The sequence below is a fragment of the Microcebus murinus genome, chromosome 12, assembly GCF_040939455.1.
Source record: "Microcebus murinus isolate Inina chromosome 12, M.murinus_Inina_mat1.0, whole genome shotgun sequence".
Lineage (NCBI taxonomy): Eukaryota > Metazoa > Chordata > Mammalia > Primates > Cheirogaleidae > Microcebus > Microcebus murinus.
Window position 1 is genome coordinate 24,742,939 of NC_134115.1, and position 144,179 is coordinate 24,887,117.

General features: G+C 33.5%; 1 long non-coding RNA gene across 2 annotated transcripts; it reads left to right on the forward strand.

The window, feature by feature from the left end:
• Positions 1 to 20,738: 20,738 nt before the first annotated feature.
• Positions 20,739 to 113,732, forward strand: LOC105874764 (uncharacterized). Of its 2 annotated transcripts, none has more exons than XR_012922085.1 (3): positions 20,739 to 20,950; positions 27,898 to 28,060; positions 113,419 to 113,732. It is a non-coding gene; the product is annotated as an uncharacterized LOC105874764 (long non-coding RNA). The 2 variants fall into 2 exon arrangements; XR_012922084.1 differs by lacking the exon at positions 113,419 to 113,732 and adding an exon at positions 72,501 to 84,071.
• Positions 113,733 to 144,179: the final 30,447 nt, after the last annotated feature.

The following is a 144,179-nucleotide window of genomic DNA, read 5'->3' on the forward strand; positions in this document are numbered from 1 at the left end:
CAACTTGACCTAAAGGCAAAGCAGTGGTTGGTTTGAAATTTTATGTTAAGAATAACTGCTCATTGAAAATCAATCAAAAATGAACTCACAATGTTCTAAGATTCTGATAGAATGAAACAGAAGTTGTTCAAGTCATAAAATAACTTAATGTTTTAAGCACTTTTAATTAGAAAAGCAACATAACCATATTATAGAGGACATAGTTATCCATAATTTCATTCTCCTAAGAGAACTATTATCATTTCATAGCCTTTTAAATATCAACACAAATTTATAGAGTAGTCTCCTATAAATTTCTATAAGAAAGGTCCACAAACTATGACCTAGGGCCAAATTTGACTAGTGAGTAAGAATGTTTTTTGATGATTTTAAATAATTGAAAATTTAAAAATTTTCATGCCATGTGAAAATTATATAAAATTCAAACTTCAATGTCAGCAAATATGTTTTTGTTGGCATGTAGCTAATATAGCCAATCTATGTATGTATTGTCTATGGCTGCTTTTATGCTACACATGACTCAAACCAGGCGAAGATGATTGAAGCACTAGCCTTAGGCACATATTTTAATGGGTGCCCAAAATCTCAATAATAAAGATATAAATCATATTTAACGCAGTAGTTTAAGGAACAAAATCAATCCCCCCAAAAAGCTATGATAAACAAAATATCAAATTTTTATTAAAGATGGCATCTGTACTACAGCAGCAGAGCTGAGCAGTTTCAACCAAGACTACATGGCCTGCAAAACCTAAAATAGTAACTCATTGATCCTTTACCAGAGAAGTTTGCCAACTCTTGCTCTATGGCATTTAGGACCTGGGGTTATTTCTTATTTCCACCTAAGAATTTCTAATTTAGAATAAGACATAGGTCAGTAAAGTTTTGTGTGGTAAAGATCCCTTGCCAAAGGCTTTTGTTGATTGGAAGAGAAGGAATAAACCAAATGAAATATATTTGGTCAATAATATGGCAGGTATGAACTTTTTCTATTCTTACTGTGGTTTTCTTAAAAGGAGGAGGAAGAATAAAAGGAAGACGAGAAAGAGGAAGATGAGAAGAGGGAGAGGTAGGAGGTAGAGAAGAGGGTCTCGTGCCACATGACCCAGAAGAAATTCTGTGTGAAGAGTTGATTTCATCTAATATGATTCCAAAGAAGATATGACGGGGGGGGGGGGGGCTCGGATATAGGCTTACAAAGACCATAACTCATGCAAATAAAACAAACACTAGTTGTTCTAAAAAAGAAAAATTCCATTTCATGTTTAGTATTGAAAATTCTTTACCATAATCTCACACTGAGAAGTTTAAAATGTCAGGTACCAAGCCTTAGATATTATCTAAATTCTTCACAGAGGAATAGACTCTGCCAAACATCAGCCTATACTTCTCAATCATTTTCAATAGCTAGTTGCCCAATTACAATTGCTTAGACATTTAACCAAACGATAGGTATCGGAGGTACTTACTACCATGTAACAAAAGTAGATTTCAGAGGGAATTTTTAAAAACTTAATTTCTAAAGATTACTTTAGAAAGTCTTATTTGTCTTTCTGAACTCTAATTTTTTTCTCACATCAGTTTTTATAAATAATATACTTCTTACCATTATGTTTTCCCAAATAAATTTTTGACAGAAATTTATTTAGGTCTTTTATTATTGTTGAAAACATTAACAAAATGCTTCACACTCAAATGCATACTCAGCATTCCCTCTCCTTTAGGAGGCATTCTGTCACACAGTAAGGATGCATATGTTTATTACTAGTGCAAAGTTGCATTTCACCTGCTTTTCTAAATGGTGGCTAAAGTTGTACTAAAAACAACTGATGTATTTTATTGTTTTTAGTTAAATACATAAAGTTTAAAAATTAAACTCCCAAATATCCACTTATTAAATATTTGGACAGGCATCCAATTTATTATATTATGCAAAAATCACTTTAGAACCAGAAATGTAATATTTTAAATATACAGTAATGTTGTACAAATTCCAAAGCCATATTCCATTTTTGAACCAAAAATATTTACACAAATTTGCAAAATATTAAGGAAGGAACATTTTTGAAACCTATCATATTGTCATTATATTATCATATGAAAATAATACTTAGCAGGGCACATTGGCATGCACCTACGGTCCCAGCTACTCTGGAGGCAAGAGGATCACTGGAGCCCAGGATCTCAGCTGTAGTGTGCTGTGATAGTACCTGTTAATAGCCACTGCATTCCAGCCTGAGCAACATAGCAAGACTCTGTCTCTTTTTACAAAACTAATTAAATAAATAAATAAAACGTCTTATTTCTGCAGCTGTGATAAACATTGAGTGATTTTAATTTTATCTGTGCCTTTGCAATTGCTTATTTAACTATCAGATGCTCCAAGTGGCAAAATTTACAAACATTCTAAATTATATTCTGATCAATCAACTCAATTACTTACTACGGTTAAATTAGATGTAATATCTTACACAACTTTTACTTTTGATGTCTGTCAACAGCAATCCAGTCTTTACTAAAACAAAATAATTAAGGAATTGTAGAATTTCATCATTCCAATAATTTGATAATATGTCACATTTAACATTGTAAAGTTGCTCAACTATACAATATATGCCATAATAAAAGTATGGCATCTTTGTTACATAGACTGATTGCTAGGTACTCAGTGTGTTCATCATTTTGCTATGTGTATGAAATAAACTGCCGAGAGTACTCTTTTGATGAATATTTGCAGAATAATAAACTCAGTAGATTTAAACAAATTCTGATAAAGCCATGTTAACATAGTCTATCAATGTGAACATTTACAAAGTCTCATTAAGCATTTAAAAAGTCTTCATGGAAACTTGAGTCCATGTTACAAATGTGTATATTGGCAGATAGAGAATAAAATATATAAAGTATATTCTAACTCTGTAAGTAAACTTGGGCTCATGCCTGAAATAATTAGCAGTATTTTTTTGAAGCCATCATGTCTAAGGTGGAATATAATAATCCTCTGTCTTTTCCATTTCAATGACAATTTGGATGTAGAGTAAAAATTAAAGTGAAATTTTTTAAGGAATATTAAATTCCCATTGCACTGAGGGCCATTACTCTGATAGAAGGCTGGTAAAATGGTTTCATTCTGCAATGATATTAGAGACTTGAATGGCTTTCATGTGTAATGTCTTCTCCCTATCATAGTCTAAAAGTAGCATTTGGCATTGGTAATGCCCATACTGAACCAAACCAGAGAACTACCAGTTAACATTTTTTTAAATTATTACTAAAGGATGAGCAGCATATGAGACTCTTGAGAATTGTAAATGGATTTAATTCTACCTATACTATTAGGTATATTTTCTTTTAGGTCAGAAATGTAACAAACACCTGGAAATAAAAGAAGAGTTTGTTTTTAAAGAATACAAATTGTCTGTTGTACTGAAGTATTCGGACAAAGTTCTAAAAAACAACTAACTAAAGCAAAGCATTCCATGGGTAGGTCAAGAGATAGGAGGTTTTTCTCAGCAGTGCTAATAACTGGCTGTGTGAGCCTGGACAAATCACCTAATCTTTTTGGCCCTAAACTTTTTTATATTTTAAGTGAAAGAGGGTGCAAAGGGATTTGCTGTTTCTAAACCCTGAGAATTTAAACCCTAGTGGATTCTACTGAAAGTAATAAAGTCAAAGGACTATGAAGAAGGCACCTGAGTTCTGTTTGCAATGAAAGAAGTTGGCCATCAAAAGTCAGGATGCAAGAAAGATGGTGGGTCCATGCACCACTTCATGATCCAGGGAAATCTTCCTTCTCCTGCATAACTTGCCAGCTCAGTTCTTTTGGTTTTTCTGATTCTTATCCACGGGACACTGCAATCACTTGCTAGTTGGTGTGTATTTGCTCGGAGTAATCATTTTACATCCAGAGACTTAGAGTGTGGTCCTAGTGGCAGTGTTTCAGCTGCAGAAGGGAAAAGATCAGTCTGAGTATTCTTGAAGAAGATTGCAAAACTGCTTTTAGTTCATGTAGTGTATTTCCAGTCTGAGATTTCTTTTAATGGGCAAAAAGAGCTTTTTAAAAGAAGGAGAAACTTGGATGTTTCCTAAAGCAACATTCAAAGCAATTAAATGGAGCTTTTTAAGCAACATGATCTTTTTCACTTTCACAATCTCCTCTTTAGCCTTAAGTAAAAACCAAAAGAGACCTTTGAAAAACTGATGATTTTTTTATGTTTAATATATGATCTTTTCATGTTTCTGCTGTTGTATGCTTTTGAGCTGCCTGACAACTATAGCTATGTAGCCAGCACAAGGGCTGACTTGTCTTATATCCTGTGAAGAGGTGACTACCTGAAGTGTGAGAATGAAAGAAAATATAAGAATTCCATGAAAGGTTTTACTACAGAGAATATGGGGCCAAGACCTTCATCTAACCCTGGATACACATTATTCTTAATAATGCATACCGGTATCTTTTTTTTTTTGGCCAACTTTAAGTAGTAAGCTTATGAAAATTGACAATATTTTACAGAAACAGATTTTTTTTTTTAAAAAAAAGCATAATTCTATTTCCTGTATCTTTCACAGTTCTTTAATTTGAAACATATCACTTTTATCTCGTCTTGCTTTAACACCAGATTTGGTTTAATTAAATTTATGTCAAATGAACACATGAAACGAAAGGAAAATCGGAAAGCCTGCAGTTGCCCATTAGTGAGTCAGTGACTGCAGTGAAAGGCTTTTGAAGCCTGGCTGACTGCCAGGACAAGCTTGCAATGATGCTCGGAGACACCCATGATGCTTTGAAGGGAAGGACTTAGCTGACCTGAGCCTGCTCGATGGAATCAGTCAAAATCCTCATGGGCTCGATATAAAATCTATAATAAGTTTTCTGTCTTCAACCATTTACCTGTCAAAGGAAAAGAGTAGGGGTTGTGAAACCATAATCCATATAGAAAATTAATTGTACTTATTTATTTTTATTATTTACTATTATTACTACAGTAATAATAATTATTATTACTGAAGCGTGAGAATAAAAGAAAAAATAAGAATTCCATGAAAGGTTTTACTATAGAGAATATGGGGACAAGACCTTCATTTAACCCTGGATACACATTGTTACTACAGGATTATTTATTATTTATTATTATTACTAAAGTATTATTGCTTATGTGAGTGATTTTGTTTATTTTCAAAGCAAGACGCCAAGCCTTTTGCAAGGCAGTGCCAAACTGTCAGTCCGTGGAGCTACTTTATCAAAACAGAATTTAACTTAGGCTTTCCTAATTGAAATATCTGTCAATTAGTCAAATAATATATGCTGTTAGGGAATATAAAAAGCATAACCTTTAGAAGCTAATATTTAGAGCTTTGCAAATGTGTCACTATTAAAACACCTAAGTTTAAAAATAAATGAAGCCCCAAATGTTTTGACACTCCTGCTAAAATGCAAAGTAAAATACCCTGGCTCATATTGTTTCTGATACCACATGGTCTTTTAATTTTTATACTTGAACATGTTTATACGTCCAGCTTTGGCACTTTCATATAAAAATATATTTAATGACTCTACCAATCAAATGTAATGTTTTTCATTCTGTTTTTGCATTCAGACAGCATTTTCTTAAAAGATATATATTACTTTGTTTATTCCTTTTGCTTATTGGGAACTGATCCACAGGTTCAATTGCATTTTATATTTTCATACTTTAGATATTAATGCCTTTACACAAACTTTCAACAGTAAAATAAATAACTCTTATGTAGCAGCAGGGTGCACTGATGTTAGTAAAACAAGATATTTAACAGCAAGCTTGGTGAACATCTAGGAATATCGAAGGCACAGTATCTATTTTTTATTTGTCCGGTATGAAAATAATTCAAAGAAAGCTCTAAATGTTCTCCAAGAAAGATCAATGTTATCTGAGGAACTTCAATAATCCAGTAATATCAAGAATCATCAATGTATTGGTTCAATTTCTAATTTACTCAGCTTTGCTGATCTCCTGCAGGTCCAATGCCATATTTTCTACTTCTACATGCCTTGAATTTTGTGTGTGTGTGTGTGATTTCATTTATAACTGAAAATAAAAGTAAAACAAACAAGAAGTTAAAAATTTCCAGGGTTGCATTTTTCTGATTTGAAGAAGATTCCAATCACAGATTCAATATGTCTTTATATGTTCTAAAGTGTATGTCTGAACTGGAACACCACACTAAGAGTTGCCTTTGGCAGAATATAATTTTACTTTTTATTTTTCATTTGTTTAACCTCTATACCTTGAGGAAAATAGGGTAGAATACAATTTTGAGAAGAGAAAGGATCTCTGCCAAGAGTCGAATATGAGACATCATTTCTTGGGCCAATAGAAAAGTCCTTAATTTTGTTGAATCTGTGAAATATGTTCAGCTGGATTCTGCCACTTGCCTCTAGTCAGACATTAGTAGTCTTTTCATTTTCATGAGATCAAATAAGATATGAAAATATTCAGTATTTTCAAATTCCATAGGATATAGTACAATCCTAGTAATATAAGAAACAAGATGGGTTTAATTTGCATTCACATTACCTTTGATGAGGTTTAAAATGTAATTTTACATTTAAATAATTTACTTCTTAAAAATCGTTCCTTTTTGTTCTCGATATACATTTAACATTTAAACTATTTTATAACACCAGCATATGTTTCTTTAAATAATTTCAATTGTCATTAAAAAGGAAAAATTGCATGTTTATGAGACAGAATTCATTTATTCAATTTTAATTCAAAATTCTCAGTACCATATGTATTTTTATGCATAAAAATCATCAGTTTCTTCAAATGCTTTACTTAGTAAAATATAAATTAAACTATGTGCAATTAAATTAAATTGCACATGATCATGGTAACTGAGAAGAATTTTATAATGCTCTATCCAAAGGCTAAGTGTTTAATAATAAAAGTTTTTAAAAATTTATTATGTTTGTGACCATGGTAAGCAATAGTCTTACTTGCTTGGTTTTGACTGTGTTAAGGTATTATTAGATGTCTGCTTTGTTTTATTCATGGAGACCTTTTCAAGGGGTTAGAGGAAAAATAAGCATCCACTCAAAACTACCCTACAGACCGCTCAGAAATATTTATTTCCTCTTGCAACATATTTGCCCAGCAAGCTCTTTTCAAACCAGAATACATAATGACCACAGTATTCAGGCAAATTTCTCCTTTTCTTTTTTCTTTTTTGCATTATTTTAGTAATTGTGTAGTATAGCTTTTCCCCCGGCACCACGGACCTAGTCTCTTTATTTCACATTTTAAAACCAAATTGCCAGAAGTGTCTGAAAGGCTGTACTTCAGGGGGAAAAAAAAAAAGCACTTCAGGGCCAAGCCTTTGCTAACACACCAAGCATTAGGAGATGAATCAAGGGCGTAACAGAATGCTGAGAGCACCTTTGCACTGTGATCAAAGGCACGTCACGAGGAGTCAACATTTTGCCTGAAGTTGCTGGCTCTGACTCTCCCATTGCCTGTAATAAAGTAGCTAAAAGGACATTTGGGACAATCCTGGGCCAAGTAGAGCTGTCTTAGATCCACCTAAAGAATCACAGCCAGAAGAAAAAAATGATTCCGAGAAATATTTCAATCCAATTCTCTGTATTTGTGCACCGAGCAGAGAATGTATGGTGAGGAATGACCTCACTTACAGGGAGTAGAATTGGAGGTTCAGTCAGTTGTTCCTGAACTGACTCCAATAAATAGCCACCTGTTTAGGCTCTGCCATCATTTTGATGCTAATTTAGGAGTTTTTATTTCTTTAGGATACAAATTCTAGAGTTGTGTGTTTTCTGAAATCCTCAGCTACTCAAAGTGGAAGTTTTAGGATGAAATGATGAGAGAGAATGGAATAAACCTTTTAAAAATGATTCAAGAAGATTCAAGATTTTACCCATATGCTGTTGTCAACAATAAGAATATCCATCAGAAAAAGGTAGCTCAATGTAAAGATTAATACAGAAGCATTATGTTAATGCCAAACAAATGTCTTCATATCACTTCCAAAGGAAAAATAATGGCTCACAAGTGCCATTTATTCATTTATATTCATCCTATAAAGCAAACAGATCAACAAATAGACATGAAATAGTAGGAATGTTGGGAAACTAAATTTTGCTACACCAATTTTTTAACATAACCAATTGCATTTCTAGTTTTAGACAGAAGCCAAATTGCAAAGACAGCCCCATAATTCCAGACACCTTTTCAATAAAAGATTCTTTCTAAGAATTAAAAATATATAGCCCATTTTTATATTATCTCCCAAATAAATAAATGAATAGATAAACATATGTTTTCTTTCCTAGGTTAAAATGGTGCCATTGAGAACAGATAAAGGTAAAAAATAAATATAATTTTAGAAATATGATTATTCCTCATACAACCATATATGAAATGCAAAATATTTAAATGGAAGAAGATTTATTATTTATGCAATTCAAACTTAAAGCTCTAATGATAACATATTTTTACTCAACTTGAAGATGAGTACAAATATGTTTTCATATCTGTAACCATGCACAAGAGAGCCCATGTCACTTTCTTTTTTCAGAATAATAGCATGTTTTATCTGCTGTCAACATTGGTACATAAAATACTTGTAGTTATATTTTAGAAATTACACAGAGTTCTGTCTTCTGGTTCTGTACTTACAAATCCCTCAATTCTAACAATATCATTGAAGAATATTAAAATGTTCACAGCAAAAGGACACACAAGTTTGAAGGTTTCAAGTCAAACTGATTACACAAAATTATAACACTAGGGTTGTCCCAACATAAAAGCTGACAATTCGAAGGGGGATCATGTACATTTCACTAGCAAATGATAAAGATTCAGGACAACCATATTCCCCTGATCAGAGCCATTACGGGAAGAAAGGATTTTGATTAAGACCGCTAACTTTGCATGGAAACAAACTTGAAAAAAAAAAAAAACCCAAACAATAAAGGTGACTGTGACCAAGGCACCGCTAAAATATCAATTAATACACCTCTAGAAAGATGAGCACTTATGTTTCAATTACAAAGGCAGAGTGAATTCATGAACTTAGTGCAACATTCACCCTTGCATAGTGATGGGGTGCAAAAAAGGAAGGCAACGATGAAGTCACTTACATTTTGCAATTCAGCTGTCATGTGGAAGTCTGCAGTAGGTATGAGCAAAATATACTGTGAAGAATATGTGGCTCAATATTATACAGCAAAATAGAACTTTGCAACTGCTTATGCATAATTAACTACCTGGGACTAGCCTGCTCTGGTGCACCACTTTATAGAGTAATAAAAAATTAAACTAAAAATACAGACTCCTAGGTAACTGTGGTCACAGTACAACTCTATCTTCCTTTGCAGGCTTATTATTTTCTGAAGCTGTGGCTGACAGGTTCTATGAACACACATTTTTGCATATATTTTGTTTATGTGCAAGCCTTGGCATTTCAGCCATCTCCTGCTGAGGCCCCTTCCAACCATATGCTTCTGTTTTTCTTCATTAGGTGATGTGATCCCTTTTGACTGTTGCATGCACGTGAAAGGACAGTGGGCTTTGGGGGGAGAAGAAATCCTGCTTTAAGAGAGTACACGTCAGTTGGCCTTCAGCTATTTGGAGCTGATTGGATCTGACAAGTGTTGAAGCTACTCATCGTAATGGATGTCTCTGCTTTAGCAGAGAGGAGGTGAAAAGGATGTAATTCCCAGTGAAAGAAAGCAACATGAACTATTATTTAATTACTGCTTAATATGTAACTCCCTAGGAGTCCCTGTCGATTTACAATTCTAGCTTCTTCCTTTCTTTATTAATGAACAATCTACTCTTTTAATGTGATGTGGTTAAGCCACACCTGTTATTGATAGGGACTTTCCCAAACTAACAAGGCAGATAATCCATTTTAATACCCTAAGCATGTATGCTTCTGAAATGCTTTATTTTCTCAAATATGGAAATGACTGTCTTCACCGTGTAAAACCAAAGCAAAACAAAACCAACTTGTGCACTAGTGTTACCCAGGCTTATTTCTTTCACTGGTTTAGGATTTGGTGTGCACATTTTTCATTACTCTGCATGTTGACCTTTTCAACTCTCTGGATTCTAGGAATCAATTAAAAAATCCTCTACACTTTCCTCCCCACTTCAGTTTTTATACCAATAGCATGCTGAGTATGGATAGTTTTTCTTTTGGTTTTTAATCATGTTTAATTTCTGGAGGTGATGAAGCTGGTATCTTTCCCATAGAATTTTTTGTACTGCCAGGGAACCACAACTTTAAAATCCGAGGGAAAGTAGTAAAACAAATCTGTTATTCATTGTAAAATTATAGGATATTTTCCAATCAAGTTGTAAAGTATTATTTCCATTCATTTATTTTATTGGGAAAACAGTAGAGGCAAAAAAATATCACACAATGTTTGGGTTTAATGCTATTCACATGGTATATTAAAGTTGCACAATCATTGAAAAGATATTGAACTGATTTAAGTAGAACGAGGCTTCTGTCCACACATTAAATATATGAGAATAAGATTATATGATTTTTATTTCCTTCAATATATAATTTGTAAAAATTATATTGAAAAAGTTTCTTATTTATTTTGCTACTGCTTATATTTGCCTTATCCAATTTTGTTGAAGTATTATTCTTAACATATAATAACATACAGTAGCTTATATCCTCTATGAAAATTCTTCAACCAGCATTTCACAAAAGATCACATATTAATTTTGAGGATACACATTATGTTTGTGCCTAAATCTCATATAGAGAAGAAAACACTCTATATTATATAGTCGATACATTTAGTTCAATCATTTTTGGCGTGTATTATTTTTAAAGCGTTCTTCTTTTATTTTGCTAAATCCACATGCAGCCTGATAAAAAAACTTTGGAAATCGTGGTTTCCTTTTAAAAGTAGCCAATTTGCTAATTTGGCAATTATCAGGAAACAGTTAATATGATGATTCTAGACTGCCTGATTATTTCTTTTTATACTCTACATTTTTGCCTTCCTGAGAAATAATTGCATCTGCTTAATTTAAGTACATATAAAATAGAAACAAATACCCTACAAATGACAACAATAAAATTTTATTGTTTAAAAAGCTTTCATTGTTAAAAGCTTTCATTCAGAGTTTTTGCAAAGCTAAATATCTGATCTTTCGTACATATTTTAATATTGGTCTTTGTAGTCACGTAGAGAAATACATTTTTATCCAATGACTCTCATTAATGTAGAACTCTGATTTGTGTAGAGGGAAGGTTTATTTTCCATTCATGAGTGTACATGCTATTGTCTGTTTTGGAATATTTTATTACTTTGGAGCAGAATGTGCATGTATAATTTCGTGAATGATGCATTTCTTCAACTTGTGTAAATACAGATCAAATATTGATAATCTTGGAGAAAGAAAGGCTATGGGCCAGCTTCTGAAATGAAATAGTAGCAATGCCAAATTGAACAATTTGAGCTCTCATACCAATTAAATAGTTTAACTCCTGATATAAAATTTGATGGCTTGAAACTAAATGTTAAAAAACAGGAGTAGAATTCATCAAATATTGTGAAAAATAAAATTGTGTTTTCAATTGTGCAATACAGTAAAATAATGCTTTAGTTTTGTTGTAACTAACGTCCATGTCTATATTTACCCATATAAGAGCACATAAATGCTTTGTTTCTCGTGTGCTTTCTCAAAAATATTTTTAAAATTTAAAAATTCAATTCTAATGTTTTGAATGTATTCTCAATTAAGCTTCATATACAGTTCCCGATATTACATTAATACTTCTTTCTCTTTTCAAATTTGTTTCAGGGTGAAAGCAAAATAAATAACTAAATAAATAATAAATAAGAAAAGTGACTGTCTTTATAGATGATTTAACAAAAAAAATTACCATTTATAACAAGAAGCTGAGAGATTTTATGCTGCAGTGCAGCATATAGCAAAAGCTGCTGATTAAATTCAGGATGTAAACTCCCTCAATAATTGAGCTGTAACAAAACATTTTGAAAGGGTGGGTCTTTTTAGTCCAAGATAAGTATCTTAATGTTAATTAATCTGGCTAGGGGATCATGAGATAGAATAATGTACAACACTACATTTGCTATAAACTAATCATCTACTTTAAAGATATTTTTGTATAATTTATGGAACTTTATAGATTTAAAAGAGAGGTGAATAATAAAATTTTTCTGTGAGGATGAATGTAAAACTACCTGATGCACAAAAAGTTCAATGTTTAGGACTTGAGGTAGGAAATTTCCTGCAGATAATTGGTAACATTAATATTTCATTTGCCTCTACCATTTTTTATTTGTTTTTAAATGAAAGAAGCAAGACACACCCCAAAATAGGGTTACCACAATTCACTTATAACAGACTGCTATTAGCACTAAGGGCAAAACCCTGGGTAATTTTAATATTAATAACTAAGATGGTTCTAATAAGGAAATTATTTGAGAAGGGCATCAAAACCCCTTATAAAGTAAAATATTCCTTCTCTCTTTTTTCATTCTTCTATCCAACAATAAACTAACACATAAAATTTTAGGAAAACAGAAAACATTTAAACTAGATCTTGAGTCTATGGAGAAAATTACATCCACAAAGCTCAACAGATTTTTGAGTCATTTTTACTCAAGTCAGAAAAACACTTGACATTATCTCCACGTTTTAAAAACACATTCAAACTTCTCTCATGAGCACCGTTTAAACGATGCAAAATTTTACCTGAATCAAACAGATAACGCTTGTCTAATTGCCAAAGAAACATCATGGAACACATAAAAGTATCCCTCTGTCATTTCTGCAAAGAGATTTGTGGGCAAGGATAATTTTGTAATTCAGAAATATTAAATGAACATTTTTTAAAAGTATATTTTTTCACATATGTATAAAATGGATTTGGGTAGCAGCTAAAATAAAATCTGAGATCTTCAAATTTATATTCCTATTTGACAAGTGTTTTAATTTCTATTAAAATAAATCCATAGTTCTCCTAATTCCTATTTCAATTTGATCTCATACCTAAATTTCCTTCGGACATACACATGAATCGAATATCCACGGGTAAAGGTGTAGTGATCAGTTTAAGGGGACAGACACCCCACCTCAATGTATAGATACTTCGCAAATCAACAGTTGAAGTTCTTTCTCCTTGTTTTCAGAAAGCAACGCTCACTGTACATGGCTCTATAAGCTGTTTGCACTAAAGACTCAATCCCAAATCCAAAGGAAAACCATTGAGGTTTACAAACTACTTTTCTTAATCATCAAAAGTACAGGGGTGGTATTCTTGCTTCATTTGTGGGTCCACTCCAACTCCAAACAGATCTGAAACCATTACAACACATGGCAGTTGGTCGATAGTGTGGAAAAACCTCATTTACTGACTGGCCAGACAGTTTTAAAACCTTCAGATTTTTCTAAGTCTAGGTTATTAACTGTCTGACTGTAATCACATCTTCACCATAGGGAGCTTCAAAAGCTTTTCATTTGCATTGAATCAGTTGCCTTCCTCCCTGTCTTTTTTTCCCCCTGGAAATAAGCTTAAATAATTCAACAAACTACACACATGGCTAGTGATTATTGAACCATTCTGAAACACTCGAGGCAAATGGACCATTATGTGGTGGGAATTAAAACTTTCCTCCCAGTCACTGGGAGGGTATGTATTCATATATAGCAAGTATATTTGTCTCAAGCATTTCTACTGCACTCCCCATTCTCCTAAACAATGTGGAAAAACACCTGCAATTGTGCCATCACTTTTATTTACCAGTGCTACTTCGGGAGTTTATTAGGTCAGATAAAGAGCCCTTTGGTATGCATATTTATCCAACACTTCTTCAAGTGTGGAGACTAAGTTAATGCAAAAAAAAAAAAAATACAGTTTTTTTATAGACACACTACAGATAAATAATAACAAATTATATTAGTCATGCTACATTTTATAATACTTCCATCACAATAGAATTAAGCATTTTTGGCTACTTAACTTAATGTAGCCTTCACTATAAACATTTATATTTGGTAAGGTCGGTGCATAAAAGTGTTTATGGATATTTTGCATTCACAGCCACACAAACTTGTGAATTATCCCAAATCGGAAGGAATATTTTGTCATTTGGATTGCCATCTGGTAGCTGTTTCATGATTGAAGATAAAACGCTCAAGCTTTGTCAACCTAAGCTAGAGGCTAGGATTTTATGCTAGATTTAAAAAAAAAATGTGAATTTCAAAAAACATCAAGAAATTTTTAATGAAACAGTGCTTTTATTTCTCTCAGCAGATTATAGTAAAAAAAATCAAAGAATAAATGGCAGAAAATTATATATATTTCATAACAATTAATTGTCAATGTAAGATATCATGGAATATTGAGTAATTGTCACTGACTGCAGAGTGGAAAATTTATTAGAAACAGTTATATTTTTTCTTTAAACTTAACTTTGAAGTCTTAAAAATGATTAATACTACATTGCATAAGACTAATTTAAAATTTTTTATTAAAGTACCAGCTAGCAGATACTGTGTGTGTCTTAACATTAACTGAAGTTAAGGATTTGCCTGCTAACAATTTCATAGTGGTATTTTGTCATTGCATAGATAGATATAACTTCCATTTTGTGATTTATTTCAGTATTTATATAACTCTGTAGCTGCTTTCTAATAGTGTACAACCTTTATCAAATTTAAGATATATTTGTCTAAATTATGACCTATAGAAAAATAGATGTAAATGAGATCACAAACTTTGTGTTCAATTAACACAATGCCATATATGCTTCGTGAAATTTGACTGGCTCTTTTCTATTGATGCAGGAAAAAACAGTTTTCCCTGATTGAAAAAAAAAGAGATTTTGAGGGTATGAGTATTTTACAACTGATATTATTTAGAATTGCTGGCTTGTAGTGATAATAAAAAGTAGACAAACTTTAAATATACATATATGTATATATAGAGATGCATATATATATATGCATATATATAGAGAGATGAAGCACAATAGACTCTTGTGTGCAATGAGTGATCAATGACACCATTTGTTGTTCTAGTTCTTATATGTTTGATTCTCTGCATATCTTTCCCCTAATTCTCTACCACAGTATGGCTTATAACCAGCTCTTAATAAATATTTGCTGGTGAATGAACTTACTTGATGTATTTCTTCTAGGTACATATAACCATCAAAAGCAGCTCACAGCAATTTAGAATGTTATTTTAAGGTGTTTTAATAATTGTATTTATTTGAATATGGACTTTTATTATGTTTTTATTCTATGTATGCTTTTGATACTTTCTCCCTGTGTTTGCTAATGATTCTTGACAATTGTTCCAACAGCTGGAGCATCCAACTACTATGGCATTACTGTATACATCCAAGGCAGAGGTTCTTGAACTTCTTTGGTAGGGGTGGTGGTGAGAGATGGGTTATTGACTGCTTTGAGAATCTGATTTTAATTATGCATCCTCTTCCTCAAAAATATACATGACCAAAACATTTTACATGGACTTGTCAGGGTTCCCAGACCCAGTGAAATCTATTTACATTCATGTAACCCCAATTAAGAACATTTAATCTAAGGGGAGTTGTAGAATCACTGATTTATGACAACCAATACAACACTATCAACTCTGATAGACAAGATCAAGAATCAGCAAACTATGGCTCTCAGGCCAAATCTAGCTGCCATCCATTTTTATAAATAAAGTTTTATTGGAATACAGCCTTACCCATTCATTTATATATTATCTCTAGCTGTTTTTGTGCTACAACTGCATTGTTGAGCAGTTGCAAAAAAAGACCATATGGCTAAAGCCTACAATAAATATTATGTGGTCCTTTTTAGAATATAGATTTCCAAACACTGGACTAAATATGCGGTGTAAATATGGTGAATTTTTCACTTTCTTCAAGAAGCTGAAACTCTAAGATTACAGGAATTAATGACAACCAGGTATCTACAAAACTTGAGTGATTTTTATTTTATAAAAGTAAGAAAACAATGATAATAGTATAAAGGTACTAGTCTATGGGGGGTATCTAGAGAACCTCATACAATAGTTTTGACTATTACATTTTAATAGCATTATTAACATATTAGTGTAGTATTTTGTTTTGTTTCCCTGGGAGTGAGAACAAGATGATGAGAATATACAAAGCAATGAATTTAGAAGAAGCAGTTGAACAAGGATGGTTAGCTTGGAAAAGAAGAGATGGGAGGGTAGCGGAAGTGGGTAGAGGAAGATAATAGCTGTTCTCAAATATTAGAGTGATTTTTGAGAAAGTTAGAGTTTAATTCATGTTGCCCCAAAAGCAGGTGGTGTGCAGGTAAACTGTTTGATGGACAAACAGTCCTGATTTATAATATTTGTTGATTTTTGCGGTACAAATGTTTCCAAGGCTGATTTCAGGCTACCAATATGAAGTTATTGCATGGAGAGCCGAGAAGAGGTGCACACAATTGGCTCCTCCAGGCACATCAAGGCCAGCTCCAGCTCACCACTGCCACAACACGGCAGAGTAGGACATATGGCTTGAAACTTTTCTATGCAGAGAAAATATGATTGGAACTGGATTTCCTCAAATGATCATAAGTTCCTTTTCTGAGAAAGTGTTTAACAGAGACTCCATATGTACTTGATGAGTTCACTAAGTAACTAAAAACATATAAGGAGAATTTTTAAAAATCCTATACAATGGTTTCTAATTTTATGATGTTTGAAGATGAGTTAAGTGTATTTTTAAGTATTTCTGCCATTTTCTTTCTAACATATGTTTCAGATATTATACTCATGGAGAGAAGGCATATATGTTTCAAGAAATGTCTGTACAATATTAATTTGATAATAGGCTTTCTAAGCATAGGTATATGCAAACTTGCCAAAAAAACCCCATGAGTTTTACATATATCTTTCTATTAACTTCTTATTTTATCTCAAGTTGACTCCCCTTCAAGGTATTAAAATTGTATTTATTTCCTTTTGTTGCAAGCATATTTTTTGATAAGGAAGGTATTCTTTATAAAAACAAGGTAGATAACTGGAGGTGACAATTAATCCTTGTTTATCTATAGCTTCCTAGGGGAAAATATCTCAGGAAACTCCTGAGACATCTGTAAGCATGATATGAGAATGCCTAAACACATCATTGGTATATAGAAGAATTAATTTTTAAGTGGCTGAAGAAAAATGTCTTAAGATCAATTTCCTGTCACAAACCATATTTTATGTGATGAAAAACAAACCAACAAATCTTCAAAAAATCTATTTCTTACCAAGTTGAAATATTAAAAGTGAGGGCAAGTCCAGGCTAATACTGGTGGTTGTCTACCCACCAGCCAATTCCTACACTCTCAGAACTGTAGTTTTATTGAAGTAGTCTTATATGTTGGAAGGATCTGGGCTTCCACACAACCTTAGGGGGGAAAGTTAGTAGCAATCCCCTTGTTAAAAAATACTTTAAAAGTAGATATGTAATGTAATTTAAGGCAATGGACAATTGGAAAAATCTGCTTTTGGTGTTCTGGGAAAGGAACAAAAAGACATTCTCTTTTCAGGTGTTCAAACGGATAAATATGAGATTTTGGGGGCTGATCCAGTCATACTATGATTATTAAGGGTCAAGACAAGAGCCAACATTCCTAGGGTGGCAAAGAAAAAAAGATCAAAAGAAACTGGATGCTGAATGATGCTGTTGAATCACTGGTTAAACCATTCCTGGAACCATGCTGCTTCTGAACTTCTTTTTATGTAAAATTAAAATGAAGGTGACATAAAGACTTTTATAGACAAACAAAAGTTGAGAAAATTCATTAACAGTAGACCTACATCACAAAAAGTATCAGAGAAAGTGCTGCAGGCAGGAATATGATACCAGCTAGAAATTTAGATCTATACAAGAAATGAAAATTTGACATTAGTAAAATAAGAGTAAATAGATGATTATTTTTTTTTATTTCTGTAAAAGATAATAAGTCTTTCTAAAGTAAAATAGTAAGAATATATTGTTTGCTTTATAATATATGTAGAAATAAGATCTATGACAATAATATTAAAGGATGGGAGGGAAAAAAATTAAAGGATACTGTTGTAAGGTTCTACATGTGAAGTGGAATACTATTATTTGAAGATAGGCTTTGATAAGGTAAAGGTTTATATTACAAACCTTTGAGTGACCACTAAAAAATTAAAAGAAGTGTAACTAATAAGCTGATTATGTAAATAAAATTAAATCACTTAAAAATGATTAAGTGACACAAATGAAGAAGAAAAAGAAGAAAGGAGGAACAAAAAATTCAGACAAGTAGGGAACAACTTGCAATATGGTAGATCAAAATCCAACAATTGCATTAAATATACATGGTGTAAACACTCTAATTGAAAGGCAAAGATTAATATATTTGATAGAATAGCAAGACCCACCTATGTATTGTCTATAATAAATCTACTTTAAATCTAAAGACATGGATAAGTTAAAAATAAAAGGACAGAAATAAGATATATCATGCAAATTCTAATCAAAAGAAAATTACAGTAGCTGTATTAATATTAGACAAAGTAGACATTAAAAAAGTAATATTAGCAGATATAAAGAGAAACATGACATAATGATGAAGGATACATTCATTTAAAATAGCAATTCCAAAGGTGTATTTACCTAACAATAGGTTTCTGACTTTGAACTTGATATGTACTAAGAACAATCTTGTTTGGGAGATAGTTCTATACGTACTTGTTTCAAAAATATTATTCATTCTTTAAGAAATATTCATATCATTTTATACATCGAGTAACATAGGTAACTTTCTTAGTTTATGACTGGTGAAATATATCTCTAAGATAAGAAATAATATGAATAGCCATTGAGAGTTTTTTTTCCTCTAGTTCTTTGGCAGTTTGACAACTTTGAGAACAGAAAGTGTTCAGGGTCATATCTTTCTGAATATTTGAGTGCACAGGTAAGTCTTGAATTTTCTTCTTAGAATATTGAATCTGAAAACCTAGATAGACAGAAGAAAATTCACTCTGCAAAATATGGCAATTTAGTGGGTCAATCTTATTCAACAATACAGATCTCTGTTTGGTAGGCATTAGGTTTGGCAGGATTTCTTTATCTTACACATTCTTTCTCTTACTCAAATTAGTATTTTAATTTTAGCTTGAAAGACTGCTCATGCAGTTTCATAAAACAGAGTTAATCAGATTAAAAGTAAAAATAAATGTGGAATAATGATGTTCGTGTTTTATTACTAAAACACATTTCTACTGGTCTAAGTTAATTTCTGCAATTTTATTTTTTGCTATTATATGTTCAATTTATGTTTTGTTACAGATCCAAATTTTAATACTAAATGCCTTTCAAATGTTCACACATCAGAATATAGTTCTTCTTCTTAAAAATCCCATAATTAAAACATCACTTTTGCAAACATTTTCATGTGCCTTTAAATTGTGCTCCTTATAACTGTAAAAGATTAAGCAATTTGTTTTAAATTCATCAACATCTGAACCTTAATTTTCATGGAAAGACAATTTCAAAATACCATAATTTTCACAATATGTCCCATATATACTTTATTAAAGGGTAATCACTGCTTCAAAAGATAAATTATAAATAAACATGCATAGATATAATTAATAATTTTAGAAAGAAGATTACATTTCTTTTCAAAACCAAATGTAAAGGATATCATGCGAGACATTTAAACTCATTTAGTCATTAAACATATGCCGATTGAGTTTGTTCTAGCTAATGTTCTCAACACTGGGAATACCCAAGGGTATGAAATCTCAAACTTATCTCTGCCCTAAGCTACTTAGTAGAAGAAATAGAAATATGTCCTTCATTACACAGAAAAATTTCAGGTTTGAAGATGCTATGAAAAACTTATAGAGTGGTGGAAGGAGTACACCTAAAACAAAAGTTAGTCTGTGGAAGTGATACTTAATCTAAGATCCGAAGAATGAGTTAGAATTACTAGAAGAGAGGAAAGAAAGGTTCAGGAGTAGATATCAGGTATACAAAGTCCTTGTGGCAAGGAGCATGCTAAATCAAAGAGATCAAAAGAAAATGATTTTAACTGAAATGTAGGGAGTGAAGAAAATCTGGTAGAAGATATAGCCAGAGAGGTAGACAGAGACAGACCATGCTAGTTACTGTAGTCTCTGCAAAAACATATTTACTTTTTTCATATCAAAAGCAATGGGAAACAAAAATAGAGTTTAATATAGAGAACAAAATGATCAAAATTCTGTTTGAGAAGATCCCTCTGGCATTAGAGAATGGAATGGAGATGGGTCAGAATTCATTTAGGTGCTGCCTGGCAATTGGGATATGCAGAATTCTAAGATGGTCCCCAAGGCCCCCATTCCATTCCCTATGTATAGACTCTAGATAACCCTCTGCCCTGCCCTCTTTGAATAGGAATAAGATTCATGAATATGACGGGATTTCACTTCCATCCTTGGGCTGTGTTATATGGCAAAGGTGAAGGAATTTAGAAGATGTAATTAAGTACTTTGAGACCAACAAAAGAGTGATTATTCTGGGCCTGAAGTAATCGAGTGAGTCCTTTAAAAAGAGCTCAGTCTTTTTCTAAAAAAAGATATTCAAAACAGGAGAGATTGTCCTGCCAGCGTTGAGGAAACAAACATCCATATTATGAACTGCCTATGAAGACAGCCACATAAAAGGACTTGAGGGCAGGCTCTGGGGACTGAGAGCACTCCCTGACAAATAGCAATGAAGAGAACAGAGTCCTCATTTTCATAGCTGCAAGGAACTGAATTCTGCCAACAATCTGAATAAACTTGGAAGAAGACCCTGAGCTCCAGACAAGAAAGCAGCCTGACCAACACTCTGATCTGAACTTTGTGAGACAGCAGGCAGAGGACCCTGTTTGAACTTCTGATCTACAGAAACTGTAAGGTAAGAAATACCTATTGTTTAAGCCTCTAGTTCTGTGGTAATATGTTACACAGCATAGAAAACAAGTACAGCAATTCTTACAAAAAAACAAGTGAACAATGGTGGTAGCATGGCCTAAGATGATGGTGGCAGGGTTGGAGAGAATTAGACATGTTTGGGAGAGATCAGGAAGTAGAATCATTAGCACTTGGCAGTATATTGGATACAAGGATGAAGGACAGGGAGGGGTGGTAAGATTTCCTCCCAACTCTCTATTAATGGTGTGGTCACCTAGATCCATGACCTACCAGTGGCTGAGATAAGGACCACCAAAAGAGGACCAGTGGTTCAGTGGCTGATGACAGGTTTGGATTTCAGCAGCATTTTAAGGGTTAGGTGGCTTTGAAATGTTCCAGAATAAATGTTTCAAAATGGATATTAGAATTAAATGTTTGGCCCAAAGGTAAGTATGAGTAAGGTTAAAAAAAAAAGAAAAAGCAGATGATTTAAGAAAATCGAGAATTTGAAATTGTTGAGGAATTTGAATTGACTGAAGAAAGGTGGTAGAATTGATAGTAATTTAAATATATTCGAGATTAGTGATTCAAAATTTATGTTTGAACTAGTAAGTCTGTTTGGAGACTGGCAACTTGTAGCTGTTTTGTGCAACTTCTGGGAAAGTGGACAACAGGGCTCATTCTCCAGGGAAGTTGTGCCAGATCAGATAAAAGGACAACAGAGGATAGGTGCTGAGGGCATTGGGGTCACTGTAATGACCCTATTAGCTATAGATTTTTATGAATATAGAGAAACAGTTAAGAAACCAGAACAAAATAATCTGTTGGAGAGGTGAGTTTAAGTTATTTAAAGGAAAAAAAATAAATGTCAATATAATTAAATAGATAAATATAATAAATACCCTCAAGTAGATTTAATGCATGGTTCATTTGGTTTTGAGTTATGCTATCCATAGCAATCATTTTCTTAGGAAATCCATCATGGAAAAGTGGCGAAGCCATGTTTAAAGGACAAAATTGCAAAATTATTTTATTCTATCCCTTTCCTCGTGAAAATTAAGAAGAGGAAAAAAAGCCAGCCAGATATTAGGTTAAAATGGCAAATTAAAAGGCCTTTATGGCCAAGCCCAGAGGCTCACGCCTGTAGCCCCAGCACTTTCAGAGGCTGAGGTAGGACTTTAGTGAACTTGACATCCAGATAGCACATAAAATCATGATTAACAGATTATTCTTTGAAGTGTGGCTATCTGAGTTTGAATATATATATCAGTGGTGTGACCAGCTGAATTTAACTTCACTTCTAAAGTAGGGATGATAATGCACTTAGCATAAAATTTGAATGTAATTCTGAATCAAAACTACACATTGTTAAATTTTATTTCACTTTAACTATATAAGCTTCATGTGTTTAGAAAGCAAATAGTAAAATGACATTATGGGATGCTAGTACAAAAGATAGTATATTACATGGTGAATATATTATATAGAACGACTGGCTTAAAGTAATGTAAAAATATCCAAATGGCTAAAATTCCCAATTGGCACATGCATAGTGGGTAAGGACACACATAGTAGGTATTCAATAAATCCTTAGTTAATGAGCAAAGACAATACTCTGCCAATTATTATTATAAAAATAATAACTAGTTAACTTTTAAGCAATTTCTGTATTCCATTTAACTATTTGGCACCATTAAAAAATACAACATGATTCAGGTATCCTTTAATCCCAAATATGTCCTTTATTACAGTGAGAAACTAAAACAAAATTAACAAAAACAAAGAAAAATAGAATCACTTCTTTCCTTTTAAATTGGCCAGTTAGAAATTGCTCTCTTCTCAGGTTGCATACAGAATAATTAGAGTGTTAGGCAATTTGAGTTGGTTAGACAGTGTGAGTGGGTAAATCAGAACAATAATTCATAGGGCACAAGGGCTACCAAATTAGTTATTCAGCAAATGCTCCTTTTATGGCACCCATGGGGCCTGATTTTTCAATTTTTTATTTATTTTCCATGTGCACCTGTTTAGCTGTTAAATTTCTTTCTTCCCCTGTTACAGCCTCTTGTTTCATATCTTGAGAACTGCACACACAGCGATATTGTAAATTAAACAAGTGCAGGGGAGAAGGGGGAAGGAGGAGTCTCAAGAGAGGAAAAGGTGAAAGGGACACTAGAGATCAAACACATAAAGCAATTTTTACTTTGCACTACCAAAAAAGACAATCCTTTCAGAAAATATGCTATTTTTTAAAATAGATTCTGGCAAATTTTACTTTGCCATAGTATTTTATTTTATTTTTTAATATAGAGTTTAACGTGCTTATTTTTGAGGTAGATGTACAATGTTAATGTATTTCACTGTCCTCCAAATCTCTTGCAATAACTTTCCCTATACCATGAGCAATTCATTGCACTCTAACACATGACATTTGCATTGTAAAGTTAGCTTATGGTATGCCACTGGTTAATTTTTAACCCCTGTGAAATCAACACACAGACTTAGGAGGGAAGTTATCTTGACCTGTTTTGTGCAGAACAAATTTGGCATAAACAGTGTACTTCCTGTTGACCTTGAAGAATTGCAACTCAAGAAATCTAGACAACAGAAAAGTGAAATCAGATTATTAGTCAACCAGAGCCTAATTAGGATATAGGTGGAAAATACAGATCTAGAAATTCTGACCAGGCTGACTGTCCTGGAATTCCTTAAAATTTTTATTTCTCTGAAGCCACATTTCATAGTCTAATAATTTATTACTCAAAAGTTGCATTTCTCCACTTTCTATTTTTTCCTCAGGAGCACAATGGAAAATGAGCTTTAATTAACATTTTATTTGGAAGCCTGAGAGTCTTGCACAGGTCATAAATAATCAAGCAAATAACATCATACCAAAAAGTTTTTCCATGTTCACATATGGCATTAAGGCATTTAGGATTGAATAAAATATAATTGGCAATTAATCATTTAGATGACCACTTAAAATGATATTAATGTTTCCTTTACTTACTTCCTAGTGTTGAGTTGACTTGACATCATGTTTATCCAGGATCAGATTTGTGTTTACACTTTACACTTAACTAGAATTTTTTTAATGTCATTGAATTGAATGCTTAAATTTTATCAGAAGTAAGTTGTCTTAATAAAGCAGAGTTTTTTCATTAGTTGGGTTTTTGTTTTAAATTATATATTCTATTTTTCCACACATTTCTTGTGTTATCTTTATTAGAAGAACAGGTCACATGATTTTCTGATAACAAAGCACATGCATTGTTTGGTCTAAATTTGCGATTTACTTGTAGTGATTTTTTGAATTATTTATTTTTAAACAAATTATGCATTCTATTTTACTAAAAACTGAAAACTTTTATTCATACCCATATTTTATTTTCAAAATACTTGATCAAACAAACACTCCTGTTCTGGCCATTAAAGTTAATATAATTTGTAGCACTTTCTGAGAATTTGGCAACTCTCTGTAAAAACCAAGGCTCCAAACAGGTAATGATTGTGTCTGCTTCATCTAATAATGACAAAAACTCTCTGATTAAAAGATTTTAAAGGATTGATTCAACGCAGTTCTTGGCACATAAGTACTAACTTAATGATTATAATAATTAGCAGATTTTAATTGCTGTGGCCTATGGATTGATAGGGAGCATAATTTTAAAGTCATCCTTTAAAAGGAAGAAAGAAAGGTTCCCCAATATCCATAATGGATATTGGAAGAGCTACCTATATTTCAAACTCCAATTTCTTCATGTGGAAACTATATAATAAAATACTGACCTCATAGTGTTGTAAGAAGTCAATATGCAAAATCAAATAAAGCTGTTAACTCAGTGCTTGATACATGTAGGTACTCAGATATTGATTACAATCATCACAGTCTTTTTTACATCATATTGCTAAGTAATGCTTCAGTCATTCTTAATATCTCACTATTTGATTTTTGAAAGCTTTGTCTTATTTCTGTCTTTAGCCAATTGAAAGGGAAATGTTATTTGTCAATCTGACCTCAGAGACAGGTGGAAGTAATTTTCTCCCCATTATTCAGCCAATGACCTAAAACAATTCATCTGTGTTTTGTCTTGACACCTAAATTTTGGGAGAGAATGGTACTTTCGAGATAAACAGTTTCTTGTTTGTGATGAAAACTCATATCCAAAATATCTTTGTTGCTCCATAGTGAGCCTAAAGAGACAGCAAGTGGGCATACCACGTAGTGGGTTTACCAAGAAATCCACTTGCATGAGGCATGAGGCATGAGGCAGCATGTGTAGTGGTTAAGGGGTCAACTGACTGCAGGGATAAATTCACATCTTCATTCTAACTACTTGTGTTACCATTTTAAGGGAAGTGCGGTTCTATACTTTAAAAAATACTACTTTGGAAACCAGAGTAATTAGGTTAATAGGGTTTTGTTTTCTAATTATAAACAGTTAAAAAAAAACCTGTCATATATGTCATGATGATCTGCTTTAGAAATTCAAAGAACTCATTGAAAAAGAGCTTTTATATAATAAATATTCAACTTACTGGAATATTAGATGTTGAAACCAATAGACCTTACAAGCAACAACTATATTAAGCCTTTCAATTGTCAAAGATGTTTTACAAATATTTTTTAAATGATAGCATATTTAACTGATGACTTCGCATTTGAAAATATAAAATAGACTTATAAAAATGTGTTTTTTAATAAAATACAACATAGGTAAATGTATTATGCTCACTGGCCTTTCCAAAAATTTTTTATTAGTATTACAATAAGATAGGATTTGATACTCTTCTTTTGCTTGAATAACAAACAAGGTATTGCTTTTCTATTTGTAGTGGTATCCACTTTTAATGATATGCAACATGGTCACACTATCAATAGTTTGGAAAATTCCTCTAAAGTCATCTTTTCTAATTTTTTTATGTTCGTGAATATGGAAAATGACCAGAATCCTGAATTTGCGTTTTTTCTGCAACATTATCTCATCAGTATCAGAGCCACCTAAGCTGCACAACAGTACTAAGTGTCACACCATTTACAAATTTCTATCCTATAGTATAGTTATCAAAAAGAACAAAGATCCATGCAAATATGATACTGATCCTTTAAATAATGGTAACTTATTGCTGAAAACTAAAACTTCCAGTTGTTTTTTGGCCAAAATGAAAATGTTTCATAATGACAAAATGTCAGAACATTTGAGAACAAATAGAGTCCACCATTGAGGACAAATCTCCACTATTCTGTAAAAGTAAGAGAGATAGTGTTCATAAATATTACTTGCTTAACTTTGAGTCCTGTAATACATAGAACTCAAAATTTCCTCAAGCCACATAATGATAGTACAATGCAGTAATCTTTTTAATGTCTGAAGGACTAGAAAACTTGGATTTACATGGAAAGACAGTTTATCATCTACAAGAACTGTCAGCATTACATAGATTGATTTTTTAAAGTTAATTTCTGCGCTATGAAAAATAAATAAAACATAACATTCAAACAATGGCAATAACCATGCAAGGTAAAGCAAAATAATAATAATAATATAAAACAAAACAGGTTAGGTCAATTGAGCATTTGCTCCAGAATTAGAAGATTCAGATTTTGGTTTCAGTTCCTATAAACACCAGCTCACCACTTGATGTGTGGAATTGGATTGGATCATCACTATAGGTTTTCCAGTAATACTTGTCTTTGATTTTATTGAAGAAAGGAGAGAATGGAGGAGGCAGCGAGAGAGAGAGAATGTGAGACAGAAAAAAAAATATTGAAGGTCAAAATACCAGAATATTTGGTTATAGGCCAGAGCATTGAGAGTCTTTGGGCTACCAAAAGCAAACAAAAGCAAAATAAAAACATACAAAAGAGTCAAACAACACAACAAAAACCAGTTTCTAATAAAAGCCACAAGAACAACCCCCACCCTGCTCCCAAACAATGACAAATGTGGGAGAAAAGAGTTAAAGTGCATGATTTTCTAAAAGTTGATAAATACTGATAAATTACTCGTTTGAAATTTTTGTTGTTTTCATTAGAAACTGATAGAAAGTTATATACGGTTCCTGGTGGATCTTTGGCTTGATTATTGTAAGACATACATTTTAATAACATGTTCTATTTAAGGAACATGATGTTAAAGAGATTTCATGGAATTTTATAGTCCCAGGTTAAAACACTGTATATCTAATTTCAGTGGATCTTAGATGTCTTGTGGATGGAATCGGGATCTTACTGTCCACCCCCAGAAACAGTGGGTTAACCTATTGAGAAAATACATGAGAGAAAGCTTAGCACAATACTGAGCTTGGCTCAAAGAAGGCTCTTAATAAATATTAACACTCCATTAGCCCCACTACCATTTCTAAAAGCTGAAAATAAAACAATCTGGAAATTTAATCATCTACAAAATGTTTTTCGCCTAGATAAATTATATGAAATTCATTAACTTAAATTTCATCTATGTTATGTGGTTCTGGAGCATTATTTAATGTGAATATAACTAATGAAAATATTCATTACTTTCAAAGAAAGTGAAGAAAAAAAGGCATGGAACTGTAGAAATGCATAATTTCCAGGTATACAGAGTATGACCAAAGAGAGAAGATACCTTATACAACAAGAAAAAAAAAATCTGCATTACTTAATAGAGCAGGGAACCAATTAAGAACAGTCCCCTATCCGGTTTAATTAGGCTAACTACAGGTAAGGGAATCCTATGGTACAGGGAGGAGCATTAGGTGGTGAATTCTCACTGTATCTCTTTCATCTATGACCCCTCCACTGTGACAATGTTAAAGATATGTAGTGCTTGACTTTCACCTAGGATTACCCTTTTAATGTGAAAATTTAAATGAATTAACATGTTCACATTACTAGAAAGTGAGCTCCAGGAATACCCCAATGCTGTAAAGGAAATAACAAATTACTTGCTCTTCTAATTATTTTTCCAGATTACCACTGGATTACAGCACATCGACATCTAATTTCAGCTTTATTACATTGGCATCTAGCAAAAATCTCTATGCTGTGTTCATGAAAAAAGGATATTCTACACATTAATCAGGCAGTGTCAAGAACTAAGCGTTAAAATACTGCTGAAGATGAAATCAGAAGGTGGAAAGAATAACTTTATTTTTCTTTTCTTTGTGGTTGTGTAGCTTGCAACTTTGACATTAATTTGCTCAATTTTCATGGTCTCGAAAAGATGCCCCTGATAAAAACCTTTTTTTCTTCCCCTCCTCACATACTGATTTTAGTATAATTAATTAAGCAATAATAAAAATCCAAAAGGGAGCAGGAAACTAAAATATAAAAGAAAATACTCTAGACTAATAAAAACATATATATGTTCATGAATGCAAAATATAAAAGAATTAACTCTGCAAATTCAACTCAATTCATTTAAATGAACATTTGGTTAGGCTAGTTAGATTGGTTATTTTACCTGAAATAAGTAGAGATGCTAGTGTCAAGCAAATGCATGAAAACTTAATATTTGGGAAGACTGTACTATTTAGTAGTTTCAATTTATAGTAAAGTTCTTAATTCATATATTGTTTTTCTATTTTATTTTTTAAGAATTGATTTGTCCATCTTTGTTGTGACACATTTTAATAAGAGGAAATGCTTTTATAGATCCTGGGTAAAGTGTTGAAGTTACTGAGAATCCAGGGGCAGAAACGCAAGACACTGTAGGAACCAAAGAGATTTTTACTGAGGGAAATAACTGCAAAACCAATGTGAAATGTGCAAAACTCTTAGGTCATGTTCTTGCTGACGCCTTGCTCTTTAAGCAGTATTTGGTCTTTTTCTTCAGTGTATACAGCTGAAAAACAGGAATAATCAACTATGTATCAACACTATTAGGAGAAACAATTATTGCAAATTAATGTTAAACAATATCCCAAATCATCTTCTTAAAATGTATGTATAATTAATTCTTTATAGTAACCCACCAACCTATCTCCTTAAACATCTCTTTAAGTATGAAGTTAACTATGAAGCTTTTTGTGACTATGAAGCTGAGGAAAAGATTACAGTAATGCCAGCAAAGACAGAAGAACATATCTTAGAATAAGGGGTCATGTAAGTTAAAGCAGAGGAAGGCAAGAAGTATCAAACCTGCTCATTGGCTTCTAAATGTTCATTTTCATACGGCCATATTAAATAACATTCTCTTGTGTACTTTTTTTCTTTATCTACACCACTTCAGTGAGTCCTACTTTCCATAGCAGTTAATATTTCATGGGTTAAATTCGTTTCTTTCATTGATTTCAGAATGAAAAATGCATTTAGAATCAAATTTTCTGATTTCTGCCTAAATATAAATGTGCATTTTCAATATCAAGGCAATAGGGATTATGATTTTATAATCTCTCAAATATTCTCTGACCTCAGCATCTGGCAGTAAAATAGTGTATGATATTCCATGACTAGATATTAAACATAATACAATTTAATAATTATCACTGCATGTAGGCATATTTAAAAGATGTTCATTTAAAGGAAATTTAGCTTTTTATATTACTTTGCATGAGAATAGCAATATTACTCAAATAATATTTATTGAGCACCTTCTCTGTGCACTTACAATATACTGGACACTTTCGAAAAATGCAAATAAATAAATAAGACATATTTGATTTTCCTAAGAAGAAACAGTTTGCCCCAGATCCTAAGAGTGATCCTGGATAAACTCAAGACCAGGATTTGTGTGATTTGACTCATAATGAATACTCAAGTCTCTGGATTTATCTATGGTGAATACCAAATGAGAAATCTGAAATATATTCTATACCAGTTACAATTGTTCGATTTACTCATCTAATGCAAATTATCAGAAGATCTCCAGTGATAAACTATATCTTACATCATTTTGAGTACTTACAGATACAAATTGCTAGCAACATGGGTTGGGAGTTTATATTGGAAGAAAACAGTAACACAACAACATAAATTAAATTTCGTAGAAAAAGTAATTAAGAGATTTTCTTAAAATGGTGTAACTATTGATAACACAATTGTTTAAATGGTGTAGTGTGAAATTTAGAAGGATTATTGTGCATCAGAAACACACACACACAAAAAAAACAACAAATAAAAGTTAATTTATAAAATAAAAAGGGAAGAGAAAATGTATTACTAGTTAAGTCTACCATCCTACTGCAGGGAAACATTTCAAACGTATCATCATCTATATTGAGTCATCATCATAGGCCTTTCAAATTTTAATAAAAATGACTCAGAGGCATATAAACAACGTTCAACATTTACAGAGTGTGGCAAATCAGATTGTATTTCTTTTGTAAAAAAGGCTTTATGACGCAGTTGTTTATTCAGCAAAACAAAACTGTTTCCTGTGTCCCTTAACAAGCCTGGCTTTGTGCTACACACACTTCTGCAGGGCTGACTCCTGTTTGGAACCATTTCACACTAATTAGAAATAAGAGAAAAGGTGGTGTTCATAAGTGCCACAGCTCTGGGCCTCTTTGAACAGCTCTTTCCCAAAATTAACTCGGTTGTAGCCCTGCGTGAATAATAGCTTTGTGGCAACAGTTTAGAGAAATATATTGTTAATAATTGCCATCTTGCTGAGCAAAATGCTGGAGCGAATTTTACATAACAGCACAAGATAAAATAAACAGGTGAGTTTGTGAGGCTTTGAAAGACACAGTTTGCAGTACAGTTTTGTTTCTAAGACTCCTTTCATAATGATTTTGAAGAACATAAACAACTAAGAAGAAAAAAATCAGTGGCAATAAAAAAAGGATTGCTTAATTTTTTAAAATTATATTTAAGATAATATTAATTGTTTGTATTAATAGCAATCCTATAGATGGATTTCACTATAAAAATCAGTTTCTTTTTCAAATAACACATAGGAAGCAAAATTATTACGTTTTAATTTGATGCAAATAAATTGCTAAAACAAAAGTAGATGGTATTTATCATTAATAAGTAGAAGAAATTTTGCAAAGTTTCTGAAGTGAAATATGCCTCATGATGCACATACATTCATGCATAAAACAGAGACAGAAAGGAAAGGGTACACTAAGAAACAGTTTTTTGAGAAAGGAAATGTAGTAATGGAATCTAAGGCTTGACCTAGTATATAGAAAATATCAGATAAAGGCAAAAAAAGAATTACAGTCAAGATGCCACTCTTTGAAATAACTAAGTTATCCCATTCACATATTGTTTTCCCATATGAGGCCAGGTTTCTAAAGATTATTGCTTGGGCCTATATACTTTATTCCATGCCCAAACATCTCCTCCCTAGAAACAAAGATCTATAAAAGAATTGAAAATTGACAATATGATTAGAAAACCTGCATGGCTGCCTTAAATTAAAAGTCCTATTTAGTACAGTCTTACCTTCTAATCCAAGGCATGGCAGAGGGAGAAGTTAGTTCAGATTGCTAAATCAGCCTTGACGCTGAATGAGATCAACAGTATAGATAGGCTGTTTGCCACTGAATCTTTTATTCATTTAATCAAATAGCTTTTTTTTTTAATGGCAATCCGATTCCAGGTTTTCAGTATACAAAGATGAATAAGCAGACTGCACTCCCTGCCTTCAAGCAGTAGATTCTCTCTGTTTAAAGAAAAAAAAAAAAAGACAGTGGCTAATTTATACAATGAGCTCTTGGAGCACAAAGGACATTACTTGTGGAAATGAATGGAAGACAGAAGGGGATTAGGAAAAGTTTTGTAGAGAATGCAAAACTTGAGATAGGAATTAAGATAAAAGAGAGGTATTCACCATCAAAAGAAAAAGTATAGAAATCCAAAGTTTATTTAAAAAATGGACTTATTCCCTAATCAATTTCAACAAAAGAATGAGATGAGTAGAACATTTTAAATGAACCAGACACAAAATAATGCCTTGAAAAATGAGGTAGTAGTTTTTTTACATTGTATTTCATACTGTATTCATTAGCAAATAACAAATTCAATTTAGCAGATAGTTATTGATGACCTATTCAATGCTTTATACTCTAGGAAAGTGTATACAAATGTATTGGAAACCACAGTTAGAAAGCTTACACCAAAATGCATGAGAAATAGAGGAAAATTTAAAAGACTTAGAAAAGTGCAAATGAAGAAAATTTTTCATTTTGGTAGAGTTTGAGGTAATATTAAGAGAAGAATACATAGGGGTGCATGGAAATATTCTTGCAGATATAGAAAGATATCACAGTTTGAGGTCAGTAATGAGAAAAGAAAAGAAGGTATGAATTATTAAACTAACCTGCATGAAGGGGAAGGTGCATTAAAACAATAGCATTCATGGTGTTTCACCTCAGAGATACTCATTTATTTTGCCTAAGCTGAAGTCATAACATTAGTGTGTGTGTGTGTGTATGTGTGTGTGTGTGTTTCTTAAATCTTCCATGTGATATTAATGGGTAGCCAAGATTTAGAAAAAGTCAACTTTAATTGTTATGTGCCCAATCCTAAAAATTTTAAGAGAAAATCTATTTCCCTAAAACAATACATCTATAAATATTTTAGATAGATACATTTAAAATAAGTTTATTGAATATAAACACACTGGAAAATCACAAGCATTATTACTATGCCATTAAGATTAAAAAATGTTGTCTATAAGATATTGATATGACAAAAGCATTCTTTTTTGGAGGTGAGTCTCTTAATTTATTTTTTTCTGTGGCATTAATACCTTAAATAGTGCTTTTATAATAAACACTGCATAGAACTTAATAGTATCAAAGTAACTTTAACAAACAACTTTTTTAAAGGAAGAATATTTTCCATTAGCACATTTGACCCTAATTTTCATTGGAAATTGCAATTATGCTGGTAAGTTACTTGAATTGATGCATTTCAACCCAATTAAATACTCCTGTTATGAATCAGGGAATTGGACCAAATTATGAAAGACTGCTCCAATTCTAAATTTTGGGATACTAAGAGTTTCCTTCTTTAAGCTCTGGTATGTATATATGGAGAGGAAACCAAGTTAAGGCCATAATTGAGGTTCATTAACAGAGATTTGCAAATTTAAGGCAAAGAAACACTTATCTTAACCTTAAACCTTAACAGCACATTGCACACTTGTAAAACTAGGTCACAGCTCTTTAAAAGAATCCTATAGGTTTTCCTGCCATTTTAACAAGTCCATAATAATCCCATTCTTAGACTAACAAAAAAGAAAAGTATAGAAAATGCTGGAAGGCAGGTCAGTACATTTTAACACATTAAAACTGTCAAAAAGTGTCTTCCAAACTTAGTACCAGGTTAGTGAAGGGCAGGTCTACATTAGTTAGTGTCCAAAAAGGTAATTCCATTTTTAGGTGTTTGCTAAGCAAGGCAGATTTGCCCAGTTCTAGGTGGGCAAACTGTGGAGGCATATTAACTGAATTCAAATCTTGCCCTCTCCCTTACTGAATCTTGGGCATGATAGTTACTAATCAAGTCTCAGTTTTTTCATCTGTGCATTGGGATCCATAAAAAGCACTACTTCACGTGAAACAGTTTTATAAAGAATAACATGCAGTGCCTGGCACAAATCAAGGAATATATATTAGCTGTGACCTCATAATGTGGTATAAAAATAAATAGATTTATGTAAAGCTTGTTTTAGAAAAATTTTCATAGAATATGATTAAATATATATCATGCAATCCTCAAAATAACATAAGTAAATCTTACTTAAAAATCTATCAATATACAATTTATCTCAGCCTCAAGAAGAAAATGGCATTTTCACTTTATAAATGAAATGAAAATATAGTATACTGGGACACATTTTTTAAACATTCTATTTTTTTTTTAATTTTAGAATATTATAGAGGTACAAATATTTTGGTTACATGGATTGCTTTTGTACTGCTTGAGTCAAAGTCATAAGTGTGCCAATTACCTAGATAGTGTACATTGTACCCATTAGGTATGATTTCATCCATCTCCTTCTCCCCTCTCCCACTTGCATGATTTCCATTGAGTTTTACTTCCATCTGTGTACATGAGTGCTGATCAGTTACTTCCAATTTAATAGTGGGTACAATGTGGTGCTTGTTTTTCTATTCTTGGGATACTTCACTTAGGAAGATGGTCTCCAGTTCCACCTAGATTGTTGCAAAAGGTATTAATTATTTTTTTATGGCTGAGTTGTACTCTATGGTGCACATATACCACATTTTATTAATCTACTCATGAATTAATGGGCACTGGGGTTGATTCCACATCTTTGGGATTGTGAATTATGCTGCAATAAACATTCTAATGCAAGTGTCTTTTTGACAAAAGGACTTTTTATCCTTTGGGTAATACCCAGTAGTGGGATTTCTGGATCAAATGGTAGGTGAGCAGGTCTACCTTTAGTTCTTTGAGAAATCTCCATACTGTTTTCCATAGAGGTTGCACTAGTTTCCACTCCCACAAACAGTGTTTCTTTCTCTCTGCATGCACACCAGCATTTGTTATTTTCAGACATTTTGATAAAAACCATTCTCACTGGGATTAAGTGATATCTCATTGTGTTTTGATTTGAATTTCTCTGATGATTAGTAATGTTGAGCATTTTTTCATGTTTCTTGGTCATTATTCTATCCTCTTTGAAAAGCTTCTGTTCATGTCTTTTGCCCACTTTTTAATGGAGTTGTTTGATTTTTTTCTTGCTGATTTGCTTGAGTTCTTTGTAGATTCTGGTCAAGCTGAGAATCAAATCAAAGGCTCAATACCTTTCACAATAGCTCAAAGAAAATAAAATACCTAGGAATATATTTAACAAAGGAGGTGAAAGATCTCTACAAAAAGAACTATGAGTCATTGGGGAAGGAAATTGCAGATGATGTAAACAAATGGAAAAACATATCATGCTCATGGTTTGGTAAAGTCAACATTATTAAAATGTCCATAACACCCAAAATGATTTATAGATTCAATACAATGCCCATCAAAATACCAATGTCATTTTCTGCAGATCTATAAAAAAGTAATTCTACCTTTCATTTGGAACCAGAAAAGAGCCCAAATAGCCAAAGCAATCTTAAGCCAAAGGAACAAATCTGGAGGTATCACTTTACCAGACTTTAAGCTATACTACTAGGCTATGGTAATGAAAACAGCATGGTATAGGCACAAAAATATAGATATAGACCAATGGAACAGAACAGAGAACTCAGATGTAAAACCATTCACACATTGCCATCTGATCTTTGATGAAGTGGGCAGCAATATATTTTGAGAAAAAGAATCCCTATTCAATATGTGGTGCTGGGAAAATTAGATAACCACATGTAGAAGATTGAAAAAGGATCCAAATCTTTCGCCACTCACAAAAATTAATTCAAGATGGATAGCAGACTTAAATCTAAAATCTGAAACCATAAGAATTCTGGAAGAAAATATTGGAAAAACTCTTATAGATATCAGCCTAGGCAAAGAATTTACAAAAAAGACCCCAAGGCAAATCACAGCAACAACAAAAATAAATACATGGGACTTGGTTAAATAAAAAAGCTTCTCCATAGCCAAGGATACAATCAGCCCAACAAATAGACAACCTACAAAATGGAAGAAAATATTAGCAAAGTATACATCTAATAAAGGGCTGTTAACCAGAATTTACAAATAACTCGAGCAAATCAGCAAATTTTGATAAATACATTTTCCTTTCAAATATGGCTTTAAGATTAGATCCATAACCAAAGTTTTATTACATTTTTTGTGATATATTAAAAAAATAAGTAATGTTAATTCTGCTCTCTTCCAAATAATTAAATCATAAGAAGTTTTTTAAAAAAATCTATAAAAATAGTATATAAATAAGAAGCTGCTTACACATATATAGAATCAAAATGCCTACAAAATAGAATTTCCAGGTGAGAAATAGTTGGTGCAAGAGTATATAATTCTCCAAATGCATTACTGCCACTTAATGCAGGGCTAAGAATAGAACCTAAATTTTGACTTAGATAACTTTGAACTTTTGTATTTATAATTCTTATCACAGTTTTAAACTATGTATTTATGTTAAATTATATTTGGATTACTCTTTTCCTTCCTAGTAAACTACAAACTTCTGTAAGTCTGTTTTATCACTATTGTGTTTTAGTAGAATGCTCAGATCATAGTTAGAAATCAAAAACAAATGAGTTAAAGCTTTAGTGTTATATCACTTTACAGTAGAGTATAAATATGAAAATACTATTATTTCAAAAATATTTCTAAATTAAAATACTACAGATACTAACTATATTAATGACTTATTAATCAGTTAAGTTGTTTTTATTATTTAGTAGGAAAATACAAGATATATTTTTATTGAATATGGGTAGCTTTGGTTAGGATCTAAGTGATTCTAACTTAGAAGAGTGCCTTAAAAAAAGTAGATGTTTATCAAATGGTAGACAAGGATGATGATGATGAAGATGATGACAAAGAAGAAACTGAAGAAATGCCTTTTAGTCCAATGATTGTGTTTTAACTGTATTTTTAAACTTTTATGTTGCTAAGTGGATGTCCACAAACACTTGTTGGGCAAGAAAAATAATCTCACTATTTACCCTGAATTCGGACAATCCAAAATATATTTTTCAATGTTTTTGATGGCTCTTCATGATCCTCTCCCACAATTAAAAATTCTCTTTTATTTTTCTGTTCTGTTTTATGTTTTCATTTTTCCTATTATATTATCATGTTAATTTTGATAGACAGTAAAGCCTCTACTGTTCTAGAATTAGCTCCTGTATGGATAAATGTAACCACCAACACAGAATCCATTATACTGTGATTAATGAATGATGTTTCAATTAGCAAAGATCTAGAGAGAACAACATGTCTGATTTCAAAAATAAAATGTATTAAAATAGTGAGTAAAAATATTTTTCTAATTTTTTTTACCATTTTTATAACATTTTATATTTTTAATAGTTTAAGATTAGTAGGATTCACTAAAATGATATATAGTTTCTTTGTGCCCTTCACCCTGTTTCCTCTACCAATAATATTTTACATAGCCATGGTACTTTACAAATGACTTAATTGAAATGGGTTTACTTTTTTATTTTATTGCATTTGGATTTAGCACATTGATCTTCAAAATACTTTTAAGTGCAGATGGAATCAGTTTATTGTTCACAAACTGAATATTACTCTGAAAAAAATTATTAGAAAAGGTCTAAATATTTTTTGGTATTATGTCTCTCTGTCTGTATGAACAGCCAGTGAACGAACTTACCAAGTGCGGTCGTGGAATGTGTGGTGTCTACCATTTCTGGGAACCCAAAAAGGATGTCTGAGAAACAGTGTCATCAATCAGTCCATTTACCTATAACCTTGAAAATATTCCAACAGTGATGGTGACATTAAAACGAAGATAACTCTAGCATTTCCCCAATCTAAGGAATAAACAAATTCATTTTTGAGACAACTCCAAATTACTTAGTAGCTTACATAAAGTTAGATAGAATGCTGTGTTTTCGTATATGCTCTCACCTTAATATTTAGTGATAAAAAATAGGTGAAATAAAGAAATCATTCACAGAAAAGACTTGACATAAGCTAATAGTCTACTTCTTAAATATCAAATGCCTACATACTGAATATGTATGCAAATATGAATGCAAAGTCAAAGAGTAATGCTGAAACTTGGGATTTGGAGTCAAATCTGAAATAAAAACTTCATTTTACAACTTGTTTGCTGAATAATTTGGGGCATATGACTAAGCCTTACTAAGTTTTACTAAGCTTCAGATCCACCTTTTATAAAATGATAATGGTCATACATTGCCATTGTAGAATTATATACTTTTTTTTTTTTTTTTTTTTTTTTTTTTTTTTTTGAGACAGAGTCTTGCTTTGTTGCCCAGGCTAGAGTGAGTGCTGTGGCATCAGCCTAGCTCACAGCAACCTCAAACTCCTGATTTCAAGCGATCCTACTGCCTCAGCCTCCCAAGTAGCTGGGACTACAGGTATGTGCCACCATACTCGGCTGATTTTTTCTATATATATTAGTTGGCCAATTAATTTCTTTCTATTTATAGTAGAGACGGTGTCTCGCTCTTGCTCAGGCTGGTTTGGAACTCCTGACCTGGAGCAATCCGCCCGCCTCCACCTCTCAGAGTGCTAGGATTACAGGTGCGAGCCACCGCACCCGGCCAAGATTTATCTTTAAATTGCCTACCCAGTTATATGTGGCTGTGTAGTGTTGCTCATGCTGTACACTGCACAGCTCCAGGGGGTTGTACATAGTCACTCAGTCCCTCTGTCCTGGCTCATAATTCTGCTTAACAAATTGATGCTATCATATAAATGATAATGTGTTATTATCATTATAGACAATGTGAATAATAATAATTAGATCATAATAATATGGATCATAACAATAATATGGATCATAATATCTAGAATACATTACTGAGTACCTTTCAAAAATTTATGTAAACATCTTATAATACCAGTACTTGCAGGAATCACTTGTTTGGAGAATAGGAAACAATACACTTAGGCCAAGTTGAGGACTGCAAAATATAAATTCCTGTGGTTAGAATTAGCGTACATAGATAGTCATTCTTTCCAACTCTAAAATTCAGGATGGCAAATAGTCACACATAAGAACAAGGGCATTTATCAGAAGATGAGCAGGACACTAAGATTATATAATAACTGAGAGAGAGAGAAAGAGAGAGAGAGAGAGAGCATGAAGTCCCAAACAAGGCATATGTAGGGTGCCAGATCAAATGGTCACCAAAGTTGAAGCAAAGCAGGAGACAATTTAAAACTACCAATGCTCCGGATACTGAAATCAATTATTTAAGAGCTATGAAGTCATTGGTTAAAAAACTACATTTCATTTGAAGAAGAATTAGTAACCCAGAGCTGCTGGCCATACCACAAGGCCCTCACCATAGGAAAAGCCTAAGATGAGACAAGAATGATAAATTATGTGGTTTCCTAGGCAAATGATTTCTATCCTCTGTATATGATTCACCTCAGTGCTAATTCAAAATTCAAAATCAAAATCCCATAACCATTAACTTCAGTCCTCAGCATATGGATAAACACAATTCCATACCACAGCTAAATAAATGACCTGATGTGTATAAACTGAGTGTTCAAAGAATAGCTCCAACTTTTTGACAAAGCAGGTAAACATATTCTTTCATGTTTTCCAGTCTTAGTCCAATGTTTTATTCATGTTACAATTTCATTGTCTGTATCCTGTAAATGTTGTCAACATCTCTATGAAATCGTAAGACTTATAAATATCAACACATAAGCAAGATCTATGTATCAAAATTATAAATCTAAATGGAAAATGGAAATTTCCATTATGAAAAAGAACATAGTCATGCACTCATAAAGAGAACAAATATCTGAATTCTAATCCAGCCTATATGATATAGCACAGGATGGTATGCCAATATTTATCATGAATCTGTATTTTCAAATATACCTATCAAAGACAATTTATTCATATAGTTCTTTTTTTATAAGAATCACATAAAATGTGGATCAATTATTTTTCTGCTAACTCTATCAAATGCCTTGTCTGAGCTAATTATTTCCATCTCTTTACCGCACATTAGTTCATTATATCATTTGAAATCCAGCTTCTGCCACGGAAATTATTTTAAGACCACTATTTCCCATTCTTTCTTGGCTGAATACATTTTGCTCAGAATAAAAGTCATAGAAAAAAGTCCTTGGCTGCATAAAAGTCCTTTGTTGGTGCTTTTGAACTCCCTGGTCGTGGACTACAAAGAGTCCAGCGCTCTGCCTCTCACCCCTGTAGAACAGAAATGTCGCCTTTTGTGGATCTTGATATACAGGATACATTACTGAGTGCCTTTAAAAGCTTTGTGAACCTTGATGGAAATCAGAGGTGAAAATGACAGTTCAAATGTCTGGTCTGGGTTTAAAAGATCTATGGTAATATATTTTTCTTCATAACAGATGCAGATAAAATAGTGAGAGTTGTTCTACCAGGAAAACAGTAAAAGCAAGCTCAGACTTACGGTCACCACTCTTTGTACTCGCCAAAGCCATAGCCCGGTAGACTAGGGAAGCAGGCACACTGCTAGAGGTGCTGCTAGGAGCAAAGAAACATCATTATGTTTATCAGGATTGGATAAGATTTGTATCATTGATGTCTTTTAAATTCTAAGGTGAATTTTGGATTAAAGTCGCCTGTTTAAATGTACAATTACTATTTAATCATGATGACATTATTCATACTAATCTTGAAGACATCTGAATTATCAGTGCATAAACCAATGCCTGGGTTAAAATAGTTGTCCAAAAAAAATCTGTTTCATTGAAAATGAAATTAGTTAGGAGTTGTATGAGTCAGGTTCATTTAGGGAAGCTGAGGCACAACAAATATTATGAGAATGAAAAACATTATATGGATTAGGCCTTTCTGCAAAGTGTAGGAGAAGCTGAGATAAAGATGTGGAAAAAGGAAGTCAGAAGATCAGAGAAATAATCAATAATCATCCCTACTGAAGCCCTACTATGGGTCAAAAAGCATGTCTTACAGGAAAATCTGAGAACCAACAATATCCCCAGCCTTCAAAATGGGACTGCTCACTGATTAGCAATGAGCTGAATGGGATGTTCATTGAAAGGTCTCCAGGAAGCCATTGCCTATGTGTGTGCTGACACCTCTTTAGCTCCACAGGTGAATATCATTAATAGGCCTGAGGCCAGTGGTATTTATCAGGACCCTCTGTCAGGAAGATAAGCAGGATGTAGATAAAGGAAGTTTGAAGACAAGCTGGGACCCCTGAGGATGTCTGTGTCTGCCCACCACTCCAGATGAGCCATGAACTCCTCATAGTAATGGCCTTTTCTTCTCTCCACTTTCCAAATTTCATACAGGTTCCTTTATCGACCAATTCTAATCCTCAACTTTATAGGGAAGATAATTCTAGAAAATGGAATTTCTAGTTTAATCAAGTTGACAATAGCTCAATTCAACCCATGAGTTTTCTTTCCAATGCATATAAAAATAATTGTACTATGAAAACTATGCATTAAAATAATCAGAAAAGGAAGACTAAAGAGTTTTCTGTATACTTCCCAGATAAACTCATGGATTGTTTACCTGATAAAACAAATAAAACAAAAGATCTATAATACTATATTTTATGAAATAAAGCTGTACGTGCTGACAGAATGTTATTTTGGTGGCTTATCTTTGTTTAGAAGACTAAAAGACCTGCTCTAAAAATGCACCATTTGGTTTGGGATAATAGCTTTCATGGGTCGAAAATGTATATTTCCAAACCATTCATAAACCCCTGTGTAGAAGTTAAAACAATAGTTATGTATCTAAATTAATATTGCTCTTGAACAATAATTTCCACTGATAATGGGATTATGTCTTACAAATATATGGTAACTTATGCAGTATAGCTTTTAAGTCTCTGTCATTTTTGGTAAAACATAATGAGAAAAATCAGTGTGGTTTCATCAAGTCTGTATTCTCCTGCAGGGGCAATAGAAAGTCTTATGGGGTAGGTTTCGAGTGAGTAGGTGAAGTAACATTTGGTCTGTATGCTATTCTGTGTTCTTGCTGATCATTTTTCAAAAATAACTTATCTTGGTCCTTCTTGGTCCTTGCTTTGTATTGCATATACTCATAATACTAATAACTTACCCATGATTTTCATTTGTCAGTTTTATTATTCTTTTCCTAACCTTCACACTTCTATTAATCTTCTTAGTAATTCAATACTCCTTGAGAGGCTGAAAAATTTTGGCTACCAGCCCTCTCAATCTTGGCAAGACCAAGAACACTTGACTTCTTTCTTCATTCCATTATAGATTCTGTGAGGAAAGCCTCATGCTCGTTTACAAAGACACCCATTTGAGACTTTGATGTTTGAATTAGCTTGGATTATCTAGAAAGGAGGACTTGACCAAAGGTTTACAAGCAAAGTACTCATAGGAATCTTGGATAGAAGGAGCAAAATGAGGAATGATTAAGGAGCCATTAGAAGGATGCTTATTGGACACCTCTTCAGGCAACTGAACATTTGATGCTGTGGGTTGCCAGAAATGTGTCTTCAGAGACTTCTGCCTGAAGAAAGACTATTCATCCACAGCTCCCTCATTCATAGATTGAGAGATGCTTCACAGGATATTAACTTCTCTGCACTTCTGGATTACACATACATGAGAGTTCAGTCTTCAAACTTGAAATGAGAGGTGCATAGCCCAAGCCTGCACTAAAGCATTGTCACATATCACTGGGTGATGCTAATGGACAAAACAGAACAGCTCACCATAGCAGGGTCTGCAATAAGATTAGGACAGTAATTGAATGAAAATTCAAGAGGTATCCATCCAATATAGTCCACTCTTTGTACCACTCAGACCTCATGTGTCCTCCATTAAGTCCAATAATCTATATCTCCTTCAAGGTAATAAGCAGAAATCCCTCTGCAAATACTTAATATAAGAGGGTTAATGAAACAAGCTATAGTCTCAGCCACAGTAGCTTAATTGGCCCAAAGCCTTGTTTATATTTATAATTTTCTTCCTCAACCAACCGTACTAGGTATTTCTCACCTCCAGCAAGCATTTTGGTAGAGGTGGAGCCCATGAACAATGGGGTGGCTCAGACTTTTATGCATGAGGAGTCTGAATGTTTAGTTAACTTGCCATTCTCAGGACAAACTCCCAGACAGCTTTATCACTAGACAAGGAGATATCTAGAATGTCAATGAGGAAATTCCTTAAGTTTCAGATATATTTCTCCTTGCCCATTGTGTATGCCACAATCCCTATGTTTATTTGGTAATCAATCTATTACTTCTGCAGTATAGTAACTTTCATCTTTGTCTGACATTCTAGTGGCACTAAGTGCCAAAAAGGATCAGGTAGTCATTGGAGCTTCAACATCACTGGAAATTTTATTGTGTCTACTGTGGATGTGTTACTCTTGCCCACTCCTCTCCCTCCTCTCTTCCTCTACCCCAAACAGACAAACAAAAAGTCCCCAGGATGTACACGTGTGTGTGTGTATATATATATATATATATATATATGAATCAAAAGTAGAGGGATGGAGAACACATATACTACACCTGGTTCCTTGGAAATAATGGTGAAAGGGTGAGAGAAGCTCATTCTATTCCTGCCTTATTGTTTCTAGATCCAAGCATTCCAGTTATTAGAGAAACAGAAATGTGCATCAACCTTTGTAGGAGAACAACTCCAACCCTATCTGTGGTTATCCCCAAGCTGGCACCTTAGCTTTCTCTCATTTTATTATGATTCTAAATAATGAGAGATATAGAACAGGGGATTCCACTTTTATGCACCCATTGTCACATCTTTGCCATAAAATGGGACCCCTGGTTTGAGGCAATGGTATGCAGGATATGTTGCCACTAGGTCAGGCTTCAGATAATGGTTATGATGGAACCACTGTAAGTAGAGAAGGACAATCTATATCTGAGGTAGGTGGGTGTCAGCTCCAGTAAGTATGAATCACTGCACCTCCATTGGGCAGAGGTTCCATTGCAATCTATCTTCCTCCTAGTAGTGGACTGGTCTCCATAAATAATTGTGCCATATCAATGAGTTAGCATCAGTTTCTAATGTTAGCGTATTGGAATTCAGCAGGCATTAGCTAATTCTGATTAAGTAAGGAAAGCCCAAGCCCTTGCACCTATGCCTAGTATCTATCCCTGCCACAATGGCTACTGCACAAGCATAGTGTCCAGTTCCACTGTTGAGAATGTTTTCTGTGGTGTATTCTATATGGTGGAAATTAATAGGAGACACAAAGGTCTGTATGCATTATACATGATCCCACATATTCGTTCATGTGTTTCTGTCTCAAACTTTCTTGTTTTTCATCTGCCAATCTTGATTCTTTCACTCCTAACCAATGAGCCATGTCATTTAGAACCATCAGAAATACTTATATTTATGTACCTCAAGTGCCTTCTCCCTACATACAAAATGAATGTCCAAATACAGATGCCTCTTAACTTATGGGAGATATGCCCTGATAAATCCATTATAAACTGACATTATCATAAGGCAAAAATGCATTTAATATACCTAGCCTACCAAACATCATAGCTTACCTAGCTTACCTTAAATGTTCTCAGAACACTTACATTAGTCTATAGTCAGGCAAAGTCATCTAACAAAAAGGCTCTTTTATAATAAAGTGTTAAATATATCATGTAATTTACTGAATACTGAAAGGGAAATATAGAATGGTTGTATGGGTACCCAAAGCATAGTTTCTACTGAATGAGTATCACTTTCACACCATTGTAAAGTTAAAAAAAATCTTAAGTCAAACTTTTGTAAGTCAGGGACTGTCTGTATATTGCCTGTAGCTTTTCCACTAGATGGATTTCCTTTAATGACTATCCTTTGGAGCCACCTTAACTTGGATTGAATTGTGGCAATAGTCCATTTTTGTTAGCATGAAGCCATCTATGGGAGTTCTTTCTTTCTCTAATAGTTTATTCTAGGAAACTCCCATTAGATTATAGGTGTAAGTTTAGGGAAAGGCATCAGCATAGCACCTATTCATGTAACTTACTTTTACTCTCTGTAATTGATTGGGCTTCACTGGAATATATAATTTCCATCACACAATGTATTGTTGTCATGTCTGTCCATCTTTATGACTTGAGGAATCTGACAATAGCCAGCTCAGAATGGATGTTCCTTCTCTCTCAGAGTAATGTGGTACTGTAGGGGTCAGGCACTTGGTCTCTACACAATTTGCTATTGTGGTGATTGACTACAGCATTTTGTCTGTCAGTACTACATACATATTTTTATAATTATTATACAAGTTGAGAAGCACCTACCGTGTTTCTTCAAAAATAAGACTACCCATAAAATAAGCCTTAGCAGGATTTCTAAGCATTTGAGCAATAGAAGCCTTACTCCGAATTAAGACCTAGTGATGGGCATGGCTATGCAGCGTATCTGCACAACCCATGCATTTCATCGCCAAGTGGGAAAGAAGACGAGCAGCCCTTCTCATCTGCCCCATGAGAGCTCTGTTGCTCGACATGAGAGATTGGAGCCAATGGTTCTAAAGGAAATAGAGTCACAATAAATTCAGGATGGAAATCGGGGTTTGGAGAGTTATGATGATGTTCCAGAAGAAGATGACTTAACTGTATTTGAATAAATATAGAAGCTGATAACCAGCATCAAGTATCAGCATTTGTTGTAGGGCCTCTTTTTTGTACCATTGTTGGGCTTCACTGGAATATATAATTTCCATCACACAATGTATTGTTGTACCATACTTAAAATTGTTTTACCTTAAGATTGTTGTACCATACTTAAAAAAAAATAACACATGCCCTGAAAATAAGCCCTAGGGTGTCTTCTTGAGGAAAAATAAATATAAGACCCTGCCTTATTTTTGGGGAAACACGGTGGTTGTTTGACATTCTATCTTATCCCAAGAACACCATCATCTAATTGCTATTACCACAAAACCTCACAGACAAGCCACCTCCAGTCTTGCTACCATGATAGTAACTATACTCACCTTGTCTCTGACAGTTATGAGCTACCCCCTATTCTCTGCCATTGTACAATTTCCTGCACCCAATTTTAATACCAAGTAGCACAGTTCCATGACAATGCTTCCCACTGTTAATTCTGCCTATGGATGAGAACCATGTCTGAGCTTCCAAAAGATGCTGGTGGACTCTTCACCAGTTATTTCATTATTTCCTTAGTGAATTAAATTTATCTGGACTTCCTTAAACAACATTGTCAGTTGGTGGGTTCTTAGGTCTCACATAATAAATATATGATAATATCTCACCTCTTTTGTTATTTTGACCTCTTACACTATCATAGATATTTCAGAGTCTTCATACTATTGTAGTTTTTCATTGCAGCCACAGGTGAAAGAGGCCCTACAACAAATGCTGATACTTGATGCTGGTTATCAGCTTCTTGGAAATGGGCAATGGTAGGAGTAGATCCTGAGGAGCATTTACTGGCAGTGAAATTAGGTCTTATTATGAGATCTCCAGACAAGGGGAAGATTCCACCTCTGGCAATGGAGAAAAGGCTGCTTCTACCAGCCTTAAGGGCTCAGGGGAATGTGGGTTTCAAGATTTTAGGAGTTGTCCACTCCCTAACTCCATCTACGGTCTCAGGGTTTTATTATTTTCTATCAAGTTACTGAATTTAACATAAGAAGTCTGTCATAGCTGTGCATTCCTAACTTCTGCAATTATGCAACTATTAATATTATAATGTGTGTCTAATTTTCAGTATAGTTTAAACTGAAGCTGTAGTTGATTAGGTTCTCTCTAATTGCTTGCATAGTAGATGCCTTCTGGTTTTCACAACATGACATGAACTAACATTTGGCTGAAGTAAGCTTGCCATTTATTATTATTTTTGTTATTGAAGCAACCATAATAGTAATACACAATTAACATGTATAAAGCTTACAACTATATTTTTGCAATCTAAACCCACCTGTATAATTTACAGCCAGTTCAAAACCTAGAATAGTACCAGCTACTCAGAAGCTCTACTAAACTTTTATCAACTTTACGATCCCCACAAAAGATTCCCCTTTTGATACCAAAAACTAATGTTATTTTCCTTATATTTGAATTTTACATAAATAGAATGTTATAATATGGATTCTTTTGTGTCTAGCTTCTTCATTCAGCAACATGTTTATATTCTGTCATTGATGGGTGCATGAATAGTTTGATATTCATTCATGTTGCTTCACATTGTTCATCCTACTATGTGAATACATCATAATTTATTCATCCATTTAATCATTGATGGGTGCTTGAGTAGTTTCCATTTTCAGTTCATTAGAGATGATGCTACCATGACCATTTTTTATATATGTTTTTATTAGTATTACTATTTTTTATAGAAATGGTCTCACTCTTTTTCCCAGGCTGGAGTGAAGTGGCCCAATCATAGCTCACTGCAACCTCGAGTCCCTGGGCTCAAGTCATCCTCCCACCTCAGTCACCCAAGTAGCTGAGACTATCAGCATCAGCCACCATAGCTGAGTTGTGTATACATGTTTTAATGAACATATGTATATATTTCCACTGGACACATAACCTAAAAATGAAATCATAGGATTATTAGATATTGATAGATTTAGCTTTAGAAGATATTGAAAAGAATTTTTCAAAATAGTTATGCTAATTTACACCTCTACTAGCAATGGAAATAAGAATTCTGATTTCTTGGCAGTCTTGAAAAAATGTGATGTTTTTGCTGTCCTTCTCCTTTGCTTTATCATTATTTTTTTTAATTTTAGCTATTTTTTAGGTAGGTAGGATATTTCAGTGTGGTTTTAATGTATGATTTCTTGATGACATTTTAAATTTGAACACTTTTTCATAACTTATCTTAGGTCAAGTATTCATGGGCTCAAATTTGAGCTAATTATTTGTTTGAGAGTGATTTTTTGAGGGAATGTTTCCAAAAGAAGCAAGCGAGTGACTGGGGGAAACTGTATAGGGAAGAAGGAGAAGGAAGCAAGGGTGAAATCCCAGAATTTGTCTGGTCCTACAGCCCAAAAATCTTAATATAATCCAATTCATCACTTTTTCTCTTGATAATGACTATTCTTTGTAACCTGTTTAATAAATTTTTGCATGAAAACTGAAAGTCATGATGATATTCTCCTGCTTTCTTCTAAAAAATGTGTTGTTTCCCTTTTCTGCATTTAAACATCTAATACATATGGAATTGATTTTTGTGTGAGGTAGAAATCAAGATGTATTTTTTTTCATATTGACACCTAATTGATTCAGCATCAGATACAGAAAATATCTTCTTTTCTTCTCCGTCATTTTTAAGGCTTCTAACAGTTATTGATTGTCATCATTATGTTTTATCTATATCATTCAGGTGCTACAGTCACTGCATAATAAAATGCATTTCCTTCCACTCAACTGCAGATGAGCATCTTAGGAACCACGATACCATTGTATGACAGGAGGCTTGAGTATAGGTACTTTATTAGACAATGTGATCAAAGGAATAAACTATAAGATAGTAATCCAATAGAAGATGCCTTATTGATTTAACATCGTCTATGTGTTACTAATTGCTCAACCCTACAAGCCCTCCTAAAAAGAGATCTCATGACTTTCACATAGGAAAAGGGGCCAAGCATCTATCCATTGAATCCCATCCCCCTCATAGTCAAAAGTTACTCCATAGGGCTTAAATACACTTGTGTAGCCAGGTTGCACATTAGTGAGTTCTAAGATATCCCTAGGCATCTCATAAAAGTGCAGTTGAGTAGCCTTAGCACAGGAGACAAGAGAGGCAACCTGAGACTGTACAAAGAGCTATCAGTATTATACCTGTCTTTGGCTGGTTGAGACCTGTACAGGGTGGTTATTGTAGCAGTACTGGATAGGAGGTAAGGCAGAGAAGATTTGATGAACTATGCAAGAGGTTTCCTTTATACTACCCAACCACTGAGAACTACACTAGAGGAGGACCTTTTCTGAGAGTGCTGAAAAGCCAGACGGAAGTCTCTAAATACCCTACTTCTGCCCCAGAGTTATTTAGGGGATTGTGCAGAAGGGGAAGAGAGATGACTCTGGGACTTCACAGAGATGCAGTACATCTAAGCCCTCAGTATCTACTCTCAAGGCTTTGTGCTTGTTTGTCAAACTTGGGGGTGGAGGAAGTGGTGGTTAAAAAAAAGAAAAAGATATAAAAAGATATGTTTGGCTGTACATTCTTCCGTTCTGAATGACTCATGGCAGATATTCCAGGCTCCGTCTTTTGTTATTTAAAGGTAAGTTTTTTTGAAAAATAAAAACAAACAGATACAACTTTTAAAACACCCTGTTCTCTCACAAGTGTCTGGAGTTTAGGAAAGCATTTCAGGCTCAGAGAGTATTGTTTCTACTTTGGATTGCAAGAGCCAAAGTTTAGAAATTTCATTCTTTGTTCTTGATTAATCCTCCCTACCCTGAGGGCAGTTCACATAGAAAGCCATTCCTGGTGCTTAAATGGATTGGAGAGACTAGGAATAAAATTAATAAAATCATTTGTTTAATTTGAAAATGTTGCACAACTACACAGCTGTGGTAGGCTAAAGATAGGCATACTATTGTCCTAATGATGTATAAAATATAGGACACAGACATCTATAACGTGGCCCAGAAAGGAATATTGGGGTTGAACCTTGACTATGATACAGTCCCTCTTCCAGGCTGGAAGGAACAGCCCAGAATTTCTTTATTTCTCTAGCCCAGTGAATTTCTGACCACATGTGAATTTCACTGCTAAAAAACTAACCTAAGATGCCTCTCACCAGGCAACTGACATCCCCACCCTACATTCTCTTCTTTAATCTCCTCTGAAACGTTTATTTGCTGATCTAATAGTAAACTCAAGTGAAAGAAATCCTCATCAAGTAGACGTTCAAATTTTCACTAAGTTTTAAAACTTAGTTAGAATTTTTTGGACTAGCTTACTTCATCTAGCATAGTCCCTCATGATGACCATTTTATTTAAGTAGAGAGTTGCTTCCCATACATACACCACTTGGGTCTTTAGTTAACATGGTAATATTCATGTTTAATTGATGACTTATTTAAATGTAAAAAAAGCACTTGGGTTGGGAAGAGAGGCCTAAATTTATTAGTAAAACAGATGGACATGGAAGCCTAAGCAATGTAAGCAGTTTTAGAATAAGGGAAAGTCAAAATCCCTAAACCACTGGAGTAAACTCCTAATACCCTGTTTCCCCCAAAATAAGACCTACCCATAAAATAAACCCTAGCAGGATTTCAAAGTATTCACGCAATATAAACCCTACCCCGAAAATAGGACCTAGTGATGGGCGTGGGGCGAACCCATGCATTTCCACTCAGAGGGGTAAAGAAGACAAGCAGCACTTCTCATCTGCCCCATCATGACAGCTGCTATCCCAGAGGTGACCCTCTTAAGTACTAATACAAAAGGACAAGAGGGTACTACTGTCATGTATCTGAAAGAAGAGGACAGCTGACAGCAGATAAGTGTAAGGCTGGTGGCGGGCCCCCTCCCTTCCCTAGATCAAAAAAAAGGCTCATGAGACCAGACCCTCCAAGGACAAAACTGCCAGGCCCCGCTGAGAGGATCCACACCCAGATGTCCACCTGGATAAGAACCTTTTGGCTCCTGGATTCCACAAATACCTCCAGCCCCTCCTAAAATCCCAAGCTCTTCCCGCCAAAAGTCCCTAGCCAGGCCCAAAGGATATAAAAGGCCTCAGCCCCTTCAAACGGCAGCGACTTCCGGGCCCCCTCTTGTGGGGCCCCAGAACCTCGTCCACGAGTGTATAATAAAGCCTCGTGGTTTGGCCCCCACTCTTTCTCTCTCTGTGTCTGTCTTTTCTTTTTGCCGCCACCGAAAAACCTTACAATAAGGATCACAAGTTTCTATCTCAATTTTCAAGAAAAAATGTTTCTCATAATAATAATAGCAAATATTGCTATCATAAGTATTCACTGTAAATCTGTGAAAGCTATTTAAATAGATAGTGCTGTGATAACGTCTTCCTCAGCTTAATGATATTATTAAATGAATTCCTTAGTGACAAATGTTTCGCTTTTGATGAGTAATTTGTAAGCCACTTGGACCATTATTTGACTGTTTGTCACATTATCTGACTTTTTAAAATGTCCCAATTGTACTAAAATTATAGGATTTTAATTTCCATTACTGTGTAGATATGTTTTTAATTTTTCAATCATCTTCCTGATCTTCACAATATTTTCAGTAATCATTTTTAACATTTTTATTATGAGGCATCTAGAATGATTAATATGTAAATCATTAATATGTAAATGTGAAGATTAGACTTCTACAATAGAACAGCATGTTTCTTTAAATTTTCTTTCATAGAAGTGCTACATCACCATGACATTTTATGTCTGAGTCAGCATTTTATTTAAAAATCTTGATTATTTGTTTTTCTCATTATTTCTTTTATATATTATTTCTAACATAAGGAAGTGATAAATGTAATAATCAAAAGCATCAATAAAATAATTTATATTTTCTAATGTGTATTAAGGGTATACTATATTAATAAACAAAAAGACTGTCACTCTTACAAATATTAAAAATATTTTCACTCCTCTAATATCATATCAGATCATACTAAAAGTCTAAACAGATTTTCCCAGGGGAAAAAAAAAACAAGTTATTTACTTGAATTAAAATTTTAATATCAACTTGTAAACACCTGTGTCCCATTAAAAGACTTATTTATGTAAATGAGACTTGGTACAGAATTTTAAAGCCAAAGTGGCTAAGTTTTACTGATAATGCATTGTAAGACTCACAATATGTATTTTGTTTACCAATACTTTCTGGTATGTCAGGATAAATTACTGAGTCATATGTTTTTATTCAAAAATGCTTTGCTTCTGTTTAGCTGCAGAATAATATGCTAGTGTAGAATGCAAATTTAAAATATATATATGTATATATACATATATATATAGGACTGCAAAAATTGATTTATTGGTCTTGATTTCCTAGATTTTTGAGTACTATCAAGCTATAGTATACATTGTGCAGACATAAATTAAAGATCCAGTAATGCGCATACAGGGAACCTTAGAAAAGAATGTAAATACATAAAATATTTATGCCCAAATGTTACTTTTTATGTGGAAAAAAATGGAATAAATGAAGTCTACTTACAGAATTTGAGTTGCATATTTCAGGTTGCAAGATGGAATAGTATGCATAATAAGATATTGTGCCAACAAAGAATATGTACAAAGACTATATGATTGAAAAATTTCTGGGGGAAGTGTTTACAATGATGATTTCATATGAATTTCAAAGCATAATACAATTATGTAAAAAATGGCACAGTATAAAATAACTAGAAATAGATATATCATAATATTAATAGTGTAAGGACAAATGATGACTTTTTATCTTTCATATTTTTCCACCATTGTTATTTTTAGTATCCTTTAAGGAGCTTACATTAACTAAATAATGGAATTTTTATTTTTGTTTTATTTTATTTTTAAATGTTTTAGAGATAGGGTCTGATTCTGTCACTCAGGCTAGAGAATAGTGGGTGTGATCACACTTCACTATAGCCTCCAACTGTGGGTTCAAATTATGCTCCTACCTCAGCTCCTACCTCAGCCTCATAAGTGTCTAGGACTAAAAGTATGTACTACTTCACCTGGCTAATTTAAAATTTTTTTTGCAGATGTGAGTTCTTAATATGTTGTCCAGGCTGGTCTCACCCTCCTGGGCTCAAGTGATCCTCCTGCCTTGGCCTTCCAAAGTGTTGAGATTACAGGCATGAGCCGCCATGCCCAGCTGGAAATTTTTAAATATTCTTGAATTTTATAGGTTATTTTTATTTGCATTTTTGTGATATCAATTATCTGCAATATCTAGTCAAGTAAATGAACATATAAGTTCATTTTGATTATTTCTTTTGATTGACTCTCCTGTTGTTTGTGAAAGAAAGTGTTAAAATTGGTCAGTTGGAAGTGAATGTGATTATTAAACACACCAATCAAAAGTAAGGTTGCCAGACAGTAACCACAAGAGGGCTGGAGTAGCTATAATAATATAAGACAAAATGAAGTTTAAAACAAAATGTTGCTAGAAAGAGAGACATATGTTCATAATGACAAAAGCATCAATGCATTAGGAAGATATAACTATAAACATTAAGGCACCACACAATAGAATCCCCAAATATACGATACATACACTGACAGTACTGAGGGAAGAAAGAGACAATTTGAAATAATTACTTTCAATAATGGACAGACAGCCAGCTTCAAAATCAGAAAATATGTAGCAGATTCAAACAACACTTATCAACCAAGTTTTGATCTAATGGTGTCTATAAAATACTCCACCATACAATAACAGAATACAAAGTCTTTTCAAGCACATATATAATATTCTCCAGGATAGGCAATAGGCTACATCATTAAATCAATAAATATTAAAGGATTGAAATCATAGAAAATAAGTTTCTGTGACCACAACAAAAGTAAATTAGAGATCAATGACAGAAAAAAAAATAGGAGATTTCTGAATAGCTTGAAATTAAACAACACATTTCTAAATAACCTGTGGGTCAAAAAAATCACAAAGGAAAATACAATATTTTTAATTGACTGAAGATAATTAAAAAATCATGCAAATTTTATGCTAAAGTAGCTTAAATTTTAAAAATACATATATTTAAATGCCTATATTTTAAAAAAACTCAAATCAATAACATAAGCTTCCACCTTATGAAATTAAAGAGTAAACTAAACATAAAGCAATCAAAAGGAACAAAACAATTGACAAATTAGATTCATCAAAATTAAAAAGTTTTATGCTTTAAATACACCATTAAGATAGTGAAAAGACAAGCCACACACTGTGAAAAAATGTTTGCAAATCAGATTGAGAAAATGTTTTAAAATTATATGTCTAATAAAGGACTTATATTCAAAATATATAAAGAGTACACATTTCACTAAAGACATATGAAAAGACACTCAACATAATTAGTCACTAGGGAAATGTGAGTACAACCACACTGAGGTATCATCACTTCATATCCATTAGAATGGCTGTTAATAAAAAGACAGTCAATAACAAATACTGTTAAGAATGTGAATAAATTAAAACTCTCACATATTGCTGGTGGAGATGTAAAGTGATATAGTCACTTTGATACAGTTTGCAGTTTTTAAAATGTGAAACAAAAATTTAGCACATATTCCCACAATTCAACTCTTAGTTTTTTCTACATGACTAATGAAAATATATGTCCACACAAAGATGTGTATATGAATGTTCACAGCAATATTCTTCCTAATAGGCAAACAGGTAGAAATGAATACAAAAGTCCTTCAACTGGTAAATAAATAAATACAAAATATTATTCAAAAATAAAAAGGAACAAAATAGTAATAAATGCTATAATATGGATAAACTCAAAAACATGCTGCATGAATGAAGTCAAATGCCAAACACCACATATGTAGTGATTCCATTTGTACTAAAAGTCAAAAAAAAAAAAAAAAAAAAAAAAAGCAACTCAATAGAGGTAGAACATAGATTAGAGACGGTCTGGGACTTGTGGTGGAAACATGGCATGAGTGTAAATGGGCACAAGAGATATTTTTGTAATAATAGTAATTCTAAAACTAGATAGTATTAATGGTTGCACAACTTGGTAAATTTTTAAAAAACTCTATGGATTATACACTAAAAATAAGGAATTTTATGGTATAAAGTGGTTTTTTTTTTTAACAAAAAGTAAAGCAAAAAAGATTCTCAGACCAGTGTAGCTTCCCCTCTAACATGACTTCATTTAGCATAGTTGTAGTAAAGTTAGACTGCAATGATAAAGAGATCCTACAATGTGGGAAATGTTCCCAGATATTGAGTGGCTTTGCTCCACAGGGTCATTCCGGGATCCAGTTTCTTTTTCTAAGTTCTTTATCTGTTTTCCTGTGGCTGTGGTCATCTGTATAATAGAAGTCTTCACGGGCAGGCCTCAACTAGCACAGACCATTCACAATATATTGGTGAGCATCTGGTCACATGGTTCATCCTAACTAAAAGAAAGACTGGGAAATGAACTACAATGGGGCAGCACTTGGATCGGCACAAAGAAAAGGCACAAGGGATTCTGGTGGAGAGGCTGCAATCTGTGCTACCGTGGTTGAGACTATCAACTTGGAGAAGTTAAGTAGCCAGCTTTCCTCTGGCTCCTTTCATTTTATTGATTTTCTGCTCAAGAATTTACAATAGATTCTCCTTGCCCAAGTAATAAATTTTGGGTATTCAGGATAGTTTGTAATCTTGAAATTGGCCTCTATCTAAATTAATTAGATAAAATATACCCAATATTTTCAAAATATACTTCTTTCTCTAGATATGTCATATTTTTCATTGTCTCTGCCTTTGCTCATGTTTCCCAAAACCTATAATAAAAATCCATTCACTCTGACAATGAAATTTATATCATTTCTTTAAGGATCAGTTCAGTTCCATCTCTGATATGATGGAGTTCACCGATTACTACAGCACAATTTGATACATCTTTCCCCACAACTAAATGGCTATAATATTTCCAAAGTAAAAAAATCAAGATAGTTTATTCTGACACAGTATACGTTCTGATTTTTTAACTAATTTTTAAAAACGTTTAAGAGTTAGAAAACCAAAATTACATGATACCACTTATATAACTCTGCTTTTTTAAAAGAACAAAATTTCTTTTGTTTTTTAAAAGAACAAAATTATATTTAGAATTATTTTATAATATATTGTGTATCCTATGCTTTGCACAAAGCCCATAAATATTTCTTGAATAAATATGCTATAAGCCTAACCATAAAAATCTTTATACTTTCTTTTCTATTTTGTCCAGAGTTGGCTGTATTTCTTAGGTTAAGATTTGGGCTCTGGGGGCCATAATACCCTGTTAGCAATTAGCACATCTAGCACCTACCTAGACCTTGGTTTCTAAATATCTTTTGCAAGTAGAAGGAAACAGTACACTTATAAAAATGGCTGGATTCAGAGCTAGGTTTGGAGAAGTAAAAGTACAGGATAAGCCTGGACTACCTTGTTTTACAAGCAAGTGAGAAAGTGTTTACTTTTTTTTTTTAAATGGTGGGAAGACATCAAAGGGATTTGAAGGAGTTAGCTCAAAGGAACTCACAATTGCCATATCTGGGAAAGTTTGAGCATTAAAATAAGCAATTTAACCATTGAATGGTGTAAGAATCCTTGAGTTCATCATGATAATTTATATGTAAATAAGGGCATGCTCTTTTTATAGAGGATGACAATAAATATAGAAGGAAAAATATAACTCAAAGATTACCATTTGAATTTATTAAAGCAGGAATCACCAAAAGATGCAAAGATAATCAAGGATTTAGGGTAAAAGCTTGAAAAGGAACAAGATAACTCAAAAATAGTTTGTTAATTACAAATAAAAATATGGTAACTTAATGGTGGAAAAAAACAAAAACAAACCCTAAGTTAACCAACTGATAAAAGTAATCATGACAAATAATGCTGTCAACTGACATCAGGTACCCCCTAATATGTATGCTGCACTAGGGGGACATAGCATCATTTGTGGGGCATTCTTGCCAAAAAATAGATAACCTATGTATAATCATGAGAAAACATTATAAACACTGAAATTGAGGGATGGTCTATAAAAAAATTGCCTGTACTTTTCAAGAATGTTGATGTCATAAACTGCTTCAGATTAAACAAGAATAAAGAGACAGAATAAGTAGTTGCCATGTATAGTCCTATATTGTATTCTAGCTCTGTGCAAAATGACATTTTAACATGCAGAGCATATTAAATCATTGTATTTTATAAATGTAAAATATCCTAAATTTGATAGTTGTACTGTGTCTGTAAAAGATTCCCCTTGTTCTTAAGAAAAATATGGTGAAGTATTTAAGGGTAAAGTATATGGCATAAAGTAAGTGTTGCAAAAAATTGATTAATCTGGGTATAAGTCAAATGAGAGTAATTTGTATTATTCTTTAAATGCTGTATATTTGAGAATACTTAAAAACAACTTTGTTAAAAAATTCCTTTTAAAGGAGTGGGGAAAGTATAGGAATTTTATTCTTACTGATTTAGATTTATATATATTCAACAACATATCTCTTAATTATGTACCTTTGGGTAAATTGTTTAATATATCTAAGCCCTATTTTTCTCCTCTATTAATAGGAGGATAACAGTATCTATCTTGTACAGTAGTAAAAAGAAGGACTTGAAGAAATATTTTTAAATTGTTGGCAAAGTGCCTGGCAGTAAGCACATAAAAAACCCAGCTGTCATTATTATGGCATTCTAATTAATAATAATAACAATAATAATGAGATGTTTGTCCTCATTATAACATAAATTCTATTATATATTCAGTATGAAATTTTAAGCAATTCTTAGAAATACTTCCTTAGAGATTCAGTGTCATAATTTAACTTTGCATAGCCTTGTCAGCCAACATATACTGGATTGAAAGGTAGATCTGTTGGATATTCATAAACTTTTTGGTTATTGAGTCAACTTCACATTCATTTCTAATCACATCTTATTTGTTCCATTGCATGGGCCTCTGAGTACATGACTTTTAAAGTTATATCTTCTCCACATATCTGTAATTAATAAATTAGCTTGTCTTCATAATCGATGATCCAAATATCAATATTTCATATTTTATTTATCTACACATATGAAAATAGCCTTTTTAGATATCTACAATTAAATTGAAATAAAATATGATAATTTTATATACTCACAATAAATATTATTTCTATGCTGTCCTGCTTTAAAAGTAAAGAAATAAATTGTATGGATTATCAGTAATTATCCCTAAGTAATTACAAGCAAATTATATTGGACTCACAGTTTTCTGAAGTGTATCTTGATTTGTATAATATTAAATAGATTTTAATGTATTCAGTTAAATATATTTATAATAAATACATCATTTATAATGTAGCAAAATATAGTCCATGAATTGCCAGTATATAGTTATTTAAATGTGATAGTGGAAGAATACTTTAGGTGTGATTTGAAAATGACTAGAAGTTATTTCATTAGAGACAAAACTTCATTTTATCACCAATTTCAGATAATTTGAATCATTTCTATTATTTTACAGAACTAAATAACTTATTTATTTAATTGTTAATTTTTCCTTCAATTTTTTTCTTTTGGGCATATGCCTTCATGAGTGATTGTGTGTGTATAAATCCTTTTATACTATTGATGTCTTGGACTTTTTCTGATTACAGCTAGGACGCAAATGAAGAAACAATTGGGACAGACTTTTGTTAAACTACTAAAACCCATTAATTTATTGTGGATGATACATTGTGATCACGCAATGTAATATATTTATTTTGAAGAAAGTTTAACATAGGCAATCTGACTATAAGCAGGACATTCTAGCAGGTAATAACATGGATTTTTCCAAGGTCTTCACTCACAAAGTGTCCTCAAAGTGTCCATAATCATTGATGACAACTGACCATTTATTTGATCCTATTTACTCTTCTCCTCAATATTATAGTTGAAAACAGTCACAGCAATGGCTTCACATATTATCGTGAGAATGAAATGAGATAAAGCATCTTAAACAGTTATGACAATTTCTGGAAGATATTAAATACTCAGTAAGCATTAGTGAAAATATTGAGGAAAATGATCGAAATTATGACACTATTTCAAGGCCTCAGAACTAGTTAGTATATGTTTGCCCATTATAGTGAGTTGATTCCATTTAGTCTGCAGAGGGCATTGTACTAAAGCAACTTTGCTGTAAAAGAAGAAAATGGTTATTATAATCGGTGATGTATATAGATATATTAAGGGTGTAACTGAGAAAAATGTGGTGTAGGTCAAAATTATATAATTTGTTAATGAGCTGGCACTAAAGAAACAAAAAGTGGTGTTAAATAAAAATGCTAAAATTTGTTCAAAGTAGGCATTACTCACTACAAAAAATATAAGAAGAGTTTAAGGAAAAGCAGACTCTAGAAGTTATTCATTATGCATTCCATTACCACGTCTATATAAAACATCCAACTGGAAATGCATTCTAAGAAAAGCTCTCTGTTTTAAGAAAAGAAACAATGTGTTCCATTGGAATAAGTTATCAGACACCAATGTGGAATTTAAGTAATGGCCATTCTTCATAATAAATAAATATGTGTGTATTAACATCAGCATTTTCATATATATTTAAAAATTATCATTAATAATTAATAATTAATGGAAGCTTAACTTGATATTTATCACTGTCCTAACCTTTAGTCTAGTGTATAAAGCATAATTTTACTAAAAAGTTCCACTTATCATCTGACTAAAAATATGATTTTATTTGCTTCACTCACTTGTAGTTTTAATTTTTTTTAAAAATAGAGAAGCTGAATTTAGTTTTACAGTGTTTAATGCTATCATATTTTTAAAATCCCTTTTATGATATGATGAACAATCCTTAAAAAAACAAGTCACTTTTTATATTTATTAAAATTTTTTCCAGGATTACATTAATCTTACACTGTAGTTAAATGAGTTGAATTTTGGAAATAGAATTAAGATGCTCTAAAATAAACTTATTTAGGGTTTGTATCAAAACATCAGCCATTGTCAGAGCTCAAACTGATGTATGATAAAGTCCATGTAAGTAAACTGCGTAATCAGAATATAAAATAAAAAGGCTTTATTGGCCCAGATGGTTGGTTTCTATCATAATATCAAAGAAGCTAATGAACAAGTGATTTCAGGGGGCTTTCAGAGTGCCAGTAGGGCAAGAGAACATTGTAGATTTTCTAAAATGATCGGCTCTCAGTATTTGAAAAAAATTGATCAAGTGCCTTTATGCTACTAATTATTAAATAAATGAAATCAAATTGGGTAGGTCCTAGAACATGATAGTAAAAATATCAAAAATATGGAGAAATCTAGAAAAAGAGTGAACAAAAACTTCGGGATACTTGGGGCTAAGACTATTAAATATAGTATAAATATAAGAATGTTAAAAGTCAGAATAAAATCTCCATATACTCCATACCTCCTTGGATAAGAAAATAAATCAAAATTATAAATTGTCAAGTTACAATAAAATTTTTAAAAAAGAAAATATATCAAGCCATTGCCTTTATTTTCACCAAAACTAGTTATGCTGCTGCTGCTTTTTTTTTTTTTTTTTTTGAAAAGTTAATACAGCCCTGCAGTTATTGTTTGATACAGTGGGGATTGCACTGAAAGCTCAAGGTGAGTATCTAACTGCAATATTTTAAAATGATTACCACATGCAGAGTAGCAGTTGTAATATTTCTATTTCCTATGCCATTAGTCTAGAAACAGTAAAGTCCCTGCTGACATTCTTTGAGGAGATGTGAACAGATTGGAGGAATGATCAAGATCCCTTTTTGTAAAAACAAGATGAGCACCCTCATACTCTATAATGCCCAGCACTATTTTGTATATCTTGATAAAGAAAGTATCACAAAGTACAAAGAAGTTTTTATTTCTAGACCCAAGTCCTTACTTTGCCTATATGTAATGAATATATTCTGCACATCTAAATACACTTCTTTGAACACATGATATGAATCATGAACAATAAATATCTCATCTTTGAAAGATAAATCAAATTGTAAGAAATAAATATATTGGTTAGGTAGGCATTCTTTGTATCAACAGGAAATTAACATACTTTACATTAATATTTGGTTTGGAACACAGTGAAAACTTTTAAAATTCTTAGTTTTATTTTTTAAAACCGATCTATATAGCTTGTAATGTTAAGAAAAAAATATATTGATAAGTTTGGCCATAAAACTCTTTAAATTCAGAAGCACTCCACCATTTTAAATACCATGCATGGAAATACTGTTATATACTTAGAAAAACATGGGGCCTATGGTTTGGAGGAAATTTCAAATTTTTAATGATATTTCAAATGGACATGTAATAAGTCTAAGCTCTTATCAGCTTTAATACATTTTTATTATAAAGTTATCTCAACTTTCCCACTAAGTAATTGGAAACATTAAAACCATGTGCCTGCAAGTTGTTGCATGCCATCAGACTATCTTACACAGTGAACTCCTCATGCATCCATAGTTCCATTCTATCCTTGGAATCTGGTTTAAAAATGACCATGAGAGACAGGTTCCTATGACTTTGGCTTCCTTGATTAATTTAAAGTACAAGTCTTGTTGCCTTTTTCTATTTCTTTATTTACATGTCCACATACTATAATTTGCATTCTTATCTTTTACATTGACAACTTATAAAATTTAAACAATTTAAATAACACTAACATACCTTTGAACACTTCAGAAAAATATGAAAATAAAGTAAAAATTTCCAGTAGTTATTAACAACTACCTAGAGATAACCATTATTTAAAACCTTGATGAAGCTCCCTTAATGTTTTTTTTTTTTTTTTTTTTTTTCATATACTATTACAAAATTGCAGCCAAGCATGGTGGCTCATGCCTGTAATTGCAGCACTTTAGCAGGCCACGGCGGGAGGATTGCTTGAGCCCAGGAGTTCAAGACCAGCCTGAGCAACGTAGTGAGACCCAATGTCTCTACAAAAATAAAAAAATTAGCTGGGTGGGGTGGTACAGGTCTGTAGTCCCAGCTACTTAGGAGCCTGAGGCAGGAGGATCTTCTAGACTTGAGGTTGCAGTGAGCTATGATGACACCACTGTACCCTAGCCCATGCAACAGAGGGCCTGTTTCAAAAAATAAATAAATACATAAAAAAGATTGGCAACATACTGTACATGAAATTTTGCATTTTGTTTATTGGTGTCTTATTTTCATTTAATATTTCAATTTTACAGCAATGAATGCTTTGGAAATATTCCCTATGGTTGCGAAATTATTCTTTTTATTATTGTCAGGTATTTTGACATTATTTACAATATTTTTTGCTATTATAAGTAATAGTTTCCTTATCCTCTTTAGTCATAAATTTCTTAATATTTAAAGACTATTACTACACTTAAAATTAGTCAATGAAAAGAATGGAGTTTTATCAACAAATGAAGCTTATTCCCAAATAGAGACATCATGTTAAGTAAACCAGCCTAGTGGGGCTTTTTAAGGCTAACCTTTTGTCAATATCTTTGTTATTGTTTTATGGAACACCTTTTTTTTTTCCTTAACCTCTTCCTGGAAACCAAACACCTAAAACAAATCTCTGTATTTGTATTAAGACTTACTTTGAGCATAAGAAATAAGGAATTTAGATAATGCATTTCCTAATCAGCTGTGTGTTAAAATGAAAGGGACTGTGAATTTTGGTTGCCTCTTGGATAGATATCAATTAACACTACCCCTTTTTCGAGCTTCCTGCTTTTGAGTATCCTATGTGGCTTAGGATTTTTTCCCCAGTGAATTTTCAAGTTGGATGAATTGAAATGAAGTTTTGACCATATATCAAACCTCCTCAGGGCTCATTATTGCTTCTCCAGCTTGGGGATGTGTACGGTATTTCCCAACTTAGCATGGTCTGTGAATTTAATTAGCATGCTGTTTACTTCCTTTTTGCCATCATTAATGAGCCTGTTTAAAAGAACTAGACCTGCCACTAACCCTTATAGTGGTCCTCTAGATACCTCCTCCCTTCTAGAAAAATTGCCATTTATTATAAGCTCTTTTATGTGATACTTCAACCAATTTTTAGTCTATCTAAAAGTGTTCACATCCAAGCTAATTTAAACTAATTCTTTGAGTAAAATTTTATAAGATATGCTACCCTTTGCTTTGCTGAAATCAAGATATACCACATCTATTGCTGCTTTCATCTATTAATCTCATAGCTTGATCCACAAGGAAAAAAAAAAGCAATTAAATTTGCCTGGCATGATTTTTTCTTTGTAAAATCATACCGCTTGCTTTTCATAATTCATTTATCCTCTAGATGTCTTCCAATATTTATCTTAGGATTTGTTTTATTATTTTACTAAGAGTTGAGATGACTGGTGCTTTCCTTTTAAGAAAACACAGCCTTGTTTGCTTATAGCTTTTCTCTTTTATAGTCTCAAGTTACCTGTGAAAATAAACAAAGCTTTGTTCGTCACTGGGAAGCAAGCTCACTGAATAGATTATAATAGATTATGTCTCCCTATTCTGTCTTAAAATTGCAGCACAAAAATCTATCTATTATATATAATATATATTTTATTCCTCAACATTCTGGATTGTATGATGGAAAATGCATAATTTTTAAAATGACCCTGTCCTTCTTGTGTTTAGCAATATCTTCAATACATGCTAATTGCTTCAGCTTCAACTTCCTAACTTGGCTTTTATTTATTCATTTATATACACACATATATGTATTTGCTTGTTGTTAAAGATGATTTCAGAAAGCAGGTCAATATCGTAGTCATTTCAAAGTCTTTGTGGATTTCATTATCTTCTCATTAATTAGTATATACATAATCCTTATTTATTGCTTTGAAAACCCCTGTGGATATTATTAACATTTCTTTTTTCATATTTTTTTTTCCTGAGGTCTCCTTTTCACTAAAAAATCTTATCTCATTATTTGTAATTTTATAACCTGGATTTCATTGATCTTTGCTTCAGCTGCTATAGTTTCCCTTAATTTCTATAATTCATCCCTGAAATAACATTATTTATGTTCATCACTGGTATACTTCACTTAGAGCATTCATAAATATTAGGTGTTTTTTTGATCCAATAATTTTTATTTTTCCCTTAGCCACAATTAACACACTCAGGACTCTAAATTTTTCAAATTAAAATCATATGCAACCCCCCTTTTCACATTCTCGGTTCCTAATCAGTCTAAGTCAAGATTGTGTGATTTTAAATCCAAGGGTAGGGGAAGATGGAAAAACATGAACAGTTAAGAAGGAATTGCAAGATTCCTGGCAAGAATGAATACAGCTAAAGAAGAATTGGAATAGAGAGAACAAGAGTCGATGTTAAAAGTATATAATAGGCCTGGCAACTGAAAACATTCAGGAGTTAGGTTTTTTCCTTTCTTTTTTTTTTCTGTCATTTCTCTTTCTACGACAGTAAGCTAAATCAGTGCTTTTCCAAAATCACTGTGCACATTACTTACCTGAAGATTTTGATAAAATCATATTCTGATTCATTAGGTCAAGGATGAGGCCTGAAATTCTGCATGACTAAAAAGCCCCCACGTGATGCCAATGCTGGCATTGTAAATGACTAAATGTCTGTCTGGAACAGGGGTCCTCAAACTTTTTAAACAGGGGGCCAGTTCACTGTCCCTGAGACCGTTGGAGAGTGAGGCACACATTCCACACATGTGCACTGTGGGCCCGGGACTAGTCGGCTGCTAAGCAGGACAGGCAGCGGGGGCAAAAACACCCGGTGGACCGTATGTGGCCCATGGGCAGCAGTTTGAGGACCCCTGGTCGAGAATCTCAGAGGAAGGGCCCCCTATCCTGTACTCACCGAAGAAAGAACTCTTCCTAAACAAATGACAATAAAAGCATACCTCTTTTATGTTCCATTCCTAAAGAGTCTAAAATAATAACTCACATGGATATGTGATAATATTCTAAAGTATCATCCTTAAAAAATAACATGTTTGCAAAAGTACATTTCTACCAGAAAAAAAAAAAATCTCTTTAATTTTAGAAGCTTCAGACAGCGAGCCAGAATTTTCAAATCATTCCAAGGAGGCTGCACCTGAATATAGGAACCACCATGTTGGATGTACAATTACATAAGTTCAATGAAGAAATTCAAATTCCACAAGAAGTAATGATAGAAGCATTGTTAGGATTGTGATTTTGAATGTGAGAAGAGGGGGATTTTGGTGCAGAGAATGCTTAACAGCCACCCATTTCCCCCTTGGAATGGAAGAATTTTTAACATATATATTATTCATTATGTGATATATAATATATAAATATACATTATAATATACTTTCCTTATTAATTTTATTAAGGTATAAGTTGTATACATAAAACTGCATCAGCACAAACAGTACCAGTGTAATGCTAGCTTAATAAATTGAATAGGAAGATGTTTTCTCCTCATCTATATTCAGAAATATTTTGCATAGAATTAATGTTATTTCTTTCTTAAATATCTAGTAGAATTCACCAGCTCCAGAATCTCTTTGCTTAAGGAATATTTTAACTATAAGTTGCAGACATTAAATAGCTATAGGGCAATTCAGGTTGTCTGTTTCTTTTAGAGTAAAGCTTGGTAGTTTGTATCTTTGAAGAAAATTGTTTCCTCTAAATTGTCAGATTTGCTGGCATAAAGCTGTCCATGATATACTCTTACTAAGTTTTTAATGTTTGCACCGTGAGTTGTTTATTAACCTTCATGTATTCCTAATATTTGTAAGTTGTAGTTTATTCTTTTCTCAATCTGCTTAGGAAGGGTTAATCTATTTTTTAGAAAATCTTTTTAAGAAACCACCTTTTGGCTTTATTGATTTTCTCTGTTATTTGTGTTTATTTTTTTTAACTGTTATTTGCTCTGATCTGCATATTTCTTTTCTTATACTTAAGTTGGGTTTACTTTTATTTCCCTTAGCTTTTCAACATGGAATCTCAGTTTATTATATTCAATTTATCTTTGTTCTAATTTGTCTTTAAAGTTGCAAATACCGTTTCAAGCATTGTTTTAACTGCATCCCACAAATTTTTGTTTTGTTTTTTATAGTCTTATTATCATTCATTTGAAAATATTATCTAGTATCCTTTATGATTCTTTCTTTGATCTATGTCCTATTTAGAATCATGTTACTAATTTCTAAATATGTGGAGCTTTCTTTGGTGGCTTATGGTTATTGGTTTTAATTTAATTATTTTCATTAGAAAATATATTCTATATAATTTCAATCTTTTAAAATTTATTGAGATTTTATCAATGAGATAGGTATTTATCAATTTTATTAATGTTTTATAAAATAGGAAGTTTTGACTTTGTTCATTTTCCATAATGTTATGGCCCAGCATATACCTGAACAATTTTTAAAAAGGTGTGTATGTATACACTCTTGAACATTTTTCCAATTTTTGGTATTCTTAAAATGTTTTAGAATTAGTTATTTGTAAGGATTTTTTAATAAATGGGTTCTTGTGTATTTTTAATTTTTTACTATGCTTCTTTTGTTTTACCCACATAGTTTCATTTGTAGGTAACTAAATTTATCAATATTAATTCTATATAAATTTTGAATCATAGTATAAAAGACTTTCTCAATACTATGGGTATAAATTATTTCACCCATGATGTTTTTAGTACATGTGTTATTTTAATTTAGATATTATATTTGGTGTTTATTCTAGTATAATCTGTAGATTGATCTATATTTCTCTAAGTGGATTTTAAGTGATTCAAATATTATATATTATTTAAGTCCCTTTGTTTCCATAATGATTTCAGTTTTTGCTCTGCATATCGTAAATTTCTGCCTGTGTTCAAAACTATTTCTAGTGATACTCTTAGGTTTTGCTCTTTGGTATATGTGTTTATGCACCAGTGTGACTCTATTGTAACTAAAAAGGATTATTACTATATTGGACCATGTGATAGAATTATGCTCACCTCATCACCCATCCCTCCCTCCCTGGGGTTGTTATACCAATTCTGAAATGTTTATTTTCTCTTTATCAACTTTATGATAACTGATCCATTTCATCCCTCTTCAAAAATGGTTGAGATATTTCTGAAGCTTACATAAAGTTTGTATATTAACTTAGAGAAAAAAGAAACTTAATGACTGAGACAGCTTATCTAAGAGATAGACTATTTTTATTTATTCAACAATACTCTAAAAATAGATTTGCACTATATTGGTTAATTTTATCCTTTTCTAATGCCTTTGAAAATCAGATTTTCTGTCATCATGTCTTCTAACAGGTTATTTTTTAGAATATGAAGGATATTTAAAATGTACTGTGTGTTAACAGTACTTTACTAAATTATAAACTATATAGTAAAAAGTTTTAAAGACAAGTGTTCAGTTTCATAAATTTTGACAAATATATAAAGACCTCTCAAAGCAGAATAAAAGATTGTGACAATCCCTGGGAGACTTCTCCTCACTCCACTGACCTTCTACATAGTTTTTTTTTTTTTTCCTGATGTTCCTAAGTGTCAAATTTGAATGAAATCTAATGAATCTGTCTTTTTAAACAAACAGTTCTATGTGTGTATATCATCTAATGAAATCTTCCCATCCAGAATTGTGAAGATATTCTCTTATGTTTTCTTCTATATACCAGAAAGATTTAATTTACTCAATTTTTCTCTTAACATTATGAATTATATCAATTTATTTTTTAATGTTAAAGTGAGATAAACATACTCATTCAAGATATATTTTTATATATTGCTGGATTTATTTTTTAAATTTATGATTTAGGAGCTTTGAATCTACCTTCATAATTGATATTTCCTTTGAAATATTTTCTTTAATGTCTTTTTCAAGTTTGCATCATAACACAATTAGAGAAGTGTTTGCTCTTATGTAAGTTTACGTTTGAGTTTTTCTTTATTTGGTAGAATACATCATTAAAGCCATCTGAGAGTAAATTTTGTACATGATTTTTTATTTGTATTATTGTTTTGTACATGATTCTATATTTTTAAAAAATATAGATTAAAAGTTTTAGCAGATATAAGACTATTGAGATTTTCTATTACATTTTGTTCAGTTTAAGAAAGTTGTGTGCTTCAAGGAATTTTTGCATTTTTCTCTAATTTATTAAATTTTTGGCAAAATAGTGTTTTATTATGTTAACTTTTCTCTCAATATATCCATGAATATATTGATGTCTTTTTTATTTCTACTATTGTCAAAATCCAATTTCATATTTTCTTAATTAGTCTTGGTTAGCATTTTTCAATTTTATTAATTTTTTTACAAAAGCCAATTTTTAATTTTCCTTTTCCTATTGCTTATTAGCTTTTTATTTTATTGATTTCCACTAATATTTTATTACTTATTTTTCCTTTTACATTTTTAAGTTGCTCTTCTGAGGCGAAAGCTTAGTTTTTTTATTTTAAATGTGTCCTTTTTTGCATTCAACACAATTTTATATGTTGTGCTTTCACTAATTTTTAGTTCTAAATATTTTTTAATACTCATTGTGAGTTTTTCCTTCATCCTTGGGCAATGAAGAGGCATATTGTTGACCTTCCAAATGTTAATATGGGTATACCTCAGAGATACAGAGTTTGATTCCAAACCACTACAATAAAGAAAATACACAATAAATTGAGTTACTCAAATTTTTTGATTCCCAGTGCATATCAAAGTTGTGTTTATACTGTAGTCTATTAAGTGTGCAATAGCATTACCAAAACAATGCATATGCTTTAATTTAAATATATATTATTGCAAAAAAAGAAAATGCTAACAATCATGTGAGCCTCCAGCAAGTTGTAATCTTTTTTGCTGGTGGAGGGTCTTACCTCAATGTTGATGGCCATTGCTGAAGGTTAGGATGGCTATGACAGTTTTTTAAAATAAGAAAACATTGAAGTTTGCCACATTAATTTATTCTTCCTTTTATGAAAGAGTTTGCTGTAGCATGCAGGGCTGTTTGATAGCATTTTATCCACAATAGAATTTCTTTCAAAATTGGAGTCAATTCTGTTAAATCCTGACACTACTTTACCAATTAAATTTATGTAATATTCTAAATACTTTGTTGTCATTTTGACAATTTTCAATCTTCATGAGGAATAGATTCCATCTCAAGAATAAAGCCACTTTCTTTGTTCATTCATAACCTCTTCATCCATTCAAGTTTTATTATAAGCTAGTGGCAATTCAATTCTTTAGGCTCTACTTCTAATTTTAGTTCTCTTGCTATTTCCACTACACCTGCAGTTGCTTCCTTCACTGAAGCCTTGAACCCCTCAAAATTATCCATGAGGTTTGCAATCAACTTCTTCCAAATTCCTGTTAATGTTGATATTTTTACCTCCTCCCATGAATCACAAATGTTCTTAATGGCATCTAGAATACTGAATCCTTTCCAAAAATATTTTAATTTGCTTTCTTTAGATCCAACAGAGAAATCATAATCTATGACAGCTGTAGCCTTTAAAAAATGTGTTTCTTAAATAATAAGTCTTGACAATCAAAATCCCTCCTTGATCTATGGGCTGAAGAACGGATGTGGTGTTAGCAGCATTAAAAAATATGTTAATCTCCTTGTACATCTTCTTCAAAGCTTTTAGGTGACCAGGTGTGTTGTCAATGTGTAGTAATATTTTGAATATTTGAATATTTTACTGAATATTTTAAGCCCACTGTTGAGCAATAGGTCTCAACAGTGGGCTTAAAATATTCAGTAAACCATGTCGTAAACAGATGCACTGTTTATCCAAGCTTTGTTGTTTAATTTATGGAGCATAGGTAAAGTAGATTTAACATAATTCTTAAGGGTCCTAGGAATTTTGAAGTGGCAAATGAACATTGGCTTCAGTTTAAAATAATCAGCTTCATTTATCTCCAATAAGAAAGTCCGTGTGTCCTTTGAAGCTTTGAAGGCAGTCATTGGCCTCTCTTCTGTAGCTATGAAAGTCATAGATGACATCTTTTCCCAACAAAAGGCCAGTTTGTCTACACAAAAATCTATTATTTAGCATAGCCACTTTGATCAATCATCTTAGCCAGATCTTCTGAATAACTTGCTGTAGCTTCTACATCAGCACTTGCTGCTTTACCTTGCACTTCCTGTGCTTCTTTCCTTGTAACTTACAAATGAATGTCTACTAGATTCAAATGTTTTTTTTTGTTTTGTTTTGTTTTGTTTTGTTCTGTAGCTTCTTCACCCCACTCAGCCTTCACAGAATTGAAGTGAGTTAGGACCTTGCTCTGGATTAGGATTTGTCTTAAGAGAATGGTGTGGCTGGTTTGGTTTTCTACACAGACCCCTAAAACTCTCTCTGTATTATGCTGATGTTGTCTCCATATCAGCAGTAAGGCTGTTTTGCTTTCTTATCATTTATTTGTTCACTGGAGTGGCACTTGTAATATCCTTCAAGAACTTTTCCTTTGCCTTCACAATTTGACTAACTGGTGAAAGAAGTGTGGCTTCCAGCCTATCTAAGATTTTGTCATGCCTTTCTCATTAAGTTTAATCATTTCTAGCTTTTGATTTAAAGTGAGGATGTGCAACTCTCATTTTCACTTGAACACTTAAAGGTCGTTGTAGGGTAATTAACATGCCTAATTTCAATATTGTTTTGACTCAGGGAATAGGGAGGCCCAAGGAATGGAAGAGAGATGGGGTAACAGTCAGTGTAGCAGTCAGAACACACATTTATACATTAAGTTCACTATCTTATATGAGCACAATTCATGGCACCCCAAACAATTACATTGGTAACATGAAAGATCACTGATCACAGATCACCATAGCAGATGTAGTAGTAATAAAAAAGGTTAAAATATTGTATAAATTAACATAATGTGACACAGAGACATAATGTGAGCCACATGCTGTTGGAAAAATGGTGCCTATAGACTTGCTCAATTCAGGGTTGCCACAAACCTTCAATTTATAAAAAACTCAATTATGTGGGAAGCTCAATAAAGTAAAATGCAATAAAATGAGTTATGCCTATAGTTGAAGATGTTTTAGGCTATAGTTTTGTTATTAATACTAGTTAAAATTTATTTTTATCAGGGGATATGCTTCAAATCACTTTCAATTTATTGAGATTTACTTTATGACAAAACAGTTTTATATTGATAAAAATACCATTTGCACACTAAAATGATATATAGTTTGAAATTATTTGATATAGTGTTTCATAAATCTGAAGTTGGTCAACATAGTCAATAGTCTTGTTCATATTATATTTTATATTGTGCTGAGACTCAGAAAACCATACCCTAACTGAGGTCCCCAACTCCCAGGCCATGGACCAGTAATGGTCTATGGCCTGTTGGGGACAGGGCCACATAGCTCCCCTTGTCCCCTACCCCCACACATGGAAAAATTGTGTTCCATGAAGCTTAGTAACCAGCAGGCCACACAGCAGGAGGAGAGAGGTGGGCTAGTGACCCAAGCTTCATCCATATTTACAGCAGTTCTCCATTACATCACTGCCCGAGCTCCACCTACCCCCACCCCATCACCGCCCAGTCTGTGGAAAAATTGTCCTCCATGAAACCGATCCCTGGCCCCAAAAATATTGGGAACCACTACCCTAAAATATGACACCTTGACATACTAAACTAAAGAAGTAGCCACAAGGCTTCTCTGACCCTCCATTTCTCCCAAAACACAGAATGAGGCTATTCTCTAGAAATTAGACCTGCCAAAGAGAAACATAGTTGTCTTCAGTCACTTCCCTGAAGTGACATAAACCAGAGAAGATTAAACTTCATATCACAGAGAAAGGAACTTCATATCACTGAAAATTAAACATCACACCTAATGCCCCCAACAAACTTTGTCCAAAGTATTACTTGTTCTCCAGTCTCATTCCATTTACAAGAATTATTTACAAGCTAATTTCTCTCTTTAAGGTCCATTCATCTCTCCTAAAATCATTTATTTCCCCTCTAAAATTGCCTACACTCCCCTACTTCCCTCTCTTCTAAGAGGGTATTTAAGCTTCAGTTATCTGGACCTTCTTTGAGTCTCATAGTTGGTGTATGACTCCAAGTACATTGATAAATTTGTGTGGCTTTTTTTCTGTTAATCTGCCTATGGTCAGTTTGTTTATAGACTCAAATTATTAAACTTTAAGAAGAGAGAGAAAAGGAAATTCTCTTCACTTCTATAGTTTCATGATGATATTTTTTTTAATTCTCTAATTTTGATTTGTATCTTTTCTGTCATCAAAAAGTTGCTTATTAGAGTATTTAAAATTCCTGGGGGAAGTTATTTTTTCAATTTTTAATTTCTAGTTTGATTCTCTTATAAGTAGCTTTGCATAATTTCTAGTAGATGGTAAATGTTAATAGTTTCTTTGTGACTAGTATGTGGGCAATTTTTGTGAATGTCATCATGTATTTAAGAGAAAATGTATGTATTCTATCATGTGATAGAGTTCAAAATATATAACCCTACTTTGTTGGATATCTCTTTTTCAGATTTTTATGCATTCACTTTTTTTGTACTGTAATGGTGGACTTTTTTATATCTGCAATGGTGTGTTAGACTCTCCTATTATTAGTATATTTTTTTCTAATTGCTTCTTATTTCTACTATAGGTAGGTGCTGTATATCCACTTTTCTTGGTATAGTGAACTACATTTTCTTTCATATACAATGCTGTCTATCATGAATTAATGTTTAGAGAGTCTTCTGATTATTTGATGGTCCTTTATTTTTGCAGCATCATTAATTTCCACTTTTTACTCCCTACCCCAACTCTACTCTCCCACTTCACCAATAAGTATCCAAGTAGTAGCTACACTTTATGCAGCAAACATTTCTTTCTCTGAACTCGTGCATCTCTAAGCCTACTATTTCTGTCCCTATGTACTGTCAAGTTTGTTCATTTCAATCTGCAACTAGCCAGTGGATCTCATATGAGTATTTTGTCACTAGCGTCATATTAATTATTTTTCTTTCTTGAAGTGTTTGTATCCTTATTCCATCATGCATAACCTCTTTGCTTCCCTGACTCCTGTTCTGCATCATATCCTATAACTCTTAATGCCAACATCAATTCTGGAGCTGGTTTGGCTGTAATTAGTGGTCTTTTCTTCTATTTAGATGTAATTTGATGTTCATAGTATTTATTGATTCTTAGTTATAAGCATGGGTTATGAATGGCTTTATTTAGTCTCTCTTGATCTGTATGTTGAGTTTTCTTTGCTTTTATTTCTTTCTTTTTTTTTTTTTTGAGAATGTATGGAAAGATTTCACTTTAGCAGCCACCATTATCTTATAGGTACTCAGAAGTAACTTTTTAAATTTCAGAATATTACAAGGATACAAATGTTTAGGTTATATATACTGCCTTTTTCCTGCCTGAGTCAGAGGTACAAATGTGTCCATTCTCCAGATGGTGTTCACCACCCATCCCCTCCCCCTACCTGACCAACACCAGATGAATGTTACTACTATATGTGCATGTAAATATTGATCAATTAATACCAATTTGATGGTGAGTACATGTGGTGCTTGTTTTTCCATTCTTGTGATACTTGACTTAGTAGAATGGGCTCTAGCTCTATCCAGGATAATACAAGAGGTGCTAGATCACTACTGTTTTTGTGGCTGAGTAGTACCCCATGGTAGGCAGAAGTTACTTAATTCATTATTGTATTGACGTGTAAAAAATTTACTCCATTTTCTCATAGTCTCTGTGTAATCTAGGTGCCACTTGGTACCACTGGCTTAAGGTCTCTCACATAGCCATAGTAAAGCTATTAGCCAGAGCCACAATCTCATCTAAAGACTTTCTTGACTAAGAAAGAATTGGCTTCGAAGTTGACTCTTGTGGTTTCTCACAAACTTCTCACAAGCTATTATATCCTGAAGGCTTTAGTTGCTTACTGGTTATTGGCCAATGGTATCACCACTCCTTCCTTGTCATGTGACCCTTTCCATAACATAGCTCACAGCATGGCAGTGACTTATGTCAAGGCAAGCAAGTGAGAGAGCAAGAAAAAGCACCCAAGACAGAAGCCACAGTCTTTTCATAGCCTAGTCTTAAAAGTGACATACTATTGCTTCAGACACGTTCCTATTCACTAGAAGTGAGTCACTAAATTCAGCTCATACTCAAGGAGAAAGGATTAAACAAAGATGTGAATATCACTAGGCATAGATTATTGGAAGTCATCTTAAAGGACATTCACCATAAATATTTCATTTAAAAAAATATTTTCCTGCTCTTTCCACCAAAAAGGCTTAGTGATAGTGATACAACAATGTAATGTATTTTTAAAATACTGTTATTTAGTAAAGGTTGTTAGAGAAATCATTTATTCCAAATCTGAGGCAAGAGAAGTGCAAAGTGAGCCTAATATACTTTTTTTTTTTTTTTTTTTGGTGACCAATAAAACAAGATAAACAGGAATATGTCAAGAGGCCAGGGAAGCCAATTTGAAAATGGGGCATTTTGACCAACAAAAGGAATGATAGTTCTAATGGGTTGTACAATATTGAATTTTTTAAAAATCTTTGAGTTTATTGTAATATTATAAAAAAGTGGGAAGGGACATACAAGGAAAGGAAAGCTGTTCTTTAAGAAAATTACCAATTAATAAATACATAAGGAATACTAGAAATAGAAATTATCATTTTGCTAACACCAATGTAATGATTGGTTTAAGTAGGGCCATCAATGAATGCCTAAGCCATTGAGTGAAATGTTGGTGGGAACAAGTGATTTATATACTCAAAATTATTACTTCAAGTGTATTCATTAATTAAAATATTTACTTCAAGTTTATTATTGTTCAATTGGGGAAAATAGAATTACAAAGTAGGGATCAGACAAATGTCAACTTAAGCAAATGATTAAATTGAGTATTTTCAATAATGAAGTAACGCATTCTTCTGGATATGATGTAACAGAAAGTTCAATCAGATGCACTTGGCGTGTGGTATATGCTATAAGAAAACTAGTCTGAAATCTTCAAAAATGTCCAAGAATGAAAGACAAGAAATATTTTGTGATTGTTCTAGACCAAGGGTCAACAAGCTATGGAAAAACTTATTTGTAACTAAAGTTTTGTTGAAAAATAGTCATATTCATTCATTCACATATTGTTTGTGACTATTTCAGCACCCTCACAGCAGAGCTGAGTAGTTGCAACACAGAGTATTTGACACATAATGTCTAAAAGATTAGCTATGTGTCCCTTTATAGAAAATGTTTGCCAAGTCCTGTTCTAGATTGGAAGTACCGAAGAGATACTGTAAGTAAAAGCAGTATTCCCAACCATGTTGGGAACCATAATTTAAAAAGAGCTATAGAGAACATATTTGAGACAGGCAAAAAAAAAAAAATGTTTGAATATGGACTGTCTAAAGATCATATTCTTATCTGTGGTAATTTTCTTGAATGCAAGAAATTGTGGCTATACAGAAGAATATCACTTTTTTTAAAGGAAATTCATACTATAGAGCTTAAAGGTGAAAGGAATGAGGTCCCTTACCTTTATATGGTTAAGGAAAAAGTTAAGAGATTTAGGTAGACAGATAGAAAGATTATCTATCATCTATCTATCCATACATCAATCTACATAGGTATCTTTTCCATGTATATTGACGTAAATAAATATTAATAGATTTTTTAATTTCAGGATATTATGGGGGGTACAAACATTTTGGTCACATATAATGCCTTTGCCTCCTCACCCAAAACTACAAGCATGCCCTTCCCCCATACAGTGTGCTCTGCCTCCATTAGTTGTGAGTTTACCTCCAACCTGACCAGCACCCAGTGAATATTACTACCATGTGAGCACCATAGTGTTGATCAATTAGTACCAATTTGATGACGAGTACATGTGGTGCTTATTTTTCCATTCTGGTGATACCTCACTTTGAAGGATGGGCTCCAGCTCCATCCAGAATAATATCAGAGGTGCTAGTTCACCATTGTTTTTTTGTAGTTGGATAGTATTCCATGGTATACATATAGCACATTTTTTTTAATCCACTCATGTATCGATGGGCACTTGGGTTTTTTCCACGTCTTTGCTATTGTGAATTGTGCTGCCATAAACATTCTAATGCAGATGTATTTACTATAGAATATATTTTTTCCTTTGGGTATATGCCTAGTAGTGGGACTGTTGGATCAAATGATATTTCTATTTTTTAGCTCTTTGAGGTATTTCCAAATTACTTTACACAAGGGTTGTACTAATTTGCAGTCCAAAAAAACAATAGATAAATGATCTGTCTAAATAAAGACATATGTGTGTATTCAAACATCCATTCATACACTTATAAACACAAACGTGTACATCTAAGGAGAGTCAGTTGGTACATCAAGGTCGAGAGTATATGGATGTTCCCTGTACTGCTCTCTCAGCTTTTTTATAGATATAAATATTTCAGAAATAAAAAAGTCAAGGGAGGAGAAAGTAAGACTTAAAACTCTTAAAATATAAGATCACAGGATCACAAAGGAAAATACTAAACATAGAAGAAAAGATACATTAAGTTGGCTATTTTGATTACATTAAATATATGAACTTGTGTTAAGCAAAAATACATGAAAGAAAGTGATGTTATAGGTTACAAATTGGGAGAAACATTTAAACCTAAAACCAGATAACTATTCCAAATATAGAGAGAACTTATAAATATCAAGAAGAAAAAAAAAGATTAATTAAATGAAATAAAAGAGAATTATGCCTAGGGCTTTTTTCTACTGAAACATATTTTGGTTTTGGGATAACAGAGGGATGCTTACAAAGTGTGAGTTAAATATCAGCTCAGAGGACACCCTTTAGGTTCGAAGTTTATTAAGTTTTACACTCCATTTGTTATGTAAATGGATAATTTATATTATTAGCCTTTACTCTCAAGTCAGTTGCATTTCATAAATTTTCAAATTCTGAGTTGACAATAAGCATCCTAATATAAATAGGTATATTTTGCTAAAACATCTTTAAATGAGATCTCCCCTGGCTATCATTGTATGATTAACTATCAGTGATGTTTTACAAGGGTGTCTGATGGAGGTTAGCAAGATCTCTAGACGTGGCGAAAATGTGTCATAAACCCACTGTTAATTTTTCTTTTTTCAATGTAACATGGAAAGGAAAGTTCTTTTGATGAAATCAATGATGCAAACATCTTCCAGAATAACTGAAATCTGCTACAGCAGGGAGGTAAAAAGCAAAATGTTTCAGAAAGACTGCTCCATCCCCAAGGACCATAATAATCTCCCATTTCCTTAAACTCACAGCTCCTACCCAGTACTTGGCAGACTTAGGGGCTCCCTCAAGGCTTATTAACAAGATAAATAAATGAAAGGATAAACCATATGAATGAACCATATGAATCTTTCCAGACAACAAAGACAGTGATATCTCTCTCCGAGGTATATGAAAACAGCTTCCTCTACTCTTGTATATTGTGAGTTAAAGCAAAGTTTCTCATAAGTTCAAGGGAATTTCAAAACCTCTGTTTTAATGTAGTTGTATAATTTGCTTCAGGGAAGGTAATGTTTGTTTGCTTTTAAAATAAATCTAATGAATAAATAACTCTTTTAATATATATATATATAAGTTCCCTTTTGCCTACACAGTCTCTAGTCAAATATTCATAGTTTTGTATACAGAGGTATTAAACAGATTGAAAATTATATTATTTTACAAAATGCTATCTAAAATATGAACACTATAATTAATGAATAGTAAGCCAAAATAGGAGTTAAACTTTTGACTTACAAACATCCTCTATAGAGCTCGATCTGCTTTCTTAAATTTCCCCAGGGAAAATTAAACTGTTTTAATAATATCTTATTTATCCAGCCAGCTACTATTTATTTTTCTCCTTTGGGACTAAGTTATGAATTCTACTCAAACATAATCCTATTGTATGAAATCCAAATAGAAGTTAAGCCACTTTTCTGACAATTGCTTTGTTAAGTTGAGCATACCACATCTTTCTCCAAGAGTTGCAAATATAATGGACTCCTCCTCTCATCTTACCTTAAACCTGTAGAATTAATAGATTTTAATCAATTGAATACTGTGTATACCACTTCCTTTGGCTATTCCATATGGTACGGTTATACCCCTTAAGAAAGATATTCACCAAAATGTGTGGGATAGTTCTTCTTCTCCTCCTCCTCGTTCTTCTTTTTCTTCTTCTTCTCCTTTTTATTTTTATTTTTTTTACTATAGACATTGAATGTATCAGATGAGAAAACAGTGACCTACACACCACCCTATTTTATTTCAAGAGTTAGGTAAATTTTTTTCTGTAAAGGGAATGATAATAAATACTTTAAGTTTTGCAGGTCACATGGTCCCTCTTGCATCTACTCAAGTCTACCATTGCGGTGCTAAAGCAGACATAAACAACATGTAAATTAATGAGTGAGGCTATGTTTCAATAAAACTTTATTGAGAAACATTGAAATTTGAATTTTGTATAATTTTTGCAGGCCATAAAAATGGTCTTCTTTTGATTTTTCAACTGGTTAAAAAGATAAAAACATTCTTGACTTCAAGTTTGTATAAAAACAGGCAGGTTGTCAGGTTTGGCTAACAGTTCATAGTGTGCCAACTGCTTTTTTATACCTAAAAATTAAAAGAGTTTTTTCCTTGTGTGGAATGAGTCCTTGGGGACTGATCAAAGAAAAAGATATGACCAGGAGGTGGCAGGAGCACACACAAACTTTATTTGGGTGACACTGATGAGTTGAATGCACAGAATGTCCCTTTTGGCATGGGAAGCTCCATCCAGAATAGAGGGAGAGCAAAGGAACACCTATGGGAGCAGGGAATGGAGAGAGAAGTTACCTGTATACTGCATTTCCCCCAAAATAAGACCTACCGGTAAAATAAGCCCTAGCAGGATTTCTAAGCATTTGTGCAATATAAGCCCTACCCGGAAAATAAGACCTAGTGATGGGCGTGGCTACGCAGCATACCTGCACAACCCAAGCATTTTGTTGCGGAGCTACAAAGAAGACAATCAGCCCTTCTCATCTGCCCCATCATGACAGCTACTATCCCAGAGGTGACCGGAAAGGTGCGGGCAGCCCCACCAACAAGCTGGGCTCTCCCTGTCAGGTAGCGGCCATCCTGTGTGTGCTGCAAGCTGAGGCTTTGAGGGGAAAGTCTCCTTAGAGAAGTGAGGAGCAGGACGCTCCGTTTTAGGTATTGTGTGTCCCCAGGGGGAAGAAGGAAAGCTGTGGCTGCCATTTTATTATGATGATGTTCCAGAAGAAGACGACATAACTATATTTGAATAAATGTAGATTATTGTACCGTACTTAAAAAAAATCAACACATCCCCTGAAAATAAGCCCTAGGGTATCTTCTTGAGGAAAAATAAATATAAGACCCTGTCTTATTTTCGGGGAAACATGGTAGGTGATGTGACTCAGCATCACAGGGGGGAATCTCTGGATCAGAAAACTCTGAAGGACAGAAGCACCTTAGTTTTGTTGTTGTTTTTGTTTTATAGCTTCAGGGTTTTACCTTTAGCTATCAGATGTTGAATACAATTTCCAGGGGTACACAAAGTAGGTGGATTCTGAATAGATAAAAAATCTGTGTGTTTAGTTATATTTAAAACAAGTGGATGTGTAAAAATTTGAGTTTGACCATGGTAAACTTTTAAGCTAATGAGTCTTAGCATCTCTGCCTGCTTTGAGGAAACAACATAAGGCCAAGACAGAGGCCATCTCTGGCTCATTTATATAACATCCCCTCAACAATGTTAGGATGTAAAAGGGAAAGAGTAAGATTCATCACGTTATAATCTAGTCACACGGAATAATGTACTGAATCCACCTTTGTCTTACTAGCACCACTACAGCTCTATTCTCACCATTGGCAGGAATTGGGGTTGGCAAATGGAAGTTTCTGGCAAGAGCCTTGCTTCTTTTCCCCCCTTGGTTTCCATCCTTATCATCTTGCCTGCATGTAAGAGGGACTGTGGACACCCACCATGCATGTTCCAGCTTTTCCACAGTACTGACCCCTCCCATATAACTAGGTCTTGGTACCCCTCAGAATTAAAGAAAGACACACCATTGCTTCCCTTTCAGACTGCAGAAGGACAAAGTCTACTATTCCAGCCCTGGAAAGGGGGTCACAGTTGCTTGGACAAAGAATTCAGATTACTGGGTACCCAGATTTTTCTCTAAAAGGGAGAGGCACATTTCCTTGGTCCTGCAGACACCTTCTCCCTTGATGTGCTAATGTAGGGGCCCTTTCTTCCTGTATCTAGTGACAGAACTATTCTTAGGTCACCTGCCAAACAGAGAGACCTCAACACATAGTTATTAAATGAACAAGTATTTTGGTGCTCAAAACAATTCAAAAAATACATTAACCAAAATCATGGGGAGAAATAATTGAAAGTAGTAATCCTGGTTCCATAAAGCATCATAAAAAATGCAACTTAATAATTATTGGGGATGGGGTATGGTGTGGAGATGCAAATAACATGGCTTTTCCCCCCCCTGCCTTTGTCTAGTAATGAAAGTAACATTAGATAAATCAATGATCCATCATCTTGTTGTAAATCACAAGTTCCAGAGTGCTATATTAAGAAATCAATCTTGCCACTCTGGAATTTCCCCTAATAGGTATAGATCATCATTTCTTTGTCCATCATAGTCTTACAGCATTATGGATATGTTTACAGGTTATTGTTATTCAGTAACTCTGCCTTCAGCATACAAAGGTAAAAGATTAAAAATCTTGGTAGATGAAGACTAAAGATCAATGTTTAACACAAGTGACATTTTACTTTGCAAAACTTGTCTGCAGAAAATATTGAAACATACTAGGGAAGAAACTGGACATGCTTTGTTTTGGGACATTTTTGATTTAGGGCAATGCTCTCACTAAAAGAGTTTATATTCTGAAATACATATTCTGAAAGAGCATGTGAAAAGAGGCATACATTTAGCTTTCAGTCAATAACTTAATAACAAATGAAAGCTCAGATTTTGTGCCTGGGAGGGTATGGTTGCATAGGAAGTTTCCTTGTAACTCTTTGAATTGGTGTTTAAAAATTCCTGGGGAAATAATATTTGGAAAATACTCGATCAGAAGGGTCATTGATTATCTGAGGTTGTACATCTCTCTCCCTTCGACTAGTAAATAGGGAGTTTAAGGTTCTGGGGAGTTAAGCAATTTGGAAGATCTCTTCGTGGAAGATTCACCAAGAAGAGAGGGATGGGAGTAAGATATCCAGCATTCTATAATAAAAGAAAAACAGAAGAAAGATGATGGGATAAGAGTGAAAGGAGAGAAAAGTCATGAGAATAGTGATGGATCTATGTGACAGGGAAGATCTACAAAACAGACTATCCTGGTACTATGCTAGGCGCTAGGTGTATCATTGAATTCTCCGTCAATTCTGTATGGTATGGATGTTAGATATATTTTAAAGAGGGGATTCATAGTCTACAATATTATATAATTGTCCAAGATTATTCAACCAAATCTGACTCAAAAATCTTTTTAAATTATTTCAAAAATGGAAATTTAGGTATATTCAACAGTAGCATACCCAGTTTTATTGTGTTTGTTTTTTCTTGTTGATTTTTTGTTCTTAAGCCATATTGCTGGGGATGTTGTGACTGACAGCTTCAGCTAGTGACTTAGGAACCTACAAATCTCTCAGACTTTGTTTCCCACATTTAAATGTAATAGACTTCACTGGTCACTTTTCGGGCAACTAAGGATCTGAGGCACGCCAGGATGTTAGCCAGTCCTCCTGTTGAAGACTTTGACATTTTCATTCTACCATTTCCCAAGTTGTACAACTATCATGTCTCCTGCTCTCATTGTGTCCCCTTTCGTTTATTTTTTTTTCTCTTTCTTTGTTTCTTTCCCAGTTTTCCACTTCTTCATCGCAATAATGAAAATAATCAGCCTTAAATGTTTATCCCACTTGCAACATTCAGAGCACTTTAGTACACGTGGCATTTGATCATAGAGAGAGAGCAGCATTTAATACCCATTTTGCAAAGGAAGAAACAGAAGCTCAGAAGGGTTAAGGGATTTATCCAAAGTCACACAAGTAGGAAACGGCAAAACCAGGACTGATCCCAGTTCTCCTGAATTTGGCTCTACACCACCACCTTTTCATGTACCTAAGGCTTAAATCAAACCCTTCAGAATTCTTTAATTCCACTGAAGACATCCAAGACTGTAGAAGCAACTGAAACACACTAAGGCATCCAAAGCCACCTTCACACACTTGATGGGATTTAAAATAAAACAAACAGCAACCAAAACACAAACCTATACCTCTTTTAATTGTGTATAATAGTGCCAGATGGAAGTCTCAAATTTCTTCAAGCAAATTTAAAGAATACTATTGGCCAGGGCCAATGCTAAGTTCTCCTAATAAACATTGATTGTTCGTTCCTGATTACATTGGTGGGCAGAAATTTTCTGGAGAAAAAATAAATTCTTCTTAAAAATATTTAAAGGATTTCTTTTCAAAGGCATTTTGACTTATTTGGCAAATGGCTTAGTGCAGACTTAATATTATAGCCCAAGAAGACTCTCTCAGTATATTCTATTCCTAACATAGAATAGAAAGCAACCCTTGAGTGTCCTTTTAGGTTCAAAATGATTTATAAAATTGAATGTTAAAAATAAAATCAGAAAACTACCATCTGAGACCCTAACCGAAAGCCAATCACAGCAATATATACTTGCTAGTTTGCCCAAAGTCAATAAAATCAATTAAATAAGTGGAAGTACAGTTTATACTTGAACAACACAGATTTAAATTGCACGGGTACATAATCCACCTGAAACAGATGTTTTTCAATAAATATTTTGGAAAATGTATTGAAGGTATGTGACAAAACTCACACACAAACTACATAGTCTAGAAATACCAAGAAACTAAGAAAAAGTTAGATGCCATAGATGCAGAAAATATATGTAGGTACTAGTCTATTTTAACATTTACTACCTTAAAAATATCACAAATCTATTATAAAAAGTTAAAATTTATCAAAATTTACTCACACAAACACAGACTATATATGTTGCCATTTGTAGTTGAGAGAAATATAACAACCATTAAGATGCAGTATTTAATCATAATTGCATCAAATTAACTGTAGTATATACTGTACTACTGTAATAATTTCATAGCAACTTCCTGTTGCTATTAAGGTGAGCTCAAGTGTTGTGAGTATCCTCCTAAAATGTCGTATGACACTAATTATTTCAGTGTGAGCAGTTTGTCTCTCCAGTAAATTATGTATTATAGTAAAAAGTGATCTTTCATGGCTCTGGTATATTTTTCTTCATGTTTTGTGCAACATCATAAACCTTGAATAACAGCATGGGACCCATACAAAGTCCCATGAGTGATGTCAGAAGTGCTCCCAAGAAGCAGAGAGAAGTCATATCATTATAAGAAAAAGTTGAATTGCTTGAAATGTACCATAGATTGAGGTCTTCAGCTATGGATGTAAGCCATTTTAAGATAAATGAATCCAGCATAATGACCATTGTAAAAAAGAAAAGGAAATTTGTGAAGCTGTCACTGCAGGTGTGCCAAGAGACATGAAAACCTTGCACCTTTTGTGAAATACCTTTTTATCTTGTACTGAAAATGCAGCTTTTTTGTGTGTGGGTACAGGATTACTATAAGAAAGGTATACTTATAGAATCTAATATGGTTTGAGAAAAAGTGAACTTATTATATAACAACTTAAAGCAAAAGAAAGATGAAGGATCTAAAGCTGGAGGATTTAATGCCAGCAAAGGATGGTTTGATAATTTTAGAAACAGGTTTTACTTTTTAGAACGTCAAGATAACAGGAGAAGCAGCTTCTGTCAACCAAGAGAAAGCGACCAAGTTCCAAGACTCCATTAAGAAAATCATTGAAAAGAAAGAATATCTGCCTGAACAGGTTTTTAATGCAGATACAAGTGCCCTATTCTGGGGGGAAAAAACCCCCACAAAGGACAGTTATTAGTAAGGAAGAGAAATGAGCAGCAGGATTTAAGGCAGGAAGGGATAGGCTAACTCTACTGTTTTGTGCAAATGCAGTCAGGTTTATGATCAGGACTGCCCTTATCAATAAAGTTGCCAAGCCCTAAGCCTTGAAGAGAAAAGATAAAAAGCACCTGCTGGTCTTTTGGTTGTACACGAAGGTGGTCTGGACAATGAGAACTTTTTTTTTTTTTTTTTCTGGATTGTTTTTGTTGATGTTCTGAATTCAGAAAGTACCTTGCCAGTAAGAGATTGCTTTTTAAAGATCTTTTACAATTGGACGACGCTCCTAGCCACTGAGAACCCCATGAATTCAACACCAAAGGCACTGAAGTGGCCTACTTGATCCCAAACACAACATCTCTAATTCAGCCTTTTGATGAGGTGGTCATAAGGACTTTGGAGTTTCATTAAACACAGAAGTCTATGAAAAGGATTTTCAGTACCATGGAAGAAAACTTTTATAGAGAGAACATCATGAAAGTCTAGAAGGATTACACCACTGAAGATGCCATCATTGTTATACAAAAAGCCATGAAAGCCATCAAGCCCAAAACAATAAATTCCTGATGGAGAAAACTATGTCCAGATATTGTGCATGACTTCACAGGATTTACAACAGAGCCAATCAAGGAAATCATGAAAGAGATTATGGATATGGTAATAAAAAGGCGAGAGGTGATAGATTTCAAGGTATGGATCTTGGAAAAATTTAAGAATTAATAGATACCACACCAGAGGAATTAACAGAACACAAACTAACCAGTTCCCGACAACAAGGAAGAGGATATAGAAGGAGCAGTGCCAGAAAACAAATTGGCATTAGAAAATCTGGCAAAAGGATTCAGATGACACAAAACTGCTTTTGACTTCTTTATAACATAGACCTTTCTATAAAACAGACTCTAAAACTAAAGCAAACAGTAAAAAAAAAAAAAAAAAAAAAAAAGTATTGCTACCATATAGAAACATTTTTAGAGAAATGAAAAGGCAAAAACGTAAGGCAGAAATTATGATGTATTTCCATTAAAGTTACATGGAGTGCTTGCCTCTCCTGCCTTCCCTTTCACCTCCTCTACCTCTTCCCCCCTGCCACCCCTGAAACAGCAAGACCAACCCTCCTCTTCCTCCTTCTCCTCAACTTACTCAGTTTGAAGACAGTGAGGATGAAGACTTTTGTGATGATCCACTTCTGTTTAATGAATAGTAAATACATTTTCTTAGTAACATTTTCTTTTCTCTAGCTTACTTTATTGTAAAAAAATGCAGAATATAATACATACAACACACAAAATATGTTAACTATTTGTTATCAGCAAGGCTTCTGGTCAACAGCAGGTCATTAGTAGTTAAGTTTTGGGGGAGTCACATGTTATATGAAGATTATCAAATACACAGATGATAGGGTTCAGTTCCCCTAAATCTTATGTTGTTCAAGGATCAACTGTATTTTGAACATTTTTATGCTTTTTTACAAATTCTAAAAAAGCAACATTACAGAAACATTACTTTGGGTCAATCATTGCCTTCTCTAATGATTCTCAATGATCTTTTTAAAAATTCTACTAAAAAAGAAATAAGCCCAAGTGCCCATCAATCCAAGAATGGATTAATAAAATGTGGTATATGTATACCATGGAGTACTATTCAGCTCTAAGAAACAACGGTGATATAGCACATCTTATATTTTCTGGGTTAGAGCTGGAACCCATACTACTAAATGAAGTTTCCCAAGAATGGAAAAACAAGCACCACATGTACTCACCAGCAAACTGGTATTAACTGAGCAGCACCTAAGTGGACACATTGGTACTACAGTAATAGGGTATTGGGCAGGTCGGAGGGGGGAGGGGGGCGGGTATATACATACATAATGAGTGAGATGTGCATCATCTGGGGCATGGTCATGATGGAGACTCAGACTTGTGGGGGGAGGGGAGGAATGGGCATTTATTGAAACCTTAAAATCTCTACCCCCATAATATGCCGAAATAAAAAAATAAAATAAATTTAAAAAAAGAAATAGGCTGGGCGCGGTGGCTCACGCCTGTAATCCTAGCTCTCTGGGAGGCCGAGGTGGGCGGATTGCTCGAGGTCAGGAGTTCGAAACCAACCTGAGCAAGAGCGAGACCCCGTCTCTACTATAAATAGAAAGAAATTAATTGGCAAACTAATATATATAGAAAAAATTAGCCGGGCATGGTGGTGCATGCCTGTAGTCCCAGCCACTTGGGAGGCTGAGGGAGAAGGATTGCTTGAGCCCAGGAGTTTGAGGTTGCTGTGAGCTAGGCTGATGCCACGGCACTCATTCTAGCCTAGGCAACAAAGCGAGACTCTGTCTCAAAAAAAAAAAAAAAAAAAGAAATAAAATTAACACCACAATCAAATCCCATAATAAATTTTTACTGCTGTAAACATTTTTATACTTAATTTATCTTACTATATTGTACATATTTTATCTCATAGTGTAAATTTAATTCATCTCCACTAATCCGTTTGTGTCTTTCTGAAGTCATAAATTATAACAGTTAGGAGACTAGCCCAGCCTCTTTCATCTACCACTCCCCTAAAACGGCCCTGAGCAAGCTATGTGCATGTCTGAGTGCTTCACTATTTATAAATGTGCTTTGCAAGCTGCAAAATGTACACAAATATATTATCGTCATTACCACCTGTGTTTCCTTAGGTCCATATCTAGAATTTAAAACCAGGTTATATTTAATATTAATAGTAACCCTCTTTCTCTCCCAAAATTTCAACTGTAATTATTTATAGTAGACCATCTGACAACACCCAACATGTGCTAACAAATATGTATTCACAGGTATTCATTTGGAATTGGGGAAGGGAGGCAGTGACAAATATTTGCACTGTGCCCACAATAGACCAGACATTTTATCAAGTACAAGAGATACATGAACCAAGTCTATGCCATCTTGGAAATTTGAGTTTATTAGGGAAATAGAAAAACAAATACACAGTAAAAAGGTGTTATAAGCAATACAGCAGAAAAGAACAGGGTGCTGTGAGATCCCACGGAAGGAGCAGTTAGCCTAGACAGAGAATCAGAAGAGTTATCAAAAGTGACATATAAGCTGGGAACAGAAGGATCACCTGTGGAGAATGAAAGGGAGCATGTTCCAGGCAAAAGGAGAAATGTCTGGCACACTTAACCCCTGCCCCCACCCCCACGCAAACATACAACCTTTAACAAATCAACTATTACATTCTGTTCTGCTCTGATCCTTTTAGGTGATACTGGCTTTGAAGGTCTGACTTGCTTGTTAAACTGCAATGAAGGCAAACTCCTTCCCCTTTCAAGATCTCCCATTTAGCACACTACCACGCCACTATGCCGATAGGCAATATCATCCTCTATGCTACTCTCAACCGGAACCCCTCAGGTATCACACTGTGGTTTGAGCAGAAATGACAACTGTAACAAGAAATGACATTTTCATGAATTTCTGGTTTTACTCTGGCAAATACTATAGTAAGCAACTGATAACAATGTAAAACTCAGTAGAGGTTGAATAATCACCTACGTTTTGATTTTCCTCTGGCCCTCTAAAAATAGTACACCTGATATTTTTCACTCATGTCTCTTTTTCATAGGCAGGTATCAGGAGACAGCAAAACTAATAAATCCATGTTAAAATACTTGAGTTCTTGTAATATCAAGTTAGATAAGGTTTTGCTTTGAAGCAACATGAATTTGTATTCTGATACTTTCTGTTAAATATATTATGTGTACTGTGTTTCAGCATCAATAATAATACAGCTTTAAATCAAAACCACAATGAGATATCACTTCACTCCAGTGAGAATGGCCTTTATCAAAAAGTCCCCAAACAACAAATGCTGGCGTGGATGCGGAGAGAGAGAAACACTCCTACACTGCTGGTGGGACTGCAAACTAGATCAATCTCTGTGGAAAGCAATATGGAGATACCTCAAAGCGATACAAGTAGATCTACCATTTGATACAGCAATTCCACTACTGGGCATCTACCCAAAAGATCAAAAGTCACTTTATGAAAAAGACACATGCACTCGAATGTTTATAGCAGCACAATTCACAATTGCAAAGCTGTGGAAACAACCCAAGTGCCCATTAATTCATGAGTGGATTAATAAAATGTGGTATATGTATACCATGGAGTATTACTCAGCTTTAAGAAACAATGGTGATATAGCACCTCTTGTATATTCCTGGATACAGCTGGAACCCATTCTACTAAGTGAAGTATCTCAAGAATGGAAAAACCAGCACCACATGTACTCACCAGCAAATTAGTATTAATGGATCAACACCTCAGTGGACATATAGGAGTAACATTTATCTGGTGTCAGGAGGGTGGGAGAGGGGAGGAGGGGATGAGTATACACAACCACAATGAGTAAGATGTTCAACGTTTGGGGGATGGACACGCTTGAAGCTCTTACTTGACGGGGGAGGGGGGCATGGGCAATATATGTAACCTTAACACTTGTACCCCCATAATACACTAAAATAAATATGCAAAAAATAATAATATTGTTTAGAAAGCCACAATGTTATACATGAGTGCATGATTGTTTATTTAATGAAGTATACATTTATATTTACTACATATCCTATATATACTATGCTTGATTCTTGGAAAAGAACTGTCTATACATAGAACAGTCTCTTATTTTCGTCAATAATAAGGCCTTTTGAAAATGATACTTCTAGACTAATAAGCTTTATTAACATTCAAACAATGAAGCAGGAGACCCCTAAGAATCTGATGCTTGTGTTTCTAAAAGACACCAGTCAATCCATGATATATTTTGCATGAAGTCCAGGATCCAGGCTGCCCATCTATAGAAGAGTCTCTGAGAATTGAATCCCATCCCATTTCTTATGGGCTTGGTATGCCTGCCATTTATAATTTCCATTTATTGCTTTCTTAATTGCCTGGGCATGACCTTATATTTTGTAACCTTTTCCTTGTTCTCTTTAGGGCTTTAAATGATTTGCACATATCATCTTTAATTGACACCTCAGTGTGACATCAGCAAAATAGAAAGGATGGATAGCACCATCTACAAAATACTTTCCTTGCAACTGCATTTCTAATACTCTGTAAAACAAATTAGCTGTACATACTTGGTTTTAAGCTTTTCTTAACAATCTTTTCCAGGAGGCTGATTCTAGTCCTCAAATTGGCTAGCACACTGAATCAATAAACAGACTTTTAACTTCAACCTAAAATTTAGCAAATGAGGTTCACACCGGGAACACTTTTCTTTAAGTGAATTTTGATAGTAAGTGACAAAAGTTGAGAAAGTATAAGCCATCTAATATTTTGGAGATAATTGAGATCAAGAGCAGATATTAGCATCATATACATTTAGAGCTCTTAGCAAACTTACAGATCATAGACAAGTTCTCTCTCTCAGTATAGAGGATATTGAAGCCCAGTATTTTCTCAGCATCATAGATCCTAATGGTAGAGTTGGGACAACAACTCAGGTATTGCAATTGCTGATCGATCCCATGTATTTCTCACCACATCAAGTTCTTTTCTTTCAGACCCTAATCTCTTATAAGGCAAACATTAACATATGATTGGCAAACAAACACATGGCACTACTGTGTAATAAGAGAGGGATACCAAATGATTAAGCTGTTTTGTTATATGAAAAGGAGGAAAAGAAGAGGAAGCAGTTCCAGTTCCCAAACAAGTAAGAGATATCAAAGGTAACTTAAATCACACAGTTCCCTCATCCCTTGTTCCCTACTCATGTGATACTTGAATCTCCTCCACTACAGATTTAGTATGTAGTTATCCAAACTATACTTGAATACCTCTGGTGATGGAGAACTTCATATTTTGCAGGAATGTATTTCTATCTGATTTAACCCAAATCAGTTTCCTTCCAAATTCTTTATTTGCAGCAACAGCTTGCAAATTATATAATGTGAAATTAAGATAACTCCTTAATATTTAGACATTTTTATTCTTTTATAATGGGAAAAATATATCAGAATCAGATACAAGGACAAATAATTTATTATCCTTTATGATGAAACCTGCAAACCCAAAAAGTTAATTAATTTTTTCAACTGGTAAGTATTGTAATTCCATTAGGCACTCTATTAGTCTTGTTTGACAACCTTGAAGCATATATATTTGCCATATATATGTATATATGTCAAATAAAATTTAATAAGCATTTAAATAGCATCAGTAGAATTTGGAGCTAAAGCTAAGGTTATTTCCTAACACTGCAATGTCACTTACCTTTAATAGCTTTGAACTAAATAATTATTACTTCAATATAAGAAAAATTCAAGAGTCTTATTTACCTTCTAGTAAAGCAGTAATTTATCTTGAATTATTCAATGGTAAAATAAGATATTCTATAAGAGGTACAGACAGACGAGTGATAAGTGTTATCGTGAATGAAAAACATCTCAAGGCAAAAATGCAGAAGCCATACATAATAGAAAAGGATGTTTATGGAACACAATCAATGACCTTGTGATAAATTCCGTGTCTGAAAGAGAAATGTTCTTAGTGGAAGCTTCAACCAGAAACTATCATTTGTCTCTTGTCACTACTAAACTTTCCGTGGATGAGGAGTCAGATTTAACTTTCAGTGCATCAGTTTCATCCTTTGGTCAGCACTGATACACACAGCATCATAAATACGAAGCCTTCAAGTATTTTCTAATAATGCCCTTTATGGCAATATTATTTTTTAATTTTTAACTTATTCCTCCAAATTTATTTTTCTAGGTCTAGATATAAATACACCCTGTAGATGAATTTATAGAAATGCCCTTTCCGTGTATTTGTGTGTACGTATGTACATGTGATGATACATAATACTTCGATAGCATTAATTCACTAGACAATGGTACTCACTACATTGGACTATTGTTCTTGGCTTTAAAAATTAGCAACCCATCATACCTCAAAACAAACAAACAAGCAAACTTATCCCCCTCAAAATAAAACAATAGAATGTGTAGGTATTTTGATAAGCAAAACCAATTTATAGCTAGGAGTATTTTTTGCACCCCAAACTACAGTTAAAGCAAGACCACTCATGATTCCTTCCTATGGTGTAGTAGAGCCAACTCACAACAGCTTACAAGAGGAAATTATTAAATTCTCAGAAATTTGGGGAGCTGGTTGTTGAACACAGTTGTTATTTTAAAAGTTAAAGTGTAGAAATATACAATTAAATGACATATTAAAAGCAAAGGCAAAGAGTGCTCAGAACCCATGATTTCTTAATTATTTTGCTATCTTTCACTTCTGCTTAAGTGCTTGAGGTCATTAATATCTATTATACCTTCATAGTGGAAACACAATGAAGGATTTTTATGCCCCCACACCACTGCCTCCAGGTGTCTGTTGCTAAACATTTATCAGCATACCACTGATTAACTCCCAATATAGAGGAAAGATAGCTTAGTGGATCACAATGCAGGCCTCCAAATATGCGTGCTTTTGTAAATTTTTGTTTAAACTTGTAGTAGCCTAAGTTTCTTCATCTGTAAAATGGTTACAAATATCTTTAAAGCACGTAACACTGTGTCTCTACTGGACCATAAAGTGAGTAGTCAATGTTAATTATAATCACTAGCAACCATGAGATGGAGAGATGAAGTATAGAATAGGCTGTGTTTGATTTAGTTTAAATTCCAAACAATTGGCAAAATAGAAAAATTAGATTTTTTATAATGCAATAATTTCTTCATATGGAATCATTACACCTCAGTGCCCAAGGTAGAAGGAGAAGTCAGTTGCATTCTGAGAAAATTATAGAAAGTTGTGCTTTTGTACTTCTAGAAGATTAACATTTGCTTTCCTAATATTTAATTCTTCATTCTTGGCTATTTTTACTTTGGTAAAAACCTTGTATAGGCCATATGCACACACACACATATATTATTATTAATTCAACCAAATATCCAGCATGATCCAGTGGAAACATTTTGGGATCAGGAAGAACTACACTTTTATATTGATTCTGTTCCAACTTACTGCATCTACCAGGCCAAACCATTTATCTACTCTGGCCTCCAATTTCTCATCATTATCTAGAACAAGTTTGGATTAGCAGCTGAATCAAATTTTTGATAAAATATTTCATAGAAACCCACTATACACAGTTTCGGATAGTGCAGGAGATAATGGACTACATGTATCTATGTCCCTTTCTTTCCCAAATTCCAGAAAAAAATACAAAAATGTAAAGTACATAAAAGGCAATGGAAAATACCAAAAGCAACATCAGCATACTGGAAATTTAGAGAAATTACCACAGTATAGAAAACATATGGGGACAATAACTAGACCACAGAATATCATAGCTAAAAACATGCAGACATCAACTGCACAGATAAGGACACAAAGCTCAGAGGATTCATAGATAAATATGGATACATACATAAATATGATACACAGAATGCTCAAAAACAAACATTTCAATGGAAACCCCATTCAAACAACTGGACCATTTGTAAACTTTCTCTGAGAGTCCCTACAGCTAAATTGTTAACAGTATAGCTCTAAGCATTAACCATTCATTCCTTCATTCATTCATAAGTACCCAAATCATGGTGCATGTATTCATACAATGGAATATTACTCAACAAACTAAAAGAACGAACTTTTGAAATATGCAAGTTTTCAGATGAATCTCAAAGGCATTATGGTGTGTTAAAAAAAAATCAGTCTTAAAGGGTTACACTTTGTGTGATTCCATTTATATAAAATTCATGAAAAGTCAAATCTACAGAGATGCAGATGCAATCAGTGGTTGCCAGGGGTTATGAGAGATGGGAGGGTTTGACCTAAAAGATATAGTAGTTAAAGGGATATTTTTGAGGGGTGATAAAACTATTCTGTATACCATTATGATGGTGGCAACATTAATCCATACATGTGTTAAAATGCACAGAATTATATACCACAAGGAAGAAAAAAGTCAAGTTCACACAAGATGATTTCAAAAAACATAATAAACATATTTAGTTTTTATTTCTCAAATATACTGAGGTATTTTTAGTTATTTAACATTTTATTAACTTAAATGAATTGTAATCAGAAAATACATTTTACAATGAAATCAGTTCATTAGAATTGAGAATTGATAGAGACTTAATTTTATGACCAGAGTATTACCAATAGTTTTAAATATTCTGTGCATATTAAAAGAACATCTATCTATAAATGTTTAATACAGGGACCTAACTCCTTTTATTAGATCAATTTTATTAATTATGCTGATCAATGGCCTTATTGATTTTGTTGCTTGTTGAGAGGAAGTATAATTATTTTTAATATTTTATGCGATGTTATTGTCATACAAAGGTAAAATTGTTAGGTATGTGGCAATTAGAATTTTTTACTATTAGGTAATCCTTTTATTTCTATAATTTTTTACTTTAATTTTTTAAATTTTATACTAAAATATCTGCAGTAGCATTATTTTATTAGTGTTCACATGTATATATTTTTCTAGATTATTTTTTACATTCAACAATTCTGTTTTAAATGGCTTACATAAATAGCATATATTTAGTTTGTTTCTTTCAATCTGCTAATCTTGGCATCTAACTGGAAAATTTAGGCCTTTTATATTCAATGTAATTTTTAATATATTTAGATTTATATCTGCCTTTCTCTATGTGTGTTGATATGCACATTCTCATTTGTTTTTATCTTAATTTTTAACTTTTGTGATTCATCATTAATCATTCCATTTTTCTTCTCTTGTTCAGAATTTATATATTCTGTATCTTTTATTTTAGTGATTACCATTAAAATTGCAATACATATAATTAAATTGTAAAATGTACATATGCTTTGACCCATAAATATTATTATTAATAATTTATTTTCAAAATTAAGAACAAAGATACAATAAAATCATTATAATGTTATTCAGTATGCTGAAAATTGAGAAAAAAAGTTTAAATATTCAATGTCAGGTTGTTGGTTAAAGAAAACTATGCAATAAAGTAATCAGCAGTCATTTAAAGTAATATTTTAAAAGAATAATTAATTAAATAACTATTTTCACAATACAGCATTAAACAAAAGTAGGAAAGGAAAAGCCCAATATAATTTTTTGTGTATGGACACACACACATGTGTTTATATGTACATATGTGAATATACTTATGTCTATAGATGCATTTGTAATATAAAGATCATATGAAAAATATGACTAATAGTAATTATAGCATGGTGGTGAGATTATGAGTAACAAATTTTATTTTGTTTATCAGAATTTTATCTATTCTTATGGGAGTATATTTTTGAAATAACAAAATATAATTACAGAATTAATTAATTTCCAATATTATTAGGAAATTGAGAACACAAAATAGTGTTTACAGTAAGAGTTTAAGTGAAAAAAGTAATTATATCTCTGCCATGAATACAGCAATTTATTTATTTTTATTTATTTATTTTTTTGAGACAGAGTGTCCCTCTGTTGCTCAGGCTAGAGTGCCAGGGCTCAAGCGATCCTCCTACCTCAGCCTTCCAGAGTGCCAGGATTATAGGCAGAAGAGCAATCGGACCTGGCCTAGCAATTTAGAAATTGCTTATGCATATGAAAAATATCTTCTAGAGAATGCAGAAGAATTAAAATAGTTAGCTTGATATGGTTTTCAATTATGTGCTATCATTTTTTTTCTCAAAACAATTGTTTTCTCTCTAATAGAAATAAAAGCATTAACTTCACTGAGAGAGACTGTGATGACAGCCTGAGCAATAAAAGAGGAAATTGTGTAGATCCAGCATAATCCAAGTTCAAATATAGTGTTTTCTCACTGCACAGATCTAGTTGTTTCTGTCAGATAACTGTTATTACTATCATTAGCCAATAAGTAAATCCCTCATAGATGAGCGAGCCAGAGGTTGCCCCTTCCGTCATCTTTGGCTCAGCTTTGCCATTAATCTCAGGAAAGATTCTTCTGTGATCTTTCAGCCCTGCTCATGTGCTGTAACCTTGGGCTACAGGCTCCGCCATTGAACTAAGACCAAGGATTTGATGGTTCTCTCACTGTCTTTGACTTCACGCTGACACAACCATTGTGAATAATTTCACCTGCTGCTACATCGTGAGTTCTTTTTCTGTCATAAGTGTACACACACACAAACATACACAGATGTAAACATACCTAAATCATTCTTGGCATAGAATAAACAAAATCTTTGGGAAATGGGTTTCATATGAAACATCTTTGGTTACTCTTGTGCTTTGAATTCTTGGCATGAGAGATGGTGGTGCAAAAGTAGACTACTTCTAGACTGCTGCTAACATTCTGATTCAAAATATGAATGTTAAAATGAAAAAGAGCTTATTTATGGATTTCCAGTGTATCCTCAGAATTGCCAGTTATTATAAACATTCAGAAACAGTATATCCCAATTTTTCAGTAGAAATTGAGAAGAAATGTACATCAGCTGATTCCACACATTTCTTAACTGGTGAAAAATTATTAAAAACCAAATAAACAAAAAACTAAACATCATCTGTGATGGGTAGACTCCGGGGAGATCCCACTCTTTTCCCATGGCCAGGTATTCAATCTTTTGTGTAGCTCCTTCCCTGTGATGATGAGATTTATGTGTCAATTTGCCTATGCTGTAGTACCCCATTATTTAATCAAACATTAATCTAGGTGCTGTTGTAAAGGTATTTTATTTTATTTATTTATTTATTTGAGACAGAGTCTCACTCTGTTGCCCAGGCTAGAGTATCAACCTAACTCACAGCAACCTCAAACTCCTAGGCTCAAGCAATCCTTCTGCCTCATCCTCCATGCCTGGCTAATTTTTTCTATATATTTTTATTTGGCCAATTAATTTCTTTCTATTTTCAGTAGAGATGGGATCTCGCTCTTGTTCAGGCTGGTCTTGAACTTCTGACCTCTAGCGATCTGCCAACCTCGGCCTCCCAGAGTGCTAGGATTACAGGCATGAGCCACCACGCAGGGCCAAAGGTATTTTATAGATGTGGTTAAAGTCTGTAATCAGATGGCTTTGAGTAAAGGAGATTACTCTGGACAATCTGGGCAGCCCTCATTCAATCGATTGACCATGAAGAGCTGGGTGGGGAAACAGTGGCTTTCTAGGTGCTTAAGTGTGGACTTTTGACTAAACCCAAATTTTAGAAAACAAATCGTTTTATTTTCATTAATACACTTTTGTTCATCTTTTTATATTTTTATTTTATTTTGAAAACAAATCTATTTAAGATATCATAGAAGAAAATGTTTCAATGAAATAATCCTTCCAGATTGACTGGAACAATTAGAATGTTAGTAAACCATAATAGGTAAATTGATGGCTGCTATGCTCACAATTTAGTTCTATAATAACATTCTCCCCCACCCCTCCACTGGTGCCACTACCACAAGGCTGGTCGGCGAGAGTGTATGGTGGTCGAGTACACCAATTTATTATCAGCTTTTGACAATGGTGCAATGTGTTTCTGTTTGAAGTGGAATGTGTAAATAGTTGCACAGCTTGAAAGTATTTTTTAATTCTGTCTGTTTAACAGCCCATCATGTCAATGAAGGCCAAGAAACCCTGAAGGAAGAAAACAGATTTTTTTAATGAGGATTGGGAATTATATTATCTTGTTTCTGCTAAAGATAAAATGATTTGCTTGCTTTGTGATAGTTGCAATATCAACACTAAAGAAATCCAATGCTCATCAGCATTATAACACTTATATGGACCACAGATATTTTAAATTAGAGAGAGAGGCATGAAAGATTATATTGGAGAAATTAAAAGATGAAAAGTTAAAGCAAAGACAATTCTTTCAAGCAGTAATAAGACCTGCAGATAATGTCATGAAAGCAACTTATGAAGTAGCTTATGTACTCAGGAAAAAAGGAAAGCCATACAGTGATGCAGAAATTGTGAAAGAATGAATTTTCAAAATTGTAGGATGCTTAGACTCTGATAACATTTCAAAGTACAAACAACTGCCTCTTCATGCAATACTTCAAATGGAAAAAATATATTATTTAATTGCTTTGGATGAATCAGCTGACACTACTGACTCATTGCAAGTTTTATACCTCATAGTGGAAAATTTTCTTTGCCACAAAGAGTTACTTTGGACACTCTTGAGACTAAAACACAAGGAATAGATATCTTCAACAACTTTCAAGATGGATGTCCTAAAGTTGGACTGAATTTGGTAAATTTAGGGAATGTATGTACAGATGGTGCACCTTCCATGATAGGAAAACATGAAGGATTTATTGCATAGATAATAAAGTATTAACAGATCCAGATGCTCTCATTTCTTTGTATCTTGCATCAGCAAAATCTCTATGCTGAAGCTACCATATTAAGTGGCACTTTGCTATAAGTATTGTTAACTATATTTGTGCAAATGCTGCATGACACTGTCAGTTTTGTAGCATGCTAACGTTGAACAATGAGGTATGCAGTGTGGATTTCCTGCATCATTCTAAAGAGCTTTGGCTATCGCAGGGGCAGGTGTTAGCCAAAGTTTTATCTCTGTGAGCATAGATAGTTAAATTTTATGAAGAACAGCATCAACAACATGAATTATTGAAAGAAGATTTCTATAGGAATGCAGCATTTCTGTCTGATATCATGTCAAATCAAAATGACTGGAATACTTCTTTGCAAGGTAAAACTAATTCTATATATGATATGTGGCAAAAAATCCAACCATTTTGAAAAAAGCTTTTCTTAAAACAGTTCTTCAAATAGAAATTTCAAATGAGCATTTTACCCAGTTTGCAAAGGTCATTGATGACCAGGATGTTACATATTAATCATTTGAAGAATATGCAGCTGTTATAGCCCTATCAGTTGGAGAGCACAAAGTTCACTGATTTTGAGAATCATGACATCACACCTAAATTAGCATTTTAGCCTCACCTAGTTGATATCACCAAGGAACCTAAAGAACTACAGATGAAATTGATTGAACTCTCAATAGATGACATTTTAAAATCATCATTTGATGCTTAGAAAGATCCAATTGAAAAATGGAAAAATGTAGTAGAATATCCACACCTTCAGCAACATGTTTGAAAAATGCTTTCTTGCTTTTCTACCACTTATTGCTGTGAATCTACATTCTCCTAACAAACCCAAATCAAGATGCCCTTAAGATCACAAATGACTGATACCCATCTAGAGAACCAACTGAAACTGTGAATCTCCATGCTGCAACCAAATATTCAAATGCTTTCCAATGAAAAACAGACACAACAAAGTTATTAAACAGGTAACTTTAAAATTAAGAAATAGTTTTCATTTTTTGAAATTATTAAGTACATAGTAGTTAGATTTTGACAAAATAATGTACACTTTTAAGTATATCAAAATCTATGTTTCTATATGATAGTAACCATGGATTTGAAGCAAAAATAACTAATTTTGTATCTCATGTACACCTCATACTCATTGTGGACCTTCAGCTTCATTTAATGCCCTCAGTTGCTTTTTTTAATTAAAAAAAATAAGTAACATAACACTACTTATAATAATTATTGAAAATAATGTATTTTAAAGCATTTTTACAACTGTCAATGATACAAAAAAGAATTGTGGGATGATTATACTTTGTGATATTGACATTGTTGTTTTTTCATCCTTAATTGAATTGTTATTTCTCCCCTTAATTTCTCAAAGGTGATCTGTGTTCTCTTATAAGTGCTTGGTGTTTGTTCCATAGCAGAAACCGGGAATTGACTTCAGAAACTTATATGCCTTTTTCTTCCCTGGAAAGAATGGCTGGTGCCAAGAAAAAGAGCAGCATAAACATAAAAGTTTATGAATCCCTCTAAAATTTCACTCCCTGACAAACTTAAGGGAGATCTCAGTACTCAGTAATATTGCTGCATGACTCTCCTAGGAAGATTGGGTCCAGGCACCTGGGGCCCCAACCCCAACTAAAGCTTCATGCCTAAGTGTGACGCAGATGCAATGGAGAAGCCCACCTTCAGGGACCACTCAGGCTTGGACAATGGGCATAATAGTAGAGATCAGAGAGCCTTACTAAATATTCTACCATGTTTAAATCCCCTCTACTCTTTGCATAACCAAGAATGTGAGAATGAGCATTAAAAAAAGACTGACACTAAATTTTGTATCAGCTCAGCAAGACATAAAATCAAATATGGATGCTTTTTGACTTTTGAAAAATAACATTTAGGCCAGGTGTGGTGGCTCACGCCTGTAATCCTAGCACTCTGGGAGGCCATGGCGGGAGGAATGCTCAAGGTCAAGAGTTTGAAAGCAGCTTGAGCAAGAGTGAGACCCCGTCTCTACTAAAAATAGAAAGAAATTAATTGGCCAACTAAAAATATATAGACAAATTAGCCGGGCCTGGTGGCGCATACCTGTAATCCCAGCTACTCAGGAGGCTGGGGTAGGAGGATTGCTTGAGCTCAAGCATTTGAGGTTGCTGTGAGCTAGGCTGACACCACAGCAACAGCCCGGGCAACAGAGTGAGACTCTATCTCAGAAAAAAAATAAATAAATAAATAACATGTTACAATTAACTTTAGGCATAAAATTTGCACTTGCTTCACAAGAAAATATTATTGCATGTTATCATGTTATAGGAACTTAAAGAAAATGTTCCCAAAGTCTACAGTGTGCCTGCTATAGGTTCACCAGGGGTCAACAAAAGATTACTGTGACTACCACCAAGAATGTATACATAAATTTTCATTCTCTTTCCACTATACAATGTTACTCTCGAAATTTCAAGGAAAAAGGATATGGAATAATTTTTATCATAACTTACAGATTGTCTATGACATTCTGAGAGCAGTCTTTATATTAGATGCCTTTCACATATACCTGAGAGCCCAGTGATATACCTTCAAAGGTATAAGTTAGGGCAAGAGAAATGGACATCCAAAAAATTCATGTCAAAAAATAATAGACAAAAAAAAAATAATAGACAATTAGCAGGCAAAAACTCAGCCAAATGTTAAAAGCCTCTGCAAGTTCAATATTTCCATGACTCTGTGAGATGATAGGAGAAATTTACTAAGCTTTTTGTTATTAGCCATGAATGATCAGGGTAGTTTTAAGAATACATTTCAACAAGGCAACTTAAAATTTTTCAGTCACTTTTTTGACACTATCTTAAAAAGTAGAAGTCTCTGGACACATGTGTATATTAATAGAAGTGGCATCTATCTCTCTGTCTATCCACATAGTACATGTAGATACGCATTTGAATGCCTCATGTATTAATCAATATTGCCTGATTTAGCTATATGTCTCTTTGATCAGTAGACATTAAATATTGACATGCATATGATTTGACCAAATTGCATTTTTTGAAAAGCAAATATTAATGTGTAAGTGGATTATATGCCACCCAATAAAATGACCTTTGTCTCCTAACCTACTTGTAAAGTTAATGAAGGGGCATTTTACAAATTAAAAATAAAGGAATATCTTCTTGAAGACAAGACAGATACCTCTTCAAACTGAAGAAACACCAAAAGAAACTCAATTAAAACAATATATAGGTTCTGGTTAGTTGCAATATGTTGGACTGACATGGAAACCTCGAGTATTTTTGTCACTTCTTTTAACAGCTGCCCTGTAAAAAGTTAGCCCTGCAAGTTACCCGTTGTGCTTATGCTTCACATGGGCATTGTCATGACTTAGAAAATTAAGCACTTGGTGTAATTTTATAAACTCTTGAAAGACTATTAGAGTACCCTTTAGCATGAAAGTTCTTAATTTATAAACTCCTATATATTTTCAAAGTGCTTTCAAGCCCATCTCGCCTGAATCTTAGAACAACCTTGTGAAGACAGCAGATAGGGAAAATTATCAGTACTTTGAAAAGGCAACTAAAAACTCAAGGCACAAGTATGGGAAGTGACTTAAAAATCATGGAATTCAGAATTTGCTTCATGTGTTAGTGGATCTACTTTACTGTTCAAAAGATTGTGAAAATGTGCTTTTTCAAAATCTTTGGCATTTTTAGATGTCAAAATAATACCTGAAGCAATAAAAACAACCTTCAAGCATAGAAAATAAAACCTACCAATCTCCAAATTGATATGGAATGACATTAAGCTCATAAATATGTCTCTTACAGACAAAAATTATATCAAATTGTCACACTTTTAGACAAATGTTAAAGATGTATGATTTCCCACTTAGCATATTTAATGTTCTGTACAGAAAGCCTGAGTTTAGCATATTCCTTTGCCCTAAACCAGTAAATATCCACAAAAATATTGATTCATTCTGAAAGTAGTAAACAAAGATCTTACCTCTCTGTACATATACTTGATTTCATAACCATTGAAGTTTTGCCTATCCAATAATTATTTATTTAGTTACTCTCCTTATAATTTACATCCAGCAGAAGACATTGGATTAGTTATTTGCACATTTTTGATTAATTTGATACTTTTACTTTTTTTTTTTACTCCTATTTGGGATTCTGAAGAGGTAAGAAAACTTTAAGTTTAATCCAATCAATTTCAGATCTACCCCAGAAAATACATACTCAGCAGAGGACTTAACTAAAATAAATACATGGGTGAATTCAATTGAAAATGAATGTTGATATCTTCATTGTATCCAAATCATGGATATAGAAATCTTGATAATATGTACAATAAAGAGCTTAGTCAGTAGAAATAAACCAAATCTATGTTTTCATTAATATTCTTTGTAATAGATGAAAACAACTCAAGTGTCCATAAACCATGGAATAGATTAATAAATTTTGTAATTTTCATTCAACTGAATATGATATTCCTTGAAATTTATGTTATTGCTTCTGTTGTTTCGCAGCCAAAATTCAAAGCCAGGAAACCATGCTTCCAGTCTGAGCTTTTAGCCATCACTACACCAAATTTCTGAAAGTATCCTCCATCTATATCCTGATTCTGAACAATAGGGTACCAAGTCTTTGTGTGTTTCCATCCAACCTCTGTCTGCCACGTGAAGAATGGCAACCAGACAGAATAAATGGACTCAATCTTGAAGACTACATCCTGTGCTATACATGCATATCTTTTACAGAATTTTTAAGTGTTTAATTCTGATGGTGGATGCATGGATGAGAGTATTCATGAACTACCCTGTCCTACCAGAACCTACTACCCTTTAGCAAAGCTTTCCCCACTACCTTCTCATACAACCATAGTGGTTATGAATATGTGAAAAGCCACAGACAGTATGAATTATTATCCCCTCTAAATGACTGTCCTTTCTTTGATTCTTTAAATGATTCCAAAATATCTAGGCAGTGAATGAATTATAAAAGCAACAGGTGGATGTTTCTGATGGATTATACCAATTCCCTGCACCTGCCTCTGTTTCTCTGTGCTGGCTGTGCTTGCTCCCATTCCCAAACAACCTTGACCCTATTCCAGAATTCTGTGTCTGTCGTCAACCTCAAGGCAACCTCTGGCCCTAAAGCCTTACCATTACTATAGTCGGAAATTGTAGGAATGGAAGAAAATTCAGATCATTGACCTCAATCAATTACATTCTCTTCTTCACTTTTATATTCTGACATTTCAAGCTAGTTGATGAATGCTCTAACTTTGGATCAAAAATTAACCAGTATGTGAGTCACAAGATTTTTCATAACATTCTCTCTTTTCTTTCAGAGAAAATTATCAACGGGTCCTGGTTAGCTGTTTATTAGCCTCTAGACTGCAGCCTCTCTGAAGCTCACCTTAAAATGGGTCTGGTGCAAAACTGCTTTTGGCATTTATGATATCTCAGGCTTGAAGGATCATAGGACTTTTTTTTTTTCCTGTTGCTGTTTCCCACCAAAAAAGATACATCTAGTAACCTAAGGCTGAATAATATTAATAGAGTTTCTCAATGTCACTCTTCTTAGTGATGGTTATGATACAGTTGGAATGTTTTTCACAAAGTTTTAGGCCTGCCTGTAGATGCCTCTTAAATCAGTAGCAAGAAAGTCATATAAGCTATAATTCCAGGCCTCTCAATTCTTGTTTTCATGTCTTTGCAAGGGACTCGTTATCTTTGTACTTTTTAAGAGTTTTATTAGGGGTAGGAAGTCTAATCTTTCATATGCTTTTCAAATGTTAACCTGATACAAAATTTGTATTTCATAACCAAACTTCACCCAGGGAGGCAAGAGGGAGCAGTCACTGTGAACCACTCCCCCGGCACATAAATTCCACTCCCACTGTTACAAACACAGAAATGTGCATGACTTTGGAGGTTGCCAACACTCAATGACCTGCTTTGCAGGTTTACTATCCAGACCTGGCCTTTCTATAATAGTTACTTAATGCTCGGATTGGAATATACTGAAACTTCTGTCTTTGCTACTCCTATCTCCCCTAAGTAGTTCATCCTGCCCTGTCCAGTTGAGAACTTACACTCTCACACAGAGTAGTTGATTGGGAAGTGTTTAGACAAGTAAGAAGTATATAGCCAAGCTACCTCAATGACTGAGAGGACACACATAGCAAAATATTATGGATCATGCCCACTATCCACACTCAAACCACCACATGACACATCTCAAGGGCCATGAATGTACATTTTCCTTGTTCTAAAGAATAAGAGAGAGTGGGTAGACTATGGACTCTCTGTACTGTTTAATAACCACATTTTGTGTTAACATAAGGTTGTATTAGTTTGCTGTAATTGCCATTACAAAATGTCACAAAATTGCATAGCTTAAAAAAGATAATTTTTATTGTTTCACAATTTTGGAAGCTAAAAGTCTGAAATCATGGTGTTGGAAGGATTGGTTCCTTCTAATGGCTCTAAATTAAGAATATGTTCTGTTCCATTCCTCTTTCCTGGGCTTGTAGATAGCTGTCTTCTCCCTATATCTGTCTATTTGCATCATCTTTCTTCTATGTATATATGTCTCTGTTTAAATTGTAGCTTGTTGTAAGGACACAAATTATATTGGATTAAGGACCACTCTAATGACCTCATTTTAACTTGATTAGCTCTGTAAAGACCCTGTCCCACAAATATGGTCAAAATCCCAGGATATTGGGGACTATAAATATTACATTTGAGGGGACACGATACTACCCATAAGAAAGAGTATGGAATAATTTAGACATGGCCCCCCCCATACACATGTACACACAGAGTCTATTGATATTAATGTAAAAAAACTGATACTACTCTTGAGTCAGTTGGGCCAATCATTTGTCTCACCCCAGGCCAGAAATTTAATCTGCATTAAAATGTACAGATAGACTAGGGAAGTATTAATATTTTCCTGATTGACAGCCATTAAAAATAGAAAAAGTTACACAATCACTAAAGTTATTTGACCTTATACCGCTGATATTTTAGAGTGTAAAACTCTAGATTGAGAGTTGGGGCCCCTAACAGTAGAAAGCTAGAAGATATTATTGATTAAGATAATTCTTCCACCTTTTTACTGAATAGTATTGCTACTGTCTGATTCTCATGTTGTAACTCATGTTTCTAAAGCATCATCTGTCCCTCTTCATATACTGAATACAGCTTAGAGCCCTTAATAGCAGAAGTATAAAAGTTCTATGGAAGTATAAAACATGCCTAGGTACGTAGGATATTTCTTACTTTTTGTGTTTCCTGATTATTTTATATTTGAATGGATGGCTTTAGAAACTAAATATGAACTAATCTCCATTGTGCATGTCATTAGAAAGAACTGAAGAGTTTAGCCAGTCAACTTCCACCTTTGCACTAAATACAGATGTCTCCTTGATATTCAAATTAACCCTGAAGATTAAGTCCCTTTATGTCAATGCTTTGCAATTTTGTTTTATGCCTCTTTGTCTTTCACATGCTTAGTACATATGCATAAGTCATATCAATCAATAGGGTAAGGAGACATGTCCCAAGGAGTGACTGAGAATCGATTTTCAATATAGTGGTAGTAACATCTCATGAATCCAAGTATTAACTATCATCATCTAGATGAGGGAAGTACAATAGTCAACCTTGCTTTGCTGTTTATATTCAGTGCTCTAAGTATGTAATTATGCACACCCTACCTGATTCTGAAAAATGATTTGAGATAGTCCATACAATGAACTCAATCCAACAATATAAAGGTAGCCTGAAGAAATTGGAATAAAGTAAAAGAAAGATTAGTAAAATAATATATCTACAACTGTGTTCACTCTGTAAAATACATAACAACAATACATTATACTAAAGAAGGATTTAATCCACACATTATAAAGGATGAATTATCATTAGACTATCAGGCAATGTAGTTCTACACTACAGAAAAGAACATGTAATTACAGTATATTGATAAATGTTATAAATGCATTATATAAACTTTAATACTTTTCATGATTACAAATTTTAAAAACACTAGTTATAGAAGGAATTTTCTTGACACAATAAATCCTTCATACTTAAAGACATCATATATAATGGAGAAAATATACGACATTCCATCCCTTGCCAATTGCTCTTTTGTTTTACTTACTTCTCTGGGTTGTCAGAAATTCCACATCTGGAATATTTTCTCTAGTTTGTTTTACAAGCTTTGAACTCATGACTCATTGACACCATCCAATCAATAATAGTCTCACTTTTGGCAATGTCTGTCTCTTTTTGAGGCTAGCCTTTATATGCCTTCCAAGGAGATAATTAGCTAATAAAGAAAACTACAATTTGCAAATAGGAAAACTGAAGATTTATGAAAATTTGAAGTTTTAATTGATTCAAACAATTAACTCCTTGTTTGTAACTATCTTCATGGTTGGGTGTGCAATTTTCATAAAGATTTTACATTCTTGTTTTTATGTGAATATGAATGTTTGATATATGTACATACGTGTATTATATGTATAATATCTAGAAAGACATTTCTCCACACTAAATATATGTTATTCTCAAATGATGCTTATGAGTACTTGGTTTGAGTTTTATTGTCAGAACATAATTGGAGGTATTAAGAATACAGATTCTGTAAGATATTTCTAACAAAAATATTGATCATATTGATCATGACCATATACATATATGTATAAAAGATATATATACACATATATAATCTATATAAAAGAAATTTGGGAAAGAGGAAGATATAAATAGGAAAAATAGGAAAATTTGGAGTCCTTAAGATTACAAAACAACAGTGATAGTTCTTAATATAGTTTCTCATAACTGTTGCAATAACTAGATCAATGGTTCTCAACCAGGGCTATACATCATGGTTAACATTAGAAGATTTTTTTGATATTTTGTTTTAGTATTTTGTGTGTGTATGTGTTTGAATGCCTTCCTTTCTTTTTTCTTTTTCTTTTTCTAGAGGCTTTCATACCTCACCCTATAATTACTGAATCAGAATCTCAAAAAATCAGAATTACTTATAATTCTAAGTAGTTAAAATTGCTCAGAGTTTCTAGTATTCTTTTAAGATACATATAGCAACGCAAATAGGTGTTAAAATACATTAAGCAAAAGCAAATCTTAGGCACAATTTAATCTAAATAAATGTTTCAAAACAAATATAAAAACAGCTCTCTATTTTTTAAATGAAACTCATATCAAAAGAAATATAACAAACTAGGTGATTATGATGATGGGTTGAGAATGGGCCTCAGAATTAGAGAACAGAGAGGAGAAATGACATAAAGTAAAATAATAGAGAAATCTTGCATGAATTTATATTTGTGGTAAAAACTAAGTCATTCACTGAAACAATTTCCTTTTACTGGACACAAAGGAAGACTGAAGACCCCATGTAAGTATGCTAGAGTCATGTGAGTTCTAGGCAATGAAAAGTGGTAGAAGCGACATATAGCATTTTAGGCCTGATCATTACATCTTATGTGTGATCACCCTATTGTTCTCTTTTTCTTTTCTTGTGAGTTAATCCACATCACAAGATGATAAGATCCCAGAGACCTGAGTCATCAGTCAGAGAAAAGCTACCACGTAGAGCCTGCCTGACTCATACTGAACTGTGACATGGGTGAAAATTAATCATTTAGGCTGAGAAGCTAATGAGATATTTTGTTGTTGGACTGGCCATCGCTAATCACTCTAACAAAATGATGATGGTGTGCCATGCAATAAAGAATATAATTAAATATGATTTCTGTTTCTCTGAAGAAAAATATTTATAAAAACAAAGATGATGAGAAAAATAATTTACATATTAGTCTTTTACAAAGGCACCATGGAAACCAATGTTTGTATGTACTATTGTAAGGGCAAAAAATAGAGAAAAAAAGTCTATTTTAAAAGATTTTTTTTTAAATTTAAAGAATTATTTTATTTTATTTTAATTTTATAATTTTATTTTTTTTCTCAAATTCTGTGGGTACAAATATTGTTAGGGTTACATACAGGTTCAAATTCTGGCCATATTAGAGAAACTGGTACCAGACATCCCCTCATGCTATAAACAAACTGAAAATTGTATGACATAAATGAAACAGTTGTTTTCAGTAATTGGAAAACAGGCAACACAAGACTGTGATAGCTGAGGGAAGAAAAGAAAGAGGTGAGAGCTGTGGTCACCTCAATTTTGTGTCTAAAAGCACTTTCTGGATGATGGCACTGGGAAGAGAAACCCAAGGAGAATAGACTTGTCTCTTTGGATGGAGGAAACAGAAATTGTTGTTGGGAATATCAACCTCCCGCTGGTCTGTGCAAGGCAGAGTACTGCAGAGAATGGAGCCAAGCAGAGAATGAGCACCAGTAATCTACTTAGGGATAACTTTGACTTTTTGGCTACATATTAAATTGTACATATATAGGATTAAATTCCATCAGGCCATCAGACTAGGCAAGAAGAAGAAGAAAAATAAAAACTTCTGAGGAGTTTTGAGCTCAATAAATTTGAAGATAACACAGACTTGGGAGTCATTTGAGTCCCAACCACTCAAAATGAGTGAATCTTGTGAGATATCTGAGGTATTCAGGGGAGGCATGGAAAAGGTAGGTGATTATCTAGAGTAAACTAACTTAGAGTAAAAGCTAATCTAGTGTAAACTTTGTTCTACACTTGCCCTAACAAAGCTCAAAAAAAGTGTCAAATGTACTATAGTAGTCAAGTTTAAAATGTACTTTATCCCCAAATGCTACAGATTCAATCAATCTCAATCAAATTCCCAGAAGACATTTCTTTGTTATTTTTTTTTTTAGACAATCTCATTCTGTTGCCCCCATGCTAGAGTGCCATGGCGCCAGCCTAGCTCACAGTAACCTCAAACTCCTGGGTTCAAGTGATCCTCTGGCTTCAGCCTCCTAAGTAGCTGGAACTATAGGCATGCAGCACCATGCCCGGATAATTTTTTTATGTTTTCGGTAGAGATGGGGTCTCGCTCTTGCTCGGGCTGGTCTTGAACTCCTGAGCTCAAACGATCTGTCCTCCTTGGCCTCCCAGAGACAAGACATTTTGTAGCAACTGAAAAATATATTCTAAATACATGTGGAAATGCAAAGAACTTAGAATAACAAAAGTAACTTTGAAAAAGGAGAGCAAATTTGGAAGTTTTGCACCACTTGATTTCAAAATGTATTATAAAGGTCAATAGTCATGATAGTGGAGCATTGGCATAAAGATAGACACATAAGTGAATGGAATAGAAGAGAGCGTCCAGAAATAGATACACATACATGTTGGCTTTTGACACAGTTACCAAGGCAATTAAATGAGGCATAAAGGTAATCTTTTCAACAACTTGTACTAGAAATAAGGGATAACCACATACAGATAATAAATACAGCTTCTTTCTTTACTTCACATCATACACAAAACCATCATAAATCTAAATGTAAAGGCTGAAACTATAAAACTTGTAGAAGAAAACAGGAAAATCTTATTGATTTTCTGTTGGACAGAGATTTCTTAGCTTGGATGAAAAAAGGAAACAATAAAAGAAAAAAAATGACAAATTGAATTTTTTCAAAACCAGAGACTTTTGTTCTGAAAAAAAAATACCGATAAAAAAATAAAAGACAACCCATAGTCTGGGAGAAAGTAATTGCAAAACATACAGCCCAAAAAGGACTTATATCTAGAACATATCAAGAATCCTGATACAGTATTAAGAAGATAAACAAGCACATTTAAAATAGTCAAAAGATTTGAAAGGCATGTCACCCAAAAGATATGCACATGCAAAATAAACATAAAATATGTTCAATAGTATTAGTCATTAGGGAAATGTTAATTAAAGACACAATATGATAATACATAATTGCTAGAATGACTAAGGCTAAAAAGACTGACAATACCAAATATCAGTGAGAATGTGGATCTATGGGAACTCTTAAACATTGTTGACGGGAATATAAAATGGGTCTACCACTTTGAGAAATATTTTGAGAGTTTAAGTTATGTATAAACCTACCAATTCCAAGCAATATGACCAAACAATTCTAAGAAATATAATAACATATGTCTACCCAATGTCATGTACCTCAATTTTCAAAGACTTTATTTGTAATAGTGAAAAACAGGAAATAATCCAAATATTTATCATTTTCTTAATGGATAAACAAATTGTTGAAGATCCATACAATGAATTATATCCATTATCTACTCAATAAAAAGGGATTAGAGAAATAAAGGAATGAACTATTGATATACACAATATTGCAAATGAATTTCAAAGCATTATGCTAAGTGAAGAAATCCAGGTACAAAAGACTACATATTATATAATTCCATTTATATAAAATACTAGGACAGATAAAACTGTAGTGACAAAAAGCAGATTAATTTTTGCAGAGGCAAGCAAATGGGAGGAGGGGATTGAATATAATAAGGCATGAAAGAATTTTGGGGAGTGATGAGAATATGATTTATGACATTTGTGATGATGTTTATACAACTATAGACATTTGTCAAAACTTATCAAATTATATGATTAAAATTGGTGAATTTTATTGCATTGCAGTAAATTGTAAATTATACTTCAATAAAGCTATCCTCCCCGATAAAAAATGCAGATGTTTGCAGATAAATAAAAGCTGAGCTAATTCTTCTTTTGCAGAACTACACTACAAGAATATTAAGTGAAGTTTTTCAGACAAAATAAAAATGATTAAGAAATGGACACCCAGATCTACACAGAATAATGAAAAAAAAAATGGAAAAGTATTTTATATTTACTTATCATAAATAGAAATGGTAAATGTATGGATAAAAATAAAATATTTTTTCCATTTTTTTTTACTTCTTTCAAAGATTCTAATTTGTTTTAAAGCAAAGGTAATAGCTATTCACTTGAGGATTATAACACATGAAGAAGTAAAATGTATGACAACAATAATAATAAATGGAATAGAAAAATGAAAGTATACTGATAAGGTTCTTATATTTTTAATTGTGCTATAATATTATTTAAAGATAGACTGTGATGAGTCAAAGATAAAGTTTTTTTTAAGTTATATAGCTGCTACTAGTGCCAATAGTGGAGATAAAACAGAAAACTAAAAAATTCTCAGCACAAAATGAAGCTGAAATAGACAAAAAAAGAGCAAAGCAGAGATAGGTCAAATAGAAAACAAACTACACAATGACATACTTACATCTAATCTTATTTATAATTAAATCAAATACAAATTATCTAAAGAATATTATGCTTTCTATATGAATTTGCTTGAAATAAATTTGTTTATAAGTAAGTGAACCCCACTATTTAAGCTCCTATTGTTCAAGGGTCAGCTGTATGTGCTTTTTACAACAATACACCCTCTATGAAGAGGTAAAGAATAGTTAAAATCTAAAGGATGAATAAAAAGATATAATGTGAACAATAATTTTAAAAGAACTAAGGTGGTTATATTAACAACAAGTTAAGTACTTCAGTATAAATAATATTATGAAAAACATTTCAAAATGAATAGGAAAAATTCAGAAAGTATTGATAACAATTCTAAAATACATACATTTTATAAGAGATATTCAAAATTCATGAAGCAAATACTGACAGAGTTGAAAAATACATAAACTCGCAATTATGAGATTTCAACACACCTCTCAATTTTTAAACATATTAAGAATATTGAACACTTGAGCAACACTATTAACCAAATTGGTATTTTAGAACATTAAACTCAATAACAAAATATACATTTTATTAACTGGACATAGATTGTTTACTAAGAGAGACCATACTGGGAATGAATTTAAATACATTAAAATCATAGTGTTACCTGGCCATAATAAAATTATATTTAAAAACAATAACATAAAGATAATTTGGAAAATCTCCAAATATTTGACAATTACATAAAATACTTCTAAATAACTTAAGAAGAAGAATCAAGAAGAAATCACAAGGCGTGTTAGAACACATTTTAAACTGAATGAATACATGATACAATGTATTCAACAATGATACAACCCTGATCAACCAAAATGTGTGTGATACAATTAAAACAGTCCTTACAGGAAAATATATAGTTGTAAATACTTATAGTGCAAAATAAGAAAAATCTAAAATGAATGTTTTTAATTCCTCTTTTGGTAATGGCTGATTAGTTCTTATTGGACCTATTATTGAACAGATAACAACTATAAACTATAGAGAAAAAAAGTCTTAAAAACCAAAAAAAAAAAAAAAAACACCAAACAAACAACAAAAACAAATGCACAACTATTTGATAGCACCAGAGACTGACCATAAGCAGGCAGATGTTATGGGTGAGTCCACACTTACTGGAAAGAAACAATACTGGGTAAGCTTCCTGGTTTCACTACTTTGAGCCTGAGGGCAGATACTGCTGCACCTAAATTATGGAAGTGATAAATCTTCCTTATTGGATTGATGGGTCAGAGAGCAGAGGGCAAAGATGGGCCAACCACACAGAAGGAAGGTAGAGTGAGGGGGAAAATCTCCAAAAGGGGAGATAAGGAAGAAACACTATATTATACCTAAATAACTGGCTGAACTCTAACCAAAATACATGGATAAGAGTACAAAGAAATACAGCAGAATCCAGAATCTCTACAATGTATAGGATATAAATCCAAAGTACTCAAATTTCAAAGAAACATAAACATGCCACACTCAAGAGAAAAACAATCAGTGGAGACAAAACTAAAGATGCCCAAGATATTGTTGGAATTAGCAGCAAAGATTTTAAAGTTGTAATCATCTTTAAGGATCTATAGAAATATGTTGATAAAGAATGAAAGATAGTGCCAGCAAAGGAATAAAAACTTTAGAACATAGAATAGAATAGATAGAATAGAATAGAAACATAAAAGAACAAATAAAAGTTTGGAAATGAAAAATACAATATCTGAAAAGTTTTACCAAATGGGATTAACAACATACAGAAGATGACCAAAATTATAATGTATGAACTGAAAAATAGATCAATAGAAATAACCTATACTGGGTAACAGAGACAATAAAACAAAGAAAATGAACAGAGACTCAGGAACTTGTTCAACAATATAAAATGATCTGATGTAATTGTAATTGAAATCCCTGAAAAGAAAAACATAACTGGGCAAAATGAATATATGAAAAAATTTGGTTTAAAATTTCTTTAATTTGGTGAAAAGCATAAATTTATAGATTTATAAAGCTCAATGAAACCCAAGCTTGATAAATATAAACAAAGCCACACCTAATCACATACAGCCAAACTGCTGAAAACCAGTAATAGAAAGCCTTGCAAGCAACCACAGAAAAACAACACATTATGTGCAGAAAAACAAAATTTGCTTGAGTTCAGTCAAGGTAACTGATATATCTGCACCATGTAACACGGAGCTTATAGCACATCAGGTACTTAGTAAATATTTACTGAATATGTAAGTGATTTATTATGTTCAAATAAAGCAAAACTTATTTGTTAAGTCAGTATAGTGTAAACACCACTATACTTGGGGTAAAAGAGCTTCATTTAAACTTCACATCTACCATCGATTAGCTGAGCGATTCTGAATAAGAGTTTTTGTCTCTACAAGCTTCAACACCTCATATTTAAAATTGAATAATTAATTATTCTACAAGGTTAGTGTGAAGATTACATAAGACAGTCCATGCGAAAATGCCTGGGTTTTGACATACAGTAGATAATATTATAATATTATATTTCGTTAAGCCTAAATATTTCTTAATTATATTTCATGTTGTTTTTCCTCCTAAAGATATACTGCTTAATTCCTGAAAGAAAAGGCTGTATCTGATATGCTGTTTTTGCACACAAACACTTTATGGACTATAAAGAATTGCCCAATGTAAAGGCAAATAACTTGTGAGATTTGCAAAATGACTTCAATCCTGCCATATACTTTCTTGATCTCTAGCATGGTGATAGAAATTTTAGTTTAATGCTTCTAATTATTAAGTTTTTACAATTGGCCACCTACTAGATTTTCCTGAAATGGACCAATTTATCAGAAGTAGCTCTGGAAAAAAAAAAGTACCTCTTATATTAAGATTCCTAATTTCTAATAAATAAACTGAAATATTTACCTCTAAATAGTACTATCATTTTTAACATTTGTACCTTAATAAAATTTGATGGTTTAATAGTTTTAAGCTACTATATTATAATGTTTAGCGCTACTCCCATTACATATATTAACAGGATTTACTGAAAGCATATCAAATACACACAAATGTATATTTTTTGTCTAGTAAAATTAAACTTGGTGGAGGTATATTAGTATCAATATTTTTGTTATATTTTAACATAGAAAACAACAAACATAAAGGCAAGTACATGGAAAAATGCTTTGCTCTGTCTGTGAACTAACATTTCCAAAAGAGATTTCTTACTTGACAATGTTTCTGAAACAAATTATAACCCCCCACAAAAATGAGGAGGGTCAAAATGACAAAATATTACTAAATCATTAATCATAATATGTTTTTGCTTCCCCAGGGATTAAAAAAATATACTATACTTTAAGCTATGTTAGGTTGGGATTATTATCCTAATACTGTGAGGACAAATTTTCATTAAGTCACACATTTTTATGTGTGAAGTACAAACAGTGAATTATCTTTATAAAATGGAAGAAAATTGCAACTACTTTTCAAATGTAACCTTGACATTTTGAAAAGTGCAGTAATGGATCTGTCCCCATGGAGACAAATATTTTACCCCTTATTTCTGCCACCAAAATTCAACACATTATATACCCACATCTGATCCATGCTTTATAGTCTGTCTTGGGGGTTTATATGATTACAAAGATGTGTCCAAGTTAATAGTAAAGATTTGCAATGAATGTTTCCTTTTTTTACATTTTCTCCACCCTTCCAATTGATACTACATGTTATCTTTTTTTTTTTTTTTCAACCTCAGGTTTTTCAAGATAAAATCTATTTTTATTCAATAAGATAGAAGATTCAGTATAAAGGAAAAGTATGTGTGAACTCAAAAGCAACCATAAGCTCTGGGACTAAGAATCATATTCCAGGCCCCTCTCTGCCAGCAGAATACATTTGTGGAAATAAAGATCCCTTATAAATATCCAGAGTTTGTCTGCATTTTTATCTCTGTCAGACAGAAAATGGAAGAAATGTTTAGATTCACAAAAATGTGCATTTGTCACTGATACGTGCCATTATTTCCCCCCTTTCTCCTATTTACATTAACTGAGATAATATAAGCAAATGTGCTTTACCCAGTGCCTAAAATAAATTAGTTGTTCAATATGTGTTCATTTGTTTTTTTTTTATGAGTTCATTTTTTTCATTAGTTTATTCATTTTTCCTCTTTATACTTTGAAAAGATATTGACATAAAAATTGTAATTAACATAGTTAAAAAGTGGGCCTCATTTTTATCATTCATAGCACTTTCTAAATTTCTAGGACAAATCTCAACCAATCTTATCACTGTTCTAGTTTTATTAGTAACTATGTATGTGTGATTCATCAATTTTTTTCTAAAATGTGTATGTGTATATTGTATGTATGTGTGTATGAGTGCTGGGGGATAAGAAAACTTAGATTTTTTTTCATCACCATGACAACATACTTAAGTGTATTCTCTTCCTGTAGTTTAATGTCATCTGTCTTAGGACCTGGCTTTTTAGGGCACTGTAGGACTCTCTGAGATTTCTGGTCAAACACTGAGTAATTTCACTTCAATACTTCACAGCAAGACCACATAGTCAACCTAATTTACTTCAACAGCTTATTCATTTCAGGATTTTGTTTTTCCTTAATCACTTTATATTTTTGCTCTCCACATGGAACTTTGCTTTTATGCAGTTTCATTTCCATAGTTGGCATATCAGACACCATGATCACAGTTCCCATCACAAAGGGAGAACTTCATGACAAATTATTCCATGCATTATTGTTTTTAACCTAATGTATTTTTTCTTATTGAAATTTGTGGTATAATAAGAAATATGTTTGGTCTTGGTCCCCATTTTCAGGCACTAAGGCCCCCAAACTCTCAGAAACTCCTGAGTTATAGGAGTGTCTTTTGTTATTCATAATGAGGCCTTTGGATTGTACCAGAGGTTTTGCTAATGAGGCAACTTAGGGTGGGGCCCCTAGGTAGCCTCAGGTTGGAGCTGCTCATCAGAAAGATCAACTGATTAGAAGGTTGATCTCCAACTACTACCTCCCAGAAAGCTTCTGGTGATTAAGCTATAAAAAACTCTTGAACAAGATTTGATGAACTTTTGGGTTGGTGAATACTTCCACTTTCAGGGAGAATGGAGCTAGCTCCCCAGCTCCACAGGGACAGAGGATTCTGTGCTGGGGATCCTCCTAGACCTTGCCCTGTGTACCTCTTCATCTGGCTGTTCACAGGTATCCTTCACAATAAGCTGATAAACATAGGTAAAGTGTTTCCCCTGAGTTCTGCAAGCCATTCTAGCACATTATTGAAGCCCAGCGGAGATTATAGGAACCTCCAATTTATAGCCAGTGGGTCAGAAACACAGGAGGCTCAGACTTACAATTGACATCTGATGTAGAAGGCCAGTCTTGTGAGCTCTTGACACTAACTCAAGGAAGAGAAGGTAAGAATTGAATTGAATTGTAGGACATCCAGGTGGTGTTAGAGAATTAATTGGTTTGGGAAAAAAAAAAAATCCCACACATTTTGGTGATCCAAGGTGAAGTATTGAGAGTGGTGTGAGTATAGACATAAAAATGTTTATTTTTTCAGAAAATTATTAGCAACTGCTAAACATCATTTTATGAGAAGCCATTGCTTTGCACTGAGCTCTTATACTAGGTCCTAACAGACCAGGCCAAACCAAAATGGAGTCGCTCATAGCAAGTGCCACATAATCAAACTGAAATGTAAGGAAGCAGGGAGATTCCCATATTGACCAATTTTTCTTGAAAACAAGAGATTCATAGCAAAGGCTCAGAGAGAGCTCAGTCTACCTGAGTCAGAAAAATAAAGAAGTCCCCTCTACTTTGACCCTTACAAGAAAAGGAAAGTAACCTGATATTAACCAACCATTTTTTCCCCCTATGTTCAGCTTCCTTGTTTCCACCTTACAAAAACCACTATCTTGCCATTTCTAAGTGGGGGCTTTCAGTCTATTTGGTGGAATGGAAGCTGTCCCAATTTATGATTCACAGATAAAAGCCAATTAGATCTTTAACTAAATTTGTTTTAATTTGTCTTTCAACATGCCTAAAATTATATGATGCATTTGTCTGTTTACTTACTTGCTATCTCTCTTCTACACTAGAATATAAGATTTATGAAGGCAGGATGCTGCTATCTTCCCAGCATCCAAACAGTGCATAGCACATAGTAGATATACAATAAATACATGTTGAATAAATGAATGAATAATTAATGCCTTTCTGTACTTTCTTAATCTTATGAAGGCTAAAAAATGTATAGGAAGGAATACACACAGATACATATAAAATACATATACACAACTGTATTCATATACATTTTTGTCTGTATTTCATTAAAGACTATAAATCTTTGGTTTCTTGTTTACAATAATTCAGAAAACACAGAAATTATTTGTAGCTCAGCAAAATTATATAAAACCACTAGTAGAACAAAGGTATTTGAGTAAAATGTTCTAAGTCATATAGGACAAATAAACTAATACACTGAATTTCCATCAAGTTTTCTGGTACTTTAACCAGGGAAATTACATTACTATACTACATGTATATATTTAGTACAGAAATGTATATACATTCCCTTTAAAATCTAGAATGAGACAGAGGCTCTACTATTACAAATAATTATTACCCTTGCATGAGAGGTCTTGGTTAGTATCATAGGATAAGAAAATACAAAAACAAGGCAGCGAGCGGGTCCCTTGTTAAAAGTAAACTTGGGCTGGGCGCGGTGGCTCACGCCTGTAATCCTAGCACCCTGGGAGGCCGAGGCGGGTGGATTGCTCAAGGTCAGGAGTTCAAAACCAGCCTGAGCGAGACCCCGTCTCTACCATAAAAATAGAAAGAAATTAATTGGCCAACTAATATATATATATATAAAAATCAGCCGGGCATGGTGGCTTGTGCCTGTAGTCCCAGCTACTTGGGAGGCTGAGGCAGGAGGATGGCTTGAGCCCAGGAGTTTGAGGTTGCTGTGAGCTAGGCTGACGCCACGGCACTCACTCTAGCCTAGGCAAGAAAGCAAGACTCTGTCTCAAAAAAAAAAAAAAAAAAAAGTAAACTTGGTACCTGATATCATCCCTTCAGGTCTAGTTTGTGACAATGATTATGATAATGATGACAGTGATTGTTATTATCTTTTAGAGACAAATATCATCATCATCTTTTATAGACTAATCTTATATCAAAGAAATCTGAAAACTGAAAATTTTTAGAACTTCAGGTGGTGGTAAAATCCTCTCCTGACCAGAACTTATTTGTCATTAACACCTGAAATAAAACCCATGCTCACATGGGCTTTTCCAGAACCTGGAAGAGATATTATGTGCCAAATGATTTTCCTATGCAATATATGGTCCTGATGATTTTATTTATGTGACCTATTAAAGCAAACACTTATTGATAATATATTTTATTTTATATCATCCTCACAATAGTGCTATGAGATACATATTATTATCATTCCTATTTGTTGTCCTTACTTATAGACTTTATTCAAATTTTGTCATTTTTCCATTGATGTCCTTTATAACAAACATTTTTTTTTTCTTGTGTGGGATTCAATCCTGGATCACAAGTTGCATTTATTTCTCATGTCTCCTTAGTCTCCTTTAATCTAGAACAATTCCTATTCCTCAATTTTTCTTGTCTTTTACAATATTTTTGAAGGCATATGTATATTATTTTGCAAAATGGCCCTCAGGATTTGCCTGGTGTTTCCTCATGCTTATGCTCATGCATTTCTAGCAGGGGTACCACAGAAGTGATGTCATATCCTTTTTAGTGCATCATATCATGGTTTCTATTTATACCATTACTGGTATTATGAACTATAATCACTGGAATAAAGTAGTATATACCAAGTTTCTCCACTATCATCATTAGTAGTGATATCATGTGTGCATGTCTGCCTAAATATACTGTTTCCCATCATGTTTTCAACAATTAGTTTTATCATGAATTTAGATGATTCTTTCTGAAGCAATTATCACTCGTATGGTTGTCAAGTGGATTTTCTAATTCCATCATTTATCCTACATTTGTAAGTTGGAATTCTACCATAAAAACAAAAAAAGAAAGCATTTTCTTCTCTTCCTGTAGTTTCTATTAAAAAAAGTCTTTTAAACATCTCACTACTTCTGCTTTATGCATATACATATTTTACTCTCTCCAAGCACCCAATGAATTCCTGATGTGTTATTTCCTTTTGCAAAGCCCTTGTAGACTTTCATTAATTGGCTGATTGCTTAATTGAGTGCTCAGTAGTCCCACCTGGGAGGGTCTTGTTTGGTCCCAGAGGACTATGGGAGCTCTGGAAAAAACTTTGGAACCAGAGATATATGTCTCCAAGTTGTTTCAGCCTCTTACTCTCTGATCAACCTTAACCAAATTATCAAACTTCTAAGGGTCTCACTTTTATTCCTGTCTCTTTGAGGCAGGAACCAAGGCTTTATTCCACTTGTGGGTACAGAAGTAAATCTGCAGTTAGTAACTGTTGAACTGAACTCCAGCAGTCTTCCCTTACCTTGTGAGATATGTTCCAGGACCCCTAGTAGATCCCTGAAGCCATGAATAAAACCTACCCCAATTGCCATCAATCAGAACACGTTTTTGTTCATGTCTTCCACCTAGAAATTTAATGCTTTTCCATCTTAACCAAGCCCTCTTCATACACTGTGATTGCAACTTTTGCATTTTGAGGTACAACAGCAAAACTAGCATGAATTTCTTTTTTCTTCTTCACAGTTTCACTGATAGAAGACTCATTCTTACTGCAGATCTTAGCAACCTCAATATATGATTTTTTTTTCCTTATTTAGTTGAGGACATAAACATTTTCACATAAAGGAAGCACTTTACCACTTCTCTCTGGCATTTGTGAATTGTCAGCATTACTATTCTTATGCTTTGGGGCCATTATTAAGTAAAATAAGAGTGACTTTGTTACCAAACCCACAAGTGGGGTCTGGCCTAGGTCCGATTGTGTTCCACACATTTGCTCGATGCACAGAAAGTCAATTACTGAGACAATGAGAATTGCCAAGGAGGAAAGGGCATTTGTTACAGTTGACGTCACCTTGGAGTTGGGAGAAACGCCTCAAATCTGTCTCCCTGACCAACTGAGCTTAGGGGTTCCTACAAAGGTTTCAGGTAGGTGGCTACATATATTGGGGCAGGTTGTGTTGAAAGCGACATGTGCTAGAGGTCTTATGCAGAAGTAACAGGGAAGTGATGGATGGTGAGTCTTGGCATTGCTATCCTGCAAAGATTCAGCTATTTCTGGGAGACAACTGAAAAGGGAAAAGGGTTAGTTAAACAGAAAGATCATAATGTTCTGGTCATTGAGTGCTACAGGTCTGGGAATCCGAAGCATAAGCAAGCTATAAAGAAAGCACATATGGGGTGTTGCCATTTGTGTTTGCTCATGGAGCTAATTACAGCTTGAGCACAATTGCTGTGATGCCACAACAGTCAATCAGATAACTGAGTTGTCTATCAAGTGACTAACAGGTAGGGGTCTTAGACATCTGGACAATGTGAAGATTCATGTCCTGGGAGGAACAAAGTGCGTTGGTGCAAGATTGCATCACACTACTCAGAATGACATGCAATTTATGACCTATGAATTGTTTATTTCTGAAATTTTCTATTTAATAGTTGTGGACCATGGTTAATGGTGGGTAACTAAAACCACAGAAATAAAATCCTTGGAAAAAGGGGAGCAATGGAAATCTCCTTGGTAGCACAACTAGTCCATTTTCCTTTTTAAATTTATTTAGAGAATCTCTGTTTTTAAATCTTTTCAAAAGTTCTTTTAAATTCCTTTTAGAGGTCATTTCGTTTTTGGTTTACACCTATCTTTGTACATGTCAAAATTTCCTCTGTTTGCATAGGTATGTTTCTACTTTAAATACTGGGCAGCTCTTTTTAAAAATTTTCATTATTCCTAGGTAACAAATGAGAGAAGTGAGTGGCAGGTTAGATAAGCTAACTTTAAGGTCACACAGATTGTGGGTGTTTATTCCAGGCAGCCTGGCTCCAAAGCCCAGGTTCATAACCAATACTATCTCACAATTCTACTGCCTCTCACAGTTCTTTCATTGTGAAAACAAACAACAACAACGGAAATCTTTCCTATTGACCATACTCAATCTAAGATAACTGCACCTTCATCCTTTTCATAATCTGAAAAAACCCTCTATGTTCTCATTTAAAATTTGGAATCTATACCACCTCAATAAAATGTGAAAGCTCTTTTTTATCTCTCATTCTTACATATTCCAACTCTTCTCTTCTATTTGTGATACTATCATTTTCTAATTGAATTTCTTTCTACTTTGATATCTCTGAGCTGGTTTTGTCCTCTTTCTACCACTCTGTGAGTATGGCTTTTGTTTGTTATTGCTGTTGTTGTTGTATAACACTTCACGAAATGTAAATATTCCATAAACCTAAATGCGCATATTTCTTTAATTGTCTCTTTGCAGATGGCTGTTTCCTCATCAGCTGGTGAACTCTATGATTTGTTTATGCCTATGTCTGAAAGACAGGGCACAAGAGACGTTAGAATAATCCATGGCACCTGGAAATGGATGAGTTCCCATTCTTAATGATAATAATGAAAATTTTACCAACTCTTAACCTGCCTAAGAATACAGTGGCTTTAGCTCATTGAAAAGAATCTTGCTCTACCCCAGGCAATTCGAGGAGTCAGGATATCACAAGGAATCAAATAGATATGATTCAAAGAGTGTTCCTATTGTAAGCTTGGCTCACTGGATCGTAAGCTCTTGGCAGGTGGGGACTGTTTATTATTCCATCCTGTGCATTTATTTATTCATTTTAGTAAGTAAACAATATTCTAGATATTACAAATGGTAACAAATTTCTTTTCTTCAAAATTAAATACATTAGTAGAAGACAGAAGGTGATAGGTAGAGGTATGAAGAGGGTGCTTTTTAAGATACACATCATCACTACGTCCTGTCAAGAGGAAAGTTATAGAAAAGTTTATCATGAAATGTTTACATTCAAAGTTTAACTCTCAACCAATCCAATGAGTAAATGTGGAATAAAGCACTTCCTTTATGTCCAACTTTATTTATATTTTTCATACTCTTATTTTCAGAAAACAAGAGAATCTCTCAAATTCCAGCATTTACTATGAAATTGCACACATGATAAATTATATGCAAATATTATAAGTATATATGTTATATAAGCAAATATTAAAATATATGCAAATATATATGTTATATATGACATATATGAAATATAAATATATAATTTTAGAATAGCTAAAATGTATCATAAGCAAGAAAAACACATAATATACATATATGGATATTACATATGCATACATATGAACTAGTTTCAGTAAAAGCATCTATATATGTGTGTGAATGTATATAAGAAAAATAAATTCCTAGAAGGAAAGCATGTTTGTTATAAATAAAACTGTTATACAGTTCAATGAAAGAATCTTCAAAGTAATAAAAAAAGAAAATAAACAGAACAATTTATATGGCCAGATAAGTAAGAGTCCCACCAAAGGTAGGAGGGCTATTAGTAAATAACTGTGTCATGAATAAAAATGAAACTTCAGTACAGAAGTGCAGCTTAATTCAAGTCTTGAAAGCAAAGGGCATTATAAAATTCCATTAGCACGTGGAAACAATTGTACTGCTGCATCCCTTTTAATCTGAATATGCACTCTACTGATTATTTATTGTTTTTATTTTTAGCAAACGGGAGGTTTTTAGAGTTTAAGTTCAGATTTGGGCAGTTTTTGTATTAGCTTTTCCTATACAGTTAAGCAAAAAGACATACATATTAATAATATAGCAAGGCTTATTGTTACTATACCTTTTTTGAACAAATTGCTTCTCACATGCAAAAGTTTTGAGTAGCTACCACTTTGCCCTACATTTCTTTCTTTTTAAATTTTGTGAATAGGTAATATATATTTACATAGTTCAAAATTCACAGTGATATAAGAAGGTAAACACAACACAGCAAGTTCACAACTTTTCTTGAACCCATTAGAGTACTGAGGTTACAGTGCAGCCATCTGGTCCAAAGATGGGTTAAATTAAATTTAACCTAAAACTGCCTCTTTACATAGTTTAAAGTCAGCCTACAAGTTTCTCCATATCTAGTAAACTAGAATCTAACTAAATATATAAATAGGCTATAAAACACTCTTGCACCAATCACTGAGTTTCAGCCAATTGCAGGTGGCCAACTGTTCAAACCATGTTCACTTAAGACAAAACCAGTCCAGCTATTTTGGTACCTCGCTTCATTTTCTGTAGGTCACTTTCCTTTTTCTGTCCATAAATCTTAGACCACACAACACCAGAGTCTTTCTAAACTTAATCTGGTTCAGAGGCTGCTCAATTCACAAATTGCTCTTTGCTCAGTTAAACTCCATTACATTTAATTTGTCTAAGATTTTTCCTTTAACAGATCTAAGACTAGAACCTTCAGGGAAACACAAGATAGGAGTAGTGTCCTATCCAAGGCAGCATGCAGCTGGACAACAAGAAGAAGGGTTCAGCTGGGGTTATTGACAAGTTTATGGAGAGTGAATGGACACCCACAAGAGAAAGTGAAGTCCCTGGAGACCAGAAATATCGGGGGAGTCTGCCAACTGAGGATACACAGAAAACTGTGGTAGATCCCTGAGAATTTTATTTGTGGTGCAAAACTAAAGGAAGGAAACAGGAGCTGGTATGGGAGGGTCAGAAAGCTTAACTGAGACATTTCTTCCCAAACTTTCCTATTAAGCTAAGACCTTAACCTGTAAGGGGAAGGTCAGCATACACTGGGGCTCTTTGGGACATTAGCCCACTGCAGCCAGAGGAAGAAAGCGGAGTAAAGAAACTTCAAACTCTACAGGGAGACAGCATAATTATGTACTGGACTCAGAATTACTGAGCAAGCTACACCACTGAGAACCAGGAAAATAATGCCTAAGTCATAGATGTAATCATAACAGTAGGGAAGAACTCATCCTTTCCATACTACACACACACACACACACACACACACACACACACACACACACACACACACACATTCTCTCTCCCTCTTCCCCCACCACAAACTCTCTGAGGCCCAGCAAAAAGGGAAGACCGAAAGACAAGGGAGGTGCAGACATTGAAATAAGAAACCCCTACCTCTGAAAGCCCCTACCCTAAACACAAGGTATCACTAGAAGAATTTGAAAGCATGATCTCCTGAGGTTAATCATAACAACAATGAACCTGAAAGCCAGATTAGATTTCCCTAATCCCCACCCACTAAAGTCCCAGTGGGAAGAAAGTTGTGCCCATTTCCAGGCATACAAACGATTTACTTTAACATTTCATGTCCTACATAAGATGTTTACCTTTCAAGAATAAATTAGGAAGCATACAAAAACATCAAGAAACAATAACATAATACTAAGAAACAGCAGTCATCATATCTAAACTCATGACACAATATTGAAACTATCTGAGAGAGAGTTTAAAACAACTATGTTTAATATGTTAAAGGTTTTCAAGGAAAAAAGTAAACAACATGCAGGACAGATGGTTAAATTTAGCAAAGAAATGGAAACTATAGAGAAAATTCAAATAGAAACACTAAAAATGCGAAACACAGTGACAGAGATGAAGAATTATGTCCATGGGCTTCATGCAAACTAGGCACAGCCACAGAAAAAATTGGTATAGTTGAAGATAGGTATGTAGAAATCACCCAACATAGAATGCAGACTGTCACTAAGGAACCTGCAGAAGAATAACATGAACACACCGAAGTGAGTAGAGGAGAAAAGGTTCACCCACATAACTCTTGAAACCAGTGTTTGACTAGATAATGTAGACCTAAGACAAAAAGAACTATAGAGTAATATTGTAGTCTAGTTGGTAAATTTGTTTCACCCATGTATAGGAAAGATATTCTCAAACTACTCTGTAAGTATACTAGACAAGCAAATAAATAAATTGTAGATAATGTGGGATTTCTCACTGTTGAAGAAAAAGGGGGACACGCTAAAACAAAGCAGGGGCCAAATTTAAAAGGAGCTCTCAATGACCAATACTAAAACAATTTGAGCAATGAAATAAATAACAGTATTGGATTGTAACCTGTTAGTGTAGAAAGCCTAGTAGGTGCTCATAGTGTGGGTGAAGAAAAGTTTCTCATGCAGAGATTAAGATATATAAAAGTTAACAAAAAAGTTTATTTTATCTTCTTAGAGGAGAGTGAGAATGAAGGAGAGTGAAAGAGAGAGGGGAAAGGAGGGGAAAAAGCAGGTAGATGCTGTAGCATCCCCCCAAAAAAGAAGGGGGTGATAGCACTGAGGCCAAGTGGCTTGCTGATTTTAAAGGGGATGGGGAGAAAAAAAATAGTGATGGCTGTCAGTTGATAACAAAACGCATGCAGGATGTCAAAATCCAAGAGTTGGTTTCCCCACCTTTCCTTGTAGATAAGATTATTGCAGAAGATATGACTCTGCCCTCCACGTATGGTTGAGGCTGTACCTTGTTCTTCTGCTGTTTACTCGGGAACTCTGTAAAAGCAGATTCTCAAAAAAAAAAAAAAAAAAAAAAAAATTAAAGAGAAAGATTTACATCTCTTTTCCATCCATGCAGAAGTTGTGCAACATAGTACTCCCACAGAGTGCCTGTTAGCAGGGGAACTCATAGGACTGATCTTTAACTGTTACTAGGAAATTGCATGATTTGATATTTTCCTGTTATTTCAGCAAGTCCCCCTCCTTTCATAGCCCAAAGAATAAAATTAATAGCCATGAATCTGAAGACTTCAGGTTTGAACTTCAACATGTGAAATGGTTGGAAGTCATTACTCTCAACAAAAGTTAGGCAAACTGACAATCAGTGACTTTTTTTTGACCCATCAGAGAATTGAGGTCTCAGGACAAACTGCATTCCCTAAATCTGGAGAGTTGAGCACATCAGGAAATATAAATTACTTGAGAGTTGCTCAGCTGGTGAAGACACAGCCAGTCAAGGATCATTTAACTATCAAGGATTAAGAATTGCTGACGGCAGTATATGGACTAGGCAGGGTGAGAAGTTTCTAGGGGCAGCCATCTGAAGAGATCCTTACATCTTCATAGGCTTTTTCCTCCTTGAGGAACACCACCAAGGTTTTGCTGGAGAATCTGAGAAAGCTCTCAAGTGACCTGGATAGGAGGAGGGGAAGAATAGCCATCACGAAACACTTCCAGACCTTTCTCTCTAACAAAGACCTAATCTCCAGGATGAAAGACATCAAGAGAGAGCAATTCTGAAACTTCAGCCCATTTTAGAGAAAGGAAATCTACCCCACCTCAGCCTCCTTCTGACTACCCTTCTCACCTAAGGGGAAAAACATCACAATCAACAGGAAAGAGGATGTCAAGGAAATACATTGTCCTTGACAATGATGTATTATGATACACCCTCTTATCCTTAGTTTCACTTTCTGTGGTTTCAATTACTTGTGATCAATTGTGCTCAACTACAGTCCAAAAATATTAGTGGGAAATTCTAGGAATAAAAAATTCATAAGTTTTCAATTGCATGTTGTTCTGAGTAGCACTGGGACAGCAGCATGCTGCCCTACTCCATCCTGCTTGGGAGGTGAATCATTCCTTTGTCCAGCATGTCCACATTGTATAGGCTACATGCCCATTAGTCACTTAGAAGCCATCTCAGTTATCAGATCAACTGTCATGGTATTGCAGTTGTGAACTAAAACAAAATCCCAAGCCCCCCTGCCTATTGAATGGACCCCCTCTTGGCCAAGCGGATCCCAGGAAAACCTTAAACCTGAGTTCCTGGCTGTGAAGGGAAGGGAGGTCAGACACGTTTCAATATACGTCACCCCTTTTGGACTTTATATACAACTGACCATCATTAATGTGAAAACTGAGAACATAAGACTGACAAAACAGACTTTATGACCATAAGATTCTGAATTATTAACAAGATCTAACGCTATGCAGAGCAAAGATTAAATCACCTGCAGTCTATAAATTTGCTTAACATATCACTGTATTGTAGCTTGTTTTTGATTAACAGTCTTCTTCATCTGAACTTAAAGCATTACAAGCCTTTACACAAAGCTACATTTATTTAACCAATTACAAATCAAAGAATCTTTAAAGCCACCTATAACCTATAATCTCTTCCCCCTTCGAGATATCCTACTTTTTCAGGCCAAAGCAATGTATGCCTTTCATGTATTGATTTATGAATTTACCTGCAATTGGTGTCTCCCTAAAATGTATAAAACCAAACTGTAACACAACTGCCTTGGGACCATTTGCTCAAGATTTCTTGGGCATGGCTCATGGCTTCACATGTACTTGGCTCAGAATAAAAGTCTTTAGGCTGGGTGCGGTGGCTCACGGCTGTAATCCTAGCACTCTGGGAGGCCAAGGTGGGTTGATTGCTCAAGGTCAGTAGTTCGAAACCAGCTGAGCAAGAGCGAGACCTCTGTCTCTATTATAGATAGAAAGAAATTAATTGGCCAACTATTATATATAGAAAAAATTAGCCAGCCATCGTGGGGCATGCCTGTAGTCCCAGCTACTCGGGAGGCTGAGGCAATAGGATTGCTCGCAGGAGTTTGAGGTTGCTGTGAGCTAGGCTGATGCCACTGCACTCACTCTAGCCTAGGCAACAAAGTGAGACTCTGTCTCAAACAAACAAACAAACAAACAAGTCTTTAAATTGTTTTTCAAAGTTTGGGTATTATTTTCATTAATACAGTATTAATGTTCCAGTAACTTATTTTATTTTGTAGTGGCCCCCAAACACAAGAGTAGCAATGTTAACATATTGTTATAATTTTCTATTTTATTAGTTATTGCTATTAACCTCTTATTGTGCCTAATTTATAATTTAAACTTTATCATAAGCATGTATATATAGGAAAAATATAATATATATGAGATTCAGTACCATTTATAGTTTAGAAATCCATTGGAGATCTTGGAATGTATCCCTTGTGGATAAGAGGGGACCACTGCACTGGAAACACTGGTGCTGAGGAAGGGTCTAGGAAAAAGGGGGTCAAAGGCTCTAGCCCTGTAGAAGAAGCAGAAACACTTCATAGACCACACCTGTAAGACCACAGGCCCATTAAAACACTGAGACATAATCAGAAGATTCCAGCATAGTCAGTCCCTCTTCTCCTTAACCTATCACAGCGCTAACAAGCTTCCAGAAACAATAACAGTGGATTACAACTTAAAGAGCTGCAAGACAGAGGTTCTCTCTAAAGAGTAGTACAAAGAGAAACTAAAAGCCAAATGGGGAGAAAAAACAAGCTCACCACAGTAATTTGAAGCCTCCGGTGCCTATAGCTAAAATAAACATTAAATGCACTCCAACTTCTAGGCAGATTAACATAAATCTTCATACTAAAGGCCTATTTACTTCAGTAACTCTTACCTTATATTAACACAACATATCTGGTTACAACAAAATTTATAAGGCAGGCCAAAAGGCCAGAAAAAACTCCAACTGAGCAAAGTAAGCATCAGAATCAGATTCAGATATAAAGAAAAGATGTTAGAATTATGTCATAGGAAATTTAAAATAATTATAATTACAATGACAAAGGCTATCATGGAAAAAATAGACAACATACAAGACCAGATGAAACATCAGCAGAGAAATGGAAACTATAAGAAAGAATAAAAAGAAAAGGCTAGAAATAAAAGTAGTGTTAGACATGAAGGCTGCTTTTGATGACTTCTTCAGTAGACTTGACATGGCTGAGGGAAGACTGAGTTTGAACATAGGTAAATAGAAACTTCTCAAAATGAAATGCAAAGAGAGAGAGAGAGAGAAAAAGAAAACAACAGAGCATCCAAGAACCGCAGAGCAATATCAAAAGTTGCCAACACGCACGTAATTGGAATATCAGAAAGAGGAGAAAGAGAGAAGGGCACAGAAGCAATATTTGCAGAAATAATGGCAGCAAAGTTTCCAAATTAAGGTCAGACACCAAGCCACAGACTTAGGAAGCTCAGAGAACATCAACAGGATAAACACCCAAAACATCACACATAGATTCATCATATTCAAACTGCAAATCTCCAAAGACAAAGAAAAAATATTGGGGAATCCAGGATTGGGGAACACTTTATATACAGAGAAATAAGAATAAAAATTACAAGAGACTTCTCATCAAAAACCTCTTGCAAACAAGAGAGTGGAATGACATCATTATAATCCTGAAAGAAAAAACTACAAATGTGAATTCTATTGTATATCCAGTTAAATTATCCTTCAAAGGTAAAGAAGAGGATGGACATGATGGTTCACCTAGCACTTTGGGAGGCTGAGGTGGGAGGATTGCTTGAGGCCAGGAGTTCGAGATGAGCCTGAGCAAGAGCAAGACTGCATCTCTACAAAACAAGAAAATTAGCCAGGCATGGTGGCGCACACCTGTAGTCCCACATTCTTGACTTGGGTGGCTGAGGCAGAAGGAGCACTTGAGCTCAGGAGTTTGAGGTTGCAGTGAGCCATGATGACGCCAGTGCACTCTAGCCCAGGAGAGACAGAGAGACCCTGTCTCACATGAATAAATAAATAAATAAGTATAAAAATAAAAAAATAAATTGAAGAAAAAATACTTTATCAGACAAAAACTGAAATAATTCCCAGCCAGAAAATCTACTCTGAAAGAAATGTTCAAAGAATGTCTTTAGGCAGAAGGAAAATGATACATAGATCACACACTCGAATCTACTTAAAGAAAAAGAGAGCATTGAAGAAGAAATACATGCAGGTAATGTTTTTCTTATTTTTAATTGATCTAAAGGACAATTATCTTATTAGAGTGGTAATGTCTTGGATGTTTATAGCATACGGATAAGTAAAATAAATAGCAGCAATGTTGCAAGAGAAAGAGGAGAAGAATTGGAATACTAGACTATAAGATACTTGCACTACACATAAAGGAGTATGTTATTATTTGAAAATGTACTTGGATAACTTTTAAATGAATATTGTAAATACTAGAAAAACCAAAAAATAAAAATAGCATAAATGATGTGATGAGAAAGAAGTAAAATAGAATCATATAAAATAATCATTTACCCATACTGAAATAAGCAATGTGTATTAGTATGGCTCAAGAAAAAAATTCAAAATTTCATCTCAGCTTCATTTCCATCAACTCTACTCTCTCCTCATTCTGTATGTTTATTAGCTTCACATTTATAATTTTGGTGATTCTTTATGCAAACACAAAAATTTTGAATATATACTCTTATTTGTCTCTTTTCTTATATGCCAGTAGCATACTAACTATACTATTCTGCACACTGATTCGTTCACTTAAAATATATCCTAGAAAATTTTTCATTAAGGTCTTCCTCATTTATTCTCACAATTGCATAGAATTCCACTGTGTGGACATACCATAATTTATTCAAGGAGTCCTCTATATTTGTACTCTTAGCTGCTTCTAATCCTTACATAATACCAATATTATATATATAGTATATACACTATGTGTAATGCATATATAGTATATATATTATGTATAATGGGTATATAATATACATTACATATGTATATATGTACATATCATGAGCTGAGGTGCTTCTAACCCTTGCTTAATACAAATAAATATTATATATAATATACACAGTATATATAATGTACAAAGTTATATATTTTATGTACAAAATATATATTAAACTATCATACATACCTTATACATATGTGCAAATGCATATGTATGTATATATTTCTGTAATATTTCCAGAATCAGGACTGCTGAGTCAAGGACAAAATACAGGTATAATTATGATAGATATTTCTACCTTCTCTTGCACATCATTTTTCATTCCCACCAATAACATAATAGAGTTATCTATTTCCCCACAGCCTCACTTTGGAACTCTTAGAGTTTTCAAAGTGCTTTTATGATATGTGTTATTTTATTAATTTTATAATAGCATCATGATGTTATGATTATTCCTATAACAAAGGAAATTGATTCCCAAAGAGGTTGTATCATCCTCAAATAAATAATGTCATTAAGAGATGAATCCATTTAGAGGTAGTCTCATCCCTGTGGAATGAAGGGAACCAGGCCAATGCTCCTTGTAAGCAAACTGGGAAGATACATGTGTCAGATTGCTTAATAAATGTGATAAATACAAACTGCATTTATTAAGCTGGTGTCACATAGTCATTCTAACTTATGTTCTTTTTATTTCTGTTATTAATTTTTAATTTTCATATTGATTTAGTCACTCCAGCCTGAATATATATTTATCATCAAATAACCTAGAATCCACAACTTAAAAGAGTTAAAATTATATTTCAGCATTAGAAGTATTGATAGTAGCTACTGTTGGTAGACTAATAATTGGCAGAGTGAGTTAGGGGAGATACTGGCAGCATTCTGTTCTGTGAGCTGGGTATCAGTTTGAGGTTATATTTATACACTGTGCATTGTTTCTATGTGTATGCCATACTTCAATACAATGTTCACCACAAAAAATCCATGGCTTAAGTCCCAACCAGCTGCTTTAACTGAACACAGGTTTGTGTCTGTGTTCTTCCATCTAGTAATGAATAGAAGGCCATTCTTATTCCTTCTTCTCTATAGCCAAACCTTGGGACATATTTTACTCTACATATCCAGGGTGTAAGAAATATGTTTTTTAAACAAATTTAAGTAATGAAATTCAGACTCAGTTGGCACTAGGATGGCACAAAAATATGGGATACCAATTTGAAACAGGAAAGTGTTGTATTGGCCCACGGACTTCTGTGGGGGCTGGGCCTAGAAGAAAGGATGGATGGATGGAAAGAATGTGAGCAAGGTGAACGGAGGAAAAGGCAAAAACGCCTGCCCAAAGCTGCTTGTTTGCTGTGTGCAAAGGTCAGCTGAAAACAGCTGACCTATATGGATGTTGTTAAAGAAATTAGCAAATGGCTTTGACCTTTTGCATGTGTCCTTGGGAATAAATACTGGAAGGAAGTTAGCTGAGGATGCCATTTTCTCCTTCAGACTTTGGTCTCTCCCCTTCTTTCTAAACACTATGTGTTTCGAGTAATTATTCCTTTATGGAGCACAGGAACAAAAAGCTGCTGCTACAGGCTTCCACCATCTTGGTATCTATAGACATCCTCATGGTTCTACCTTCCACAGCTCTTTGAAAGCAGGCTCTGAAGATGAACTCCAAAGAAAGAACACTTTAGCCAGACTGAGAGCCTCAGTTCCAAATTCTCTAAGTGCACCATGTAGCCAATCTCTGAATTTGGAAATGTATTCTGTGTGCTGCCCAGAATAGTGGTTTAAACTCTTCATTTGTGCACGATTAGCAGACCACTTCCTCCTTTCCAGTCTTGGAAAATACCACCAGCTCCCTTGCTCCACAACTTACCTCCATTCCAAAGCTTTATAATTGTCTCCAATCGTAACCTAACTTCCCACTGGAAAGACTCTATTGACACAGGCTTTTACAAATAAAGACATGAATACCAGGAAGGGAAGACATCTTCAAGGGATACTACAAAACAAACAATCCACCTCCCAATACAGATACATAAACATTTAAGAGAAAGTAGAAAGGAGAAATATAATTGGAGAAAAAAAAGTCCAACTAAATATTTCAATAAAATACCCTGCAATATATTTTTCAAAGAATCAAAATGTTTCAAATACTACACAAGACCACTGAATAGGCATCAAACTTAGCCATGTTTGCAGTTCTTGAACTACCAAGATAGAGAATAGTGCATTTATCAGGATACCTCTGAAAGAATGTCCTTTTTGTAATTGGAAAGAATATTTTGATAAGCTGCATTTTGGTGGAGAGGGAGAGGGGCATGAATAAAATCTTACATACCATTGTATAATAACAAGAAACTGCCTTCAAAGAAGTACAGATTTCCTAAGTTACCTTAGGGAATAAGTTTTATTAGATGTCAAAGTAGAGGTTGTCTTTAGCTTGATTAAATATTAATCAATGATACTTCAGAACACAAGGTAAAAAGCAGTCATTCTTAAGAAATATTTATGTATCTTTTTCTAGAAACTGAAGTTAAATTTAAAGTCTCCTTTTCTCACAGTCTTTTACTAAATTTTCATTTAATGTTTTAGACATGTTGCAATTTAAATTTTCTAAATATATTTTATATCATTACAGCCATCTTAGCTGTATCTGTAAATACTTAAATGAAGTCACTGTAATTATTTAATAAAATTAAAAATCACAACTCAGGCTGTTTTTCTACATATGTATTTTTAAGTATTGAAAACACAAGAATAAATTCATAATCAGTTTCATAAATGGTAAAATAGTACTATTAGATTTTCTGATAGGGAATACAGATACTTAAAGTTCTTCTTTATGCTTCCTCCTTCTCTCTATTTTGCTTGTTTTTCTCCAGGTTGTGCTTTTTTTAATGGTTGGAAAAGTGGGGAGAACAGGCGTAGAGGAGGGAGTAAAGAAGTGTGTATGAAGAGGGAGACTTCATTGTACAGAATGGTCATTAACTGTGATGCAAACGCCAATGTTTCCATGGAAACCTCTGTCCACTACAGAATATACTAGAGCAATTTTTGAACCATTTGTCCATTTGATTAATTATGTCTTTGTGCCGAAGGCAGCTTGGCTTGATTGTCTCATCATGTATTAGAGAAGCTACTGCTCTAACAAATGGGCCTATTGTTTTGGGCCTATTCATCTTGGTGCATCCCTCGGAGCTGATAGACATTTCAACAAAATGACTGTCCCTTAATGAGCTGCAGCCTGTCAGAATTGTTTAGGGCTTCATGCGAGGCACAGCCCATGGTCATGACAGCCTCTGTTATTATGACAATGAGTAGGATGTCTATAAAAGAGTCCATATAAATACAATGACCCTCATTTTGATATCACATAGTTGCTTTTTAATTATCAAACCTATGTACATTATGTTCATAAAACACTCCTTAATTTTGTTCCAACATAAGCTGTAGAGTTTCCTGACAAACGAACTGAACATGACCACCAAATCAGAAAGAGTAAAAAACACTTTCCATAATTTGATATGATTGTTCTTGGTTTCTAATTATCTGAAAAATATTATTAATGCAATTATGGGAACTGGCTAATGGAAGTAAGAACAACATTTTTGTTATATTCTAATGATATTCATGGTGAGTTTTCAGTATAAGCAAAAGTGGCTACAAGCTAATTTTACTTGAACAAACTTTCTTCCAAAAGACAAAAAAAAAAAAAAAAGAAAGAAAGAAAAAAGAAAAAAAAGGCAAACCAAACACAACAATATATATAAAAAAAAAAAAAACAAAATAAACTTGGGAGGGACCCATAATATTTAAAAACACATAAATATATTTTTAGTAAATGGGACAAATACAACATTTTTCTAGTACTCCCAGCATATATGAGATGGTGGAATAATAGCCTACTCTGGTTTGAGAGTATTTGCCTGTTGATTTGCCCTGAAGACTTGGGAGCATTTTCAGCCCAAAGCCCAAGTTATCTCTCGCAGAGACTGGTATTCAATAACAACGTGTTTTTCTGTCCACACCAAATTGTAATAATTTTTCTAAAAAAGAGAGAACATATTGGCAATTTTGATTTCATGTTTGCTCAAAGCAAGAGCAAGTTCTCCCTCTGAACAGATGAATGCACTTTCTAGGAGGGATGGTGTGCCAGTCACAGCCAGAGTCAACATGCCTGAAACATTCTCTTTGCCAAAAGTTAATTATGACACTTAAGAAGAGCTTCCTATGTGTTTTTAAATTGTATATTTCAGTTTTGCTTCTCTAACTCTTCTGTGCAAGGAACAGACATGGAGCATCACTGTATATAGTATGTGTTTCAACTATGTCTCCATACAGAATCAATGATTAAGTTGTGTCCCTAAAAAAATCACAGATGGAAATCACCACTGTGTAGCTACCAACAGCCACACTTAATCAGTTAGCAACTGGGGATTAAACTTAATTCAGATTAATTTGTATTAGTATAGAGTTTGTAAATCAATTGCTTTCATATTAATTTACATGTTGTCTAGACATGACATCATGTTGATTCTTTGTGTGGTTCAACTACTAATTATAGACTTTAAGGGTAACAGATGCAAACTTTTTGTTTAAAGCTCTGAAAATAAATCAAAGCTGGAGTGGTGGTCCAGTTTGTTTTAGGTTAGGATTTTTTTTTTTTAGCTTGGTGCAAAACTACATACTAAAATCTAAAATTAAAACATTTTAGTGTGTTTAACACAGAAATGGCTTCTGATAAAGATAAAGAGATATTTATTAGCTGGTAATGGAAATTCTAGAAAAAGAAGAAAATTGTTAAAAATTCCACCAAAGCCCCCAAAACTCAATCTGTGAAGTAAGATACTGAGCACTATGAAAATGATTCTTACTTACAGATTTTAGTTTGCATTTCTACCTGGTCCATTCAGTGTCTAAACCTTATACAATGGAGTAACTGTTCTGTGGAAAGCATTTATTTAAATTCTGATAATTCATTTAATTCTAATAACTTTTAGACTTCTCAGAGTTTAATGGTTTTTCAATTCCAGAATACAGTAGGGGATTCTGGTAAAAACTAAGCCAACAAAAATAAATAGGAAACATTTCCTTCATTTCTTAAATTATCACTCTCCATGATGCAAAGATAAAGTTGTTGGCTTTATGTTCAGTTGGAAAAACATCATATAAATTCATTCACTTACTTGTTCATAAATTTTCCTTAAAATCAAGAATCTACTAAGGTGTACACAACTCTAAATTTTAGCTTTTCTTTCTTTTTTTTTTTTTGAGACAGAGTCTCACTTTTGTTGCCCAGGCTAGAGTGAGTGCCGTGGCGTCAGCCTAGCTCACAGCAACCTCAAACTCCTGGGCTCAAGTGATCCTCCTGTCTCAGCCTCCCGAGTAGCTGGGACTACAGGCATGCGCCACCATGCCCGGCTAGTTTTTTGTATATATACTTTTAGTTGGTCAATTAATTTCTTTCTATTTTTAGTAGAGACGGGGTCTCGCTCAGGCTGGTTTCGAACTCCTGACCTCGAGCAATCCGCCCGCCTCGGCCTCCCAGAGTGCTAGGATTACAGGCGTGAGCCACCGCGCCCGGCCAAAATTTTAGCTTTTCTTATTAGGCTTATCACTGGATTTTAAAATAGAGAAAAATCTAACAGAATTAGTAATTTTTTCTACTTTTAATTTGTTTTAGAAAATGAGCTTTCTCATTACCAAAATGTATGTCACAGAAACCTGGTTATTTTAAATCAATGTCAGTTAGTTATATTATGCATTTTATAACCCCATTTTTATTTATCAGGATATCTATTTTCTCCCTTCAAAAATAGTATTCCTTATGTGCACATGAGAAAGTCATTGCAGAAAAGAAAAAGACTCAATGCTATGTCAAAGTGATTCATGTACCCCTATTCTTGGACGGAGGAGGAAAGACAGAATGCCAATGCAGTGCTACCTTTGTTACATGTATCTTACCTTACATGTAAAACATGACATTATCTCCACTCTGCCAAGTAATTCTATTGTTTCTGTTCTCTATATGGAAGACTGCTTTTACCATCGAAATGCTGGATATGTTAATCTCAATAAAGCTATCTTTAAATGTAATAAGCATTAGTTAGATAGGCATTATTCTACATATATATTTGTACATCACTGCTGATATCAACTAGTACCTTTGTCCCTAAATAATTCTTAATTTGGGAGACCTCTCATGAAGTTCCACTTTCAAATTAGCATTGATTAAAATTTGGAAATGACTTTAAACTGAAACGTAAAGTTGTAAATGTAGTGCAAGGAAATTTCCATAGACCTTTCACCAGGATTTCACCAAGGTTCCTTAAATGTTGACATTTTACATTTAAAATTGTCCCTGTCTCTCTACACACATATAAATATATGTGTATAGTCTTTAATGAAGATAATTTTTTAAGACTCCAAAGGGACTTTAGTTAACAAGTTATCATTTTCCTATTGCTTTGAACATTATCTAACACAAACATATTTTTATTTGCCTTGGATAATTGATGTAGCATATGAAAATAGTCTTGTTCTTCAGCTTGGATTTATTCTTACAGGCACATAAATTACAGTGAGGATTTATAATGTGATTTATAAATATATTAAAATCACACCAAGGATCTAAGTTGCTATCTGGATGCAAATGTGCAATAAGAGAAAATGGACATTCCAGATTTAGCAGAACAGTTTTGTGTAAAACTCTCTTTACATGTTAAAAGCAAATACTTGTTTTATTTACACAGTATACCTTCAGCTCAGTATAATGCTTGTCTGAAACAAAAAATCCCAGGCCCACTTTGAGGCATACAACTTCAAGAGAACACTGTGACTTTAGTCAAAAGAAAGAAGCTAAGTTCTGTTGTCAGTGTTTGAAGTTATGACATAACAGGTTTTCTTTGAAATGAAAAAGTAGGAAGCAGAAATATTAACCCCTCGTTTCAACATTTCTTAACATTTTATTTTTATAACCTTTCATTATCCTCACCAGCTTTTAGAAGGGTATGTAGAGATCATTCACATCAGGTAAAATTTATAGCTGATCAGGAACAAGATTGGATTTCAAAAGTTGCTCGGATTCCAAAAGATAGTACAACATTGTTGGGTGTTTGTCATTGGACTACCTTTCAATTCTTAAGACGTTGACCTCTGAAATGTCCAGAAATTTCCCTCAGACTCAATCTCCCTTCCTCTTCTCTTCTCTTCTACGAGTCACTCTCTAGTCAGCTACCCTTTTTTTTAATTTAGGCCAGGGAATGCACCTTGAGGCTTGACCTTGGTGCTAAGCAAGCACCCATTGAGAGTTCTAAATAATCCGTAATTATAACTTCAAAGCATTATAATGCTAAATATTCTATCCAAAATAGAGTTGAATAGACTAGGAACAGAACAATTGCCGATAATTGAAAACTCTGAAGTGCCACATCTTTTGTTCACACTCTCATGCCATGTTCTCATGAAATCCATTGGAATAAGACCAATAAAAGAATAATAAAGGGTTCAATATGGAGCATATTTTAAATTCTTTAAGAGTTCTAAGTAGACAATCATGTCCTCTATAAGTGGGGTCAATCTTACTTCTTTATTTTGGGTTGTTATGCCTTTTACTTCCATTTCTTGCTTTGTGTTTGTTAGAACTTCTAGCACTATGTCGAGCAAATGATGACAGCACACATCCTTGTCTTGTTCCCAGTCTTAGGGAAAAGTCATTCTGTCTTTCACCATTAAATATAATGAGGGCTGAATTTATTTTTAGATAGAATTTTTCCTCTATTCCTACTTTTCTGAGAGCTTTTATTATTAATGGGTATTGAATTCTGTCACTTTTTCTTTTTATGTTGAATGGTACAATCATGTAATTTTTCTTCCTTAGCCTATTAGTATGGTGGATTATATTGATTGATTTTTCAAATATTTGACTAGACTTATATCCAAGGAATAAGCCACATTTGGTCATGGTGTATAATATAGTGTTAAATAATTCTATTTGTTAATATTTTATTAAGAATTTTTGCATCTATATTCATGAGAGCTGTTGGTCTTTAGTTTTGTTTTTTGTTGATGTTATTGTTGGAAGTGCTCTCTTTGATTTTTGTATCAGGCTAGGACTATTTTCATAAAATAAATAGGGGAGTGGTCCCTCTTCTGCTATTATCTGGAAGAGATTGTGTAGAATTGGTATTAATTTTTCCTTGAATGTGTGGTAAACTTTTCCAAGTTAAAGCATCTGGGTCTTGAGGTTTCTCTTTTGGGAATTTTTAAATTACAAATTCAATATCCTTAATAGTTATAAGATTATTCAACTTATGTGATACATATAGGGTAGGTTGTGGTAATTTGTGTCTTTTGAGGAATTTTATGTAAATTATCATATTTAGGTAAGATGAGTTCTTTGTAGTATGTTATTATTATTCTTTTAAATTCTGTAAGATCTGTAGTAATATCCCATTTTATTTCTGATATTCTAATTTGTGTCATCTCTTTTTTATTTTTTGTTAGTATTTCTAAAGGTTTTTCAATGTTGTTGCACTTACAAAAATCCAGCTTTTATGTTCATTATCTCTATTGTTTTCCTGTTTTCAATTTAATTAATTACTTCTCTTATCATTATTATTTCATTCTTCTATTTTCACCATATTCACTTTGCCCTTCTTCTTCTAGGTTCTTGAAATGTCTACTTATATTATGATACTGAGACTTTTGTTCTTTTCTAATATGCTTTTAGGGTTACCAGTTTGTCTCTCAGCACTGCTTTAACTGTGCTCATGAATTTTGGTATATTTTCATTTGTACTCAGTTCAATGTATTTTTTATTTATTTAAGATTTCTTTCTCCACCCATAGACTATTAAAAGTGTACGGTTTTGTTTTTAAGAGTTTGGAAATTTTATTGTTCTGTTATTGATTTCTAGTTTGATTCCATTGTGGTCAGAAAGCACATTGTGTGCGATTTGAAACTTTTAAAATTTGATGAGATTCATTTTATGGCCCAAGATATGGTCTATCTTGGCATATGTTTCATGAGTATTTGAAAAGAATGTGTTCCCTGGTGTTGTTGGATAGAATGTTTTATAAATGTCAGTTAGATGTTAATTAATGATGGTGTTGAATTATCATTGCTGATTTTCTTTTTAGTTGTAGTTGAGAAAGTCTCCAAGTATAATTATGGATTTGTTTATTTTTCCTTTCAGTTCTCTCATTTAATGTTTCAAATATTTTGTAGCTCTATTGTTTGGTGCATATATAATTAGCACTGGTATGCCTTCTGTGTTGGGTAGACGGATCCTTTTATCATTTATACAATGCTCCTCTGTGTCTCTGGTAATTTTCTTTACTCTGTAGTCTACTGTATCTGATATTATTATAGTCACTCCTGCTTTCCCTTGATAAATGTTACATGGAATATCATTTTCTTATCATTTTACTTTCAATTAGTCTATACATTTTCAGCCCTGTTCTTTCTCCTATAAGGATAGAAGAACTGAGACTCTAATGACATGAAAGTTCATTCCTCTGTTAGTCCACAGGTTCTTCAGGTTGTATTCTCCCCTCACCCCCAAGTCTATCTTCTCTCTGTTGTTCAGATTGGATCATTTCTATTGTACTATTTTTTAGCTTAATGTTTCTTTCCCTTGTCCACTGTATTCTGCTAGTGAGCCCATCCACTGGGCTTTTCACTTATTTTATTTTTCAGTTCTAAAATTTCCATTTTTTTCTTTATATCTTCTATTAATATTTTTCACTGACTTTTCTTTTTTCTTTAATTTGTTTCAAGTGTGGTTTTAGTTGCTTATTAAAGCATTTTTGTGATAGCTTATTTAAGCTTTTTGTCAAATAAATCTAACTTCTCTATAATCTCTCCATTGGTGTGTTTTTGCATTTACTTGAAAATATTGCTTGTTCTTGGTATGGTGAGCAATTTTTTACTGAAACCAATATATTTTCATATTATGGTATGAAATTCTGAATCCCATTTAAACCTTATAATTTAGAGTTTTTTTGTTTTTTTGTTTTGTTTTGTTTTGTTTTTTCTGACACTGCTCCAGCAGGGAAAGGGGGGAGTAGAAATGCTGACTCATTACTGACAAAAAAAAAAAAAAAATGGTAGAAATATAGGTTCTCCACTCAGCTGATCGGCAGTGAAGGGTAGAGAAGACTCATATTATTTTTGATTTACATTTTTTTTTGCTGGGAAGATTGGGAGTTCCAGGTCCTCATATGGTCTCCATTGGCATGGTGGTAAGAGTGGCCTCATCACAACTCATGAGTGGCCTCATCCCTCATTTCACAGGGATGAAAATCTCAGCTCCTACTTGGCCTTCTCTGACATTATCCCAGTGGAGACATTGAATTGCCAGTGGAGACATTGAATTGGGATTATAGCTTTGTAAGGGTGGAATTCTAGAATCCTCACTCAGATTTTACTAGTGTGGTTGGGATGGGGCCATATTTATTTTTTCCTGTGCTGTTTATCTAGACTAGAATGGTTATTGTCTAAAAGTTTTTTTGTTCTGCCTGGCTACCCCTTTCACAGTCCTTTGGCTAGGGATAATAGTCTTTTGTCTATGTTCATTGATATTTCTGTGTTGCCAGTTTCTTTAGCTTCAAATCTGGAGTACAGGAGACAGAAAGATAATCCAGAGTACTCACCACTGTTGTTTCTCAGTTTTCCAGGTCCCTGGACAATCTACTTTCTTCTCTGTATCTTTCAAAATCTTCTTATGTTTGTTTCACATGTAATGTTCAGGGTTTTAGTTAAATTTAGTGGGAAGAATAAACTATGTCTACTCTATTTACCTAGAATTGGAAGTCTCTAGGGCATGTTTTAGAGGATAGTAGCCTAAAAACATAATTTACCAAATTTTTAAATATTCTAACCAGAGACAAATTTGTCAATATAAACTAGGACTTTTCTTGAAACCTAGTGAATTGCTTTTCAGGTCTTAAATAATAAAGACTATCTTTAGTGGCTATGTAATTACAGGCCATAAGATATCTAAATTTTTGTTATTAGTCAATAATCCCAAATCTCAGAGGCTTACAGCAGTAAACGTCTGTCTCTTATACTAGGTGGTCTTCAAATCAGCTCTGGTTCTACATAAGGCTGTGCATCAGACTCAGGTTTTCTGACTTGAGACTATGGGTTTACTCCACATGTTTTCTTATTCTGGAACCAAGGTTAAAAGAGCAATATCTCTCGGTATACGCCATTCTTCATGGCAACAGTTGAAATAAGAAACTGGCAGACATGTGCAATGACTATTAAACCTTCTGCTCAGAACTGGCACACTGTCCCTTTTATACAGATTTTGCTGACCAAACCAAGTCGCACAGCCAAACCCAAAGTCAATTGGGTGGAGAAGTAGCCTCTTTTATAGGAGGCAGAAAAATTAAATGCATACATACATAATCTTTCATAGGAGAGAGCAAATAGATGTTAAATTTCTAACACTGTGCAATAATCAGAATATTCTCAAACTCTAGGTTAATCAGGAAGAAACCCAATTTAATTTAGTAAGTATTCTGAATATAGAATGTGTTAAAATATATTTTCCATTAAAAAAGCAAAACTCATCTAGGCAAAAATGGCTCTATGATCTGTTGTGAAATTTTTCACACATGGTATAAAAGATAAGAATAACCAGTAATTAACTTAAAATGATGTGTCAAGTAGGTCACCTGAAACTTATGCTAGTTGTCAGCTTAATTTTTTATATAAATGTAACAAAAGTTGTCTTCAGGCCAGTTCGTTTCAGCCTACTAATATTTTGTTTTACATCCCTAAATCTCCATTAAAATGTAGGTATATCTATAGAGACAGAGATATCCCTAGAGATATCTATATATCTCATTGTTTCATGAAATTTTATATTAAGGCCAGACAAAGAATAATTCATAGAATGATAGCAAGGGAAAAAAAAAGGATTTTTAGGCAGCTGGAGTGAGAAGAAAAATTAGAAAGAAAATGTTCTCTACTGGGAACTATTTTCAGTAAAGAATCTGGGGCAAAATTTTACATAGCTTCTTCTTTCTAAATGAGAGAATTGATTCCTCTCCCCACAAATTCAATAGTGAGCTCACGTGAGCTCCACATAAAGGATTCAGCATAAAGAAAGCCATAGAGTGTAGTGAGATAAAAATTAGTTTTGTGTCGCTTACCTTTGTTTAGTTACATATCTTGCAATTTGCTGCTAATTGCACGTGGATTATACTAGTTAGCTACCCGTATACACAACCAACTCAAATAGAAGTAAATATTACTGAATATTTTCTTTATTCAAAAGCACTGTATACAGTAATTGAAAGGAAACACGGAGGTAATCAGATACCATTGTTCCTCATGAGATACTCTCATCTGTAACATCTTATTTGAAATACTATTGCTTACTTTATGGCACCTATGACCATGAGAAAGAATTTCTTCCTGTTGAGTTGAAATTTGCCATTCTCTAATTTCTAAGCAATAGTAATAATAATAATTTTCTTTTTTCTCACTTCTACCTAACAACAGCGACAAAGACGCCTAGCAGGTAGTCATAAATTGGCATACAGTAGACCTGCAGGACAAGTTAACTAATATGAAGTATTGTTTAACAAATCTAATAGAGAAAATGATATAAGTGACAAATAGCTAGAATGTGAGTCAATACATGACTACACTGCAGATATAGAAAAGTGTTCAGGGACTCCAAGTAAGAGAGCTCATATGCCATTGGGGGAGGGAATTATATAGGAAAGAGAAAACAAAAATATTTTAAAGGTGAATCTGACAAAGGCTTTAAAGGCTAGATAGAATTCCAGCAGGTAAATTTGGCAGATAAGTAAGAAGAGTCAGTTATAAGTGAATGATACTAAAATTAATGTAGTCATTAGAGGAAAAGGAAGAGATGAGACTCAGATAGTATAGACTGGCCCCTTGCATAAGTCAGTTCAGGCTGTCATAAGGAAATACCACAGGCTGTGTGGCTTAAACAACAGAAATTTATTTTCTCACAGTTCTGGAGGCTGGGAGTCTGGAAGTCCAAGACCAAGGTGCCAACATGGTTGGCTTCTGATGAGGCCTCTCTCCCCAGTTTGCATACAGTACCTTTTGCTTCATCTTCCCATGACCTTTTCTCTGGACGTACATGTTGAGAGAGAGCTTTCTGGTGTCTCTGTCTCTTATAAGAATAATAGTCTTCTGAGTTTAGGGCTGAACCCTTATGGCCTCCTTTAGCTTAATTACCTCCTCAAAGGCTCCATCTCCAAAAACAATCATGGGGTGGAGGTAGGGCTTCAACATCTGAATTCTGGGGGTGAGGGTGATGCAATTTAGTCCACAACAGTCCCCAAAGTGGAAAAACAATCAATGCAGGCTGAGGATTCAGGACTTAATTCTGATAGAATTAAGAAGTCATTGACACAAAAACCTGGATTAGGAAAGTGACAGTTAAAATCATGTAGTTTTTGTTAAAACTGATAGAACATCTTGATTGCCTTCCTGTAGATCTGTGGCCAAACATGTCATAGCCTGTTAAGATTAAAATTTAATGATTATACCAACATCTATGGAGTTTCATTTGAAAGCAAAGAAGAATGAATCCCAAAGAAATATTCATTTGTGATAGAATATAAATACGTCATGTTTATTTAAACTCAAGCACTGACCCCAATCAAAACATTTAATATAATTAAATTTTCCCAATATAAAAATGAGCTTTATCTCTACCTGTCTGCACAGAATCAGAATCTCTGTAAAAGACTTGAAGCTAAATAATCCACGTGAATTAGACATATGTTTGATTTTATAATTATCATAAAAATGAGGGTATAAATCAAAAAAATAAGTCATAGTTTTTGCTTTGCTAACCGAATACAATTTTAGGTTTTTTCTTTTGCTGCTTTATGAATTCTTAAAAGTTTTTTGTCATTTCATTCATTTTGGGCTAGAAAAAACTTAAATATGGTTTATGGAGATTTAAAATAAGACAATAAGAAGTGGAAAGCTAAAAATCCAATCTCATTAATTTATAACTTAAAAATTGTGCTACCAAAAGGAGAAATATTTTGGGATTTCTTTTCCATAATTTCCTATATTGCCTAAGTAATCTGAATTCATTGCCTAATTGGGTATTCTGTGGATTTAGTTATATCAACTGAGTGCTTATGCTTCTTTTGTTTAATTCAGTATATTTTCCTCTCTATTACAATACGCAAGCCATTAAGACATTTTTGTTAGTCTTTCCTGTCAAAGTTTGTTAAAGAAAATGCAAAAATAATTCATACTATGGTAAAATGCCCCTAAAGATGTTTCTATAATTTATAAGTTTATACTAAATGTTGAGGTATAGGAAAAATATGTTTTCATGTATGATAATAATGCATCTGATTTCTGAGTAAAATACACCAGAAAATTCATTTGACTCTCAGGTTAGGGCACAACATTATGTGTGCTAACCCTGGTTTATTGCTCTTGGTTGGCTTTTAAAAGTCAATATTATATCGAGTTGCAAGGAAGTCTCATTTGAATGAAAATGGCTAACAAGTTTATTGTGAAAATATATAGTTGCAGTGTCTTATAATCTTCTAAATAATAAACATGAATATTTGGTGAGGGAGAAGGTGTTAAAAATCTAGGGATGATTATATTTTTTAAAGTTAAGCTGTCTTTTCATGTTCTCTGTTTTTATACCTTTCATTTGCTTGCATAGCAAGGGAACTGTGAGGATAATTCTTTATCAGGTGGAACAGAACCTGTCACATGGGAACACAAGTATGCCTAGGCTGAACTGTGTTGAAAGAATGATGGGAATTTACCTGGGGTACTGAGAAGTAACTTGATTTTTGTTTTGTTTTGTTTTCTAGCCTTAGTATAAAGGGTCAGGGACAATCCACAGGGAAGAAACAGGAGGCTCAGAAACAGAATAGGGGAATGTTGATGTGCCAGGGAATGAAAGCAAGAGTGGAAGGGA